Source organism: Trachypithecus francoisi, unplaced genomic scaffold, assembly GCF_009764315.1.
Source record: "Trachypithecus francoisi isolate TF-2019V2 unplaced genomic scaffold, Tfra_2.0 Contig01580, whole genome shotgun sequence".
NCBI lineage: Eukaryota > Metazoa > Chordata > Mammalia > Primates > Cercopithecidae > Trachypithecus > Trachypithecus francoisi.
Window position 1 is genome coordinate 607,841 of NW_022681443.1, and position 101,458 is coordinate 709,298.

The 101,458-nt window shown below is 53.9% G+C and overlaps 3 protein-coding genes across 3 annotated transcripts; 2 read left to right on the forward strand and 1 right to left on the reverse strand.

Moving 5' to 3' along the window:
* The first annotated feature begins 5,976 nt into the window (after window positions 1-5,976).
* On the forward strand, window positions 5,977-11,899 carry NOL12 (nucleolar protein 12). The gene is made up of 6 exons (XM_033188914.1): window positions 5,977-6,130; window positions 7,844-7,949; window positions 8,247-8,295; window positions 8,772-8,914; window positions 10,829-10,926; window positions 11,312-11,899. Exons 1-6 carry the CDS (start codon window positions 6,048-6,050, stop codon window positions 11,472-11,474), a joined length of 642 nt encoding a protein of 213 aa, XP_033044805.1. The 5' UTR covers window positions 5,977-6,047; the 3' UTR covers window positions 11,475-11,899.
* Window positions 11,900-17,641: 5,742 nt separating this feature from the next.
* Window positions 17,642-99,643, forward strand: TRIOBP (TRIO and F-actin binding protein). Its single transcript, XM_033188935.1, is given in 26 exon segments — window positions 17,642-17,743; window positions 18,242-18,349; window positions 20,780-20,953; window positions 33,164-33,303; window positions 36,140-36,347; window positions 38,685-38,853; window positions 45,431-46,454; window positions 46,456-48,564; window positions 56,631-56,745; window positions 57,743-58,741; window positions 62,279-62,356; window positions 64,540-64,677; window positions 75,819-75,875; window positions 78,808-78,915; window positions 79,032-79,121; window positions 79,485-79,594; window positions 81,523-82,048; window positions 83,057-83,141; window positions 83,144-83,166; window positions 90,938-91,085; window positions 93,248-93,350; window positions 94,228-94,387; window positions 94,465-94,578; window positions 96,856-96,942; window positions 97,806-97,969; window positions 98,946-99,643. Coding segments are annotated over 23 exon segments (6,867 nt in total). The 5' UTR covers window positions 17,642-17,743; window positions 18,242-18,349; window positions 20,780-20,839; the 3' UTR covers window positions 97,968-97,969; window positions 98,946-99,643.
* On the reverse strand, window positions 23,457-23,967 carry LOC117070184 (guanine nucleotide-binding protein G(I)/G(S)/G(O) subunit gamma-10-like). Its single transcript, XM_033188920.1, has one exon. The coding sequence runs from the start codon at window positions 23,875-23,877 to the stop codon at window positions 23,671-23,673; it is 207 nt and encodes a 68-aa protein (XP_033044811.1). The 5' UTR covers window positions 23,878-23,967; the 3' UTR covers window positions 23,457-23,670.
* Window positions 99,644-101,458: the final 1,815 nt, after the last annotated feature.

Below are 101,458 nucleotides of genomic sequence, written 5' to 3' on the forward strand. Positions count from 1 at the left end.
AGTCCTGGGGTCAGGCAATCCTCCTGCCTCAGCCTCCTGAATAGCTGGGACCACAGGTGTGCGTCACTGCACCCAGCTCCCTGCACCACTTTTGAAGTGCTATTACTCCAATCTGAAGGGAAGAAATGGGCTCTGATAGATGAAATGACTCCCAGGTCCGTACCAGGCCCAGCTGAGCCTGCAGAGCTCCCCAGGATCCTGTCTGTGGGCTTAGGCCATGCACCCCACTTAGCTAGAGTGTATGGGCAACCAAAGGACTAGTCTGGAAGCCGCCGGCTCTCATCCCTGGGGAGATGCCACCACCCCAACCATGGGAAAGTGGGTTTGGGTGATGACCCTGGCACCCCATTGCCAGCCCCTGTTTCTGTGGTAGGAGGAGCTGGGGTTGGGGGCTACGTCAGCCCCTGCAGAGAACCAAGAGTTAAAAGCCAGCCGACATGAGGCCCAGCCTCCAGACTCCCGCAGCCTCCTCCTCAGGGGACAGAGTAGGGGTGACTCACTCAACCTGAGATGACGTCTCCATGAGCCTGTTCTCTCCTGGTTTCCAAAGATGATGTCTCCTCCAAGACCAGCCCAGGCTGTTACCTTGGAGGGTAATGCTTAACCCAACCCCATCAAACCCACCCATCACAACTGATGGGGCCTGAGTGGACGGCTGGGGTGCCCTGCACACTGAACACTTCCCTGCACCTTTTCCTTCCTGCTTGCTGCTGCAGTCAGATCTTCCCAGGGCTCCCACCTCCCTGGGAAACAGCTGCAGGAACTGAGCCAAAGTACAGAAGGTTAGAATCATCATTGGGCTCCCCCATAGCCCCAAGGCACAGTCTCCTGAGGCATGGTGTGTGGGCTGGGGGTGGGGAGCTTGGCAAATCTCCCTTTCTAGGGCAACTGGCACCAGCTGTGACTAGGTCTCTTATACACCCAGCCTCAGTTTCCTCATCTATAAAATGAGACCCATCTTGGGTGGATGATTCCCATCTCAGTGGGTACCCTGGGACCTAGGTGGGAGCTGGGGGCACGCACCTCTCCAAACAGGATGGAACACACATGCTGAGAACTCCCATGAGCTACACCCATTCTCCAGGCTCTCCTGGGGCTCCCAGGTGGCCACCCAGAAACAGCTTCGGAAGCCTGGCTGCAGATGGAGCGCCCTCTGCTGGACATTGGAGAACACGTCCCCTAGGCTGCCCTGCCTGGTCCTCAGTTCGCCCACACTGATTCTCCCCTACACTAGCCGACACTCAGAAGACACCAGGACTGGGGCCACAACTGAGCAGAGTAAAGTCCTGGGACTGGTAAGAAAGGCCACTGGGTGTGGAGGAAGGAAACCCGGCTCCGCGTCAGACAGACGTGTTTAAACCCCAGCTCTGTGGCTGTGTGCCCTTGGACCAGATATTCAACGTCTCTGAAACTCAGTTTCCTCATCTGGCAAACTTTGTTAAGACTGCACTAGTTGGCCAGGCGCGCTGGCTCACACCAGCGCTTTGGGAGACCGAGATGGGTGAATCACAAGGTCAGGAGTTCGAGACCAGCCTGGCCAATATGGCGAAACCCCATCTCTACTAAAAAATACAAAACAGGCCGGGCGCGGTGGCTTAAGCCTGTAATCCCAGCACTTTAAGAGGCCGGAGACGGGTGGATCACAAGGTCAGGAGATCGAGACCATCCTGGCTAACACGGTGAAACCCTGTCTCTACCAAAAAAAATACAAAAACCTAGCTGGGCGTGGTGGTGGGCACCTGTAGTCCCAGCTACTCGGGAGGCTGAGGCAGGAGAATGGCATGAACCCGGAAGGCGGAGCTTGCAGTGAGCTGAGATCCGGCCACAGCACTCCAGCCTGGGCAGCAGAGCGAGACTCCGTCTCAAAAAAAAAAAAAATACAAAACAGCTGGGCGTGGTGGAGAGCACCTGTAGTCCCAGCTACTCAGGAGGCTGAGGCAGGAAAATCACTTGAACCCGGGAGGCGGAGGTTGCAGTGAGCTGAGATCACACCACTGCTCTCAGGCCACAAGCAAGACTCCGTCTCAAAAAAAGAAAAAAGAAAAAAAAAAAAAAAAGGCGTGAGCCACCACTTTGGGAGGCCGAGGTGGGTGGATCACTTGAGGTCAGGCATTTGAGACCAGCCTGGGCAACATGATGAAACCCCGTCTCTACTAAAAATATAAAGGCCACTACGCCTGGCCTGTTTGTTTGTTTGTTTGTTTTTTCTCCCCAGAGATGGGGGTCTCACAGTGTCATCCAGGCTGGAATGCAGTGGCATGATCACAGCTCAATGCAGCCTCAAACTTCTGGGCTTGAGTGATCCTCCTACCTTAGCCTCCCAAGTCACTGGACTATAGGAGTATGTCACTAGGCCTGGCTAATTTTTAATTTTTTGTAGAGACAGGGTCTTACTATGTTGCCCTACTGTCTGTCACTAGGATGGAGTGCAGTGGCGCGACCTCAGCTCACTGCAACCTCCACCTCCTGGGTTCAAGTGATTCTCCTGTCTCAGCCTCCCAAGTAGCTGGGCCTACAGGCGTGTGCCACCACGCCCAGCTAATTTTTTTTTTTTTTTTTTTTTTTTTTGAGAGGGAGTCTGGCTCTATCGCTCAGGCTGGAGTGCAGTGGCCGGATCTCAGCTCACTGCAAGCTCCGCCTCCCGGGTTTACGCCATTCTCCTGCCTCAGCCTCCCGAGTAGCTGGGACTACAGGCGCCCGCCATCTCGCCCGGCTAATTTTTTGTATATTTTAGTTGAGACGGGGTTTCACCGTGTTAGCCAGGATGGTCTCGATCTCCTGACCTCGTGATCCGCCCGTCTCGGCCTCCCAAAGTGCTGGGATTACAGGCTTGAGCCACCGCGCCCGGCCAGTTTTTTTTTTTTTTGTATTTTTTAGTAGAGACGGGGTTTCACCGTGTTAGCCAGGATGGTCTCGATCTCCTGACCTCGTGATCCGCCCGTCTCGGCCTCCCAAAGTGCTGGGATTACAGGCTTGAGCCACCGCACCCGGCCCCAATTTTTGTATTTTTGGTAGACACGGGGTTTCACCATGTTGGCCAGGATGGTCTCGATCTCTTGACCTCATGATCCACCCACCTCAGCCTCCCAAAGTGCCAGGATTACAGGTATGAGCCACCACGCCCAGCCTGAGCCTTCACTTTTCGTCTCCAACCACGGTGGGTGGGAGTGGAGCCCTGGTAAACCAAGCAGATCGAAGCCTGGGACTGGGAGGAGACAGACCAGCTGCAGAAGGTGACTCTCTGGGCACCTTCAGCCAGGGTTATGTCTCTACCCAGGAGGGTGCCAAGGGTAGCCTTAAGGCACTGCCACTAAAGGGCAGAAGCAGCTGGTCAGAGGTGCAGTCCAGCACCCTAAGGGAGGCCCCTGCGGTGCTCTGGGCCACAGGAACTGAAAGGCCAGGCCTGCAGTTTAAGGGTAACTTCCTCGCAGGATCCCACATAGATTTCCCTCAAGCAGAGGAGCTGTATGGAACGAATTCAGCATTCTGGAGTGCTGTACTTATTGCCTGCCTCCTTCCAAAACTCAGTCAGGATACAAAGATTAGCTGCCCGTGATGGCAGGTGCCAGTAATCCTAGCTACTCAGAAGGCTGAGGCAGGAGAGTCGCTTGAACCTGGGGGGCGGAGATTGCAGTGCGGAGATCACGACACTGCACTCCAGCCTGGGTGACAAGAGTGAAACTCTGTCTCAAAAAAAAAAAAAAAAGTGAAAAAAGTGGATGAAGGATTCTGGCGTACAATCCAAGTGATTAAAAATCCCCTTCAGGTGTTGTTTCACTACAATCTTTCACACCCATGCCCTCCATTCTCAGTTGAGGATGTTATTACACACTCATTCCACCTTTGGGTAAAGTGAGGCATAAAGAGGGAAGAAGGCTTGTGCAGAAAACGCGTGAATGCACGCCTTATGTTATACAAACTTGATATAACTCACTTCCTCATAATCACAGCTGTCAAAGTTTGGTCCACGGACTAGCAGCATTAGCATCACCTGAGAACTTGCTAGAACTGGAAATCCACTCAGAAACCTCTACTGGATCAGAAACTCCGGAGTGGGGCCCAGGGATCCAGGTTTTAGCAAGCCCTCTAGGGGATTCTGGTGTATGCCAAAGCTTGAGAACCACTGTCTACAACAACCCTACGAAGCTACTATCCCTCATTTTACAAATAGGGTGAGGCACTGTGAAGGCCATTGGTCTTGGACCACACAGCGGTAGGTGGGGTGCCAGTACACAAATCCAGGCAGTTTGGCTCCCTCTTGGAGACGACCAACGAGTTGACATCAGAATCTAAAGTAGGGGCCGGCACGGTGGCTCACACGTTACACCCGGTAGGATGAGTACGCACTTTGGGAGACCGAGATGGGAGGATTACTTGCGGTCAGGAGTTCAAGCAGCCTGGTCAACATGGTGAAAACTTGTCTTTACTAAAAATGCAAAAATTAGCGGGGTAGGGTGGCGCACGCCTGTAATCCCAGTTACTCAGGAGGCTGAGGCAGAGAATTGCTTGAACCTGGGAGGCAGGGGTTGCAATGAGCCGACATCGCGCCGCTGCTCTCCAGCCTGGGTGACAGAGCTAGACTTCACCTCAAAAGTAATAATAATAGGCCGGGCGCGGTGGCTCAAGCCTGTAATCCCAGCACTTTGGGAGGCCGAGACGGGCGGATCACGAGGTCAGGAGATCGAGACCATCCTGGCTAACACGGTGAAACCCCGTCTCTACTAAAAAATGTAAAAAATTAGCCGGGCGAGGTGGCGTGCGCCTGTAGTCCCAGCTACTCGGGAGGCTGAGGCAGGAGAATGGCGTGAACCCGGGAGGCGGAGCTTGCAGTGAGCTGAGATCCGGCCACAGCACTCTAGCCTGGGCGACAGAGCGAGACTCCGTCTAAAAAAAAAAAAAAAAAAAAAAAAAAAAAAAAAAGTAATAATAATAAATTAAAGAAAAAAAAATCCAAAGTAGGGTTAGTGTCATGCGCGTCCGTGTGAAGAGACCACCAAACAGGCTTTGTGTGAGCAACATGGCTGCTTATTTCACCTGGGTGCAGGCGGGCTGAGTCCGAAAAGAGAGAGATAACGGTGGGGTCGTTTTATAGGATTTGCGTAGGTAAAGGAAAATTATAGTCAAGGGGGGTTGTTCTCTGGCGGGCAGGAGTGGGGGGTCACAAGGTGCTCAGTGGGGGAGCTTTTTGAGCCAGGAAAAGGAATTTCACAAGATAATATCATCGCTTAAGGCAAGGGCTGGCCATTTTCACTTCTTTTTTTTTTTTTTTTGAGATGGAGTCTCGCTCTGTTGCCCAGGCTGGAGTGCAGTGGCCGGATCTCAGCTCACTGCAAGCTCCGCCTCCCGGGTTTACGCCATTCTCCTGCCTCAGCCTCCCAAGTAGCTGGGACTACAGACGCCCGCCACCTCGCCCGGCTAGTTTTTTTTTGTATTTTTTAGTAGAGACGGGGTTTCACCGTGTTAGCCAGGATGGTCTCGATCTCCTGACCTCGTGATCCGCCCGTCTCGGCCTCCCAAAGTGCTGGGATTACAGGCTTGAGCCACCGCGCCCGGCCCATTTTCACTTCTTTTGTGGTGGAATGTCATCAGATAAGGCGAGGCAGGGCACTGGCACTTCTTTTGTGATTGTTCAGTTACTTCAGGCCATCTGGGCGTACATGTGCAAGTCACAGGGGATGCCATAGCTTGGCTTGGGCTCAGAGGCCTGACAGTACAGAAATTGTTGGCCATTCACAAGTAACTCCATATTGAGCGTGTGCCAGGCACAGTCCTAGGCAATCGGGTCCAGGGACCTCGCTCTCACTGAAGCGACACTGGGGAGGGGCTGAAGCTGGGAGTCATGGAGAGGTCAGGGACTAGCGCTTCGTGCCTGAGAAGAGGGAAGAAAACGAGCTGGGAGGTCCCTTTAAAAGGCGGGGCCTGGCGGACGGAACTGCGGAGCGACGCTGATGTGTGCGCCCGGAAGGAAGAGTATGCTACACCCGAGAGGATGAGTACGCTACACCCGGAAGTGTCTCCAGGGAGAGGAAGTCGGCAGCCTCACCGCTATGGGCCGCAATAAGAAGAAGAGGAGAGATGGTGACGACCGGCGGCCCAGGCTCGTTCTCAGCTTCGACGAGGAGAAGAGGCGGTGAGTGGCAAAGCCGGACCCGACTCCCCTCGACCTGTTTTTCACGGCCAAGGCCAGGTCTGGGGCCGAGCACGCTCCCGCGGAGGGCTCTTCCGGCCCCGCCCCCTGGCGTGGCTAGAGAACTCCTCTCGGCCTCCCAGCTCCGGTTCCCGCTTCTCCCTCTTGGCCTCCCCACCTCGCCTAGTGTCTCTGCGCCGCCAGACAGCCGGAAGCTCGGGTCTCAGAGGAGTGGCTTCGACCACCCTAGCCCAGCCCAGTCCATCGGCCCGGCACACAGTAGGCGCCCAGCCGTGGCTGATGAATGATGAGTCAATGAAATGAGAGTGGCCTAAGTTCATTCATTCGCTCTCCAGGCATTTACTGGGCTCCTTTGGTGTGCCAGGTCCCGTATCAGGAAGGTGAACCCTTGAGCCTCAGCGTCCGGCCAGACAAATAAATGGCACATGGTAGCGGGTCAGCGAAAAGCCCAGTGCTGGACTGTGGGACAAAATGGGAAGAGAGCAGCTGGTACTGCGGAGATGAGAAGGGGCTGAGATCAGACCGAGGGAGAGGGAGTGGGAAATGCTGGGCATCGTCAGGAAACTCCTAGCGTGCATCAACAGGCCCTACAGGCGAGTTCAGGGTCAGGTGTCTTGGAGACATGGGTGTTGGTCCAGTGCAGGATTTCTTTTTTTTTTTTTTTTTTTTTTTTTTGTTTGAGACGGAGTCTTGCTCTGTCGACCAGGCTGGAGTGCAGTGGCCGGATCTCAGCTCACTGCAAGCTCCGCCTCCCGGGTTCACGCCATTCTCCTGCCTCAGCCTCCCGAGTAGCTGGGACTACAGGCGCCTGCCACCTCGCCCGGCTAGTTTTTTTGTATTTTTCAGTAGAGGCGGGGTTTCACCGTGTTAGCCAGGATGGTCTCGATCTCCTGACCTCGTGATCCGCCCGTCTCGGCCTCCCAAAGTGCTGGGATTACAGGCTTGAGCCACCGCGCCCGGCCCCAGTGCAGGATTTCTAAAGGTCTGGATGAGGGTGGCCTGAAAGCCCTGTTGAGAGAGTAATGAGGTTTGCCGGTGTGGAAGGGGTTACCCCATGTACTGTGTGTGCTCCCGCACCTGGCCCTGTTTCCTGAACCTGAGATCCCTGGAGAGTATTAAGTGGAAAGAGGCAATATCTCCCTTATTTTCCTAAATGTATCCGTTCTCTAAACTTGGGCAAGTAACCTAGACTCTGTGCCTCAGCGTCTCCATCTGTAAAATGGAGATTGCTACCCACTGCACAGGTTGTTGTGAGGGTTTTTTGTTTGTTTGTTTTTGAGACGAAGTCTAGCTGTGTCATCTAGGCTGGAGTGTAGTGGTGCGATCTCGACTCACTGCAACCGCTGCCTCTCAAATTCAAGCAATTCTTCCCACTCAGCCTCCCGAGTAGCTGGGACTACAGGCATGTGCCACCACACCCAGCTAATTTTTGTGTTTTTAGTAGACATGGGGTTTCACCATGTTTTCCAGGATGGTCTTGAACTCCTGGCCTCAAGTGATCTGCCCACCTCGACCTTCCAAAGTGCTGGGATTACAGGCGTGAGCCACCATGCCTGGCCATTGTTGTGAAGGTTAAATGAACTAATACTTGTACATTTTTGGAATGGTGCCTAGCACATAGCGAGCACGGCATTAGCTGTCTTTCTCCTAGAGTAAGCCCTTCTCTCCTTGTCTCTGCCGGCTTCCTTCCTGTAGGGAGTACCTGACAGGCTTCCACAAGCGGAAGGTCGAGCGGAAGAAGGCAGCCATTGAGGAGATTAAGCAACGGCTGAAAGAGGAGCAGAGGAAGCTTCGGGAGGAGGTGTGCAGGGGGAAGGTGGGAGGGGGTCTTTGATCCTTAGGGCACTTGTAGCCTTGGATTTCCCTAATAGAGGCAGCTGCAGGCATGGGGCGGCGTGTGTGTGTGAGCAGGACTGGGGAGCAGCTTCTACAGGTGGAGACTCCCTGGGCCTGGGTCTGGGAGCAGTGGAAGATGGAGTCTCCTCCTGATCTTGCAGTATGGATCATGGTCTCTCTCACCTTGGGGGTGATTAATACCCTGGCCTGAGGTTGGACTAAGAGGCCATACTCACTGTGTTCCCTGCCCATGTGGTTTCAGCGCCACAAGGAATACTTGAAGATGCTGGCAGAGAGAGAAGAGGCGCTGGGTAAGTGGCATGCTTGGCTTGACATGGAGAACAGCTGACGGGCCTGGTGGGTGGAAGGGATAGAAGCTAACCTCCTTGGCCCTGGGGATCTCGGGGGGTACCCTGGGGCCAGGGTTTGTCCTAAGCACCTCTAAGTGCAAATGGAACAGAGACCAGGAGAAGGAGGCCCAAACCCCACGGTGAACCAAGCCTGAGCAGAGAACCCAGTTTTTGAGGATGGAAAGGACTAGGGGCGGAGGGGAGGGACAGCTGTAGCTGTCATAGAGGGGTTGTCTGACATGGGAACCAGCTAGAGCATGAAGGAAACAGGATCATTCACAACATGCGTCCGCAGACCAGGCTCTACAGCCAGTGACCTTGTGGATGCGCTCCACATCCACAGAGTAGAGGGGGCATTGCACTCCCGGGAGGGAGGGAGGCTGGAGCCTGGTCTCTCGTTCCCCTGGCTGACCCCAGGTCTGTGTCCACCCCCACAGAGGAGGCAGATGAGCTGGACCGGTTGGTGACAGCAAAGACAGAGTCAGTGCAGTATGACCACCCCAACCACACAGTCACCGTGACCACCATCAGTGACCTGGACCTCTCGGGGGCCCGGCTGCTCGGGCTGACCCCACCTGAGGTAGGTCCCAGTCTCAGCCCTGGGAAGAAGCGGTGTGGGGGGCAGACTGGCTTCTCAGGGTTGCTCAGTGCTGGCCCAGGTTGTGGGTACTCCACTGCAGGGGCTCCTTCCCTTTGGACCCTTCATTCCCTGCTTCCGGGGCGCTGCAGAGGCCAGCCCCACTGCTGAGCAGCTCAGGAGCTTGGGCAGGCTCCTTCACCTTGCCTGCTTCCCTTTCTCCATCAGTGAACTGGGGTTGCTGATGGTGGCAGCTGCCTTGTGGGATCGGTGTGAGGATAAAAGTTGTTAATCCGTGTGAGTCACTTGGCGCAGCGCCCAGCCCTGCTGTAAGGGCTTCACAAAAGGTAGCTGTTTGTTGTGATCGTTCCCTTTGTGCGATTTGCAGCCCTGGCGCGTCTGTGCACTAAGTGGGTTTTCAACCTGTGGGTGGTGAATCATGAGTAGGTTGCAACCAGCATAAAAAAAAAAATGTAATTGAAAATATCTGAAAGTATCATGTTAAATATTGTTTCCTGAGACAGCTGTTTCCATTGGAGTTGTATCTGGGTTTGCCTAAGAATTTATGGGCATAGATGCACACAGTTATGATATAAAACGTATTTCCTTGCATGGGTTATTGTGTCCTTAAGTCCTGGAGCCACTCCCCTATCACATCCATACTGATCTCGGGGCTGGGCATGGTGGCTCACGCCTGTAATCCCAGCATTTTGGGAGGCCAAGCCAGGTGTATCACCTGAGGTCAGGAGTTTGAGACCAGCCTGGCCAACATGGTGAAATCCAGTCTCTACTAAAAGTATAAAAATTAACCACGGGGCCAGGTGCAGTGGCTCATGCCTGTAATCTCAGCACTTTGAGAGGCCAATGCGGGCGGATCACCTGAGGTCAGGAGTTCAAGAGCAGCCTGACCAACATGGAGAAACCCCGTCTCTACTAAAAATACAAAATTAGTTGGATGTGGTGGCACATGCCTGTAATCCCGGCTACTTGGGAGGCTGAGGCAGGAGAATAGCTTGAACCCGGGAGGCGGAGGTTGTGGTGAGCCGAGATTGTGCCATTACACTCCAGCCTGGGCAAAAAGAGCGAAACTCCGTCTCAAAAAAAAAATTGCCAGGCGTGGTGTCGTGCGCCTGTAATCTCAGCTACTTGGGAGGCTGAGGCAGGAGAATCGCTTGAACTTAGGAGGTGGAGGTTACAGTGAGCCAAGATCGCACCACTGCACTCCAGCCTGGGTGACAGAGTGAGATTCCATCTCAAAAAACAAAACAAAACCATACTGATCTCACACCAGTCTTTCATTTTATGCTCATTCTTCTGCAAGGTCTGATACAAAGACAAGTCTTGTCCCCATTTTGCTAGAATTTTCATTCCTGAATGTTTAAGTATATACTGGAAGCTTCTAGGGGCAGGAGAGGGTTTGGAAACAGGCCTTCCCCTGTGTAATCCTTGCTTTAGGGCAGATAGACTGTTCTTCCATCCGAGGCGGCCTTTTTTTTTTTTTTGAGACAGAGTCTCGCTCTGCCGCCCAGGCTGGAGTGCAGTGGCGCGATCTCGGCTCACTGCAAGCTCCGCCTCCCGGGTTCACGCCATTCTCCTGCCTCAGCCTCCCGAGTACCTGGGACTGCAGGCGCCCGCCACCACACCCGGCTAATTTTTTTTTATTTTTAGTAGAGACGGGGTTTCACTGTGTTAGCCAGGGTGGTCTCGATCTCCTGACCTCGTGATCCGCCCGCCTCGGCCTCTCAAAGGGCTGAGATTACAGGCGTGAGCCACCGCACCCGGCCCCGAGGCCTTCTTTAGTCCCCTTCCAGGCCTGTGATGCAGCAGGGCGCGCCACCACTTAACCAGAGCCATGGTGGCTCGGGGTGCCCAGCCCAGGCCCCCCGAGCTACTGCTCCCTCTCTTGTGCTTCTTTAGGGAGGGTCTGGAGATGGGTCTGAGGAGGAGGCATCATCCATGGAGAAGCCAACCAAACCCTTGCCCAGGAAGTCCAGAGACCCCCTGCTCTCTCAGCGGTGAGTCTTGGCCTGCTGCCTTCCCAGTCCCACCCCTCCTGGCTGGCAGTAGTGACCTGGCTCTTAGGGGTGGTGTGGAGCAGGTGTAGGGCCTGGAGCAGCCCTTTGCTTTGCCTGTCCGGTGATCCTCAGCCTCTCCTCATTGCCCCATCCTGTCCCACCCACCCCTGAGAGTGTCTGACCTCCGATGCCTTTCCTGCCTGGGTGAAGGGCCTGTCTCTCTGAGCTGCGTTGCTGGCAAGCACTCTGGAGGTAGAGCAGGCCAACTCTGGCATGAACTTGGTGGTCCTGGCATTTGCAACCTGTCCTGACATCCCCTCCATGAACCAGGTGGTGAGTCACTCCACAACGCAGTCTTAAACTGAGGCTTTCTGCCCTCCCCCAGGATCTCCTCTCTCACAGCCTCACTGCATGCACACAGCCGCAAAAAGGTCAAGAGGAAACATCCCCGATGGACCCAGGACTCCAAGAAGCCCCCAAGGGCCACTCGTACCAGCAAGGCCCAGCGCCGCCGTCTGACAGGCAAAGCGCGGCACAGCGGGGAGTGAGACCAAGAACCAAGTGGTGCCCTGGCCTAGGCTGCGAGGACCTGTCCTTTCTCAGCTTGACTGTCCTGTAGCCCAGCCTGTACCTAGGTAATGACTGCACAGCTCAAGGTTGGGAAGCCAGGACCTGTCTGGCCTGGGGCCAGCTGCCTTTGCCTGGAGTTTGAATTCCAGAAGGAGCAGGCAGCTGGGAGCAGGCCTTCCCCAGGAAGAGCCTTCAGAGCCACGCGGGGGCATCTTCCCAAATGTGCACCCCACCTGGCACTCATCAGATTTCTGGAACTCATCAGAGATCTGTGTGCTTGTGATTTGTTTGTCGGTGATACCACGCACAGGGCAGGGTTCTGGGGTGGTGGAAATGGTCAGGGCCCATGGGTCTGTCTCCAGCAGTTTGCCCTGTGGCTACAATAAAGTACAGTTCTCCTGTGTTTTAATTAATTAATTAATTAATTTATTTATTTATTGAAACGGAGTCTCACTCTGTTGCCCGGACTGGAGTGCAGTGGCGCGATCTCAGCTCACTGCAAGCTCCGCCTCCTGGGTTCCCACCATTCTCCTGCCTCAGCCGCCCAAGTAGCTGGGACTACAGGCGCCCGCCACCTCGCCCGGCTGGTTTTTTGTATAGCTCTCCCTGTGTTAAGATCCTAACCAGGGTTAAGGATCCGTGTGTCCATTGCTAGAATCCAGAGCCCACCTGCTGCTCTGAAAAGCGGGCTCCTGAGGCCAGTGGGGGAGCAGTGCCCCCCATGCCCTTCACCGAGGAGCCTCTGTGCCTGTGCCTTGTCCTGGGCCCCAGGAGTCTCCGCAGCTGACACTGAAGTGGTGGAAGCAGTTGAGTCCCAGGTCATTCCCCATCACCACACTGGGGCAGCGTCCCCAGACTTCCAGTATCTCCCAGGCAGGGCCCGACGTGGAAGGATTAATTAATTCTTTTTAAAGCAATTGCAGGCCGGGCGTGGTGGCTCAAGCCTGTAATCCCAGCACTTTGGGAGGCCGAGACGGGCGGATCACGAGGTCAGGAGTTCGAGATCATCCTGGCTAACACGGTGAAACCCTGTCTCTACTAAAAAAAAAAAAAAAAAAGCAATTGCAGCCCAGCTCAGTGGCTCACGCCTGTATCTCAGCACTTTGCAAGGCCGAGGCGGGCAAATCACTTAAGGTCAGGAGATCGAGACCAGCCTGGCCAACATGGTGAAACCCTGTCTCTACTAAAAATACAAAAATTAGCCGGGTGTGGTGGCATATGTGTGTAATCTCAGCTACTCGGGAGGCTGAGGTTGGAGAATCGCTTGAACCCTGGAGGTGGGGGCTGCAGTGAGCTGAGATCACGCCACTGCACTCCAGCCTGGGCGACTGAGTGTGACCCTGTCTCAAAAAAAATTAAAAAATAAAGCAGTTACATCTTGACTCGCACAAAAGTAGCCCCTCTAGAGAAGACCCTGTGGGTGCCAGCTAGAACTCAGCAAGGGGCCATGTCTTCACACTCCTTCCAGATGGGTGAGTTGATGGAAACCTTGTCCCTTCTTTGTCCCGGCTTGTCAGTCCTGGGCAGGAGTGAAAGAATTTCAGGTTGTGCCTTGGTTAGAGGAGCTATGTTGGGTCCTAAACACTAGGACCACAAAGGGGAGTGAGCTGTGTTCCCAGGCTCACTGACGACCATGGACTATGGAGTCAGGATGACAGGACAGTGTGGTGAGGGGCACCTGCAACAGGACTGCGGGCTTTACCCACTGTGATGCGGGAGCTCCTGGAGCGGGGGGAGTAGTGAGGCAGGGTCTGCAGGGCCGTCCTCTCTCCACAGCCAGCAGCCAGGCCTTGCAGTGGGGCAGGCTAAGTGACTGTGGCTCAGTTATGCTGTACCTGGGAGTGGGCAGGGCCTCTCCCATGTCACCATCAAAACCCACTCATGAAGGCTGGTGGGAGTCTGAGGGCTGCACCGGGTATGGCAAATGCACCTCAGGGATTGTGCTGAGCACCTTGGCCTGGCCTTTTGGCTCCGCCTACCTGCTCTCCCTGCCACCTTTTCATTGTCCTCCCTGGGTGGCATGTGCTACTTGGCTGCCTCATGCCTGGGCAGATTGGTGCCTATTATGGGCCCTCCAGGTGGCTCTGGTGCTCAGCCTGCTGTGAGCAGGAACAGCTGAGTCCTAGGGGTTCTTGCACACAGCAGGGCTCAGGTTTGAATCCAGGCTCTGCTGCTTGGTCGCTGCATGAGCTGCTTGCTGTGCTGACCTCTCTGGTCTGTTTCCTCAGTATGTAAGATGACATAAGGTACTCTTAGGGCTGCCCTGAGACTAAAATAAGACCACGTGTATGAACCACTTCCCAAAGCGCCTGTTGCTCTCCAGCTGTATCTACTGCATGTCGCCGCTGCTGCTTCTCCTGGGACGTCTGACTCCAGTTCCTTCTCCTCTCTCCAGTGACAAGGTCATTTACAACTTACATTTACCATTTATAGTGTTTACCAGTATTAAATTCTTAGCCACTCCTTTCCGTGTGTGTCTTCAGTTCTTCCAGCAGACCAGGGAAGTTGAGTCACAGTGATTTGACCAATTCTAGGATCAGGGTGGTGGATTCAGAGCCCTCTGGAGAACCTGTCTTTTCTCCAGGAGCCTCTCACCATGCTGTGGAGGCACCTGGGCTCCTTCCTCCTGTTGCTCTCCAGAGTTGGGCCTCTGGGAGATTTACAAAGAAGAGTTAGGTTTAGCTGCATATGCTGTAAAACAAAATTGAAAAACAACTGGTTTGTGTAAGAGTTCTCAGGTTAACAAAGATGGGAGGTTCCCAGCCTGGAGCTGGGAAGTCTGGAGGTTGGGATGCTGGGCTTCTAACTATGCTGTGTGCCATTTTCAATATATGCCCTTGCCTCACAGCACAAGGTGGCTGCTTGAGCTGCAGCCAACATGTCTGCATTTCAGCCAGCAGGAAGAAAAGGGGATGAAGAAGAACATGCCCCTCTTTGCGAAAACATTTAGGGCCAGGTGCGGTGGCTCACGCCTGTAATCCCAGCACTTTGGGAGGCTGAGGCAGGTGGATCACCTGAGGTTGGGAGTTCGAGACCAGCCTGACCAACATGGAGAAAGCCCCCGTCTCTACTAAAAAAAATACAACATTAGCTGGGCGTGGTGGCGCATACCTGTAATTCCAGCTACTCGGGAGGCTGAGGCAGGAGAATTGCTTGAACCTGGGAGGTGGAGGTTGCAGTGAGCCGAGATTCGTGCCATTGCACCTTAGCCTTGGCAACAAGAGTGAAACTCCGTCTCAAAAAAAAAAAAAAAATTTGGCACTTAGCATGTCCTGTTGGCCAGGCAGGAGGCAAAGGCATGAGGCAGAGGCAAGGGACCTCCTAGCTGCAAGACAGGCTGGGAACTCTTCTATTTATTTATTTTTTGAAATGGAGTTTTGCTGATCGTCCAGGCTGGAGTGCAATGGTGCGATCTTGGCTCACTGCAACCTCTGCTTCCCAAATTCAAGCAACTCTCCTGCCTCAGCCTCCCAAGTAGCTAGGACTATAGGCACCCGCCCCTACGCCTGACTAATTTTTGTGTTTTTAGTAGAGACAGGTTTTTGCCATGTTGGCCAGGCTGGTCTCGAACTCTTGACCTCAGGTGATCCACCCGCCGTGGCCTCCCAAAGTGCTGGGATTACAGGCATGAGCCACCCCTTCCAGCCAGGAACTCTTCTATTCTGGGAAACCAAGTGCCCAGATGATAATTGGGGATTGTGTTAGAAAGGGGAGAATGGGGCAGGGCGTAGTGGTTCATGCCTGTGATCCCAGCACTTTGGGAGCCTGAGGCGGGCGGATCACAAGGTCAAGAGATCGAGGCCATCCTGGCCAACATGGTGAAACCCTGTCTCTACTAAAAACACAAAAATTAGCTGGGCATGGTGGCACACTCCTGTAATCTCAGCTATTCGGGAGGCTGAGGCAAGGGAATCGCTTGAACCCCGGAGGTGGAGGTTGCAGTGAGCCGAGATCACGCCACTGCACTCCAGCCTGGTGACAGAGCGGGACTCTGTGTTTAAAAAAGAAAAAAAGAAAAAAAAAAGAACATATATATATATAATTACCCGGGTGTGGTGGCAGGTGCCTGTAATCCCAGCTACTTGGGAGGCTGAGACAAGAGAATCGCTTGAACCCGAGGGGCGGAGGTTGCAGCGGGCCAAGATCACGCCACTGCACTCCAGCCTGGGTGACAAGAGCAAGACTCCATCTCAAAAATAAAAGGAGAGAATGGGTGTTGGGGTACAATCAGCAGATTATTTCACAGAAGCCAAATATATAAAGGGCTGTCATGAGGGTCATCTGTGTGGGGCTAAAGTCACAGCAGACATTTATCCATCCTTGGTTTTCACACAGGTCAGGCCGTGTGCTGGTAAACGATGAGCTGTGGCCATAGTTACCCGAAGCTGGGCTCAGATTGCTGAAAGGAAACTTCTTTTGGTAGGATCTGTTTCAGGGTGGCCGGAGCCCTCCCCAGGGGGGTGAGGTGAGGTGAGGAACTGTGGGGGCAGGTGTTCCGGGGTCATATAAGCCTCAGCTTCCATCCTTTCCAAGGTTGCAGTGGCATTGACGACCTTGACACCTCTAGGTTTGAGCCATTGACCTTCCTTTGGCTTGCAGGTGGCTCTGGTGAGGGGCTTTGGTTCCTCCTGAGCTTGGAGAGCTCACTGCCTACTCCCTTGTGAGGAATGCTAGAAATGTCTGCCTTGTTCTGAGCTAGCATCGGCCTCTGCCAGACACCTTCAGAGGTTTGCAGGCTGTTCTCAGCCTTTCTCGCTTCCTCACCTTTGAGCCACCTCCTAGGAGAAGTCTTCTCTGCTTCCTCCTTTCTCCACCTGGCCTCCCATGATAGGTGTTTCCTTCTTTTAAACACTGAACACAGTGGACCCTGGTTTGTCCCTCGAACCAGATCACGAGCTTTCTGAGTGAGAAGTTGTATCTTAGTCATTTCTGTTTCAGCTCTGGGCACAAGCCTGTGTCAATGTAGGTTCTCAGCCAATCCTGTCTGAATCCAATCCCCAGGTGATCCCCAACAACTCTCAAAATAATCTAAGATTTCCGTGACCTTAGTGCCAGGCTCACCTGCCTAAAAGTGTCTGAATCTAGTCTACCTTCCCCATCTCATCACTGCATCCATCTCTCCTGGACTCCTGCTGCAACCTTCCTCCCTGTCCAGTGAATTTCACCCTCTTTCTCCCCTCCCAGTCACCGCAGTTGCCAAGTATCAACCAAAAGGAAAAAAGATGGGAAACAACTTTTTTTTTTTTCTTTTTTTTTTTTGAGACGGAGTCTCGCTCTGTCACCCAGGCTAGAGTGCAGTGGCCGGATCTCAGCTCACTGCAAGCTCCACCTCCCGGGTTCACGCCATTCTCCTGCCTCAGCCTCCCGAGTAGCTGGGACTACAGGCGCCCACCACCTCGCCCGGCTAATTTTTTTAATTTTTTAGTAGAGACGGGGTTTCACCGTGTTAGCCAGGATGGTCTCGATCTCCTGACCTTGTGATCCGCCCGTCTCGGCCTCCCAAAGTGCTGGGATTACAGGCTTGAGCCACCGCGCCCGGCCTTTTTTTTTTTTTTTTTTTTTAAGGCGGAGTCTCACTCTGTTGCCCAGGCTGGAATGCAGTGGTGTGATCTCGGCTCACTGCAACCTCAGCCTCCCGAGTTCAAGCGATGCTCCTGCCTCAGCCTTCTGAGTAGCTGAGACTACAGGCGCACACCAGCACGCCCGGCTTTTTTTTTTTTTTTTTAAACAGAGTTTTGCTCTGCCGCCCAGGCTGGAGTGCAATAGCTATCTCGGCTCACTGCATCCTCCGCCCCCGCGGTAAGAAAACTGTCATGACAGAGAGGTTAAGACTCTAGTCCAAGGTCTGTGCTAAAGCCAGCCCAGCGGACTGTAGCCAGAATGAACCAACGGGAAAGAGGTCAGAAGGAGCCAGATCCGCCAGTGCCAGCCCTCTCTAGGGCTCCCTGGGGACCCCCAGTGGGCGAGGGCTGCAGGCGGCCCAGGCTAAACGTGCAGCAAGTCCCGCTCTCAGAGGTATCCATGCCCCGCCTGCCTCCGCCCCGCCCCTTGTTCTGGCTTGTCCAGTCCCACAGAGTCCCACAGTCTTCATGTAAATGAGGCACCCAGAGAGAGCCTATGCGAGCGTGTCAGGGGCGTGGCCTGCCTTCCACTTCCCGAGCATCGCTCTGATTCATTGTTAAAATAAAGAGGCCATGACCCTGGCACTCCCACTCAGGCAGCCCCTGTGCGTGGAAATCCAGCCAAGGTTAGCACTGGGCCGCAGAAAAGAGGAGCTGGTAGGGGGAGGCCTACGGGAGGGGTAGGGGTGGAGGGATCCGGGGAGGAACTGGTTGAATGCCTGGATGTAGAGGGTCTCGGGTCCATTCTCTGGGTGGGGCATGTGTAACTGCTTAAGGTTTTGATTATTATATCCACATCTCAAGTGCATTTTAGAGAAGGATTCTGCCTATTGGTTGTGGGTAGGGGAGGAAACAGGAGCAGAGAGGGGCACGTGGAGTAGAGCCCGCTACCCACCCCCAGGAAAATGAGCGGCGTTCTCCTGCTAGGCGACGCTCCTTTATGTGGCCAGACCAGGAGAGAAACGCCCAGGACGGGCGGGGCCGATGCGCCCCTCTTCCACCACCAGGAGCCGGGAGGACGACCGCCCGGGGAGGATCAGAGACCCTGGGGCCACGGAAGGGCCAGTGGGTGGCCCTCTCCCCACCGTGCCCTGCTGTCGCCCCCACCCCATTCCCTTCTCCAGGTCTGATGATGGAGGAGCCTTGGCCCTGGCTGTCCCAGGGGAGGAAGTGAAATTCCTCAGCTCTCCACCAAGACTGGCAACAAAAGCCTGATCCCTGGAACACACCAGGTGAGGATGAATGTGGGCAGGTGACCTGGGGGCACCAAAAGCTGCTTGTGTTTTGGGATGTTGGGTTCCTCTCACCCCCACCCTCCCCTTGGGACTCTGTATGGGTGGGGAGGGCATCTTTAAGTGACTCTCCTGACCCAGCTTCACTCTAGGGCATGAATGTTGGTGGCCCCTAGGGGCACCCAGAAAGGAGAACCCTTGTACAAGTTAAGACACCAAGGTTTCAAAAGGTTGTGATGCTTCACACCTGGAATCCCAGCACTTTGAGGGGCTGAAGGAGGAGGATTACTTGAGGTCAGGAGTTCAGGAGTTCAAAACCAGCCTGGGTAACACAGCAAGAGCCTTTTTTTTTTTTTTTTTTTGAGACACATTGTTGCCCAGGCTGGAGTGCAGCAGGGCGATCTTAGCTCCACTGAAACCTCTACCTCCCAGGTTCAAGCAATTCTCTTGCCCCAGCCTCTCGAGTAGCTGGGATTACAGGTGTGCGCCACCACGCCCAGCTAATTTTTGTAGTTTTAGTAGAGACAGGGTTTCACCATGTTGGCCAGGCTGGTCTTGAATTCCTGGCCTCAAGTGATCTGCCTTCCTCAGCCTCCCAAAGTGCTGGAATTATAGGCGTGAGCCACTGCACTGGGCCAAGAGCCCATTTTTACAAAAGAAAAAATTTAAAAATTAGCTGGGCATGGTGGCATGCACCTGTATTCCCAGTTACTGGGGAGACTGAAGCTAGAGAATCATTTGAGCCCGGGAGTTTGAGGTTGCAGTGAGCTGTGATCGAGCCACTGCACTCCAGCCTGGGTGACAGAGCAAGACCCTGCCCCCACCTCCTCAAAAAAGAAACTAGGGGCCAGGTGCAGTGGCTCACACCTGTAATCCCAGCATTTTCGGAGGCTGAAGGAGGTGGATCACCTGAGGTCAGGAGTTCGCCTGGCCAACATGGCAAAACCCCGTCGCTACTAAAAATACAAAAATTAGCCAGGCATGATGGCACATGCCTGTGATCCCAGAAACTACTTGGGAGGCTGAGGAAGAATTGCTTGAACCCAGGAGGTGGAGGTTGCAGTGAGCCGAGTGAGCCAAGTGAGCTAAGATCACACCACGGCACTCCAGCCTGGGCAACAGAGAGAGACTTTGTCTCAAAACAAAACAAAACAAAACAAAAAAACACATTAGGGTTTCTTTTTGGCTAAGCTCTGCCACAAACTTGCTGTGTGACTTCAGGCTGTTCATGTTTGCCAAAGACGTCATCCTCAACTCTGAAAATATCTGGCCAGCCTTTTGCCTCCCTCGCCGCGCTTCCCAAGGGAACTGTGCGAGTCGGCAGCATGATCCAGTGCTCCTCACTTCCACCTCCAAGACAGCAGGGACACACACAGGCCTCCGTTTGAATCAGCCACTGTGACCTTGAGCGAGCAAAGGGACCTCTCTGAGCCTTAGTTGCCTGATCTAAAATTGGCATTAATTGGATCTACAATGCAGAGTAGCTATAATACAAGGACACTCAAACTTTGGGGTGCACTAGAATCATCTGGGAAATCACTTTTTTTTTTTTTTTTTAACGACAGAGTCTCGCTTTTGTCACCCAGGCTGGAGTGCAGTGGTGCGATCTTGGCTCACTGCAACCTTCACCTCCTGGGTTCAAGCGATTCTCCTGCTTCAGCCTTCTGAGTAATTGGGACTACAGGCACGCACCACCATGCCCAGCTAATTTTTGTATTTTTTGTAGAGACGGGGTTTCGCCAGTTGCCCAGGCTGGGCTTGAACTCTTGGGCTCAAATGATCCGTCCGCACTGGGCCCAGCTGGAATCTGCATTTTTTTGTTTTTTGTTTTGAGATGGAGTCTCACTCAGTTGCCCAGGCTGGAGTGCAATGGCGCGATCTTGGCTCACTGCAACCTCCGCCTTCTGGGTTCAAGCCATCTTCCTGCCTCAGGCTCCCAAGTAGCTGGGATTGCAGGCACGCCCCATCACACCCGGCTGAGTTTTGTATTTTTAGTAGAGACGGGGTTTCCCTATATTGGCCAGGCTGGTCTCGAACTCCTGACCTCAAGTGATCGGCCCACCTCGGCCTCCCAAAGTGCTGGGATTACAAGCATCAGCCACTGTGCCCGGCCTGGTATCTGCATTTTTATGAACAGCCCAGGAGGGTGTAATGCAGAGTCCTTGGCATGCACTTTTAGCAACACTGCAGTAAGGACTAGAAATCGCACATCAAATGCTGGCAGAGTGCTTGGGTGCTTAGTAGGTGCTTAGCGAGTGTTTGTTGAGTGAATAAATGAACAGGAATGGATGGAGAATAGGAACATCCAATGGAATGGATGAGTAACCTTATTTCCTTGGTCCTTGTCTGGAAACTGGGGCAACTGGGGCTGAGGTTCAGGTGAGTGGCTAGCCAGTCATCTGGTCTTTGCCTCTCCCTTGTTTTTGCCAGGCCTCACCTAGAGGTTCAGCCATTGGATTATAGGAACTGCCCTGGCCTGACTCACCCAATATGGAGGAGGTGCCTGGGGGTGCCCCCTGTGAACACTTCGAGGCCAACATGCTTACCCAGAACCACCATCAAAACTGCTTCCACCCTGAGGAGGCCCATGGAGCAAGATACCAGGTGAGCCAGTTTTCCACGTGGTTGAGGTGGTTTGGGATGGGGGCATGGGTGAAGGACTGGGCCTGTGGTGTCCGCTTACTCACAGTTGAACCCAGATGCTGACCTTCCTCCTGGCCAGAGTCTCGGTTTTCCCACATTGCAATGAAGTGGTTGAACCATGTGAATGTTTCACAATCTTCAGTCACTTTCCTCCTGCTTATATGATAGGATTGTTACCATAGCCTCATCTAATCTATTACTTACTTTGTTAGTCTTTAAATCATCTTTTTCCTCTCCTATTGTAACAAAACTTCACATCATCAACACAAGTAGAAAACTGTAATTATTTCCTGTGTATATAAAGTTAAGGAGAAAGGTAGAGCCTGGGTGCAGTGGCTCACACCTGTAATCCCAGCAGTTTGGGAGGCCAAGGCAGGTGGATCACCTGAGGTCGGGAGTTCGAAACCAGCCTGGCCAACATGGTGAAACTCCATCTCTACTAAAAATATAAAAATTAGCTGGGCGTGGTGGTGCACGCCTGTAATCCCAGCTACTCGGGAGGCTGAGGCAGGAGAATCACCTGAACCCGGGAGGCGGAGGTTGTGGTGAGCTGAGTACATGCCACTGCACTCCAGCCTGTCTCAAAAAAAACAAAACACAGAAGAAAGGTAGAAAAAGAAAAAAACAAAACAGAAATGTCATTAAACCCTAACTCGAGAGTGTTTTCTTTTTCTTTCTTTCTTTCTTTTTTCTTTCTTTCTTTTTTTTTTTTTTTTTTGTAAGACGGAGTCTCACTCTGTTGCCAGGGCTGGAGTGCAGTGCCGTGATCTCAGCTCACCACAACCTCTGCCTCCTGGGTTCAAGCGATTCTCCTGCCTCAGCCTTCCAAGTAGCTGGGATTACAGGTGCCTGTCACCATGCCCAGCTAATTTTTGTATTTTCAGTAGAGACAGGGTTTCGCCATGTTGGCCAGGCTGGTGTTAAACTCCTGACCTCAGGTGATCCACCTGCCTCAGCCTCCCAGAGTGCTGGGATTACAGGCGTGAGCCACTGCACCTGGCCTCGAGTGTTTTCTTTTCTTTTCTTTTTTTTTTTTTTTTTTTTGTAAGACGGAGTCTCACTCTGTTGCCAGGGCTGGAGTGCAGTGCCGTGATCTCAGCTCACCACAACCTCTGCCTCCTGGTTCAAGCGATTCTCCTGCCTCAGCCTTCCAAGTAGCTGGGATTACAGGTGCCTGTCACCATGCCCAGCTAATTTTTGTATTTTCAGTAGAGACAGGGTTTCGCCATGTTGGCCAGGCTGGTGTTAAACTCCTGACCTCAGGTGATCCACCTGCCTCAGCCTCCCAGAGTGCTGGGATTACAGGCGTGAGCCACTGCACCTGGCCTCGAGTGTTTTCTTTTCTTTTCTTTTCTTTTTTTTACAAAGATCAAATCTGCTTTATTTATATACACAATGGGGCAGCCTAATGCACATCATAACGTTAACTTTTCCAAACAAGTTTGCTAAGAAACTGCTCCTATATTTAGTGTTAAAAATAAAACAATCTTCCCATTTAGAAAAATCGGCCAGACGTGGTGGCTCACGCCTGTAATCCCAGCACTTTGGGAGGCTGAGGCGGGTGGATCACGAGGTCAGGAGATCAAGACCATCCTGGCTAACACAGTGAAACCCCCGTCTCTACTAAAAATACAAAAAATTAGCCGGACATGGTGGCAGGCGCCTGTAGTCCCAGCGACTCGGGAGGCTGAGGTAGGAGAATGGCGTGAACCCGGGAGGTGGAGGTGCAGTGAGCTGAGATCGCACCACTGCACTCCAGTCTGGGATACACAGCGAGACTCCATCTCAAAAAAAAAAAAAAGAAAAAATCAAGACATCAGTCAATTAGTAAAGCCTATTCTTCCTCCCAGCAATTTGTACTTTCTTGTATTCATTTAGGAATTGTGAATTCATGAGAAAAGAACACATTTTTTATGTGTTAAATATCTTCCAGGAACAACAGTTTACAAGTATTCAATTGTTTAAATAAACACAACTATTTTCCTTCTTAAAATGTAAACATCCAGTAAATAAAACATACATGATATTGCAGGTATAGAAATATTAGTAACTCACTTATGAAACAGGTGCATTTTGGTATATTTGGTGGTAAGGTTTTTGTTTGTCTTACGTATAAAAGTCCTTGCACAAAAAAAAACAGGCTATTGCTATTTATTTATTTATTTATTTATTTATTTTTGAGACGGAGTCTCGCTCTGTCGCCCAGGCTGGAGTGCAGTGGCCGGATCTCGGCTCACTGCAAGCTCCGCCTCCCGGGTTTACGCCATTCTCCTGCCTCAGCCTCCCGAGTAGCTGGGACTACAGGCGCCCGCCACCTCCCCCGGCTAGTTTTTTGTATTTTTAGTAGAGACGGGGTTTCACCGTGTTAGCCAGGATGGTCTCGATCTCCTGACCTCGTGATCTGCCCGTCTCGGCCTCCCAAAGTGCTGGGATTACAGGCTTGAGCCACCACACCCGGCCTGGCTATTGCTATTTAAAACTCTATTCCTTCACCCAGTTTCCTCACTCAAGTAGAAGCTCATGAATTTCTGTGATTTTCGCTATAGGACCAGGCCACAGGAAAGGGCTAAAATATCTCTAATTAGAGCTAGGGAAAAGTGTTTTCTTGAGACTTGAAGGCAGTCATTCATCACTTTGTGCTTGAAGGCATTCCTCAGTGAACTTCTCTCCTAGAGTCTTTAGAGTAAAGCACAGGATCTGGGCTCCTGGAGGGGGTTACTTCCGGCTGGAACCCCCACCAGCAGGGCATCCTTGCAGGCATTCTGCATACAGTACTGTTGAAGCTCTGCAGCTGCCTGAGGGATCTCGATCCTCTCCACGCCAGCCTCCAACTTGAGCTGCTCCACCAGGCACTGCAGGGCGCTCGCGCTAGCCCTGGAGGACATGGCGGCGGCACTGGGCTCCGAGGGCCAAGAGTGTTTTCTGTGGGAGGCTCTGAGCTTGAGTCCTGCTGTCTCTTTATCAAAAAGGGAAATTAGCAGGCCGGGCGCGGTGGCTCAAGCCTGTAATCCCAGCACTTTGGGAGGCCGAGGCGAGGGGATCACAAGGTCAGATCGAGACCATCCTGGCTAACACGGTGAAACCCCGTCTCTACTAAAAAGTACAAAAAAACTAGCCGGGCGAGGTGGTGGGCGCCTGTAGTCCCAGCTACTCGGGAGGCTGAGGCAGGAGAATGGCGTGAACCCGGGAGGCGGAGCTTGCAGTGAGCTGAGATCCGGCCACTGCACTCCAGCTTGGGCGACAGAGCGAGACTCCGTCTCAAAAAAAAAAAAAAAAAAAAAAAAAAGGGAGATTAGCAGATGTTAGAGAGATGTTAAGAATACACCAGCATCATCTGGAGATTTTCTTTCTCTCTCTCTCTCTCTTTTTTTTTTCCCTTTTGGAGATAGGGTCTTGCTCTGTAGCCCAGGCTGGAGTGCAGTGGTCCAACCATGGCTTACTGTAGACTCGACCTCCCAGGCTCAAATGATCTTCCCATCTCAGCCTCCTGAGTAGCTGGGACTATAGGCACATGCCACCATGCCCGGCTAATTTTCTTGTAGAGACGGGATCTCACTATGTTGCCAGGGCTAGTCTCAAGTTCCTGGGCTCAAGCGATCCCCCCACCTCAACCTCCGTAACTTCAGGGATAACAGGTGTGAGACATTGCACCTGGTCTGGAGATCTGGAGATTTTCTTCTTCAAGTTATTAAAAGAGTGAAGAAGAGTCCTTTTCTTTTATTTTTTTCTTTTCTTTTTTTTTTTTTATTTGAGACGGAATCCCTGTCGTGAGGCTGGAGTTCAGTGGCTCAATCTCGGCTCATGGCAACCTCCGTCTCCCAGGTTCAAGTGACTCTCCTGCCTCAGCCTCCTGAATACCTGGGATTACAGGAGTGCACCACCACGCCTGGATAATTTTTGTATTTTTAGTAGAGTCTGGGTTTCACCATGTTGGTCAGGCTGGCCTCGATCTCTTGACCTCGTGATCTGCCCGCCTCAGCCTCCCAAAGTGCTGGAATTACAGGCGTGAGCCACTGCGCCCGGCCCAGATTTTCTTCTTCAAGTTATTGAAGGAGTGAAGAAGAGTCCTTTTCTTACTTTGTGATTGATGTAGTCTGCTGCCAAGCCCCCATGCACGCAAACACAGAGGACCTGATACACACACGATGAGAAACCTCGGACCCATGAACCTCCGAGGGCCCTTCCAACCTTGACCCCCATGGCTTCGTCATTCCCACTGGGGTCTGAAGCTCCTCTTTTTTTTTTTTTTTTTTTTGAGACAGAGTCTCGCTCTGTTGCCCAGGCTGGAGTGCAGTGGCGCTATCTCGACTCACTGCAAGCTCCGCCTCCCAGGTTCACGCCATTCTCCTGCCTCAGCCTCCCGAGTAGCTGGGACTACAAGCGCCTGCCACTACACCCGGCTAATTTTTTGTATATTTAGTAGAGATGGGGCTTCACCGTGTTAACCAGGATGGTCTCAATCTTCCTGACCTCGTTATTCGCCCACCTCAGCCTCCCAAAGTGCTGGGATTACAGGCGTGAGCCACCGTGCCCGGCCTGCAGCTCCCCTTGAGCCTGGCAGCCAGTTTCATGCAGGGGTTAGTTTCCTAGAGGTGCCATTGGGAAGGGGTTACTGCTGTTGGGCTTGGGAGCCAGGCAGGCCCGAGCTCCAGTCCTAGGTTTGCCATGACCTGCTGTGTCACCTGGGGTTAACTTCTCTGGCTTCACTGTCCTCATGGCTGAAGTTGGGGCAGTAGGCTTCTCATTCAGGACATCTGGCACTGCTTAGCCCAAGCCACATGTGGCTAATTCAGTTCATGTTAGTTTCATGTCTTCCCCCTTCCTGACCAGAAAAGTAAACCTTGGAGGACTCTTTTCTACTAGTATTTTTTTTTTTTTTTTTGAGACAGAGTCTTGCTGTGTCACTCAGGCCAGACTGCAGTGGTGCAGTCTCGGCCCACTGCAACCTCTGCCTCCCGGGTTCAAGCAATTCTTGCACCTCAGCCTCCCAAGTAGCTGGTAGCTGGGATTACAGGCGCCCGCCACTATGCCTGTCTGATTTTTGTATTTTTAGTAGAGGTGGGGTTTCGCCATGTTGGCCAGGCTGTTCTCGAACTCCTGACCTCAAGTGATCCACCCGCCTCAGCCTCCCAAAGTGCTGAGATTACAGGAGTGAGCCACCGCGCCTGGCTTCTACCAGTCTTGATACCTCTAATAATAGCTTTCCTGTGCTCACCTGCAAGTTCAGGTTCAGGGAACAGATGCCTGGGAGTCCATCTTTCATGCAAATGACCTTCTCCCAGTGGTTGGAAGATGGCAAGCATGAAACAGGAGAGCTCTGAATTCAGGCTGGTCTGAGTTCTAGTCTCAATCCCACCATTTCCCACCTGAGACCTTGGGTCAGCTCACGAATTCATATATACTAAAATAGGTGCTTAAAATGTGCCAGGAATTATACTAGATGTTGGGGAAATCGTGATAAATCACAAAGGCACAGCTGGGCGCAGTGGCTCACTCCTGTAATCCCAGTATTTTGGGAGGCCAAGGCAGACGGATCACTTGGAGTTCGAGACCAGCCTGGCAACATGGCAAAACCCCATCTCTACGAAAAATTTAAAAAATTAGCTGGGCGCCGGGCGCGGTGGCTCAAGCCTGTAATCCCAGCACTTTGGGAGGCCGAGACGGGCGGATCACGAGGTCAGGAGATCGAGACCGTCCTGGCTAACATGGTGAAACCCCGTCTCTACTAAAAAATACAAAAAACTAGCTGGGCGAGGTGGCGGGCGCCTGTAGTCCCAGCCACTCGGGAGGCTGAGGCAGGAGAATGGCGTAAGCCCAGGAGGCGGAGCTTGCAGTGAGCTGAGATCCGGCCACAGCACTCCAGCCTGGGCGACAGAGCCAGACTCCGTCTCAAAAAAAAAAAAAAAAAATTAGCTGGGCATAGTGGCATGCAGCTACAGTCTCAGTTACTTGGGAGGCTGAGGTGGGAGGATCACCTGAGATTGGGAGGTGGAGGCTGCAGTGAGCCATGATTGCATTACTGTATTTCAGCCTAGGTGACAGAGTTAGACTATGTCTCAGAACAGAGCAGAGCAGAACAGAACAGAACAGAAAAGAAAACAGGGAGAGGGAGGGGGAGGGGGAGAGGAGGGGAGAGGGAGAAGGAGGAGGAGATGAGGAGAGGGGGACATATCCCTGGCTTGACTTCATAGGGCTTGTAGTCTAGCAAGAGAAATGGACAGTAAGAAAGTAATCGTGCACATTATTATTTAATCTTGGTTGTGATAAATGTATAAAGGAACAGTAAGTGGCATGAAGGTAAAGGATAGGGCATTGGGGAAAGTGTCTCCAAAAAAATGACATTTCAGCTGCTTGGTAAAGGCTGTGCAGGCATTAGCATTAGTCAGTGAAATTGCAGGAAGAGGAGAGGAAGGGAGTAGAATGTGCAAAGGCCAGCCTGGCACGGCAGCTCATACCTGTAATGCCAGCACTTTGGGAGGCTGAGGCAGGAGGATCACTTGAACTCAGGAGTTTGAGACCAGCCTGGGCAGCATAGTGAGACCCCATTTCTACCAAAAAAAAGAAAAAAATTAGCCAGGCAGGATGGTGCACACCTGTAGTCCCAGCTAGTCAGAAGGCTGATGTGGGAGGATCACTGGAGCCCAGGAGTTTAAGGTTGCAGTGAGCTGTGAGCGTGCCAGTGCACTCCAGCCAGGGCAACACAGTGAGACCCTGTCTCAAAAACAAAACAAACAAATAGGCTGGGTGCAGTGGTTCATGCCTGTAATCTCAGCACTTTGGGAGACCGAGATGGGTGGGCACCTGAGGTCAGGAGTTCAAGACCACCCTAGCCAACATGGTGAAACCCCATCTCTATTAAAAATACACAAATTAGCCAGGTGTGGTGGCAGGTGCCTGTATTCCCAGGTACTCGGGAGGCTGAGGCAGGAGAATCTCTTGAACCCAGGAGGCAGAGGTTGCAGTGAGCCAAGATTATACTACTGTATTCCAGCCTGGGCGACAGAGGGAGAATCCTCTCAAAACAAAACAAAACAAAACAAACAAAGAATATGCAAAAGCCCTGAGGCAGAAAGGAGGCTGCATGTTGGGCTGGAGAGGACAGCAAGAGGGGGCACAGAGGAGCTATAGGACAAGGATGGAGAATGGGGGGGGCCTGGTCTCACTGGCCTTGTGCGGCTTTGCGGACATCTTGAGGACTTAAGATTCTGAGTTTTGTTTTGTTTTGGTTTTTTTTTTTTTTGAGATGGAGTCTCACTCTGTCGCCCAGGCTCGAGTGCAGAGGCATGATCTCGGCTCACTGCAACCTCCGTCTCCCAGGTTCAAGCGATTCTCCTGCCTCTGCCTTCCAAGTAGCTGAGACTACAGGCATGCGCCACCAAGCCCAGTTAGTTTTTGTATTTTTAGTAGAGATGGGGCTTCACCATGCTACTCAGGCTGGTCTTGAAATGCTGGCCTCAAGCAATCCACCCTCCTTGGCCTCCCAAAGTGCTGAGATTACAGGTGTGAGCCACCAATAAAGGAGTGACATGTTCTGATTTGCTTTTTTCTTTTTTTTTTGAGACGGAGTCACGCTCTGTCGCCCAGGCTGGAGCGCAGTGGCGCGATCTCGGCTCACTGCAAGCTCCGCCTCCCGGGTTCACGACATTCTCCTGCCTCAGCCTCCCGAGTAGCTGGGACTACAGGCACCTGCTACCATGCCATGCCCAGCTAATTTTTTGTATTTTTAGTAGAGACAGGGTTTCACCGTGTTAGCCAGGATGGTCTCAATCTCCTGACCTCGTGATCCGCCCATCTCAGGCTCCCAAAGTGCTGGGATTACAGGCTTGAGCCACCGCACCTGGCTGTGATTTGCTTTTTTCACAGTCACTCTGATTGCTGGGCAGAGAGAATGGAGTGTGCAGGCTGGTAAGAGTGAATCAGATGACCTGCCAGGAAAAGGTGCACGTACTCATCGGTGCCAGAGATGATCAGGGCTTTGAGACGGAGGCAAATTGACACATTTCCGAGCTAATTGAACGGGCACATCTACAGGATTTGGGGGTGAGGGAGGGGAGAAACCCATGGCTGACTCCTGTTACTTCTCCAGGCAGGGTACTTGGGTTGGGAGGTCTGTTTGGAGTTGTCTGGGGCATGGTGTGGGGTGCTGGCAGGACACAGTGGAGATGAGGGGGAGGTTAGTGAATTGTGGGAGCTGGAGCTCAGGGCCAGACCACCACAGGAGATGGAGACCTGCGAGTCTTCAGGATCTGTCACTGACCAAAGTCTTGCTCATGGATGAGGCTATCCTCTGCGGAGGAAAGTGTGGAATGAGATGAGAAGAGGCCTGGGTGGAGGCCAGGGAATCAGCAAAGACAGACAGGAAGGCCAGAGGCTTGGAGGCAAACCCCACAATGTGCCCCTTCTCCCCAGTAGCCAAGACCAGAGACGGTTTCAAGGTAAGAGAGGAGGCCGGGCACAATGGCTCCTGCCTGTGATCACAGCACTTTAGGAGGCTGAGGCTGAAGGATGTGCTTGAAACCAGGAGTTCAAGATCAGCCTAAGTAACAAAGTGAGATCCCATCCCTACAAAATAAAAAATTAACGGATGTATTGGTACACGCGTGCAGTCCCAGCTACTTGGAAGGCTGAGGCAGGAGGATCATTTGAGCCCAGGAGATCGAGGCTGCAGTGCACTGTGATCATGCCATTGCCAGGGCGGGACTCTATCTGACAAAAAAAAAAGAGATCAGAGAGGGGCACAACATCAAATCCTCCACCTTCTTGAGCCTCCAGTTGCTCTGATGATGATCTGAGGCTGTGAAACTCTCCTTTGGCAAATGCATGAGGGGTGATTGTTGTGTCTCTGAGCCAGGCCCTGGGACCCAACTCTGGGCAGGAAACAGCTCCCTGTGTACCAGATGTGATAGTAAAAAACTGACACTGGGTTGGGCGCGGTGGCTCACGCCTGTAACCCCAGCACTTTGGGAGGCTGAGGCGGGTGGATCACCCGAGGTCAGGAGTTTGAGACTAGCCTAACTAGCATGGTGAAATCCTGACTCTACTAAAAATACAAAAATTAGCAGGGCATGGTGGCGGGTGCCTGTAATCCCAGCTACTCGGGAGGCTGAGGCAGGAGAATGGCGTGAACCCAGGAGGCAGAGCTTGCAGTGAGCTGAGATCACGCCACTGTACTCCAGCCTGGGTGACACAGCCAGATTCCATCTCACAAAAAAAAAAAAAAAAAAAATTGAGGCCAGACACGGTGGCTGATGCTTGTAATCCCAGCACTTTGAGAGCTGAGACAGGCGGATCAACTTGAGCGCAGGAGTTCGAGACCAGCCTGGGCAACACGGTGAAACCCCATCTCTACTAAAAATATAAAAATTGGCCGAGCACAGTGGCTCACGCCTGCAATTGCAGCACTTTGGGAGGCCGAGGCGGGCAGATCACGAGGTCAGGAAGATCGAGACCATCCTGGCTAACACGGTGAAACCCCGTCTCTACTAAAAATACAAAAAATTAGCTGGGCATGGTGGCAGGCACCTGTAGTCCCAGCTACTCAGGAGGCTGAGGCAGAATGGCGTGAACCCAGGAGGCAGAGCTTGCAGTGAGCCGAGAAGGCGCCCCTGCACTCCAGCCTGGGAGACAGAGCAAGACTCTGTCTCAAAAAAAAAAAAAAAAAAAAATCTATCTATCTATCTATCTATCTATCTATCTATCTAACCCAGGCATGGTGGTGTGCACCTATAGTCCCAGCTACTCAGAAGGCGGAGGCATGAGAATCACTTGAACCCAGGAGGTGGAGGTTACAGTGAGCTGAGATCTTGCCACTGCACTCCAGCCTGGGCAACAGAGTAAGACTCTGTCTCAAAAAAAAAAAAAAAAAAAAAAAAAAAAAATTGGCTGGGCACAGTGGCTCACACCTATAATCCAAGCACTTTGGGCGTCCAAGGTGGGAGGATTAATTGAGCCCAGGAGTTTGTGACCAGCCTGGGCAACATGGCAAAACCCTGTCAATTTAATGAAAATTTTTTAGGGGCTGGGCACGGTGGCTCACGCCTGTAATCCCAGCACTTTGGGAGGCTGAGGCAGACAGATCACCTGCCATCAGGAGTTCGAGACCATCCTGGCCAACATGGCAAACCCCTGTCTCTACTAAAAATAGAAAAATTAGCCAGGCATGGTATCACCTGTAATCACAGCTACTGGGGAGGCTGAGGCAGGAGAACTGCTTGAACCCAGGAGGTGAAGGTTGCAGTGAGCCGAGACTACGCCATTGCACTCTAACCTGGGCTACAAGAGCGAAACTCTGTCTCAAAAAAAAAAAAAAATCCCTTTACAAATATTAACTTATTTAATTCTCAGAACACCCCTAGGAGGTGGGTCCTACTATCCTGCTGGTTTTGTAGATGAGATAACTGAGGCACAGAGAGGATACACATGGCCCAGGTCTTGGTTGCATCTCAGCCTCCATTTCCGAGAGGAGAAAACAAGTCTCCAAAAGGGGAAGTCATCGGCCTGAGGTCACAAGCTGGGAAGTGGAGGAGCCAGGATGGGGCCCGAGGTCTATCTGAAGCCAGAGCCAGTGCTGACCCGCCAGACAGGAAATCAGAGCTGGGGACTGACTGTGGGGCCCACTCGAGTGGGTGGTGGGGTGGTGACAGGAGCTGGGATGAAAGCCAGGATGAGGTGTCACATCAGGCTGAGGCTCCTGCTGGGCCTGGTGGGGCAGAGACCCCTGGATGATGCCTGGCGAGTCTCTCCTAATTTCTGCTGTGCCGTCCCCTGGGTGGCCAAGGCGCCAGGCCCGGCTGTGGATCTGACACCTCCTGCTGCCGAGCTCTGATCAGAATCTGGCTGCAGGGCAGGGGGCGAAACTGAATCCTGCCAAGCTCCCCTGGCCTGGATGTCACGGCAGACACCCCGACCCCACTTCTTGGCACCGCCTGACCCCCAGCGGTGGCCTTCTTGGAACCTGGAGAGCCTGTGCCCACCCCATGGTGCCGACCAGGCTGCTGCCTTGGCCCCGGGCTCTAGGCTCCAGGGTCCCCAGGGATCCCATGCCCAGGCTCCTGCCCCTCCCGGCTCTCAGGTGAGCTGCTGGGATCGGGTTCCTGCGGTTTCAAGTCCTGCATTGTTCTTGGCTGGGCCCCGGCTTATGAAACAGTAATGAGGGGCCCCTGCTCCCAAAGCTGGCCCCTCTAAGGTTTCCACTGCCTCGGCTGCTGTTGCCACCACAGCCCGGAGTCGGGGCCTGGGAGGGCGGCAGCGTGGGGGCCTGAGCCGGAGCCCCCCGGGGATGAGGGTGCTGACAGCCGACAGCCGCCACCACCGCCAGAGCCCGCAGCCCAGGTAATCCGAGAGGAGGCGGGGCGCAGGGTGCCATGGCCGCTGTCTCCCACCACCAGGGGAGGGACCTGCCGCTCTCCAGAGGTGGGGAGGAATTGGGGGGGGCCCTGGAGGTAAGCAACCGTTCTCCCCTGGTGAGCCCAGCACCAGACCAGCCTTCACAGGTGTGGCCTTGCCAAGGGTGGAGGGAGAGAGGAGCGGGCAGCTGGCTCCAGACCCCCGCCCTTTTCCTGGGGCCTTGACCCTGCAGCCCTGGAGCCCCTGCCTCTCCTTTAGTGGGGCAAATCTCTTCTGTCCTCCAAGACCTTGTTTTCCCATCTCCTCTACCATCAAACTGCCTCTTCCTCCCTCAGACCTCTTCCTTCTCTCAGCCAGCCTAATCCTTCCTCCTCACCCTTGTCTTTTGGCCGCAAAAGACCCTGGTGGATCCTTCTTTCCACCTTGTTCTGGGGCGCACAACATACATGCATATAAACATAAACTTGCACTGATGCAAACATATGGATTGGTGTACCCGCGGGACCTGCGCAGGCATGCATGCGCAAGAGCTCACTCCACCTATGTGGACACACGTGCCCCCAATACCAGGCCTTTATCCACACACATACCTGCTCCAAGGCCCGTATGTGTACACACACGTGTGCATGCACACACCGGGTACCTCAGCCAGCCCTCGGCTTGAGTCCCAAGGGGCGCTTCCAGCCTGATGGGCAGCTCCTTGAGAAGTGCGAGATCCCTGGAGGAGATGCCTGGAGACTCCCACGCCGCTGGGAGGGGCTGTGCAGGGGGAGGGGAGACCCCACGTGGGTGCTGAGCTGTCTCCTCTCTCCAACCCTGGCCCAGGAGCTCAGGAGCCCTTCAGGTACTGAGGTGCCCTACTGCGACCTGCCTCGATGCCCACCTGCCCCTGAGGACCCACTCAGCGCCTCAACCTCCGGCTGCCGGTCTGTGGTGGACCCGGGCCTTGGGCCAGGGCCCAGGAGGTGGGTAGAGCCCCAGGGCCCGGGGAACGGCTTCATGGGGTGGAATGCCCTTGCCCTTCCCATTTGCACTCCTTCCCCAAGGCAGCACCTGTCTAATGGCTGCTGGCATGGGTCACGTGGTCAGTTCTCCAAACCTAGGCACAGGTGGGCGGTGGGCATTCTCCTTGGGCAGACAGGAATAACTCAGATCACACCACCCTGCTTGCACTTGGGTGGCTGAGCCTCCCCTCCCCAACCCTGGCTGTCTCTCCCGGGGCTCCTGCCCTGCCCATAACCTCCCAAGACCGAGCTCAGCTTTGCCCCAGGGCGTGTGCTGCTGTGCACCCACCTTGCAGTGGGCATAGCCACAGCCTACTCACATTTCCTGGTTCCCTTTGCACAGCTTTAAAAGAGTAAACAGTCCTTGCACCCAGGGGCACCTGCTGTCACCCACCTACCTGGGTGTGCACTGCTCCAGGCTCTGGGGTTCCTTCCACCCTCAGGCCTGAGTGGCAGTTCCCCCTTTAAGGTCATGATACCTTGGCAGGCCATGGCCTGAGAGTCTAGAAACCTGGGTTCCAGCTTCAGATCCATCCCTGATGGGTCTTGAGCAAGTTACTGTGTCTTCCTGTGTCTCAGTTTCCCTGTCTGTAAAATAAGAGGGACTGAATCAAATCAGCATTTTGCTGGGATCACTCATGTGCTCCTCACAGGTAGACATATTAAAAAAAAAAAAAAAACAGAAGGCCGGGCGTGGTGGCTTAAGCCTGTAATCCCAGCACTTTGGGAGGCCGAGACGGGCAGATCACGAGGTCCTGACTAACACGGTGAAACCCCATCTCTACTAAAAAATACAAAAAACTAGCCGGGCGAGGTGGCGGGCACCTGTAGTCCCAGCTACTAGGGAGGCTGAGGCAGGAGAATGACGTGAACCTGGGAGGCGGAGCTTGCAGTGAACCGAGATCCGGCCACTGCACTCCAGCCTGGGCAATACAGCGAGACTCCGTCTCAAAAAAAAAACAAAAAACAGAAAAACAAAAAATAAACAGGCCACGCACAATGGCTCATGCCTGTAATCCCAACACTTTGGGAGGCCGAGCTGGGCAGATCACTTGAGGTCAGGAGTTCGAGACCAGCCTGACCAACATGGGGAAACCCTGTCTCTACTAAATATACAAAAATTAGCCAGGCATGGTGGCAGGTGTCTGTAATCCCAGCTGCTTGGGAGGCTGAGGCAGGAGAATTGCTTGAACCCAGGAGGCAGAGGTTGCAGTGAGTTGAGATCGTGCCATTACACTCCAGCCTGGGTGACACAGTGAGACTCTGTCTCAAAAAAAAAAAAAAAAAAAAAAAAGCTTTGTTATCAAGTATGTTTCAGAAAGTCTGCGATAAATGAAGTTGAATAGCTTTCCTGCAGGACTTGTCAGAGCCTTTAGCTTGCCTGTGTGCGTTGTGGCTTTTGGGTAAAGGAAGTAGACAAGTATGTCATTTGACTACAGAGCTCTTTTTTATGGCCATCACTTATTATCATCCTGTAGGCCAGTCTGTGGGTCACTCATTGGGGATACTGCCAGTGCTAAGCCTTCTTGAGCCTGTGACTTCTTTTAAAGCAGGGCTTTCTCTGCAGCTCCCTCCCTCAGCATCTGGGCTGGTGAACCTGTGAGCCATCGTGCCTGGCCTAAAATGCAAATTATTATACTTACTTTAAAGAGATGCTAATGGCCGGGCACGGTGGCTCATGCCTGTAATCCCAGCACTTTGGGAGGCCGAGGCGGGTGGATCACGAGGTCAGGAGATCAAGACCATCCTGGCCACCATGGTGAAACCCCATCTGTACTAAAATACAAAAAATTAGCAGGTGTGATGGTGGACGCCTGTAGTCCCAGCTACTCGGGAGGCTGAGGCAGGAGAATGGCATGAACCTGGGAGGCAGAGCTTGCAGTGAGCCGAGATCGCGCCACTGCATTCCAGCCTGGGCAACAAAGCAAGACTCCGTCTCAAAAAAAAAAAAAAAAGAGATGCTATTGCCGGGCGAGGTGGCTGAGGCCTGTAATTCCAGCACTTTGGGAGGCCAAGATGGGCGGATCACGAGGTCAGGAGATCTAGACCGTCCTGGCTAACACGGTGAAACCCTATCTCTACTAAAAAATACAAAAAATGGCCGGGCGCGGTGGCTCAAGCCTGTAATCCCAGCACTTTGGGAGGCCGAGACGGGCGGATCATGAGGTCAGGAGATCGAGACCATCCTGGCTAACACGGTGAAACCCCGTCTCTACTAAAAATACAAAAACTAGCCGGGCGAGGTGGCAGGCGCCTGTAGTCCCAGCTACTCGGGAGGCTGAAGCAGGAGAATGGCGTAAACCCGGGAGGCGGAGCTTGCAGTGAGCTGCGATCTGGCCACTGCACTCCAGTCCGGGCAACAGAGCCAGACTCTCTCTCAAAAAAAAAAAAAAAAAATACAAAAAATTAGCCGGACGTGGTGGCAGGCACCTGTAGTCCTAGCTACTGGGGAGGCTGAGGCAGGAGAATGGCGTGAACCTGGGAGGCGGAGCTTGTGGTGAGTCGAGATCCTGCCACTGCACTCCAGCCTGGGCGACAGAGCAAGACTCTGTCTCAACAGCAACAACAACACAATTAAAAATAAAAAAATAAAGAGATGCTGTTTTAGCTCAACGAGGCAACCCATATAAAAAGCCTGACACAGAGGCAGCCCTCAGCATTGGCTCCCTCTCCTACACCAGTGTGTGGGCCCCAGGCTTCCTGTGTGAGTGAGTGTGAATGCCTGGGTGGGGTGGGGAGTACCCCTAACTCCCCATTACTTTTTGGGAAAAAGTCATGGGTCTGTCTCGTCTCTCAGGGGCCCATCCCCCTCAGCAGGGCTCTCAGAAGAGGGTCCCACAGCCGCCCCCAGGAGCAGGAGCCATGATCTTGAGGCAGTGCCCTATCTGGAGGGCCTGACCACTTCCCTGCGTGGCAGCTGCAACGAGGACCCCAGCTCTGACCCCAGCTCCAGCCCTGACTCTGACTCCGCCACCCCTGATGATACCAGCAACTCGTCCTCTGTGGTGAGCCAGGAGCGGGAGATGGGGGGACAAGAGTGGCTCACACCTACATCTGCAGCCCTGGGTCCCGCCTAAACCTCCAGGCCAGGGCTAAGCCTCACACCAGAGAATTCGGCGAGGTCCTCTGGACCATGAGCTGGCCCCTCGGGCCACCCCAGTGAATCCCCAGAGGGTGGGGTTTCTGCACAGGCTGGCCCAGGGCGGCTGGGGTCTGGCTGTGAAAAGACGGGGAAAGGAGTTTGAGCTGACAGGAGCTCCGGGTGAATCACCAGCGGGCTCGGGCTGCCAGAGGGCTGGGACGTTGGGTGTGGTGTCTAGAGCAAGAGTGGCACAGAACCCCAGGGCCCTGCCCTCACCACACAGTGCTGAGCCCCATGGCCAGCCCTGGCATAGATTTCCAAGGGACAGAGGAAAGAGAGCAGGCTGCGGGGGTCATTTAGCCACGAAAAGAGAAGACCCAGCAGTCTTTCCTTTAGCATTTGCACTTTGAGGGGCTGCCACGGAGCTGGAGAGGCAGGCTTGTCCCAGGAGACCGCTTCACAAGGAAAATAAAGGGGGGTGGTGATAAGACTCAGAATAAAACAACCCAGCCTTGCGCGCTTCATGGCCAGCTCCATGCTAAGGGCTTGGTGGGTGTGGGCTCAAGGGAGACTCACCACACCCTCGGAGGCGGGGACTTCAGTTGTCCCATATGGGGCTGAGGCTCAGAGGGGGAGCAATTTAGTGGAGGCCACACATCTGGGAAGTAGTGGGGCTAGGATTTGAACCCACTTCTCTCTGGCCCCTGGGGGTATCTCATACCAGTCCCAGATGCGGAACTCGGGGAGTCTGGGCAAAGCTCTTGGCTTCAATGGACGTGCATGCCTCCTAGGTTCATTGAAGATAAGCGACTTAGCACTTAGCACCTGCTAGAGCCCAGCACAGTGCCAGGCTAACAGCACGTGCTTTTTATTTAATTGACTGATTGAAGGCCAGGTGCGGTGGCTCACACCTGTAATTCCAGCACTTTGGGAGGCCAAGGTGGGCGATCACCTGAGGTCAGGAGTTCAAGACCAGCCTGGCCAACATGGTGAAACTCCATCTCTACTAAAAATACAAAAATTAACAGTGTGTGGTGGTGGGCACCTGTAATCCCAGCTACTTGGGAGGCTGAGACAGGAGAATCACTTGAATCCAGGGGTCGGAGGTTGCGGTGAGCTTAGATTGTGCCATTGCACTCCAGCCTGGGCAACAAGAGCAAAACTCCATCTCAAAAAGAAAAAAAAAAAAAAGGTTGATTGTTGAGACAGGGTCTTGCTCTGTCACTCAGGCTGGAGTGCAATGACTTGAACATGGCTCACTACAGCCTTGACTTCCTCAGCTCAAGTGATCCCCTGACCTCAGCCTCCTGAGTAGCTAGAACTACAGGCATGCACCATCATGCCTAGCTAATTTTTTTTTTTTTTTTTAATTTTGTAGAGACAGGGTCTCACTGTGTTGCTCAGGCTGGAAGTGCTTTTTACTGAGTCCATGGAGCGGAGTCTACGCCACAGAAAGTGTGGCACCACTCACTGTCACCTCCCCAGGGCAGAACGCAGAACTTGGTGGTTTAGGAAGTGCTTTTTATTTTTTATTTAATTTTATTTATTTATTTTTGAGATGGAGTCTTGCTCTGTCACCTGGGCTGGAATGCAGTGGCATGATCTCAGCTCACTGCAACCTCTGTCTCCCAGGTTCAAGCGATTCGCCTGCCTCAGCCTCTGGAGTATCTGGGATTACAGGCACCCACCACCATGCCTGGCTAGTTTTTGTATTTTTAGTAGCGACGGGGTTCCACATGTTGGCCAGGCTGGTTTTGAACTCCTGACCTCAAGTGATCCACCTGCCTCGGCCTCCCAAAGTGTTGGGATTACAGGTGTGAGCCACTGCACCCAACAGGGAAGTGCTCTTTTTTTTTTTGAGATAGAGTCTCGTTCTGTCGCCCAGGCTGGAGTGCAGTGGCACGATCTCCACTCACTGCAAGCTCCGCCTCCCAGGTTCACACCATTCTCCTGCCTCAGCCTCCCAAGTAGCTGGGACGACAGGCGCCTGCCACCATGCCTGGCTAATTTTTTGTATTTTTTAGTAGAGACGGGGTTTCACCGTGTTAGCCAGGATGGTCTCGATCTCCTGACCTCGTGATCTGCCTGCCTCGGCCTCCCAAAGTGCTGGGATTACAGGCGTGAGCCACCGCACCCGGCCAGGGAAGTGCTTTTTAATGTCAATTCTCTTCCCTTCCTTCTACCCCTCTCATTTGGGGAGTATATGTCCTGCTGCCTTTCTTCTCCCACAAACATACTTTCTCCTCCCCTTCTCTGGCAGGATTGGGACACTGTTGAGAGGCAGGAGGAGGCCCCCAGCTGGGACGAGCTCGCAGTGATGATCCCTAGGAGACCTCAGGAGGGGCCGAGAGCTGACAGCTCCCAAAAGACTCCATCTCTCCTCACCAGGTCCCCTGTGGGAGGAGACACTGCAGGCCAGAAAAAGGAGGGTGAGTCCTTCTGCCAGGTTGGTTCCCATGGTGATGGCCTGGACCCCCCCAGATAGTCATCTCACTGGCCATTTGGGACCTTGGGCATGGCTTACTTTGGTGGCCTGAGTGTTAATAATAGTAACATTTCCCATGTCATGATGGAGCAGCCACAATGAACCATGCTACCCACTGTATTATTATTATTTTTTTTTTGGAGGGGACGGAGTCTCACTCTGTTGCCCAGGCTAGAGTGCAGCGGTGCAATCTCAGCTCACTGCAACCTTTGCCTCCCCAGTTCAAGCAATTCTCCTGCCCCAGCCTCCCAAGTAATTGAGGTTGCAGGCTCCTGCCACCATGCCCAGCTAATTTTTTTTTTTTTTTTTTTGAGGCGGAGTCTCGCTCTGTCGCCCGGACTGGAGTGCAGTGGCCAGATCTCAGCTCACTGCAAGCTCCGCCTCCCGGGTTTACGCCATTCTCCTGCCTCAGCCTCCAGAGTAGCTGGGACTACAGGCGCCCGCCACCTCACCCGGCTAGTTTTTGTATTTTTAGTAGAGACGGGGTTTCACCGTGTTAGCCAGGATGGTCTCGATCTCCTGACCTCGTGATCCGCCCGTCTCGGCCTCCCAAAGTGCTGGGATTACAGGCTTGAGCCACCGCGCCTGGCCTTCCCAGCTAATTTTTGTATTTTTAGTAGAGACGGGATTTCACCATGTTGGCCCAACTGGTCTCAAACTCCTGACCTTCAGTGGTCTGTCCATCTTAGCCTCCTAAAGTGCTGGGATTATAGGCGTGAGCCACTGCGCCTGGCCTATTATTATTTTTATTTTTTATTTTTTATTTTTTTATTTTTTTGAGACGGAGTCTCGCTCTGTCGCCCAGGCTGGAGTGCAGTGGCCGGATCTCAGCTCACTGCAAGCTCCGTCTCCCGGGTTTACACCATTCTCCTGCCTCAGCCTCCCGAGTAGCTGGGACTACAGGCGCCCACCACCTCGCCTGGCTAATTTTTTTAATTTTTTAGTAGAGACGGGGTTTCACCGGGTTAGCCAGGATGGTCTCAATCTCCTGACCTCGTGATCCGCCCGTCTCGGCCTCCCAAAGTGCTGGGATTACAGGCTTGAGCTATTATTTTTATTTTTTTGAGATAGAGTCTCACACCCAGGCTGGAGTGCAGTAGTGCCATCTCGGCTCACTGCAACCTCCGCCTCCTGGGTTCAAGTGATTCTCCTGCCTCAGCCTCCCTAGTAGCTGGGATTACAGGCTTGCAACACCATGCCTGGCTAATTTTTGTATTTTTAGTAGAGACGGGGTTTCACCATGTTGGCCAGGCTTGTCTCAAATTCCTGGCTGGGGATTACAGGAGTGAGCCACTGTGCCTGGCCTTAGTCAAGGAGTTTGGACTTTCTTCTCTAAGTAGTAGGGAGCCACTGAAGGTTTTTTTGAGGAGGAAAGTCATGTAATTGAACCTGTGCCTTAGGAAGTTCCCTAGGTCAAAGGTGCAAAGGATGAGTTGGAGCAGGGAGGGGCTGAAGGATGAGAAACCAGTTAAAAGACTGTTGCAGCCACCGTAGCAATAACTGGTTCAGGCACGAATCACCGGCGGATGCAAAATCCCTAGGGTGGTACGTTGTCAGGAAACAGGGGTTTCACCGTGGTCTCAAAGTATCACTCCTCAGATTCTGCATTGATTACTGAGAGAAGAGGTGCCCTTAGGCTGGGGGGAGCAGGAAGATACCACCTTCAGTTCAGCATCCCCAGAGTGGAACAAACCAATATCAGATGCCCCTGATGTGATGCATGGGGTCGGGGGAGGGGATGCTGGGTTGCGCACAGAATCCTTCCCTTCTAAATTGTCCTTCTGCAAATGCACTGCCTACACCTAACCCCAGTGAAACATCACACAAACCCGAATTGAAAGACATTCTGCAAAATGACTGGACTCCTCATAGGACAAAAAGGGGCTAGGGGACTGTTCTTGATTAAAAGAGACTAACGGGACGAGGACGTGGAATGCCATGTGTGAGCCCATTGGGATCTGGGACAGGAGGAGACAGACCTGTGACAGGCATTACTGGGACAACTGGGGCATTTTTTTGTTTTTTTTGAAATGGAGTCTTGCTCTGTCTCTCAGGCTGGAGTGCAGTGGCGTGATCTCGGCTCATTGGAACCTCCGCCTCCTGGGTTCAAGCGATTCTACTGCCTCAGCCTCCTGAGTAGCTGGGATTACAGGTGCCTGCCACCACGCCCAGCTAACTTTTTGTATTTTTAGTAGACACAGGGTTTCACCATATTGAGCCTGATGAGATCCGGGACACGGCTGTAGTCCCAGTTACTCGGGATGCTGAGGCAGGAGAATCGCTTGAACTTGGGAGGCGGAGGTTGCAGTGAGCCGAGATCACCCCACTGCACTCCGGCCTGGGCAACAGAATAAGACTCCATCTCAAATAAATAAATAAATAAATAAATAAAATAAAGGGCATGGTTGCAGGGTGAGGAGGGGACAGAGAAGGAGAGAGGTTTAGGAAGGAGACTTGATGGTACTCAGGACAGGAGGATACATGGTCACAGCTCCTGGCCTGGGTGTCTGAGTGGATGGTGTGCCCTTTGCTGAGAGCAGATGGCTGGGGAGCCGGTGCGCCCAGCGCTGGCTGCGCTGTGTGGGATTTGCGAGCTCCAAGGAAGAGGTTTTGAGGCTTCAGATGCTCAGGGAAGCAGGGGATGGAGATGTGGCATCTTCAGCTGAGGGGCAATGCTCACTCAGGCGCTCAGTGGACGTTTACTTACAGCGCATAAGTCACTCATGGCTGAATAGATGAGGCAGCAATGAGAACAGCAGCAGCATTACGGCAGTGACCCGCTTTGCTGATGGTCCAGGCCTGGTGCTAAATAAATGTCTTGCACAGAATCACTCTGGGCTCCCCCACCCCTCACTCCTGGCCTGCCTCCTTCCTCACTGACCACTCCACCTCGCTCTCCTTTGCTGAGGCCACCTCCACCTCGCTCTCCTTTGCTGAGGCCACCTCCACCTCGCTCTCCTTTGCTGAGGCCACCTCCTCTGCTTCACTTTTAAATATCGGATGCCCCAGATCCCATTCCTGGGCCCCTTCTGTCCTCTCCCTGCACACTTAGCTGCTTGGCTTTCAGTACTGTCTGGGAAAAACCATGACTCTGGAGTCCACATCTCTGGCCTTGATTTCTCCCCTGAACCTGCCAGTTTATACAGCCCAGCCCTCCACACCTCAGGCCCCACACTGCGCTCATTATTTCGCTCATTTCTTTCTTTCTTTCTTTTTTTTCTTTTTGAGACGGAGTTTCACTCTCGTTGCCCAGGCTGGAGTGCAGTGGCGCAATCTCAGCTCATTGCAACCTCCGCCTCCCGGGTTCAAGCCATTCTCTGCCTCAGGCTCCCAAGTAGCTGGGATTACAGGCATCAGCCACCACGCCCGGCTAATTTTGTATTTTTATTAGAGAAGGGGTTTCTCCATGTTGGTCAGGCTGGTCTCCAACTCCCAACCTCAGGTGATCCGCCTGCCTCGGCTTCCCAAAGTGCTGGGATTACAGGTGTGAATGACTGTACCCGGGCCACTGCTCCAATACTATTAACTAAGCTACAGACTTGATGGGATTCACCAGTTTTTCTACTAATATCCTTTTTCTGTTCCTGGATCCATTCCAGGATCCCACATTGCCTTTAGTCCCCCTCCTCATCTCTGTCTCCTCCAATCTGTGACAGCTTTGCCATCTCTCCCAGTTTTCCCCTGAAGGCTGTGAGCACAGCAATCTGCTCACCTTTGACTTAGGAAAAGTCTCCCTGGATGAACGATGACATTGGCCCCAGAGTGCACAGGCTTGGGGGCTACTGCAACCATCCAGGAGAGAAACAGTGGTGGCTTGGAGTAGGAAGTGGGTGTAGATGAGAGAAACAGGTGAATATGGAATGTATTTATTTCATTTTTATTTTTCGTAGAGATGGGGGCTTACTATGTTGCCCAGGCTGGTCTCCAACTCCTGGGCTCAAGCAATCCTCCTGCCTCAGCCTCCCAAAATGTTGGAATTACAGGTGTGAGCCACTACCAGGCACAAAATGTATTTTAGAATAGCCATGGGACATCAGCCACCAGCAAATTTTTTGTTTTTTGTTTTCTGAGACAGTCTCGCTTTGTCACCCAGGCTGGAGTACAGTGGCCAGATCTCGGCTCACTGCAACCTCCACCTCTAGGTTCAAGCAATTCTCCAGCCTCAGCCTCCTGAGTAGCTGGGAGTACAGGCATGCACCACCGCATCCAGCTAATTTTTTTATTTTATTTTTCTTTTTTTGAGACTGAGTCTTGTTCTGTTGCCCAGGCTGGAGTGCAGTGGTGCGATCTCGGCTCACTGCAAGTTCTGCCCCCTGGGTTCACGCCATTCTCCTGCCTCAGCCTCCCAAGTAGCTGGGACTACAGGCCCCCGCCACCATGTCTGGCTAATTTTTTTTTTTTTTTTTTTTTGTATTTTTAGTATAGATAGGGTTTCACCATGTTAGCCAGACTGGTATTGATCTCCTGACCTCGTGATCCGCCCGCCTCGGCCTCCAAAGGGCTGGGATTACAGGCATGAGCCACCGCGTCTGGCTGCATCCAGCTAATTTTTGTATTTTTAGTAGAGACAGGTTTCACCATATTGGCCAGGTTAGTCTCGAACTCCTGACCTCAGATGATCCACCCACCTCGACCTCCCAAAGTGTTGGCATTAGAGGTGTGAGCCACTGCGCCTGGCAACCATGCAAATTTTGAATTCTCTGCTAGGTGCTGGGAACTCAGACTTCACCAACAACAGCTCAGGGAGGCTGGACGGGGCAGTGGCTGCAAAGGGAGAGGAGAGGGGATCTGCGTGAAGGCAATTGTGGCTACTTTTTTGTTTTGTTTGTTGTTTTAAGACAATGTCTTGCTCTGTTGCCCACGCTGGAGGGCAGCGGCACAATCTTGGCTCACTGCAACCTCCACCTCCTGGGCTCAGGCAATCCTCTGGCCTCAGCCTCCTAGATGGCTGTGACTACAGGCACATACCACTAGGCCCTGCTAAGTTTTAAAAAACTTGTAGTAGAGACAGGGTCTCACCATGTTGCATAGGCTGGTCTGGAACTCCTGAGCTCAAGTGGTCCTCCCACCTTGGCCTCCCAAAGTGCTGGGATTACAGGTGTGAGCCACCACACCCACAGTTGTGGCTCCTTTAAGGTGAGGCCACGATACCCTTTACTCTTCATCTAAAGCAATAGCCAAGGGACATATACATAGCTGGTGCTCGACACCTGCTCAGTGACTGAGGGATTGAGCGGGATGGAGGGTGACACACCAAGGTCATGGCAACTCTGTCATGAGGCTAGGAGTTGCGAAGAGGTCACTATTGAGGACAGTTACGTTAATCCTTCAGGCCAGCGCTTCTGAAACTCTAAGTTGTACAAATCACCAGACAGTTTAGTTAAATGCACATTCAGAAGCAGTGCATCTGGGCTGGGACCTGAGATTCTGCATTTCTGGCAAACTCCCAGCTATCAGTTTATAAAAGTTTGTCCATCCGTGCACCTTTCCCATCCTCATGCAGCCCTGGGAGAAGCCTCAGGGTAGGAACATTTGAATACAAAAAACAGGGGCTTTCTAGAGCTGTCACACATGAAACAGACTCATTAGAACCTATCTCTACTAAAAATACAAAAATGAGCTGGGCATGGTGGTGCATGCCTGTAATCCCAGCTACTTGGGAGGCTGAGGCAGGAGAATCATTTGAACCCAGGAGGCATAGCTTGCAGTGAGCCGAGTCTGTCACTCCAGTCTGGGTGACAGAACGAGACTCTGTCTCAAAAAAAAAAAAACAAAAAAACCCGGGCACGGTGGCTCACGCCTGTAATCCCAGCACTTTGGGAGACCAAGACGAGCAGATCACCTGAGGTCAGGAGTGTGAGACCAGCCTGGCCAACATGGTGAAACCCTGTCTCTACTAAAAATACAAAAATTAGCCGGGCATGCTGGCACATGCCTGTAATCCCAGCTACTCCGGAGGCTGAGGCAGGAGAATGGCTTGAACCCGGGAGGTGGAGGTTGCAATGAGCCGAGATGGTGCCATTGCCCTCCAGCCTGGGCGACAGAGCGAGACTGTCTCAAAAACAAAACAGAAAAACAAGAAATGGGGGGAATTCCTCAGATTCTGATTGAAGGAAGTAAAACTAGGAAGGGCAGACTATCAGGTGGCTGCTGCTGGGCCCACCTCTCCCTCCCTGGGGTTGCACAGGCTATTGCCAACACTTCTTTCCACAAGTCTGCTTCTTCTCTGTCTTGTCCATGGATCCCCAGACCCTGTGGCCTCTTCCAGTTGTCGAGTCCATCTCTTGACTGAGTCAGGGTCTCAATTTCAAATTCTTGACCTTGGCTTGAGAGAGGTATCCAAGCCCTTGTCTCATCAGCCTTGGTCAGAGAGGTGGAGTCACTTGGTACGGACAGTGAGACCTGTAAGAGGAGGGTATGGGGTCTGCCCTAATTACTAGTCCAAAGGGACAAAGAAAGGTAGAATATGAGAGGTGCCTGGACCCCTCCCCTTACCTTGAGCTCCTCTGTTTTCTCTCCAGACACTGGCGGTGGGGGCCGGAGCGCAGGACAGCACTGGGCAAAGCTCCGGGGAGAAAGCGGGTTCTCCCTAGAGCGGCACCGGTCAACACCGACCCAGGCTTCCTCCATGACACCACACAGCGGACCTCGAAGCACCATGCCTCGGGCTTCCCCTGCCCAAAGGGACACTGCTCAGGCTGCCTCTACACATGAAACCCCCCGAGCCTCCTCTCCCCACCGTATCACCCAAAGGGACACCTCCAGGGCCTCATCCACCCACCAGGACACCTCCAGGGCCTCATTTACACAGCAGAACACCCACAGAGCTTCCTCTCCCTCACGAAGCACCCAACAGGATAACCCCAGAACCTCGTCCAACCAACAAAATAATCCTAAATATTCCTCTCCCCAAAGAGCCACCCAACAAGATAACCCTAGAACCTCTTCTACCCAGCAGGACAACCCCCAAAGTTCTTTTCCTACTTGTACTCCCCAGTGGGACAACCCTAGGACACCCTGTGCCCGACAGGATGATCCCAGAGCCTCCTCTCCCAACAGAGCCACCCAACGAGACAACCCCAGAACATCTTGTGCCCAGCGGGACGATCCCAGAGCCTCCTCTCCCAATAGAGCCACAAGAGACAATCCCAGAATATCCTGTGCCCAGCGGGACAATCCCAGAGCCTCCTCTCCCAATAGAGCCACAAGAGATAATCCCAGAATATCCTGTGCCCAGCGGGACAATCCCAGAGCCTCCTCTCCCAACAGAACCACCCAGCGAGACAACCCCAGAACATCCTGTGCCCAGCGGGACAATCCCAGAGCCTCCTCTCCCAACAGAACCACCCAGCGAGACAACCCCAGAACATCCTGTGCCCAGCGGGACAATCCCAGAGCCTCCTCTCCCAACAGAACCACCCAGCGAGACAACCCCAGAACATCCTGTGCCCAGCGGGACAATCCCAGAGCCTCCTCTCCCAACAGAACCACCCAGCGAGACAACCCCAGAACATCCTGTGCCCAGCGGGACAATCCAGAGCCTCCTCTCCAACAGAACCACCCAGCGAGACAACCCCAGAACATCCTGTGCCCAGCGGGACAATCCCAGAGCCTCCTCTCCCAACAGAACCACCCAGCGAGAGAACCCCAGAACATCCTGTGCCCAGCGGGACGATCCCAGAGCCTCCTCTCCCAACAGAACCACCCAGCGAGACAACCCCAGAACATCCTGTGCCCAGCGAGACAATCCCAGAGCCTCCTCTCCCAACAGAACCACCCAACAGGGCAACCCCAGAACATCCTGTGCCCAGCGGGATGATCTCAGAGCCTCCTCTCCCAACAGAACCACCCAACAGGGCAACCCCAGAACATCCTGTGCCCAGCGGGATGATCTCAGAGCCTCCTCTCCCAACAGAACCACCCAGCGAGACAACCCCAGAACATCCTGTGCCCAGCGGGATGATCCCAGAGCTTCCTCTCCCAACAGAACCACCCAACGAGACAACCCCAGAACATCCTGTGCCCAGCGGGACGATCCCAGAGCCTCCTCTCCCAACAGAACCACCCAACGAGACAACCCCAGAACATCCTGTGCCCAGCGGGACAATCCCAGAGCCTCCTCTCCCAGTAGAGCTTCCCAACAGGACAACCCCAGAACTTCTATTCAACAGAACATCCCCAGATCATCTTCTACCCAACAAGACAACCCTAAAACCTCTTGTACCAAACGGGATAACCTCAGACCCACTCGTACACAGCGGGACCGCACACAGTCCTTTTCCTTTCAACGAGACAACCCTGGAACCTCTTCATCTCAATGCTGCACCCAAAAGGAGAATCTGAGACCATCATCTCCCCACCGCTCCACTCAGTGGAACAATCCCAGGAATTTGTCTCCACATCGTACTAACAAAGACATCCCCTGGGCCTCCTTTCCCCTCCGGCCAACTCAGAGTGATGGTCCCCGAACCTCTTCCCCATCTCGCTCCAAGCAAAATGAGGTTCCCTGGGCATCCATCGCCCTCCGGCCAACCCAAGGTGACAGGCCTCAGACATCCTCTCCCAGCAGACCTGCCCAGCATGACCCACCCCAGTCCTCCTTTGGCCCCACCCAGTACAGCTTGCCATCCCGGGCCACCTCTTCCTCCCATAACCCAGGCCACCAGAGCACCTCCCGGACTTCCTCACCTGTGTACCCTGCTGCCTGTGGGGTTCCCTTGACCTATCCTGAGCCCTCCCAGCCTCCATGTGCTGTGTGCATTGGGCACCGGGATGCCCCTCGAGCCTCTTCGCCCCCTCGCTATTTGCAGCACGACCCCTTCCCCTTCTTCCCAGAGCCCCACGCCCCAGAGAGTGAATCACCCCACCACGAGCCTCCCTATATACCACCTGCTGTGTGCATTGGACACCGAGATGCCCCCCAGGCGTCCTCGCCCCCCCGCCACACCCAATTTGACCCCTTCCCCTTTCTCCCAGACACATCAGACGCCGAGCATCGGTGTCAGTCCCCCCAACACGAGCCCCTACAGCTCCCCGCACCTGTATGTATTGGGTACCGAGACGCACCCCGGGCCTCCTCCCCACCACGCCAGGCCCCAGAGCCTTCCCTCTTATTCCAGGACCTCCCCAGGGCCAGCACAGAGAGCCTTGTCCCTTCCATGGACTCTCTGCACGAGCGCCCCCAAATCCCCACCCCTGTGTGCATTGGGCACCGGGATGCACCCTCCTTCTCATCCCCACCACGCCAGGCTCCTGAGCCATCCCTCTTCTTCCAGGACCCCCCTGGAACTAGTATGGAGAGCCTGGCCCCCTCCACTGATTCTCTGCATGGCTCCCCAGTGCTGATCCCCCAAGTATGCATCGGGCACCGGGATGCACCCCGAGCCTCCTCCCCACCCCGCCACCCACCCAGTGACCTAGTGTTCCTGGCACCCTCACCTTCGCCGGGCAGCTCCGGGGGCTCCCGGGGCTCAGTGCCTCCCGGGGAGACCAGGCACAACTTGGAGCGGGAGGAGTACACTGTGCTGGCTGATCTGCCCCCACCCAGGAGGCTGGCCCAGAGACAGCCAGGGACCCAGATGCAGCGCAGCAGCGGGGGCCGCACCCGCAGCCCTGGCCGCGTGGAGGTGGAGCGCCTCTTTGGGCAAGAGCGCAGGTGAGCCCAGGGGTGGGGTCAGCCAAGTGGGCTGGGGAGGAGGCTCAGCAGCAGGACAGGTGGAAGTTTCTCAGGGTTAGGATGCCAGGAGAGTGTTCCAATCCCCCTGGCTTGCCATTTACTGGCTGTGTGACCTTGGGCAAATCACTCCATTTCTCTGTTTCTGCATATTAGGAGTTTTCTGGTTTTGTGTGTGTATGTGGTTAAGTGATGTCATGCACAGCCCAGTGGTTAACAGCAAAGACTGCAGTCAGGAGGGCTGAGTCCAAATCCTGGGTCAAAGCCACATTTCAACTCATGTGACCTGATACAGTGAGTTAACCTACCTGAGCTTCAATTTCCTCATCTGTAATGGAGGGGAACATGAGCCCATTCATTCAAATGAGGGTGAACTCTCTTTTTCTTTTTTCTTTTTTTTTTTTTTTGAGGCAGAGTTTTGCTCTTGTTGCCCAGGCTGGAATGCAATGGTGCGATCTTGGCTCACTGCAACCTCCACCTCCTGGGTTTGAGCGAATCTCCTGCCTCAGCCTCCCAAGTAGCTGGGATTACAGGGACCCGCTACCACACCCGGCTAATATTTTTTAATATTTTTAGTAGAGATGGGGTTTCGCCATATTGGCCAGGCTGGTCTCAAACTCCTGGCCTCAAATGATCCGCCTGCCTCGGCCTCACAAAGTGCTAGGATTACAGGAGTGAGCCACCGCACCCGGCCAAAATCAGGGTGAACTCTCAAACCCTTTGATCCAGACTCATGGGTTTTTTTTTTTCTTCCGTGCATGAGGGAGAAGAAGAAAGTGCCCATTCTGTTTTTCCTGCCTTGGCAAAGAAAATTCATGGGTCCCTATGCATTTCAGAAAACAGTTATATGAGTTTAAAAATGTATGGCCAGGGCCAGGCATGTCGGCTCACCCCTGTAATCCCAGCACTTTGGGAGGCTAAGGCAGGCGGATCATGAGGTCAGGAGATCGAGACCATCCTGGCTAACACAGTGAAACTCATCTCTACTAAAAATACAAAAAATTAGCTGGGCATGGTGGCGGGCACCTGCAGTCCCAGCGACTCGGGAGGCTGAGGCAGGAGAATGGCTTGAACTCGGGAGCGGAGCTTGCAGGGAGCCAAGATCACACCACTGCACTCCAGCCTGGGCGACAGAGCAAGACTCCATCTAAAAAAAAAAAAAAAAAAAAGTATGGCCAGAGTCACCCTATTTTAAGAAAGAAAGCTCACAGAATTACAGATTTTTAGCAGTCAAACATCCTGGGACAACTGAAGTCCAGGTGTCTTTTGAGTCTCCTTGGTCAGCAGCACTGGCCCCCTGGAAGGGGAGCATTTCCTCCTGATTCAGCTGAGATTTCTCTCCCCAGAAGTTCCAGCCCTCGAGTTTTCAAGGATCAGAGCTAGAATTCCATTAGTTAGGGTGAAGAGAACAACGGCAACAAAAAGCAGTCTGGAAGTCTCAAAATTTCCGTGTATCTAATGCAGTGAATTTTTAGTATATTTACCAAGTTGTCCAACCACTGCCATAATCTAACTTTAGAACATTTTCATCACCCTAAAGGGTATGGAATATTTTGTATCTAAAATTCCTCTTTGCTGCTTCTTGGGCAAGTTTTCTCCTGGATTTGAATCTGCATAAGAAACCTTATCAATCTTGGCTGGGTGCGGTGGCTCCCTCCTGTAATCCCAGCACGGGAGCTTGCAGTGAGCCGAGATCATGCCACTGCACTCCAGCCTGGGCAACAGAGTGAGACTCCGTCTCCAAAAAAAAAAAAAAAAAGTTAGCTGAATGTAGTGGCACACGCCTGTAGTCCCAGCTACTCAGGAAGCTGAGGCAGCAGTATCGCCTGAATTTGGGAGGTGGAGTTTGCAGTGAGCTGAGATTGTGCCATTGCACTCCAGCCTGGCAACAAGAGTGAAACTCCATCTCAAAAAAAAAAAAAAAGAAAGAAAAAAGAAACCTTATCTCTTGTTCTTCAAATTTCATTTTCCAGTAAGCTTGATCATTTAATATCCAGATGACAACCATGTGGTCTCCAGTATTAGTATAATTCTTTTTTTTTTTTTTTTTTTTTTGAGACGGAGTCTCGCTCTGTCGCCCAGGCTGGAGTACAGTGGCACGATCTCGGCTCACTGCAAGCTCCGCCTCCCGGGTTTACGCCATTCTCCTGCCTCAGCCTCCCGAGTAACTGGGACTACAGGTGCCCGCCACCTCGCCCGGCTAGTTTTTTTGTATTTTTTAGTAGAGACGGGGTTTCACCGTGTTAGCCAGGATGGTCTTGATCTCCTGACCTCGTGATCCGCCCGTCTCGGCCTCCCAAAGTGCTGGGATTACAGGCTTGAGCCACCGCGCCCGGCCTAGTATAATTCTTTCTTTGGCCTTAAAAACAAAAACAAAAACCCAGAGCAGTTTTAGGTTCACATCAAAACTGAGCAGAAAGGGGAGAGTTCCATGCACAGCCTCTCCCACCACCAATATCCTGTACTAGACAGGTATGCTTGTTTCCACCTCCTGGCCTCAACGGATCCTCCTTTCTTGGCCTCTCAAAGGGCTGGTGAGCCACTGTACTGGGCAGTAGGGGATACATTTGTTACAGTCCATGAACCTACACTGACAAATCACGCAAAGTTTAGGGTTCACTCTAGGTGATATACAGCCTACGGACTTGAATGAATGTATAATGACAAGTATCCACCATTGTAACATCATGGAGTAGTTTCACCCTAAAAGTCTTCACTGTCTTTGACTTTTTTTTTTTCTTTGGAGACGGAGTCTCACTCTGTCACCCAGGCTGGAGTGCAGTGGCACAATCTTGGCTCATTGCAACCTCTGCCTCCCAGGTTCAAGCAATTCTCCTGCCTCAGCCTCCCGAGTAGCTGGGACTATGGGCACCCGCCACCATGCCCAGCTAATTTATTTTATTTTATTTTATTTTATTTTTTTTGAGACGGAGTCTCGCTCTGTTGCCCAGGCTGGAGTGCTGTGGCCCGATCTCGGCTCACACTGCAAGCTCCGCCTCCCGGGTTCCCGCCATTCTCCTGCCTCAGCCTCCCCAGTAGCTGGGGCTACAGGCGCCCGCCACGTCGCCCGGCTAGTTTTTTGTATTTTTTTTTTAGTAGAGACGGGGTTTCACCTTGTTAGCCAGGATGGTCTCGATCTCCTGACCTCGTGATCCGCCCGTCTCGGCCTCCCAAAGTGCTGGGATTACAGGCTTGAGCCACCGCGCCCGGCCTTTATTTGTATTTTTAGTAGCGACAGGGTTTCACCCTGTTGCCCAGGCTGGTCTTGGACTCCTGAGCTCAGGCAATCCACCCACCTCGGCCTCCCAAAGTGCTGGGATTACAGGCGTGAGCCACCGCTCATGGCCTGACCTTTTGTTTTTGAGACAGGGTCTTGCTCTGTCACCCTGCAGGAGTGCAGTGGCATGATCACGGCTCACTGCGGCCTCAAACTGCCAGGCTCAAGGGATTCTCTCACCTCGGCCTCCCCAGTAGCTGGGACTACAGGCGTGCGCCACTGTGCCCAGCTAATTTTTCTATTTTTTGTAGCGATGGAGTCTCACTTTATTGCCCAGGTTGGTCTCAAACTCCTGGCCTTGAGCAATGCTCCCACCTTGGCCTCCCAAAGTGTCTTTGACCTTTTTATGATTACTATTTCTGGTCTAACGTCAATTTTCCTAACTTTGTTGTAACTAATAACTCAGCAGGGACATTAAGGTCTTTATGCCAAAGTTAATTAATTTTCTTTACTTTTTTCCAGGATAATTTGAGAGAGATAAGGTGTTTATATTAATAATAGAAATAAGAAATATGTTTACACTTTTATTAACCATTTGTTTTTACATGATCACTCCTGTACATTTAATTCTACTCTCTTTGAAATAGATTATTTACCTTTTAGGGAAGTTTTTATAATTTTACTGAATAATTAAATTTTTTCCTCTTATCTGGCACCTTTTCCAAGTAGAAAACCATTCATCCTCTGAAGATGGAAAATTTTAAAACTATGTAGTGTGTGTGTAAGGGACAGACTGGAGTTTATGAGTGGGTGGCTGTAGGATTGAGCTTTTATTTTCTCTCATTTCCTCATCAATATGTATTTATTGAGCATCTACTCTGTCCAAGCATTGTCCCAAGTCTGGAAATTTTTTCTTAAAAGATTATCACATCAAAGCATTGGGAGTTTTGGCTTGATCTTAATTTTTTTTTCCTTAGATGCCTTTGGAATCTTTTAAAGTCATGTAAGCATTCTGTGGTCATTTTTCATTTAAAACACAGACTTCATTGGATTTGCCAGACTTGATGGCTTTGCGCCTTTAATTCTCTCTGGAGGTCGAAGAGCCCATCTAAGTTTCCAAAGGAAACATGTTTCCTTTGTCATGCTTGGTGTGGTCACACCAACTCTCGGGAACAGGTGGCCACGGGGAGATGCTGTTGCTTCAGCATCAGACAAACCGGGTCTCTGTTGGGGTCTCAGAATCTTCTTGAGTCCCTCGCTCTTTTCTCTCAATTCCACATGGGGGAAAAAAGGAAGGCGAGTTCTCAGGAGGAATGCTCATCAAGCAAGCTGGAGTTCGTATGGAAAATGCATCCATCTGGAAGAGAACACACAAGTGCCTTGCTTCCCTTCACCGGGTGTTTCCACTATTGTCCTCCCCTCCTCCCCATCAGGGAGGAATGGCCCACTGGGTCATGTTTGGGCTCTTGCTTCATCGAGGCTCCTATACCCCAGTTCAGGGGAAAATTCACTCTAAGGCCTTCAGCTCTCACAGAGTAAGGAAACACACCTCAAATTAGATTACAAATTGGCCGGGTGCAGTGGCTCACGCCTGTAATGCCAACACTTTGGGAGGTCGAGGCAGGCGGATCACCTGAGGTCAGGAGTTCAAAATGAGACCAGCCTGGCCAACATGGTGAAACCCCATCTCTACTAAAAATACAAAAATTAGCCGGGCATGGTGGTAGACACCCGTAATTCCAGCTGCTTGGGAGGCTGAGGCAGGAGAATCGCTTGAAACTGGAAGGCAGAGGTTGCAGTGAGCTCAGATTGCACCACGGCACTCCCGCCTGGGCCACAGAGCGAGACTCCATCTCAAAAAAAAAAAAAAAAAAAAAAAGGATTACAAACGGCCTGCTCAGGGAGCCCTCAAGCTCAGAAACACTTCCTCCAGGGAACTTTGGTTCCTGTCTGAACCAGGTGCCAATAACTGCCAACAACTCAAATTACTGTGCTTTATGGCTCTGATTCTAATGACATTGGCAAAAGACATGAAACAACAAAAAACTTCAGCCCCATACTTTTTTCTTGAGACAGGATCTTGCTCTTTTGCCCAGTCTGGAATGCAGTGGTGTGATCATGGCTCACTGCAGCCTCAACCTCCCAGGCTGAAGCAGTCCTCCCACCTCAGCCTCCCAAGTAGCTGGGACTACAGCCACGTACCACCATGCCTGGCTCATTTAAAAAATTTTTTTTCCTGGAACAAGGTCTCATTCTGTTGCCAGGGCTTTCTTAAACTCCTTGGCTCAAGTGATCCTCCGACCTCAGCCTCCCCAAGTGCTGGAATTACAGGTATAAAGACATTGTACCTGGCCTCCCAACCCCATACTTTTTTTTTTTTTTTTTTTTTTGAGACAGGGTCTCACTATGCGGCCCAGGCTGGAGTACAGTGGTGCGATCTCGGCTCACTGTTCCTGGGGTCAAGCAATCCTCCTGCCTCAGCCTCCTGAGTACCTGGGATTACAGGCATGTGCCACCACGCTCGGCTAAGTTTTGTATTTTTAGTAGAGACTGGGTTTCACTCTATTGACCAGGCTGATCTCGAACTCCTGACCTCAAGTGATCCACCCACCTCAGTCTCCCAAAGTGCTGGGATTAGAGGCATAAGCCACCGCACCTGGGCTAATTTTTGTCTTTTCAGAGACTGGGTTTCACTATGTTGTCCAGCCTGGTCTCGAACTCCTGACTTCAAGCCCTCTGCCTGCCTCAGCCTCCCAAAGTTCTGGGATTACAGGCATGACCCACTGCGCCCTGTCCAATCCCATACTTTTGAAGGTGGTGTTCCAGCATGGTTCCTCAGGCACAGGCCCACGGCAGAGAGCAGGTCCTACGGAGGCCTGAGCAAAGGTTCCTCTTACTTCCCTTTTTGCTGCCTTACTCTGGGCGCCACCACAGGGTGGCCTTTTTCAGGCTTCTCTTCCTGGTTCAGTTCATCCACCAAAGACACGGCTCCATTTGCTAACTGAGACCCAACCAAAATAAACAGTCACTGAGCACTTGGGTCTTTTGTTGTGACCCCTGAGGTAGAGGAAGGGAGAGATAAGCCTAGGTTGCTTGGTGTTTTACCTGTCAATAGAGATACCACGTTAAACATTAACAGCCATGCCTCCCAGTTAGTAAGCAAGACAACTAACTGGAACTAGACTTTTTACTAACAAGTTAGAGATGATCTTCATCGGATGCGGCAACAACGCCTGAAGTCCAGTGTCTTAGAAATGACATTTGCCCAGGGCCAGGCGGGGTGGCTCATGCCTGTAATCCCAGCTACTTGGGAGGTTAAGTCGGAGAATCACCTGAGCCCAAGAGACAGAAGTTGCAGGGAGCTGACATTGCGACACTGCACTCCAGCAGCTTGGGTGACAGAGCGAGACTCCATCTCAAAAAAAAAAAAAAATGACATTTGCTCGGACAGTTTATGTTGGCCTCTCTGGAGCTGTCGGGAAGAATGTTTCTTTCTTCTGATCTTGCTCAGAGCTCTTTTGCCAACAGCTAGGATGGCCTGGTGTTTTCAAGGCTAAGCGCTGGGATTCTGTTGGTTAACAGTGATGGGAGGGAAAAAGGAAAAGAAATTCAACATTTTTTTTTTTTTTTTTTTTGAGACGGAGTCTCGCTCTGTCGCCCAGGCTGGAGTGCAGTGGCCGGATCTCAGCTCACTACAAACTCCGCCTCCCGGGTTTACGCCATTCTCCTGCCTCAGCCTCCCGAGTAGCTGGGACTACAGGTGCCCGCCACCTCGCCCAGCTCGTTTTTTGTATTTTTTTTAGTAGAGACGGGGTTTCAGCGTGTTAGCCAGGATGGTCTTGATCTCCTGACCTTGTGATCCGCCCATCTCGGCCTCCCAAAGTGCTGGGATTACAGGCTTGAGCCAAGGCGCCCGGCCTTTTTTTTTTTTTTGAGACGGAGTCTTGCTCTGTCGCCCAGGCTGGAGTACAATGGTGCGATCTCGGCTCACTGCAAGCTCCGCCTCCCGAGTTCACACCATTCTCCTGCTGAATTCAGCCTCCCGAGTAGCTGGGACTACAAGTGCCCACCACCATGCCTGGCTAATTTTTTTGTATTTTTAGTAGAGACGGGGTTTCACCGTGTTAGCCAGGATGGTCTCGATCTCCTGACCTTGTGATCCGCCTCTCTCGGCCTCCAAAGTGCTGGGATTACAGGCTTGAGCCACCGTGCCCGGCCTCAAGAAATCCAAAATTTACAATATGGACAGGAAAAGGGCAAAAAGAATGGAACACGGAGCACACAGCAGTCTGGCTCTGTTGTCCCACCTCGTGGGCTGTGTGAGATGGAACAAGATCATGATACAAGCGCTTGGCCCCTGGAACATAAGAAGCGCTCAATAAATGCTTTGCCATTATGATTATGTGTGCCGGGTGCCTGGTACACAGTAGGTGCTCAATAAATCTTAATTCCTGCAAAGACCAGTCTAACCTGTGTCTGGGGGTGGCTGGTGGGCTGCTGGTGGGGTGGTGGTTAGTCACAGGTAGTACTGGATGAGACAGGAGACAGCCATGGTCAGGGCCAGATCCCCCTCCCCATCCAAACTCTACTCCCCATTTTTCTTGTCATTTTCTCAAGAGCCTCGTGAGGCAGAATAGAGCAGTGTTAAGCATCCCCATTTTTCAGAAGGGGAAACTGAGGCCCTGAGAGTCACCCTTACTTAGGGCCCTTCAACCAGCTTGCAGTGGGTCCCTGGCTCTCCCACATCTCCTTCTGTTGGAGGTGGGAGCAGAGGGGCTGGGGTGTTGGGAGTGGGACAGTTCCTCAGAGGAGTGGCTGCATTTGCTCATAGGAAGTCCGAGGCAGCGGGGGCCTTCCAGGCCCAGGACGAGGGACGGTCACAGCGGCCCAGCCAAGGCCAGAGCCAACTTCTCCGAAGACAGTCCAGCCCTGCCCCCAGCAGGCAGGTGAGCACTGCCAGCTGTCTGGGGCCCCACACCCCAAGAGGCGGCCACTGCCTCTTCCCTCCTGCTAGAAGCCAGGTAGGGAGCTTGGACAGGAAGGTCCTCTATGAAAGGGTCGGAGTCCAATCATGGGTCTCCAGCTCTCCCCTGTCCCCAAGGGCCAGAAGCTCTTGGCAAATTGCACAAGACCTCACATTAGTCCTCTGAAGACAGCCCCTGTCCCATGCTATCCCCTTCCTTTACTAAGTACTGCTTTTTTTTTTTTTTTTTTTTTGAGATGGAGTCTTGCTCTGTCTCCCAGGCTGGAGTGCAGTGGGGCAATATTGGATCACTGCAACCTCAGCCTCCTGGGTTCAAGAGATTCTCATACCTCAGCCTCCCCAGTAGCTGGGATTACAGGGGCGTGCCACCACACCCAGCTAATTTTTGTACTTTTAGTAGAGACAGGGTTTCACCATGTTGGCCAGGCTGGTCACTCCTGACCTCAGGTGATCCGCCCACCTCGGCCTCTCAAGGTGCTGGGATTACAGGCGTCAGCCACCGCACCTGGCCAATACTGCTACCAATACTGCTGTCTTGAGCAGATTTCAGGGAAAGCCTTGATGCATGAATCTGGCTCTAACGGCCCTCTCTTTCAGGGTGATTTGTAGCTTTAACAAAACTCAGAGGGCCAGGCCCACTGCAGTGGAATGGGGTATTGGTGGTGGAAGTTCTGGCACCTGATAACCCAAGTTGGAATCAGTATCTTTGAGAGGGGTGAGAAGCCAAGAATGGGAGCAGGTCTTTGCAGATCTTTTTCTGGAACCGAGGAAAGTGGGTGAAAGGGAGAAGCTGACCCCCAAGTGGGGAGGAGGGCAGGGACCCTGTGTGCTTTTTGGCCTGCTTTGATCCAGGCTGCTGTGTGAGCACAGCCTTGCCTCTCTGGGGGCCTAAGAAAGGCAGAGCTGGCAGCCAGGTCCCCAGAGAGAGAGCCTCACCCACCTCCTCACCTCATCCCCAGGTGACCAAGCGCCCTGCCAAACAGGCAGAACTGACCTGGCGGAGCCAAGCAGAGCCCCCTCATTCTCGGAGTCCTGAGAAGAGACCTGAGGGAGATCGGCGGCTCCAGGGGTCCCTGCCGCCTCCCAGGACATCAGCCAGGACCCCTGAGAGGGAGCTGCAGACACAGAGACCTCTGGAGAGTGGCCAAGCAGGCCCAAGACAGCCTCTGGGGGTGTGGCAGAGTCAGGAGGAACCGCCAGAGTCCCAGGGCCCTCATAGACACCTGGAGAGGAGCTGGAGCAGCCAGGAGGGAGGCCTGGGGGCAGCCAAAGCCTTGGAGGGAGCATGGGGGGGCCCTCCTGGGGAGTACAGGGAGAGCTGGGGACAGCCAGAGGCCTGGGAGGAGGCGGCCACCCATGAGCCCCCCAGAGAACTAGGGAAGAGAAGCCCACTCACAAGCCCCCCTGAGAACTGGGGAGGCCCCACAGAGTCCTCACAATCCAGGCGCCCTGGGACACCCACTACTGTGGGCTGGGGGGCAGAGGGAGCGTGTCCATACTCGCATGGCCCTGAGAGGCGACCCGAGCTTGACTGGAGGGACCTGCTTGGTCTTCTCCGGGCACCAGGAGAGGGGGCCTGGGCCCGTCTCCCCAGGCTGGACTGGGAGGGCCTCTTGGAGCTCCTGCAGGCCAGGCTGCCCCGCAAGGACCCAGCTGGACACAGGGATGACCTGGCCAGGGCTTCAGGGCCAGAGATGGGTCCCCCAGGCACAAAGGATGTCCCCGAACAGGAGTCACACAGCCAGCCAGAAGGCTGGGCCGAGGCCACCCCAGTCAACGGACACAGCCCCGCACCGCTGCCCCAGAGCCCGGCCCAGTCGCCCAGCCCTGCCTGCACCTCCACCCAGTGGCCAAAGACCAAAGTGACAAGAGGACCAGCGACCGTAACTCTGGCAGGCCTAGAGCAGACGGGCCCCCTGGGGAGCACTGCAGAGGGCCCCAGTTTGCCAGAGCTGCAGGTAAGGAGGTTCCCCCCTCCCAAGGGTAGCCAGAAAGTCAGCCCCCCACAGCCAAGTCTCCTTGGAAAAGCCTCCCCTTTGAGTAGCCTCAGCTCCTGCATCCCCCTCCAAGCTCAGACCTCAGCCTCCCTGCTGACCACAACCCATCCCGACCACCAAACTGGCCCAACACTGATGATGAGCAACACCGTTTTAAGTGTTTATGGGCCAAGCCCTGATCTGAATGTTTGACGTGTACTTTTACCATTTAGTCTCCTTAGCAACCAAGTGAGAAATACACTATTTATTTACAGATAAGGAAACTGACGCGCAGGGTGAAGCCACTTGCTGGCAGGGCATGGGCGAAACCCAGATCCGCTCAGTGCAGACCACACTGAGGCCTCAAGCAAGATGCTCTGGCCAGGGCCTGCTCCCCTCCTGGCTCCACCATACCTGGTTTATGTTGTGTCTGGTGGCACACACCTGACCCCACCTGGGACTATAGCCAGTGTGGTCATGCCCCTTCCCCTGGTGATACCCAGGTTCCTGAGTCCAGGACAGCCTCGCTTACCCTCTCTGGCCCCTACAGCTCCTCTCAAACACAGAGAAGGGGGTGCATCAATGCTCAGTGGGTTCAGCTAGCTGCCAAAACAGGCTGCTTAAATGAGGCTTATGTGCAAAGTGGGCCCAGCGTGGGCACACAGTAGGTGCTCACCCTTCCCCTGCTTCAGTGGTACTTTGGTGCTGCCTTGAAGCCCAGAACATTCTTCATCTGAAGATGGTGGGCAGGGAGGGTCCTGGAGGCCGGAGTCCTGCACCCTGGTGATAGCTCATTCGGAGGACGGCACGTGGTTTTGAACACCAGCCTCTCCCCCTCTGTAAGATGGACCAATCTTCTCTGACGGGCAGCACTGGGGTGCCGTGGGGGTTCCTGCTTGTTTCTCCAAAGCCTCCTCATCTCGCTGCAAAGTCCGCTGCCACCTCCCCCAGGATGAGCAGGGCTTCCAGGCATCAGGGTGCACCCCGTGCTGGGCCCCAGGGCCTTGCCATATGTGCCTCAGGTGGATAGGAGGCAGTTGCCACTTGACAGATGAGGAAACTGAGGCTCAGACTCCTTAGGCATTTGCTGGGGGTCACACATGCATAGGTTGTGAGAAATGAGATCAAAGCATCCACTCCAAAGTTTGTGATTTCTTTTTTTTTTTTTTTTTTGAGACGGAGTTTCACTCTTGTTGCCCGGGCTGGAGTGCAATCGTGCAATCTCGGCTCAGCGCAACCTCCGCCCCCTGGGTTCAAGCTATTCTCCTGCCTCAGCCTCCTGAATAGTTGGGATTACAGGCATGTGCCACCATGCCCGGCTAATTTTGTGTTTTTAGTAGAGATGGGGTTTCTCCATGTTGGTCAGGCTGGTCTTGAACTCCCGACTTCAGATGATCTGCCCACCTTGGCCTCCCAAAGTGCTGGGATTACAGGTGTGAGCCACCACACCCAGCCTAAGTTTGTACTTTTAGCCACCAGGTCACAAAGCTCCTGAGCCCATGGGAGGACTGGAGAATCCTCTCCCCTGTATTTCCGTGGCTTTGATGAGTTGACCCTCTGATAAACTCAATGCACGAACATCAGAGAAGTAGGGATAAGTCAGCTCGTCCTGCCCTCAGGTTGCTGTCAGGCTTGCTGGGAAGGCACACAGACCACAGGCAGCTCAAGGAGGACACGGTGCTGTGTCCCGGGGCATGCTGGGTGCTGTAGGCCGGCCAGGTCAAGAAGGAAGTGGGACCCAGTTAGAAAGATTCTTCAGTTTCATGGTGAAGCTCAGGGTTCTCAGGAGGCTGGGAAGGGATGGGAGCACTATGTGCTGAAAGGCATTTCACAGATGACAAAACGAGGAGCCACCAGGTCCTGCCGGGGCTCCAGCTGCTCCTCTATGAAAATCCTTGGCTTGGCACAGCCGGGTGCGGTGGCTCACGCCTGTAATCCCAGCACTTTGAGAGGCCAAAGTGGGCAGATCATAAGGTCAGGAGATCGACACCAGCCTGGCTAACACAGTGAAACCCCATCTCCACTAAAAATACAAAAATTAGCCAGGTGTGGAAGAAAAGAAAAGAAGAAAGAAAGAAAATCCCTGGCATGGCACTCAAGGCTGGTTTCCCTTCCTTCCACTCCAGATTTGACTCATTGGTGCTGAGCTGGCTGCAGGGCCTATGAAGATATATCCCTCCCTGCCTTTGCACGTGCTCTTCCCTTCCCTCTTCAGCCACCAAACCCCTGTTCATTGTTCAAGTCTTAGGTCAGACGCCCTGTCCTGGGAAGCCTTCCCTGAACAGTCACTCCTAGTGATGGTTCCCTTCTGGGCTTGGCAGTTTTGCTTCCATCTGTCCATGCAACATCCATCTAATGGGGCTATAATTTCCCCAAAAGCTCCACAGAAGCAGGATCTCTGCCTGCTTTATCTCTGTAACTCTGACTCTGGCCCAGGGCCTGACATAAAGGAGGCGGCAGCTCAGTGGATGCATGCAAGATGGAGGACAGAGGGGTTAGTGGGTGGACAATGGATGAATGGAGGGTGACTGTGGGAATGGGTGATGGATCAATGATGCATGTTGAACGAATGATAAATAGACGCCTGTTGGATGTGTGTGTTTCCATCCACATAGTCTTTTCAGAGTATTTCACATTAGGTTAGAGATTTCACATATAAATACATATCTCCAGCCGGGCGCGGTGGCTCAAGCCTGTAATCCCAGCACTTTGGGAGGCTGAGACGGGCGGGTCACAAGGTCAGGAGATCGAGACCACCCTGGCTAACATGGTGAAACCCCGTCTCTACTAAAAAAGAAATACAAAAAACTAGCCAGGCGAGGTGGCGGGCACCTGTAGTCCCAGCTACTCGGGAGGCTGAGACAGGAGAATGGCGTAAACCCAGGAGGCAGAGCTTGCAGTGAGCTGAGATCTGGCCAATGCAGTCCAGCCTGGGCAACAGAGCGAGACTCCGTCTCAAAAACAAAACAAAACAAAACAAATCTCCAGTGTTTCTTGAAATATCAAAAGATGTGGAAACTCTGGGCCCGTCTTCCCATGGCAACAGCTGTCCAGATGGATGATGATGGACAGATAGCTGGGTGATGAATATATGGTGGTGGTGGATATATGATGGATGTTGCTTAGGTAATGGATGGATAAATGCTGGGTGGAATATGGATGGATGGATGTGGCATGGATGGATGAATGTCACATGATAGATGGTGGACAGATGATGGAGATATGGATAGATGGATGATGGATGGAGAGAGGGATATATAGGTATTGGGTAAATGGATACATGATGGATCAGTGGAGAGTGGATACATGAATGGGTGATAGACAATGGATGCTGTATACATGAGAAGGTGAGTCATGCGGGATAGACACTGGATGGTTAGATGGATACATGGATCTACTGATGCTGGACGTTAGATGGGTGTTGCATGGACAGATGACAGAATGGATGGATGAGGTGGACAGATGCATGCACCCTGGAGAATAAGTTAGGCTAAGCTGTGTTCTTTTTTTAATCTCCAGTTCCAACCAGAGGAGCCTGAGGAGTCAGAACCAAGCAGAGGCCAAGACCCCCTGACTGACCAGAAGCAGGCAGACTCGGTAGTTGGGTCATGGGCATGGGTACACATGGTGGGGAAGGGAAGGGGAAGCAGGTTGGAGATGGGCTTCATTCCTCAGAAGAGGCCTGGAATCATCCAGACCAAAGTTGGCTTTCCCATGGGGTCATCTGTGTGCATGGTGGGGCCTTGAGAAGAGGAGCTCTGCAGGAGCCACCTTCTGGCTTGGGGACCTGGGTAGGTGGGTGGTCCTGGGGTCAGAACCCTAGGCCATGCTTCTCATTTTCTGGGCCTGAAAAGGTCAATGTCTTTCCCTGGGCAAATGACGGTTTGGCCCCAGTGGTCTCCGAGGGAAGAGATCCTTCCGGTTTGAGAGGGCCAAGCCAGGCTGAAAGAGCAGGGCTTCCAGGAGCAGGAGTCAGAGAGCTGAGGATGTGCCCACAGTCAGCCAGGCCTGGAGGGTCTCCAGGGTCCTGGAGAGGGGAGAGATATATGCGGGGGTGGGACCCACAGATGCTGCTCTGAGGCCTGGCTGCAGCTGGTGAACACAGCTCTGCCTGCTGTTCCCCGTGACCTGCCAAACAGACTGTTCTCATCACCCTCAGCCTCCAGAGAGGTGAGATCAGAGTTGAGGGCCATGGGGCAGTAGGAGGTGGGGGAGGAGGAGACAGACTGTTTGGGGCTGTGTTTTCTGGTCCTGCTCTTCCCCCTGGTGCCTCCTGAAGAGCCAGGTGTGGCAGGGAGTATCCATCGGGCAGCCTGGAGCCCCCAAATTGGGCCCTGCCGTGAGTCAAAGCTGGGGGAATTTTGCCCAAACCCTCACTGTGCAGATGAGGAAATGGAGGCAGGGGGGGAGTCCCAGGTTACACAGTCAGTGGCTAGCTGTACTGGGACTAGAACCCAGCCCAGGAACCACCCAGCGCTCTCTCTGCACCTCCACCTGCCCCCCACCCAGGCTGCCCCCATCCCTGCTGTGATTTCTTGCGTGGCTTTGAACGGCAGTGCTGTAATTTTGAGGGGTCCAGTACTCCCATCTGTGGAATGGGAGGGGACAGGGGATGCTGGTCGCTAAAGGTGCTGCCAGCCCTCCCAGGGGCTCCGACAACTTTGCTCTTCCTCTTTCTGGGCTATTTCTTCATACTTCCTGGAGCCAGAGTAGTGAACGAGGAGGAAACAGCAATGCAGGGGTGCCCCTCTAGTCTCCATGAAACGGGCCTGGCACATCAACGTGAAAAATATCTCAACCTACCCCCACCCCTAGGCAGCCTTGACTGGTCAGAACTGATAACCACCTCATTCATGCATCATTCACACGCACTCAGTGAGCACCTTCTGTATACCCGGGTGTGGGTCACAGGTGAGTCGGAGCGCCATCAAGGAGTTCAGTCAAGTGAGACAGTTGCATGCCTGTGGTCAGGGCTGTGATGGGAGATGTGGTAGCAGAGTCGGGGGCACCCCCACCCCCAAAGCCCTCTTGGACCTGTGTTTTGATGCTTCCAGTTCCGCTTCCAGAGAGCGTGCAGATTCCAGAGCGAGGGCACCTGGGCTCTCTCCTACCTTCCCAGTAACCTGCTATGTGTGACTTGGGACAAGTGCCTCTGCTTCACTGGGGCCCTGGTTTCCCCAACGAGGATGACTCCAAAGAGGGAGCATTTAGGGGCTCTGCTGGGCGTGTCTGTAGAAGTCCACAGCTCATTCCTTTTGCTTAAGCTGGGGTCACAAACCTAACGCCCTGAAGGCCAGGCAGGTAACAACAGCGAGAAGTGGGGGCACCAAGGACACTCGTGTGACTCCTCGGTTCCAGACAGCTGTTGCCATGGGGCAGACGGGCCTAGAGTTTCCACATCTTTCGATATTTCAAGAAACACTGGAGATACGTATTTATATGTGAAATCTCTAACCGAATGTGAAATACTCGGAAAAGACTAGGTGGGCGGAAACATACCTGTGGTCTGTACCCCTCCAGCTGGCGCCCGTGGTTTGACTTTAGGGTAATGACGTGCGCACCTTCAAGGGTGCTGAGCCCTGGGAGCCTGCTCAGTCAAACACAACATAGTGAGAACCAGTTAACTGGCTCTTGTCTCGGCAGTTCTGGGAGGAGAGAAAGATGGGAACCCTGGGGCTCCACGGAGGGGGGCACCACAAAATGGGCAGGGGAGGCTGTAGCCAGGGGTGCCTCCATCCCACCAAAGGGACCTGGGGCCAACCCTGGACCCTGTTTGACAGGCAGACAAGAGGCCAGCAGAGGGCAAGGCTGGGAGCCCGCTCAAGGGCCGACTGGTGACCTCATGGCGGATGCCCGGGGACCGGCCCACGCTGTTCAATCCGTTCCTGCTGTCTCTGGGGGTCCTCAGGTGGCGAAGGGTAGGCTGGCTCCAGTGGGGGCTGGAGGGGTGAGGGTGGATAGACATGGGGAGGGGAGGGAGGAGGGGGTTGTTAAGCAAAGGAGAGAGAGTGGGGGCTGAGGAGGAGGCACCTGGGGCCCTCACATGACAGGAGAGGTGGGAGCAGAGCTCTTAAACTCACCCTGGTCTCACCAAGCCAGTGGATTTTCCACTTCCGGGGCAGGCTTGGGGGCTGCTTTCAGCTTTTGGAGTGAGGGGTGATGGAATAATCTACACAGCTGAAAGCTTCCAGTCAGCAACCTCCTCTCGCCAGCCCTGGGCCAAGGGGCAGCCAGGTATGGGGGAAGGGAGAGCGGGCTTACAAGTGGCTCTGGGATTGCAAAGTGAGTCTCAGACCTGGGCCTGAGCCAGTTTCACAAACATCTGGCGTTACGTAACCCATCCCCTGCCCAGAGAGGTCTGGAAACACTCAAGCCTCTGGCTAGGTTTTCCATAAGGGCAGGGAGCTGAGACCCGCTCCCTCCCACCCCCTTCACAGCAGGACAGAAGGGGCCTAGCCAACTCCAGCAGCCACAGGCTGGCTCATGGGGTGTCTTCTCTTGGTGAGAGGCTGATGCTCTTACTCACCGCTGTTGGCACTGAGTCCAGCACCAGGCTGGGCACTTCAGAGACAGTGTGCCCATTTTACAGATGAAGGGACTGAGGCCCAGGGAGGTGAGCTGACTTGCCTGAGGTTGCACAGCTTGGGGTATAAAGGAGCTGATTTTCCTCATTCTCAGATGAGAGAAGGGTTGCAGCCAAATTCACTGAGCCTCGGTTGCCACATCTGTCTATTAGGAAAAAGTCTGTGGAGACTTAAGGCTGCAGAGAGGGCTCAGGGAGATCAGGATGCACGGAGGTTGCGGGGCTGCTGTTTTTTTTTTTTTTGAGGCAGAGTCTCACTCTATCGCCAGGGCTGGAGTGCAGTGGCCGGATCTCAGCTCACTGCAAGCTCCGCCTCCCGGGTTTACGCCATTCTCCTGCCTCAGCCTCCCGAGTAGCTGGGACTACAGGCGCCCGCCACTTCGCCCGACTAGTTTTTTTGTATTTTTAGTAGAGACGGGGTTTCACCGTGTTAGTCAGGATGGTCTCGATCTCCTGACCTCGTGATCCGCCCGTCTCGGCCTCCCAAAGTGCTGGGATTACAGGCTTGAGCCACCGCGCCCGGCCAGGGCTGCTGTTAAAACACGAACTTTCCCATCCATTTCAGAATTTCCTTTTTTTTTTTTAATTAAGAGGGAGTCTAGCTTGATCACCCAGGTTGGAGTGCAGTGGCGCCATCTCAGCTCACTGCAACCTCTGCCTCCCGGGTTCAAGTGATTCCCCTGCCTCAGCCTCCAGAGCAGCTGGAATTATAGGTGCGCGCCACTGCACCCGGCTAATTTTTTGTATTTTTAGTACAGACAGGGTTTCACCATGTCGGCCAGGCTCGTCTTGAATTCCTGACCTCAGGTAATCCGCCCACCTCAACCTCCCAAAGTGCTAGGATTATTGATGTGAGCCACCACGCCAGGTCTTTTTTTTAAATTAAGATGGAGTCTGGTTCTATCCCCCAGACTGGAGTGCAGTGGCACTGTCTCGGCTCACTGCAACCTCTGCCTCCCGAGTTCAAGCGATTCTCCCATCTCAGCCTCCTGAGTATGTGGTATTACAGGCGTGTGCCACCACACCTGGCTAATTTTTGTATTTTTAGTAGAGACGGGGTTTCACCACGTTGGCCAGGCTAGTTCCTAACTCCTGACTTCAAGTGATCCGCCCACCCTGGCCTCCCAAAGTGCTGGGATTACAGGCGTGAGTCACCCCGCCGAGCCCAGAATTTCCTTTCGCTGCTCTTTGGGGTTACGGCACCGAGGGTGAGCAGGCAAGCACAGTTATCTGAGTAGTGTGGTGCCTTTAAGCCACGGGCAGGAATTACCTTGTCAAACTAAAGGTCACCAACACACAGCACGTCTGGCAGGAGGGGGCAGGTAAGTCCTGGGTAGAGCGAAGGAGGAGCGAAGTGGGGAAAGCAGTCTGGGGTAACGATGCTGGTGATACTAACCAGCACTTATTGTGCGCCTACTACATGCCCAGCTCTGTGTTCACTGCGTGGCGCACCTAATTGCGTTTGATCCGCACTCCCAGGCGCAGTTAGACTCCTACTGTCCATTTTACAGATGACGAAGTGAAGCTCAGAGAGGGAGGGTCACTTGCTCCAGGTCACACAGGGAGCAAGGGGCAGAACAGAACTGAGATTCAAATCCTGCTCTGGCTGACCTCAGAGCCCAGTGCTTCTAACATGCCCCCTAAACCACTGCCTTCACATCCTGATCTCTCTGAGCTCTCCTGCGGCTCTGGGAGTCCCCACAGATTTTCCCCATTAGAAAGATGCAGCAACTGAGGCTTGGTAAGTTTGGCTACAGTGGTTCTCTCATGTGGGAGTGAGGGAAATGAGGAGCGAGGGATGGAACTGCCAGTGGAGCCTCCCAGTTACACAGAGCAGATTTAAACTTCTCTTGGGCTGAAGCAGTGAAATTAGCCCAAGGCCAAGAGCCAGAAAGCCTGGGGTCAATTCTGGCTTGGCCCCTAACTTGTGTGCCCTGCTCTGAGCCTTACCTCATTATTCTCGGTAGAGTAATAGTTTGAGATTGGATAACCTCAAAGTTCGGTAGCTCTGGTCTTTGCCAGTTTAATAACTCACCCCTGGGTCCCTGAGGCTGTGCCATCTCTAACCTGCCAGGATGAGTTGTGGTTCCTTCATCGGTGTATTCATTCCTTCGACCTGTGCTTATGGAGGATGTACTGTGGGCTTAGGCCCTATGCTGGCTTCCAAGATGTAGACAAAAAACATTCCAGCCCTGGCCACTGGACCAAAATTAGGTGAGGACACTGACATGTAACTGATGAGAACAGTGTGGTCATCACTTTAGTGGGGAAATGTACGGATGTAGGGAGCACTGGGCCAGCAGTTCCTAAGTCTGCTGGGGACACTTTGGCTTCCTTTGGCCTGAGACTTGAAGGAAGAAATTTTCCAGGCCAACAAGCATTGGGAGAGGGAAGAAGGGAGGGGAAAGGGGAGAAATAAAGAGAGAGAGAATCAGTGTGTGTTTGTTGGGGTATAGAAGACAGGAAGAGAAGTGTTCCAGGCACAGCAGAGAACATTTGCAGTCAGGGGGTAGAAGGACCTGTCTTATTCTGGGAATAAGGGAGGGGGAAGGGGAGAAATAAAGAGAGAGAGTGTGTGTCTGTGTGTGTGTGTGTATGTGTGTGTTGGGGTATAGAAGACAGGAAGAGACGTGTTCCAGGCAGAGCAGAGAACATTTACAGTCAGGGGGTAGAAGGACCTGTCTTATTCTGATAATTCCTAAATTCCTAGTAGTCTAGTGTTGTGTATCTTTTTTTTTTTTTGCTGAGATGGAGTCTCGCTCTGTCGCCCAGGCTGGAGTGCAGTGGCGTGATCTCCCCTCACTGCAACCTCCGGCTCCCAGGTTCCAGCGATCCTCTTGCCTCAGCCTCCGGAGTAGCTGGGATCACAGCCACATGCCACCACACCCGGCTAATTTTTTGTATTTTTACTAGAGGCGGGGTTTCACCATGTTGGCCAGACTAGTTGAACTCCTAACCTCAGGTGATCCACCCTCCTCGGCCTCCCAAAGTGCTGAGACTACAGGCATGAGCCACAGTGCCTGGTCTCCAGTGTTGTGTATCTCTTTGGTTATTTATTGTATTTTGCAAAATTGACCAAAGTATGTGTCTCTCCAGCCTGTCAAATGTGAATCTGGAAGGCCAGGATGACAGGCAGGAGCCAGGTTGTGATGGTTCCTGTCTGCCTAGAACAGGAATGTAGCACTGATCTGTCAGCACTGGTGATGTGTGGAAGAACTTTGAGCAGGGAAGTGGTCTGGTCACTGTGTTGAGAGTATTGGGGGGAGTCACAGTGGCCAGAAAAGCCTGAAGGAGGCTGGTGCTGTTAGGTGCCCAGGGCACTGGGCCAGGACCCTGGTGGCAGGTGAGGTCTCCTGCGTGTTCATTCATTCTCCCAAGGACTGACTGCCTGAGTGAGGTGCAAGGGTAGGGTAGGAAAACTCAGCCCGGGGTGCTAGAAGGCCAGTTTCTAGAGTTAGATGGACTTACCCTTGGCCTCATTCCTCATGGTGGAGAGACTCCTGGCAGCAAATGCTGGGAAAGAACTTCAGTTCCCTGGGCCTCCATTTCTTTATCTGCAAAATGGGAATAGTAATTATAAAAGCAATAACTTTTTTTTTTTTTTGAGACGGAGTCTCACTCTGTCTCCCAAGGTGGAGTGCAGTGGCACAATCTCTGCCCACTGCAACCTCCGCCTCCTGGGTTCAAGCGATTCTCCTGCCTCAGCCTCTCACATAGCTGAATTACAGGCACCTGACACCACGTCCGGCTCATTTTTGTATTTTTAGTAGAGACAGGGTTTCACCATGTTGGCCAGGCTGCTCTTGAACTCCTGATCTCAAGTGATCCACCGGCCTCAGCCTCCCAAAGTGTTGGGATTACAGGCATGAACCACCCCGCCCGGCAAGAGCAATAATTTTTGAACCCCAAATCGAGATGGCAGAATAACTGAAATGGCAATTATTCCAAGCTTCCCTGCCTAAGGATAGCTAATGAGGGATAAAGAGGTTGTTCTAGGTGCCTTACTTGAATTAACACTTAATCCTTCCAGCAACCTCATGAGGTAACAGCATTACCCCATTTTACAGAGAGTGAAATTGAGCACCGAGAGGTACCTGCTTAAGATAACACTAGGTTGTAATCCCCGTGCCACACGAGCTTCCTAGTGCATTGAGCAACCAATTCCACCACGGACCCTCCCCACCTGCAGGAAAAGAGCATCTAACAAACGGCCCAGGGTTCTGGGAACCTGAGCAACGGGTGCACGCCCACACCTGAAAAACCCAAAACCAAAAAAGGCCCATTTGTGAGGAGTGGGTATTGGGAAAGACCCTGCCATCCAAGAACTCACTTTGTGTCCAGCTTACTCGCTAGGAATTCCGCCTCTTCCTGTGCGACCTCGGGCAAATCGTCTCACCCCTCTGAGCCTCCGTTTTCTCATTAGCAAAATGAGACCTCCCTCCCAAGTCTGTGGTGAGGACGAAAACCGACACTTGGAGAGTGGGACCCGCTGAGTCGTTAGCACAGGGTGCTTTGCCCCGAGCCCCGCCAAATCTAGGCGCCGAGCTCTAGCGGACCCATCGCTCCGAGGCCAGGGCGGGAAGCGCAGCCTGGGCGAGGCGTGCCACGCCCGGCCGCCCGCATCCTCCGCCCCCGCGCCATGGCCGGACGGAGTCACCTGCACGCTGGGCCCTTCCTTCCTCCCAGCGCGCCTGCGGCCCGGGCCCGCCCGCCCTCCGGCCGCCACCGCCCTCCCCTCCCTGCGGCCCCATCCGCCCGCCCCGCGGTCCCGCCGCCCTCGCGCGCCCGTCCCGTCGCGGCAGGTCCCGCCCCCGGCCCGGCCCGCGCTCCCATTGGCCCGCCGCTGCCCCCGCCGCTGTTTGTCTCGGCCTCCCCACCACCCATTGGACCGTTCGGGTCCTCCCAGGAAGTTTGAAAAAAAAAAAAAAAAAGTTTTATGGGCGGATGGAAGGGGCCGGGGCAGCGCCGGGGAAGGGAAGGGCCGGAGGCGCGGCGGCGGGCGGCCGAGAGGGGCGGCGGCGGCGGGGTCCCCGCGCCGCGGAGCCCGGCCCGAGAGCCGCGTCCACCTTCCTGCCTCCTGCTCCCGCCGCCCTGGGGCGCCGCCATGACGGTGAGTGCCCCCGTCAGCCGCCCGCGCCCCAGGCCGGGAGGAGGGCGACGACCCCAGGCAGAGCCCAGCCTCTCCCCTCCGGGGCAGCCCCCTCCTCATTTCCCGGAGGCGAGAGGAGGGCTGGGCCGGAAGATGGGGCCACCTCCGATGCGCCGGCCAGACCGGCCTCACCCTTCCCGTAGGCTCCTCCTCGCTTTCCCTCGCCCACTCGCCCCCAGAAGCCCAGGCGACCCCGAGGGGACGGAACGACCCGTCCCGGGCGCCCCCTCCTCACAGTTGCGGCACCAGTAAAGAGTGGATTCGGGGCGACCCTTTCCCACCTCCCCTCCAGCCCCCTAGGCAAAGACCCGATACCCCAAGGCGGCCAGGGGCCCCAGGGAGGAGCGGAGGTGGGCCTGAGCTCGGGAGGGGCGCTCCCGGGCGCGGATGGGTCGCGCTGACCCGGGCCTTGGCAGGCCGGCCCCCCGTGTGGCCGCTGGCCCGAGCTCGGGTGGGCGAGAAGGGTCCGGACCGCCCCACCCACAGTCCGGGAGCCAGTCCCGGGACCTCTGAAGCGGCGGGGTACCACGTCCTCCCGGGCTTGCACTTTGCAACGGTCCTGGGCCTTGGGACAAGCCTGCTAGTCTGGATAGGGGGCACGATGGCAGGGGTTTGCTTTTGTCTTGGGGGTGAGCTGTACTCAAGCCTCATCAATTACCTGTGTCATAGTTAGCATATTGAATCTCACAGCTAGGTTCACTGGACTCCCCACTTCAGAGCCGGATAAACTGAGGCTTGGGGAGGGGCGCTGGTGAGTTGCCCGAGGTCACCCCAAGTATAAGGGAAGGAGTAGCTCCTTTCCCGGTCCTTCTGGCCCACTGACTGTGCTGTTCGGGAAGGGAGGGGTGGGGCTGCTTTTGGTTTCTGGCTAATGCTTCAGGGAGCCTCTGACAGCCCAGTGGCCCTCCTGGGGGAGGATGAGCAGAGTGTGTGTGCGCACAGGCGCCAGTAGTCCTCTTTCAGGGGAGTGGAGACCCTTTGGAGGAGTGGGCTGGGCTGCTGGGGGGCGTGGCACGCCTAGTCCCTGCCCTGTGAGTGTGATGGCCAGACCGCCTTGCCTGGACTTCCTCGCCTCCTCCTGGACATCCTGCCACCTCCCTGCTGGCCCTTCCTGTCGTCAGCAGCCTCCCCTTCCCTGTCAGGAGCAGAAAGGATGTGGGGGGAGGAGCTGAGTCTGTCCTGGGGCCAGGAGGAGAGTGGTTGCTGTTCCCAAGTGCCCACCACCTGCCTGCCTGGCCCTTAGCCGTGTGCTTTCACGTTACCAGATTTGAGCCTTGAAGGTCGGTAGTAACATCTTCATCAAACAGATGAGGAAACCAAGGTGTGGTGAGGTGGAGTGTCATGCCCCAGGTAGCTTAGTGAGTCCCAGTCTGAGCCAGAATTTGTGTCCAGGTCCGTTCCAGCTTTCTTTCACAGTTGCCTGTCCTGGGGGCAGCACGTTCTGAGCAAGGGTAAGGCTGTCAGAAGCAGTGTGTGGGGTGCTTGGAGGACGGACAGCACATCCCTGCTGGTGGCAGGAGCCTTCCCAAGGGAGGTGTCCTCCTGTGATTATAAGGTTTCGTCAGGTGGAGATGGACTAGCGAGGAGACAGCAGTGTGGACAGAAGCGGGTGGTTGTGTTTGAGAAGTAGCGAGAGCTTAGGATCGCCCTGGGCAGTCTCTGTCTCAGGTGGAAGACAGGGTGGGAGGAGGGCCTCACTGCTAGGGCTTGGTCAGGGGCAATAGGGAGCCATGAAAGGTTTTAGAGCAGAGAGGAGGCTATGATCACCATTAATAGTGTTCATTGAGTTCATCCTGGCTGCCATGCAGACCTCAGCCTGCTCTCAGCTGGTGCTCCTCCTGTATCCACCTCACACCCTCCTCCCCTGGTCCCCGTGCCCTGAGTCAGGGATTCATACAGGGCAAGTGGCACATGTGTGTGACTGTGTGAGGCTCCAGGGCTTCAGGGAGCTGGGATCCTCTTCCACCCCTTTTGCCTTTGCCTGGATGCAGCTTTACTCCTGGAGCAGCCTTCCCCCTCGCCTGCTGGGCATCAAATTATATTTGATCCCTTGTTTACTGTCTGTTTCCTGCAGTCCACCAGGGCAGGGGCCACAGCTCTTGGTCACAGCTAATTTCCGGGCCTAGAACAGTGCCTGATGCTTTAAAAAAAAAAAAAAATTATGCAAACACACTCTGAGCCCCATCTGTGCTGGGTCCTGACAGGTAAACAGTGTGTGGCCCTGACTGAGTTGCATCTAGTCTAGCCTGTGAAGGATAAGTAAAGGGCCTCAAAATAGTCACGGATGCAACAGAGGCCTCCGAGAGGGGCTGTGGGAGGGCAGGACAGGGGTCACTGGTGGTACGGTGAGTGGCGTGGACTGTGAAGGGACCTCAGAGGTGGCCATTAAACTGAGTCTTAAGGCCTGAGTAGGGGCTTGCCTGGTCATCAGAGGAGGAGGAAGTCTAGTATTTCAGGTCAAGGACACGGCACGTGTGAAGGGTCCGCAGTCCTGGTGTGTTGTGATCCACAAGGACTATGCAGTGGTATAAACACGGGCCCCTCAGCAAGGGGAGGCCAGGCTGGAAGAGTGTGATGAGGCTTCCCTGCCATCCTGAGGCAGCTGGACGTTGTTTTAAAGCCACTTGGAGACCAGGTGTGGTGGCTCATGTGTGCCTGTAATCCCAGCATTTTGGAAGGCCGAGGCGGGGAATAGATCACTTGAGGTCAGGAGTTCGAGGCCAGCCTGGCCAGCATGGTGAAAACCCGTCTCTACTAAAAATACAGAAATTCGCTGGGCATGGTGGCGGGCGCTTGTAATCTTAGGTATTTGGGAGGCTGAGGCAGGAGAAACGCTTGAATCTGGGAGGTGGAGGTTTCAGTAAGCCGAGATGGCGCCGTTGCACTCCAGTCTGGGCAGCAGAGACTCTGTCTCAAAATAAATAAATAAAGCCACCTGGAGCCGTCCCTGGAACTGTTAAGCAAGCCTGGGATACCAAACCTTTTTGAATGAGTCTCACCAGCCCGAGGGTGCGTAGAGGGGCTGTGTCCCTGGCTAGGTAGGAGGTGGGGCCGTGAGAACCTGTCAGTGCTTCTGAAAGGCAAAAGGAGAGACTGAGCTTCCAGCAGGTGAAGAAGAGGTGGCGGGGCCTGAAGAGCCCTGTATGAAGGGGCATCGTGTGAGATTTAGATGATCGGACCTTTTGACACTGGGGATAGGTTTCCCTGCCGGTTTGAAAACACATTGGTTGGCGGGGCACATTGGCTCACACCTGGAATCCCAGAATTTTTGGAGGCCGAGGTGGGCGGATCCCTTGAGCCCAGGAGTTTGAGACCAACCTGGGAAACATAGGGAGACCCCATCTCTACAAAAAAAAAAAACAAATACAATTAGCTGAGCATGGTGGAGTGCCTATGTCGTCCTAGCTACTTGGAAGCTGAGGTGGAAGGATCGTTTGAGTCGGGGAGGTTGAGTCAGCAGTGAGCTGTGATCACACCGCCACACTCCAGTCTGGGCAGCAGAGCAGGGCCCTGTCTCAGCAAAACTCAAATTGGTGACCTTCTATCCCCAAGGTCACTGTGTCATGGCGTGCCTGACATGGTATGTGATGTGTCTGTACTGGGTTCTGGAGGATCACCAGGCTTCTCCTTGTACAGACACGTTCAGTCCTGTCGGAAGCTGCGGGAGGGGAGGACTGCCTCATCATTTGCCACATCAGGCAGCCAGGACTCAGAGAGGGGGATGTGACTTAGGAGGGTCACAGCGACTCCACTTCCCAGGCAGCCCTAGAGGTTTCAGGCTGACAGCCTGTCATTCCTGCCCTGATCTCCCAGCCCTGGCCCAAGGACTTTCGCCTGGGGCTGCCCAGTGGTGCCAGCTCTTTGCCCCAGGAAGCCTGACTCCTCCAGGCTAGGTGGGGGTTGGGGAGATGGCCTAAAAAGCACAGAAATTTAGACCAGGGGGTAGATATTTCCTCAGCAAGTTTTTCCTGAGCCTTGCTGTGGTCAAGCCCCCTGCAAGGCCCTGGGGCCACAGGAGATCCCAGACTGAGGGGAAGTGGAGCCAGGTGTGGTCACCAATCTTCATTCTTAGCTTAGGATGGCCCTGGGCAGCCTGTGTCTCAGGTGGAAGATGGGGAGGGCAGAATACAGAGCAGCGGGACAAACGCAGCCCCAGGGGTTCTCGGCTCTGAGCAGAGCCTGTGTCTCTCCCTTACACAGGTATGCAGGGCGGGGCTGGGATGCCAACCTACTGGGTCCCCCGACTGTGGCTGTTCGGGGTTCTGGATCCTCAGCTGCCCCAAGCCCCCCTTGGTCCACTTCCTGTACCTGAGAAGGGGCTCCATGGGAGGAGGGTGGGTCGGGAGAGGTGGCCAGGCAAGGTGGCTCTGGTTTCCAGCTGCCACTGTCACCACTCATCCCACTGAGCCATGCCACCCGCTCTCTGCACGCAACCAGACACCTTGGCCTGGTGAGGCCTCGATGTAGGGGCTGATAGGTAGGCTTAGAGCCATGGCAACAGGTCACCTCCTCCCTGCCAGCGGCAGGAGCGGAGACTGCAGAGGGACCGGGACTTAGATTGGAGAGGTCTCCCCAGCAGGAAGGGAGGGTCTGGTGGTTGGCATCCACTAGATGAGCATAGTCAGAAAAATGCCGGGATGAGCAACTTCTTTATCTAGGCCTGGGTTGGGGTGCCTGACACAGGTCCCCATGGGACATGCTGCAGCTGGCAGCCCCCAGACCCCGGGGCTGTGCCCCTCTGGGCAACACCCGGAAGGTAGGGCTTGCCAGGACTGACCTTTCCCAAAGAGATCTAGATGGGGACCAGAGGGTTTCTGACCCCAGCCTGCGACTGGCTTCACCTCCCATAGTCTCCTGGAGCCAAGGAAAGGGCAGGACTGGCGGGCCCATGGAAGGGTCTGTGTGGCACCTGGTCCTCGTCAGAGGGAGGAACTGGACAGTTCGCGCAGTGCTACTGGTCTGGACTGCCCTCTGAGCTCTCAGGGGGTCACTATACAGGCAGAGTCCTCCCAGCCCCTCTCTCCCACTCTTGGGTGAGGGGTCGGCTGGAGAGAGGCCCCTGGGACATCTGGGTTTGTGTGCCAGCCACCCAGCCCAACTTCTCGGCTCTCCGAGTGCCACTATCAGGAAAGGGGCCAGGGCTGCCTCAGTGGCTGGGAGGCCTGCTTGGACTTGGGGGTTACCTAGGCCCTTAGCCCTCTTGGCTGGCTTCCCAGGAGCTTGGTCCCACAGGACTTGGGGACAGGGTGGGTGCAACACGTCCCCGTCACCAGCCCCTGTTGGCTTCCTGCTGGGCCCGACTCACCTCCCTCCTCATCTCCCCACAGCCCGATCTGCTCAACTTCAAGAAGGGATGGATGTCGATCTTGGATGAGCCTGGAGAGGTAGGAGGACTGAGGCGGGAGGGGAGGAGGCTGGCTTGTGCCACTGCTGGTCCCCTGAGCAGCCCAGGAGTGGGGGTGGGGCTGGGAGGGGCAGAGGCTGCCCATCAGGCTTCTGCCTCCTGGAGCAGTCTGCAGTGTGTAAAAGGGATCACAGCAAGGAGCCATCTAGCGCCTCACACCCAGTGCCCCATCCCTTGATTTCATCGAGGGTCTCTTGGCCCTCCCACCTCAGTAGGAGCCTGGCTGGGAGTCAAGGGTCTTGGGTGGAAGGTCTCATAGAAGCCGTCTGGCCCGAGACACAGATTCACAAAGCCTGGCCTGAGGAGGTGGGGCTCGGCGCAGGTGCTGGGGTTTCACCCACCTGGAGCCACCCTGGTTGAGTCAAAGCCTCCTCTAGGCCTCAGTGGCCACATCTGTGACATGGGCATAATGAATAATGGCGATTCTTTCCTGAATGGATAACAAGGTCACAGAGATCAAGCACGTACAGGTGCCACACAGCTCCTGGCACTTACTGTGGGCTCAGCTAAAGACCCTTCCCTTCCTCTGGCGTATGTGTCCTTGGAACAAGCAGGGACAGTGGCCGTTTCCCCAGCTCTGTTCTTTTGGCTGCCAGGCTGGCTGCCTGCCCACATTGCCTGGGCGGGAGCGTCTCCCCACCCCTGCCCTGCATGCGCCTGCCGCTCCGGTCTGCGTGCAGCCTGCATACCGGAGAGGGCTCTGAGCCAGAGGGGATTTCATTGTGTTTCCGGCCCACATGTTTTATTCCCTCCAGCCCACAGCCTTCCCTACCCGCTGCCTGCCCGCTGTCCCTGGCGGCTGCTCTCTAGGCTCACACAAAGCCTGGCACCCCGCCAGTGACCCCTTCCTGGCCTCCCCACCCAGGGTCCCCGGAGGGCAGAGGGATTACAGGCCCCACCCAGAGCTGGCCATTACTCATCCTCTATCACAGGGTTCTGGAATGTCCGAACTGGAAGGGCCCTGGGAGTTCAGCGAGCCCAACCCCTTGGTGCACAGACAGGAGACGGGCCCACAGGGGTGTTGGTCTCTTCCAGGCCTAGGAGCACCTGGGACAGATCCAGGCTCAGAACTCAGCGCACCTGAGGTCCATGGAGCTCCACCCAGCTTCCATCTCAGACAGTCATAGGCTAGGCCTGGAAGAGCTAAAGAAACCACTTGGCATAGAACCCCTGTCCTACTTTACAGAGAGGCAATTGAGGTCTGCAGCAGCAACTCCGTTTACTTAGTGAGAGCAGAATGCTTCTAAGAGGCCTGGCCTCCCAGAACAAACCCAACAACCTGATGTCCATCCCTATGCCAACGTCATGACAGCCATACACAAAAGAGAGGGTTAGGCACTGCTCACCTCACCTGAAGGTGTAGGGACTTCTTTCTTTTTTTTTTTTTTTGAGGCAGAGTTTCACTCTTGTTGCCCAGGCTGCAGTGCAATGGCGCAATCTCGTCTCACTGCGACCTCCACCTCCCAGGTTCAAGCGATTATCCTGCCTCAGCCTCCCGAGTAGCTGGGATTAGAGGCATGTGCCACCAGGCCCGTCTAATTTTTTTTGTATTTTTAGTAGAGACAGGGTTTCTCCGTGTTGGTCAGGCTGGTCTCAAACTCCCAACCTCAGATGATCCGCCCTCCTCAGCCTCCCAAAGTGCTGGGATTGTAGGCGTGAGCCACCACGCCTGGCTGTAGGGACTTCTTAGTAGCCCTGCTTTACAGTTCAGAAGACTGAACCTCAGAAAAGTGGAGACGCTTGCCTAAAGGCACACAGCGAAAAAGGGAACTCTTGGGTACAAAACTCTTTTTCTCAGGGAGGCAATGTGGAAAGAAGCAGAAGGTATCATCCTTGCATGCCCCTTGAAAACTTACCATCTTCTTGAGGAGAGAAAACTAAGTACTTGAAACAACCAACAGCACAAACAGGGCTTGGTGATGTGAGGGAACTCCGGGAGGGCGGGGGACCGGGTGACATGCACTGACCTGGCAGTGGGCGGGCCGCAACTGGCATTCCAGGGGAGTGACCAGAAGCCTAGAGGTGGGCTGGGCTTGGCATAATATCAGGCTGTTCTGGTGCCCCCACCCCTTTCCTACGTGCCCTGTCAATCTAACCCCAGCTGGAGCAGAGACAGGCACTGCAGGAAGGAACCCAATCACAAATCCTAAACATACAGGTTAGTGCACTCTCACCCGCTGCGGATGTGGGTAGCCAGCCTACAGATCAAGAAGCAGACCATGCGGCCGGGCACGGTGACTCACGCCTGTAATCCCAACGCTTTGGGAGGCCAAGGCAGGTGCATCACCTGAGGCCAGGAGTTCGAGACCACCCTGGCTGACATGGTGAAACCCCATCTCTACTAAAAATACAAAAAATTAGCCAGACATGATGGCAGGTGCCTGTAATCCTAGCTACTCGGGAGGCTGAGACAGGAGAATCACTTGAACCCAGGAGGTGGAGGTTGCAGTGAGTGGAGATTGCACCATTGCACTCCAGCCTGGGCAGAGCAAAACTCCGTCTCAAAAAAAAAAAAAAAATAAGCAGATCGTGCCTGGCACTCACTCCTACGCCAGGGCTCCGTCCAGTCCTACTTCCCGGGGGACCTTTGTCCCTGACCATGGTGGTGATTTGGGGGAATATGGAAAAAGATAAGACTCCCTGTCTGCACTGGGTCCAGGATGCCTGAGGAGCCTTGGCGATCTTAAAAGGGGCTCCAGGAAGGAACAGGGGTGGGTGTGGTTACAGAGGGGAAGCCAACCCATTTCACAGATGCTACCCCTGAGGCTCAGAGAGGAAATGGAGGGGCCAGGTCTCATATCGCCATTTTCTGCCTCCCCACCCCTCCTGTGTGCGGAATAGTCAGGTTGGCAGCCACGCAGGACACCTGTACAATCGCACACACTGGCTCTTTCATTCCATCCTCCTTACAGCCTCCCTCCCCTTCGCTCACCACCACCTCTACTTCGCAGTGGAAGAAACATTGGTTTGTGCTGACAGATTCAAGTCTCAAATATTACAGAGACTCCACTGCTGAGGAGGTGAGGCCATGGGTATACTGATGAATCCCCAGAAGGGCCTGGGGTGGCCTGGCTGGGGTCACTGGGGTGGGTCATACCAGGGCCCACACGGACCATAGTGGGCCCTCATGCTCCAGGCAGACGAGCTGGATGGTGAGATCGACCTGCGTTCTTGCACGGATGTCACGGAGTACGCGGTGCAGCGTAACTATGGCTTCCAGATCCACGTGAGGCTGCGTGCAGCTTGGGGCTGGTGGTGGGCAGCGTGGCTGGAGGCCCTTGGGGGAGGTTTTGGTATTGAACATGGCTCACCATGGAGACTGGATCCCTGTCACTTATTTACCCCGAGGCTCTGTCCTCAGAGCCAAACAGAGCTGTGATGCCAACACTTAGTGTATCTGGGGAAGACGCTGGAGCCGGCAGGGCTCTTCCCAGGCCAATGGAAGGGAGGTTTTGTACCCCCTGCCCACCCCAGACTCAAGACCTTAGATGCTCCTTTGGAAGGAAGGGCCGCCTTCCCCGGGGTCCATAGTGGGGAGGGAGTCATGCTCCTGGCCATGTGGCAACCTACCCGTGCGGTGGCCTTACAGACCAAGGATGCTGTCTATACCTTGTCGGCCATGACCTCAGGCATCCGGCGGAACTGGATCGAGGCTCTGAGAAAGACCGTGCGTCCAACTTCAGCCCCAGATGTCACCAAGTACGTACTAAGCTGGACTGGGGCCTTGGGAGAGGCACTTTCCCTTGCGTCCCTGAGTGGATTTCTAGGCACTCCCCCGAGGGCTGCACATTCTGGGCCCTCGTTTCTCTGTCAACAACATGGGAAGAGAGCAGTGAGCATTCTCAGTATCATCCAGAAGTACGCTGAGGGTTTGAGGTTTGATCTGCCTCCTCAAATGTGATGGGGCCTCTTCTCTTTGGTGGAGATGCCTGTGAGTCAAAAGCCTCCGCCAGGTGGCTGTGCTGTCTCTGTGCTGTGGGGGCCGTGTCAAAGCCTGTGTCGGCAAGGGGTGGTTAGGTAGTTCGGCCTTGGAGCCCACTCCTCCCGGGATGGGGAGCTCACTCCCTCTGGAGGCTGCCACGGGCACTGGGGCAGGAGGGCTGAGTTACCCGGTGGCAGAGTCCCCCACCGTATACACCCCAGATGCCTATGCGGTGCTGGGACTTGGAGCTGCTGGGCAGCGGGAACAGAGTATGGTATTAAAGGGGACTGGGCTGGGTGTGGTGGCTCACACCTGTAATCCCAGCACCTTGGGAGGCTGAGATGGGAGGATCACTTGAGCTCAGGAGTTCAAGACCAGCTTGGGCAATATAGTGAGACCTCGTCGCTACAAAAAACTTAAAAATTAGCCAGCTGTGGTGGGAGGATCATCTGAGCCTGGAGGCCGAGTCCCCCAGCCTGGCCACACCGTGGCTATTCAGCCTTAGGCCAGAGGCTCTTTCCCGTCTAGATTTCAGAGTCCCTATCTGTCATATTAGTGTGTCATGTCTGTACATGTGCGAGGATGTGCCCAGAGCACTTTGTGTACTCTGAAGTGCAGTGAGTTGGACTGTTACTTAGCGTATAGGCCCAGCTGCTTTAAGAAAGAAGCCCCGGGCACAGTCGCTTAATCGAGACAGATGTTTATGTCTCCCTTCAGAACAGCCCCGAGGTATGCAGACCTGGCCTGGTGGGGCTCGGTCTGCCCTTTCAGGGGAGCCACGTGCCATACCCACTTGTCAGGCTATAGTCACGTGGCTACAGGTAGCTCTGGGAACACTGCGAGTGTAGTTTTTGGCAGGGTGACCACGTACCCAGCTATGACTGTGGATAAAGAGAACTGCCATAGTTGTTCAAAGTCACCACAACTTGTGTTCTCTGCACCCCGAGGTCCCTGCCTTCACCCCATCAGCAGTGACTGTGGGCATCCCCCTTGCCACTGTGAGCCTTGGGAACCTGGGACATTGTGTCCTACACCAACTCCTTGGTCACCATTTGCAAAAAGCCCTCTGCCTGCTTTCCACATTCGCCCACCCCGTCCTCACATCCGTCCTGTGAGAGGCGTTGCTGTCCCACATTACAGATGAGGTCACTGCAGCTCAAAGAGGGCAAAGAGACCAGCGTGGTGGCTCACGTGAGCCTGTAATCCCAGAGCTTTGGGAGGCTGAGGTGGGAGGATCACGTGAGCCCAGGAGTTTGAGATCAACCTGGGCAGTATACTGAGACCCCATCTCTATCAAAAATTTTAAAAATTAGCTGAGCATGGTGGTGCCTTTCTATAGTCCCAGCTACTCCAGAGGCCAGGGCAGGAGGATCACTTGAGCTAAGGAGTTTAAGGCTGCAGTGAACTAGGATCACACCACTCTACTTCAGCCTGGGCAGCAGAGTGAGACCCTTTTCCTTGAGAAACAGAAACAAGAGGGGTTGAGGGAAGCCAGGCATCCTGGTGGGTCCCTAGGCTGTGGAGTGATGCAGCTGGGAGGTTCCCGGGCTCTGTTAACCAGGAATCTTAGGTCAGGCTGCTTCCTTCCCTGGGATCTGTCTCCAGCCCCTGGCACAGGGCCTGACACACAGGTGTCGCTCCAAAAGTGCTCATTGCGGGACTCAGGAGTGAGGACCCACCTGACGAGGCTCTGCTGGTGCCCTAGGCTCTCGGACTCTAATAAGGAGAACGCGCTGCACAACTACGGCACACAGAAGGGCCCCCTGAAGGCAGGAGAGCAGCGGGCGGGCGTTGAGGTCATCAGCCGGGGTGGCCCTCGGAAGGCAGATGGGCAGCGGCAGGCCTTGGACTACGTGGAGCTCTCCCCGCTGACCCAGGCCTCCCCACAGCGGGCCCGCACCCCGGCCCGCACTCCTGACCGCCTGGCCAAGCAGGAGGAGCTGGAGCGGGACCTGGCCCAGCGCTCCGAGGAGCGACGCAAGTGGTTCGAGGCCACAGACAGCAGGACCCCAGAGGTGCCCGCTGGTGAGGGGCTGCGCCGGGTCCTGGGTGCCCCCCTGACTGAGGACCAGCAAAATCGGCTCAGTGAGGAGATCGAGAAGAAGTGGCAGGAGCTGGAGAAGCTGCCCCTGCGGGAGAATAAGCGGGTGCCCCTCACTGCCCTGCTCAACCAAAGCCGCGGAGAGCGCCGAGGGCCCCCAAGTGACAGCCACGAGGCACTGGAGAAGGAGGTAGGCACCACGCTGGTTCTCTAGGAGGCCCCTTGCCCCCACGTCCCTCCAGTCCCCGCATTCACACCCTGGTATTTGTCTTGCACTCCTACAGTAATGGGGAGCTCACCCCTAATCTGTGAGTATGTACCCCACACTCTTGCAAACTAGAATCTTCTTCCTTAGACCTTAGTAGTTTGTTTGTTTGTTTTTTTCCCCCTAGTTCTGCCCTTAGCTACCATAGAGAAGGGAAGTGGGAAGAGAAGGGAGAGACCTGCCAGGCGCTGTGGCTCACACCTGTAATCCTAACACTTTGGGAGGCCAAGGTGGGAGGGTCACTTTGAAGCCAAGAGTTTTAGACCAGTCTGTGCGATATGGCAAATCCTCATGTCTACAAAAAAATACAAAATTTAGCTGGGCGTGCTGGTGCATACCTGTAGTCCCCGCTACTTGGGAGGCTGAGGTGAGAGGATGGCTGGAGCCCGGGAGGCAGAGGGTGCACCGAGCCGAGATCAAGCCACGGCACTCCAGCATGGACAATAGAGCCAGACTTTGTCTCAAAAAAAAAAAAAACAAACAGAAGGGAGAGACCGTTTATTGTGCGTGTGCTGCACGTGACCTCCCTGCCTGCACTGACTCATGGAATCCTCATAGCGGCCTCTGCCGCTAGGGTAGACCTCAGCGGTTTTACTGATGGGAAAACTGGGGCTCAAAGATGTTTCCTCTGCCACCTACATGATGTGTAAACATCTGTGACCATAGTTTCCTCTTCCTAACCCTGTCTAGCCTTCTCTGGGCCAAGGCTCTCCCAGGTCATTGACCTGGCCATCCAGGAAACAGCCCAGCATGTCCCCTGGCCACATCTCACTCCAGGGCTGCTTGCTCTTCTCAAACCCTGAGCCATTCCTAAGCCTTCCAGGGATGCTGGGCGTTTATCCGTGTGGAGCTGGAAGCCTGTAGGCTCCTCACTGCCTTCCACCAGCCCTGCCCCAGCTTCCAGGCCCCACTGACCACCCTTCTCCCTCGTAGGTTCAGGCTCTTCGGGCCCAGCTGGAGGCGTGGCGTCTCCAAGGGGAGGCTCCTCAGAGTGCGCCGAGATCCCAGGAGGACGGCCACATCCCCCGGGCTACATCTCACAGGTAAGGCCAGGGGCTGTTTTGCAGGGGGAGGGGGCAGGTTTCCGGTTGCCGTGTTATCAGGAAACAGCTGAGATTTTGGGAGCCCTTCCTGTGTGTGCTGGAACCCAGGTGTCGGGCATTTGACATGTGTCATCTCATTTACTCTCCCCACAGCTGGTGGGCGTGATCACTGTGCCCATTTTACAGACAAGGCCACTGAACTCTGAGAGGTTATGTGACTTGCCTGAGGTCACCCTGCCTGCAGGTGTCAAAGGTGGGATTTGAGCGAGGGTCCGGCTGACTGCAGAGCCTGTGTGTGAGTCCCCATGTGACACTCTGCACTTGGACCCTTGCCCCGGGGAAGTTGGGGGCCAGTGGCCCCGAGAGTTACTCCCTGAACACAGGGAAATCTTACTGAGGCCCAGCAGGCCAGGCCCCCTCAAGGAGGTCTGCAGGACAGGAGAGCCTCCAGTGGCTTTCAGAGAATGCACTGTCTGCCTAGGACAGTGGTTCTCAATGGGGTCCATTTTGTCCCCCTTGGGGACATTAGGCTGTGTCTGGGAACACTTTTGGTTGTCACAACTAGGGCAAACTAACTCTCTAGAAAAAACGTGTGTGTGTGTACACATATATGAGTTTATTATACATTTTACCAATAAAAACAATGCTTAGTACACAATTTACAAATAAAAAATATATAATTTTATTGTGAATTTCATGTAGCAAATGGATTTTTCTCAAAATGCTCTCAGTGATTTTCCATACTCTTGTATCCACAACTAATTAACAAACGGGGGTTCTTTTAACATGTATACTGGTTGACACTTTTGTTTATGGTAATGAGTAAGATGTGAAGACATTTGTCGAAACGTTACTGTTCCATGTTGTGAGTGACTTCTTTGCTAAATCGGATAGTAGTTTTTTACTGAGAATATTTGAGAATTTTCTATTAAGAATATTTTTGCAATTTTTTGTTCTATTTACAATGTAATGGTTATAGATATGACAGACTTTTAAGTTTAATCTGCATTATTAACATTTTCTTATCACTTGATTAAGTCTAGACAGTCAACAAAACAATAAATCAAGCCCTGATGTGTAATGTTTACAAATTCTGCAGTGTAAATACTCCCACTGTGGCCAATGCTGCATTTCCAGCACAAAGTCCCTGGACACAGAGTTGGGAAGAGATGTCACACTATCCAATAGGATTTCCACCATGCAGATGCAGTAGATGTGATTGACCCCAAGAGCATGCATAATAAAACACAGTGAAATAATTAGAAAGTAATAAATTTGAGCATCTGTTACCTTGTCTTTAATGTAGTTAATTTAAGTATATAAATTTAATTTTTAATGGCTGTGCTTAACAACTACATCACAGAATTCCTAAAAATTTGACAATCAGCTGTCTGTAGTTATCACACCTATCACACCATTATCTAAAGTAGAAAAGAAGAGGCTGGGCGCGGTGGCTCAAGCCTGTAATCCCAGCACTTTGGGAGGCCGAGACGGGTGGATCACGAGGTCAGGAGATCGAGACCATCCTGGCTAACACGGTGAAACCCCGTCTCTACTAAAAAATACAAAAAACTAGCTGGGCGAGGGGGCGGGCGCCTGTAGTCCCAGCTACTCAGGAGGCTGAGGCAGGAGAATGGCGGGAACCTGGGAGGCGGAGCTTGCAGTGAGCTGAGATCCGGCCACTGCACTCCAGCCTGGGCGACAGAGCGAGACTCCGTCTCAAAAAAAAAAAAGAAAAGAAGGGGCCAGGCACAGTGTCTCATGCCTGTAATCCTAGCACTTTGGGGAGGCCAAAGTGGGCGGATCACGAGGTCAAGAGAACAAGACCAACCTGGCAACGTGGTGAAACCCTGTCTCTAATAAAATCCAAAAAGTAGCCGGGCGTGGTGGTGCACACCTCTAGTCCCAGCTACTTGGGAAGCTGAGGCAGGGGAATCGTTGGAACCCAGGAGGCCCAGGTTACAGTGAGCCAAGATCGTGCTATGGCACTCCAGCCTGGTGACAGAAAAGAAGGCTGAGATCCAGGCCCTAGGCAGGAGGAGCCTTCTAGAAGTTTCCAAGCGGAGGTCACGTCGTGAGGGGGCTCTCAGGAAGGCATTGACTGGGGCATGAGAAGGAAGACTGGTTGGTGTCTGTTGTGGAGGCCTTCAGTGCTGAGCTAAGAGGTAGAAGCTCTGGCCTGGCATGGTGGCTAACACCTGTATCTCAGCACTTTGGGAGGTGAGATAGGTGGATCACTCGACGTCAAGTGTTTGAGACCAGCTTGGCCAGCATGGTGAAGCCCTGTCTCTACTAAAAAAAAAAGTACAAAAATTATCAGGGCACAGTGGTGGGCACCTGTAATCCCCGCTACTCCAGTGGCAGATTCTCCTGCTGAGGCAGGAGAATCGCTTGAACCTGGGAGGCAGAGGTTGCAGTGAGCTGAGATCCTGCCACTGCACTCCAGCCTGGGCAACAGTGACACTCTATCTAAAAACAACAACAAAAAGAACAAATCAAATAAAAAGAAGCTCATTCCACAGACTTTCGGAGGTTTGGGGTCAGACAGTGACATCAAGAAAGTGATGTCAGAGTGGAGGGGGCTTGGGAGAGGGCCAGGTGTAAGGTGTTAGGAAATGGCTGAAGGAGGGTGAATGTCAAGGGTGTGGAGGAAGGAGAATTTAGGACTGGATGACCGGTTCTACAGAAGGCAGAGGGGCCTTTGGGGGCCCTGAGGCTGGGGCTGCTGCTATAGGGAAGCCCGGAGACCGTCCTGGGGCCAAGTAGTGGGTGGAGGTTCCACTGATAGAGGAGTAGGCAGGGGAGTTGGGGTGGGACACAGAGGGCGCGCCTGGGGGCTTACCTTGTCCCGGGGAGGGGCAGGGAGGAGCCAGTGTTGTGCCCTGTAGCTCCCCACCCTGAGGCAGACAAGGGAGTTGGGGGCCCAATACCACAGCTGAAGCAGGTGGGAGGACCTCCGAGGCCCCCAGCCAGGGGGCTTCTGTCTGCGCTCTGCTCTAAGAAGCTCCAGGGGCTACTTTCTGGGTGGGAGGGGCTGGGACCTATTCATACCCACCTATAAATCAGAGCGGCTTCATCTTCCTCCATTTTATTTTATTTATTTTCATTGTTTTAGAGATGAGGTCTCTCACTGTCACCCAGGCTACAGTGCAGTGGCACAGAGGCTCACTGCAGCTTTGAACTCTAGGGCTTAAGCAATCTTCCCACCTCAGCCCACAGGCTACACTACCATGCCTGGCTAATTAAAAAAAATTTTTGTAGACACAAGGACTCACTGTGTTGCCCGGGCTGGTCTTGAACTCCTGGGCTCAAGTGCTTCTCCCATTTTGGCCTCCCGAAGTGCTGGGGGTACAGATGTGACCACTGCACTGGCCTGTCTTTGTCCATTTTACTCATAGAGCCAGCTTCAGAATTCCTTTGGATAAAGGCTCTGCCACTACTATGAAGTTTAAAAGGCACTGCTTTGGCTTCTCAGCTTACAGGTGGCAAAACTGAGGCCCACAGAAGGGTGTGACCTTTGAGCTATAGGCAAACCTGTGTCTGGGGTCCAGGCGTTCTGGTCCCCAGGTTCCCCATTGGGCGCATCAAAGTCTGTCAGTGTTTCGTCCCGTTAGGGTGGGGTGGGCAGGGGGAGCAGGTGGGAGGGGAGAAGGGAATAATTGGGAAACAGAACTGAAGACCAGGCAGGTGGAGGAGTGACCCCAGATGTGGAGGGCGGCAGAGAAGAGGTGCCGAGTCATCTGTGTCACCCTCAGGCATGGGAGGAGGTGGCTGGAAACTCGGTGGACCTGGAGGAGTGACAGCTGGGAGGGATTCCCCAGCTGGTATCTCAGGCTGAGTGGGTGCCCTTCCTTCAGGGGTTGGGGGCTTGCTGCTGCAGGACAGCTGTTGAGTGGTCTGGGTCTTCACCCACTGGATGTCTGGTAAAGAGAACCCTTCCCCACTATTGCAGTGGGGGACAGAGGCACTTCTTCCTCTTCTTTGATGTCCATGTCAGAGGTGGCAGCCAGGATCAGGACACCTTGGGCCACTCAGGAAGGTAGGTGAGAGAGCAGCCCCTGGCCACCTAGGAGCCCCTCTTTGTCAGCTGAGTCCCGCCTCCTGGTGTCAGCCCCTGCACCCCTGAGCTGCCAGGTCTGCCTGCCTAGTCTGGCCCTTTGCAGAAGAGCAGTGCCCACCCACACATTGCTGGGCTCCCCAATGGTGGGTGCTGGCATACTGACTCCCTCTGTGCACAGGGTTCCCGTGCCCAGGGAGCCTCGGGGGCTGGTCCTGCGACGCCTCCTTTACAGATGCCAAGACTGAAGCTCAGAGGGGGCAAGGGGTTTATTCAGGTTTACTCCAAGGTGCAGCCAGGATGAAGACCCCTCTGAGGTCCAAGCCATGTTCTGTTGTCCTAAGCCAGGAGACATATAGAGGGCAGGAACAGAAGCCAGGGGACAGCCACTCCTGTCCCCACATAAAGCTCTTGGCCCTTGCTCTTCCATCAAATCATCCCCTGCAGCCGGGCGCGGTGGCTCAAGCCTGTAATCCCAGCACTTTGGGAGGCCGAGACGGGCAGATCATGAGGTCAGGAGATCGAGACCATCCTGGCTAACATGGTGAAACCCTGTCTCTACTAAAAAATACAAAAAACTAGCCAGGCGAGGTGGCGGGCACCTGTAGTCCCAGCTACTCGGGAGGCTGAGGCAGGAGAATGGCGTAAACCCAGGAGGCAGAGCTTGCAGTGAGCTGAGATCCGGCCCCTGCATTCCAGTCTGAGCGACAGAGCGAGACTCCGTCTCAAAAAAAAAAAAAAAAAAATCATCCCCGGCAGCCCAGGTGTGGCTGCCAGAGAGGCAGGGAGGTGGCCTGTGCGTGGGGGAGACACAGTCCCTCATCTGGCCCTCTGTGCCTCAGTTTCTTCCCTGGCTCTTCTTCCCCTTCCCTTTTTAATGACCTTAAACATTTTTTTAATTATCAAAAAAAAAAGGTTTACATTTTCTTTTCTTTTTTTTTTTTTTTTTTTTTTTTGAGGCGGAGTCTCGCTCTATCTCCCGGACTGGAGTGCAGTGGCCGGATCTCAGCTCACTGCAAGCTCCGCCTCCCGGGTTTACGCCATTCTCCTGCCTCAGCCTCCCGAGTAGCTGGGACTACAGGCGCCCGCCACCTCGCCCAGCTAGTTTTTTTGTATTTTTAGTAGAGACGGGGTTTCACCGTGTTAGCCAGGATGGTCTCGATCTCCTGACCTCGTGATCCACCCGTCTCGGCCTCCCAAAGTGCTGGGATTACAGGCTTGAGCCACCGCGCCCGGCCACTTTTTTTTTTTTTTTTTTTTTTTTTTTTTTTGAGACGGAGTTTCGCTGTGTCGCCCAGGCTGGAGTGCAGTGGCGCGATCTCGGCTCACTGCAAGCTCCACCTCCCGGGTTCCCGCCATTCTCCCGCCTCAGCCTCCAAGTAGCTGGGACTACAGGCGCCCGCCACCTCGCCCGGCTAGTTTTTTTTTGTATTTTTAGTAGAGACGGGGTTTCACCGTCTTAGCCAGGAGGGTCTCGATCTCCTGACCTCGTGATCCACCCGCCTTGGCCTCCCAAAGTGCTGGGATTACAGGCTTGAGCCACTGTGCCCGGCAAGGTTTACATTTTCAAAAATAATTTAAACAAACCGAAAGGGTGGAAATCAACACCCCCACACTCCTTCCGCTGCCACCTGCCACCCCGGGGTCCCGTTAGTGGCTGCTGCCGCCTGCGTATCAGTTTCTGATGGCAGCTGTAACCTGTCACCACAGCTGCCTAAATAATGCACACGTATTACCTCACGCTTCTGTAGGCGAGAAATCTAATGCAGGTCTTGCTGTGCTGTAGCTAAGGCATGGGCAGCCGAGGCAGCCACCCGTTGTATCCCTTGCCTTCTGTGGCTTCTGGTGGCCACCCGCATCCCTTGGCTCTCAGCCCCTTCCTTCATCTTCAAAGCCTGCAGAGGGGACGTCGAGTCCTCCCGCCACATCACTGTGACCATCCCTTCCTGGTCACACCTCCCTTGAACTCTTCGCTTCTGCCCCCTTCGTCCACTTTTAAGGACCCTTGTGATTACACTGGGCTTGAGGGATAATCTGGGATAATCTCCCGATTTAAAGGTCAGCTGATTAGCAACCTTAATTCCCTCTGCAGCCTGAATTCCTCTTTGCCACGTGACATTATGTAGTCACAGATCCTGGGAGTAGGATGTGGAAGACTTTGGGGGGCTATCATTCTACCCCCCACAATATCCTCCCTACCTTTTCTGTGTTTTCGCGTTCATTCACTGGGACGGACAGGTCTGCACCTTTGTTCCCGTGAGTGGGATCATACCATGTGTAGTGTCAGAAGCCAACTTTCACCACTTCATTTTGGGATCTTTTTCCACAGCATCCACACAAAAACTCTGTTTAGCAGCTGCCTGTGGCCCATTGTCAAGCTCGATCCCATCTTTTATTCAAGAGTTCCCCTGATAGGGACTTAGATTGTTTCCAGTTTTCATCTGTTACCAACCTTGCCATAGGGAATACCCTTGTACCAAAAGTCTCTGTACACATACAACTTTCTGTGGGATCATTCCTAGGAGTGGACCTGCTAGGTCAACCAGTGGGGTCGCAGAATGTGATGATGCCACGGGACCACCCCCACACCCCTGCAACACCGTTATAGCAGACACTCCCAGCAGTGGGTATTATTAGTCTTTGAGATACTTGCCCGTCTTGTCTACTAAGCCTTATTTTGTATTACATCATCAGTTTCAGCTCATTTACTGAGCACCTGCCACATGTCAGGCCCTGGCCTAGACCCTGGGGACTGTACCAGGCAGGTGTTCCCAGTCTTCAGGGAACTTATGGTTTAGCAGAAGTAGAACCTTCTGAGGCAGAGGAGAGGCTTCCCAGAGACAGAGCTAGGAGAGACATTTAAACTGAGCTGCAGGTCAGTAAATTACCCAGGGAGGTAAAGTTGCCAAAAAAAATTCCAGGCTGGGCACAGTGGCTCACACCTGTAATCCCAGCACTTTGGGAGGCCAAGGTCAGCAGATCACAAGGTCAGGAGTCCAAGACCATCCTGGCTAACACAGTGAAACCCCATCTCTACTAAAAATATAAAAATTAGCCAGGCATGGTAGTGGGTACCTGTAGTCCCAGCTACTTGGGAGGCTGAGGCAGGAGAATTGCTTGAACCCAGGAGGTGAAGGTTGCAGTGAGCTGAGATCACTCCACTGCACTCCCACCTGGGTGACAGAGTAAGACTCTGTCTCAAAAAAAAAAAAAAAAAAAAAGGCCGGGCGCGGTGGCTCAAGCCTGTAATCCCAGCACTTTGGGAGGCCGAGACGGGCAGATCACGAGGTCAGGAGATCGAGACCATCCTGGCAAACACGGTGAAACCTCGTCTCTACTAAAAAAAAAAAAAAAAAAAAAAAAAAAATTCCAAGCAGTGGGAATAGCATGAGCTAAAGCTGAGAGGTGTGAACGTGCTGCAACCATAACTATAAGATTGCCTGGCAGAGAAGGACCAGGGATGAGACCGTAAAGGTCAGCCATGGAAACAGGGACTTGACTCTAGGACGGGGAGTCCCTGGAGGGCTTGAGGTGAGGTTTGTGAATGAGGAGCCGTGGGGTGGGGATGGGAGCAGGAGCAGGTGCAGACTGGAGGTGCCGGGACCCAGGAAGAGGTGGTGTACCTGCCCCTGAACCTTCTCCTCTGGAGGCTGGGGAAGGGCTGCTGTCCAGAGGAATGGGGCAGCCGGTGATACCCTGGCCTCCGGCCCACAGGAGGCATGTGAGCGCAGCCTGGCAGAGATGGAGTCCTCACACCAGCAGGTGATGGAGGAGCTGCAGCGGCACCATGAGCGGGAGCTGCAGCGGCTGCAGCAGGAGAAGGAGTGGCTCCTGGCGGAGGAGACGGCAGCCACGGCCTCAGGTATGGACCCTGGGTGGGACACAGTGGGCTGGGCCCTGAGCCTCTGTGCTGAGGCTCCTCCTAGCCAAACTGGGGAGGACTTTATCAAATAAGATGTAGGGATCTCAGTGCCACATTTGGGGTAAAGGGTCAGCAGGGGTTGTAAGCCCCAAGAACTGGCCTGTAGCACTACTCAGAAAGGGAAACTGAGGCAGTAAAAGACACCCTCCCCACCCCCAACACCACCATTATCATGGGTGGTGACTCCTCCCGCTCAGGGGCCTTCAGCCACCATAGAGTGCCTAAAGCCACATACTACCTACATGCAGTGGGGAGAGGCTGATCAGCTGCATCTCCGGTCCTCACAGGAGTGCCTGCTCCCTGGGCACATGGGCCAGACCCTGGGGAGAGCAGGGGAAAGTGTGAGCATTGTCCATGCTAGCTGTGTACCAGGCACTGGGCCCCACATGTTCCCAAGGGAGCACCCTTCATCCTGGACAATTCCCTCCCCTCCTGCCACCACACACCTGCTGTGTGCCTGGCACATTCGTAGGCATCACTAGGGGTTTGTAGAACAATAGAAATGCTGGCGATGTCACATGATCTGAAGCTAACAACCATGGGCTCATGCACTTGAACCCAGCCCTGGGGCCAGTGTGCTCTGCATTTTAGGAAGACCATCTTTGCAGCCACATGTGTTAGAGACCCCTTTCTCCTCAGCAGAGTCTGGACTTCGCCTTGTAATCTGGTACTAAGGTTTCTGCTGTGAAATGGATAAAAATCACACTTAAGTGTAGTAATAAAGACCATAAATAGCCTCATGTCTATTCAGGGTGGGGATTGTCACCAAAAGAGTTACCAGAGGCCGGGTGCGGTGGTTCATGCCTGTAATCCCAGCACTTTGGGAGGCCAAGGCAGGCGGATCACCTGAGGTAGGAGTTCAAGACTGGCCTGACCAACATGGTGAAACCCCATCTCTAATAAAAATACAAAAATTAGCCGGACGTGATGGTGGGCTGCTGCAATCCCAGCTACTCAGGAGGCTAAGGCAGGAGAATTTCTTGAACCCAGGAGACAGAGGCTGCAGTGAGCTGAGATTGCACCACTGCACTCCAGCCTGGGTGACAGAGTGAGACTCCATTAAAAGAAAGAAAAAAAAAAAAGTCTGGGTACTGTGGTTCATGCCTGTAATCCCAGCACTTTGAGAGGCTGAGGTGGGTGGATCACAAGGTCAGGAGTTCAAGACCAGCCTGGCCAAGATGGTGAAACCCTGTCTCTAGTAAGAATACAAAAATTAGCCATGCACAGTGGCAGGCACCTGTAATCCCAGCTACTCAGGAGGCTGAGGCAGGAGAGTCGCTTGAAAGCGGGCAGCGGAGGTTGCAGTGAACCAACATTACACCACTGCACTCCAGCCTGGGTGACAGAGTGAGACTCTGTCTCAAAAAGAAAAAAAAAAGAAACTTTCAATGTTCAGAGGTTTGGGATTTTAGAATTGTGGGTAAAACTATGGGTGGCACTTATTTAATCCTCACAACAGCCCTGAGTGAGAAAAAAAAAAGCCTCGGTCTCAGTCCTTAGGAGCTCACAATCTGAGAATAAAGCCAGCAGGAGCTAATGTTGGGGCATTTACTCTGAGCCATGCTTTGTTCTAAATACTTCACACACTTTCCAGTAACCCCATGGAGGAAAGGTACTGTTGTTATCTATCCCTATTTTCCAGATAAGGGACCTGAGGCACGAGGGGTTAAGTCACCTGTGCAAAGTCACATAGATTTATGCTGACTGTGGAGCCTGAGCTCTTGACCACTAGGCTGGGCAAAGCAGATAGGCCTTGTTTGAGAGCCCTCAGAGTCTGCAGGGAGGGTGTACTAGGTGGGGTCCTATCCAGAAATCACTGGAACAGGAGGTACCAATTGTCAGACACTGAGCTGTCTCCCCAGCAGGGCCCATCCAACAGGATTATCTTTCCTTAATAGATGGGCTCAGAGAGGTTGAGCAGCTTACCCCAAGCCACTCATTTTATGACATAGCCTAGGCTGCTCTGGACTCCTGGTTCGGTTCTCTTTGCATAGCACTCGTTGGTCCTATCTCCACCAGTACATGTGGTGTCTCGGAGGTGGTGGCACTTGGTGCTGCTGACCCCCTCTAGTCTCTCTTGTGCCTCTCTGCCCTGCTTCCAGCCATTGAAGCCATGAAGAAGGCCTACCAGGAAGAGCTGAGCCGAGAGCTGAGCAAAACACGGAGTCTCCAGCAGGGCCCGGATGGGCTCCGGAAGCAGCACCAGTAAGATGATGCCAGGGCCCAACTGCCCACCCTGATGGTTATGGGTTGAGGAACTTTGCTGAGGCCCCTTGGCAGAGGACACATCAGTTTGCCCCTAGCTGAGATTCCTGCTCCAGTCTCATGGATGCAAGAAACAGAAGTAGAAGGTCCTCAGGCAGAGCCCATGCCAGTCCTCACAGACAGTTCTTCAGGTGCCTTCTTGTCTTTGCTGGTCCTGGCCTCCACCCACCTCTTCACCCCTTTAGTCTCCCCTGGAGCTGGGCTGCAGTGTCACTGTTGACCAGTAGGCCTCTCCCTGCCCCAGAACACAGTTTTGGAATGTTGAGGCTTCAGGGACTAAGGATGGGCTCCTCCGGCCAGGCACGGTGGCTCATGCCTCAATCCCAGCACTTTGGGAGACTGAGGTAGGCAGATCACCTGACATCAGGAGTTTGAGACTAGCCTGGCCAGCATGGTGAAACCCCATCTCTACGATAAATACAAAAGTTAGCTGAGTGTGGTGGCAGGTGCCTGTAATTCCAGCTACTTGGGAGACTGAGGCAGGAGAATCACTTGAACCCAGGAGGTGGAGGTTGCAGTGAGCCAAGATTGTGCCATTGCATTCCAGCCTGGGCAACAAGAGTGAGAGCAAGACTCCATTTAAAAAAAAGAAGAAGAAAGAAAGAAAAAAGATGGGCTCCTCCAAACCACCCTCACTTAGGGGAAATACCTGTAGCCCAGACAGGCTATCACTGGTTCACAGCCCCACAGCAGGCTAAAGGCAAACCTAAAGAGGGAACCCCAGAGTCCTGGCATGCTTTGAGTCTGCCCTGACTGGACTCCAGGCTTGGCAGGGGCAAGATAACCTATGCTCTCCTTTGCTCCTCCTCTGGGGCAGGTCAGATGTGGAGGCACTGAAGCGGGAGCTGCAGGTGCTATCGGAGCAGTACTCGCAGAAGTGCCTGGAGATAGGGGCGCTCACGCGGCAGGCCGAGGAGCGTGAGCACACGCTGCGCCGCTGCCAGCAGGAGGGCCAGGAGCTGCTGCGCCACAACCAGGTGGGCCTGGCCCCAGTTTGGGAGGATACGGGCGGGTCCCAGCACCCCTCTCCTGACCACCACCGTGCCTCTCCCAGGAGCTGCATGGCCGCCTGTCAGAGGAAATAGACCAGCTGCGCGGCTTCATTGCCTCGCAGGGCATGGGCAACGGCTGCGGGCGCAGCAATGAGCGGAGTTCCTGTGAGCTGGAGGTGAGTGCCCTCACTAGCACCAGGCAGCCCAGTGGTTCTCGGGGCCCAGGGCCATGGTGCACCCCCGCCACAGGCTGCGTGTCACCTGTGGCAGGAAAGTCAAGTCTCTGAGTGGCTTGGCCAGCCTGACTAGGCCAGAACACCTACTACACATCCAGTAGCCAGAATTCTTCCCTCCCACCTGCGTTGTGTCACCTACCTGCCGTGTACCATAGGAAATCACTTTTCTGAGTCCCAGTAGCTCATCTGTAAAATGGCACCAGCACCTTCCTTACTGGGAAATACTGGGGTAAGAAAATATTTGTGTGTGTGTGTGTATGTGTGTGTGTGTGTTTGATGCCAGGATCACTGTAGTCTTGTCTTTTCTTTTTTCTTTTCTTTCTTTTTTTTTTTTTGAGACGGAGTCTCGCTCTGTCACCCAGGCTGGAGTGCAATGGCCGGATCTCAGCTCACTGCAAGCTCTGCCTCCGGGGTTTACGCCATTCTCCTGCCTCAGCCTCCCAAGCAGCCGGGACTACAGGCGCCTGCCACCACGCCCGGCTAGTTTTTTGTATTTTTTAGTAGAGACAGGGTTTCACCGTGTTAACCAGGATGGTCTCGATCTCCTGACCCCGTGATCCGCCCATCTCGGCCTCCCAAAGTGCTGGGATTACAGGCTTGAGCTACTGCGCCCGGCCCTTTTTTTTTTTTTTTTCTGAGACAGAGTCCTGCTCTGTCACCCAGGCTGGAGTGCAGTGACACGATCTTGGCTCACTGCAACCTCTGGCCCCCCAGTTCAAGTGATTCTCCTGCCCCAGCCTCCCAAATAGCTAGGATTACAGGCCTGCACCACCACACCTGGCTAATTTTTTATATTTGTGGTAGATACAGGGTTTCACTATGTTGGCCAGGCTGGTCTCGAACTCCAGACCTCAAGTGATGCACTGACCTTGGCCTCCCAAAGTGCTGGGATTACAGTGTGAGCCACCACACCCGGCCTCGGTATTTCTTTCTTTCTTTCTTTCTTTTTTTTGAGACAGTTTTGCTGTTGTTGCCCAGGCTGGAGTGCAGTGGCGTGATCTCAGCTCACTGCAGCCTCTGCCTCCTGGGTTCAAGTGATTCTCTTGCCTCAGCTTCCCAAGTAGCTGGGATTATAGGCATGCACCACCATGCCTGGCTAATTTTGTATTTTTAGTAGAGACAGGGTTTCTCCATGTTGGTCAGGCTGGTCTCGAACTCCCAACCTCAGGTGATCCGCCCACCTTGGCCTCCCAAAGTGTTGAGATTACAGGCATGAGCCACTGTGCCCAGCCGATATTTTATTTCTTATTTTTATGTTTATTTTTTTTTTGAGACGGAGTCTCGCTCTGTCGCCCAGGCTGGAGTGCAGTGGCCGGACCTCAGCTCACTGCACGCTCCGCCTCCCGGGTTTACGCCATTCTCCTGCCTCAACCTCCCGAGTGGCTGGGACTACAGGTGCCCACCACCTCGCCCGGCTAGTTTTTTGTATTTTTTTAGTAGAGACGGGGTTTCACCGTGTTAGCCAGGATGGTCTCGAACTCCTGACCTCGTGATCCGCCCGTCTCGGCCTCCCAAAGTGCTGGGATTACAGGCTTGAGCCACCGTGCCCGGCCTATTTTATTTCTTTAACAAACACTTAGGTGAGGCTCACTGTGTACCTAGAACTTCTGGAAGCCCTTTTTGTCTGTTAACTCATCTAATCTTCCTGACAGCTCCATACATTAGCTACTGTTACTGTCCCCATTTACAGATGAGGAATCTGAGACACAGGAAGGTCAAGTACCTTACCAAAGCTTGCATAGCTGGACTGGGATTTGAACCAGGCAGTCTGGCTCCATTCTGAGCTTTTAAGCCCCCCCAGACCTGGCTGAACTTGTTTCCTCCTTGGTCAGGTCAGCAGCACCTGGCCCTCAGGGTTGGGGAGGGGTTAATGAGGTGCCTTGTGGAGTGGCTCAGCCTGCTCAGGTTTATGTAGGGCTTCCTTTCATCCATCTTACCTCTGAGGTGAGAGCCTGGTGCTGCATGAGGGCTGCAGCAGAGTTGACCATGAGATATCCATCCACATGGGCTGGACAGGGGTGAGAGTAAGAGAAGGCAAAGCAGGGGAATCAGAGAGGGCTTCCTGGAGGAGTCTGCCTCCAGGGTTTAGAGGGTTTTGGTGCAGATAGGGGCTGCATTCTAGGGGCCTGAGGCAGAGAAAACCCGGGCTGCAGGGCACTGTGGGCCAGGGTAGCTCTGGCTTCTGGCCCTGGGTCAGCCCAGCACCTGTATCCCCAGGTGCTGCTTCGTGTAAAAGAGAATGAACTCCAGTACCTGAAGAAGGAGGTGCAGTGCCTCCGGGATGAACTCCAGATGATGCAGAAGGTAGGTCCCACCGCTGGGCGTGGGGGCCGTGGGGGCCTCTGGAGCCACCTGGATGCCATCCTGTGAGCACCTGCTCTGTGCCAAGCCCTCCACTCGCTTCATCCTTCCTCAGGCTCTCCTGTGCTTCTCCCATGTAGGTGTCGTCATCCCCATTCACTGACAGGGAAACTGAGGCTAAGAAAGGGGAAGTGACTTCCCCAAGGCCATACTTGCTTCTGTTATTTAGCATTATTTAATTTATTGATTATTATTGAGCACCTCCTATGTCCCGGGCACTGTGCTAGGTGCTGGGAAGACAGATGTGAACAAAATAGCCCCAAATCTCTGCCGTGGAGAGATTGCACTCCAGTGAGAATAACCGCATTGCTAGGAGTTGGGTGGGTCGGGGTTCAGCCCAGGTCTGAGTCTGCAGCCCGCCTGGCCCACCCTTGGCTGCTGTGTCACTGCCTGGTGCATTCTGTCAGTTCAGGGTAGGAAGTGGACATGTTGGTGGTTCTGTAAGCGCATGTGAGCCAGACCATGTTTACTGCACTTGAAGAACAGGTGGCGTGAACTCACAGGAAGGGCCCGAGCACCCAGCCAGGCTGACCTGGTTCTCATCCCAGCCACTCACTGCCCTGCGGTCTTGGGCAAAATCTCCTCCCCCCTAAACAGGATGAGGATGACAATGACACCTGTGTCCCTAGGTGGTACCAGGGAGGTGGGAGAGGGAAGCCTAGGACCCAGGGCCATCTCGGGGAGCCACCTGGAGGGATGAAGCGAGGGGCCGTGGGGAGGTCTGGCTGCTGGTGGTGCCCATGTGCCAGGTGGGCAGGGCTGGAGGGAGAGGCTTCATGCCCTCATACCTGCCTCCTGCCCGCCAGGACAAGCGCTTCACCTCGGGAAAGTACCAGGATGTCTACGTGGAGCTGAGCCACATCAAGACGCGGTCCGAGCGGGAGATCGAGCAGCTGAAGGAGCACCTGCGCCTTGCCATGGCCGCCCTCCAGGAGAAGGAGTCGATGCGCAACAGCCTGGCTGAGTAGAGGTGGGTGCCAAGGTGTGCGCCCTGCAGGATGGGCAGGGGCTGAGGCTCTCCCACAACCAGAACTCCTGGACCACCCCAGCCAGGCCACTTTCTTCTTCTGGCCTCCAATTCCCGTTCTGTAAAAGGGACGATGAATCCAGCAACATGGGACTGTTGCAGAGATCCCATCAGACCCGGGCCACAGGCTGCTTCATCAGCTTAAGTCTGTTCCTTCAGAGCTGGGCGGCACAGTACAGAGCCACGGCCTGCTCACTGCACCCTGGTTCTTGGGGCTGGAGGCAAATGCAGTGTTCACATCCCTGACCCCCACAGTGAGTCTCCGCTGAGCTTCACACACAGACATCGCACACCAAGGCCAGGCCTCCGTCCCATTTAGTGTTACACTCGTTCTTGACTTAGCAGGGCTCAAAGTGGTGGGTTGATGGGTTGTTTTGAGACAAGGTCTTACTCTTACCTGGGCTGGAGTGCAGTGATGCAATCACGGCTCACTGCAGCCTCAACCTCCTAGGCTCAAGGGATCCTCCCACTTCAGCCTTCTGAGTAGCTGGAACCACAGGCCCACACCACCATGCCCAGATAATTTTTGTACTTTTTGTATAGGCGAGGTTTTGCCATTATTTCCCAGGCTGGTCTCGAACTCCTGGGCTCAAGCAGTCTACCTGCCTCAGCCTCCCAAAATTCTGAGATTACAGGCATGAGCCGCTGCACCTGGCCCAAGTGTTCTTATTTTTGCTTTTTCAATGCCACATCTTACCTGGAGCATCCTCTTTCTGCTAAATCCTCATGGACTTCCTGAGGCACGCAGGAGAGGCCACCCTATGGCTGAGCTACTCGCGAAGGAGCCAGGAAGAGCGGATCTGACTACCTTCAGGGCTGAGAGGTGGTGAAAGGACCCACTCAACACCCTTGCTTGGCCTCGCGGTAGTCTCGCAGCCCCTCAGCCCAGGCCTCAGCCCTGTTGCACTTTGTCTTTCAGGTCCCGCTCAGCTGCAGACCCTCCAGGCTGGAGGACCAGCCGCCCTCTTTCCCTCCTGGATGGAAGTCAAAAGCCAAGCTTTCTCCCCACCCTCTGTGGGCCACACGTGCACTTGCACCCACCACACACACCCACACACAGACACAGACACACACACACGTGCACACATGTACACACAGACACACACACACACTCTGCGTATCTGAGCGCGCCCCTCGCACTGGGTCTTACCTTGCACCTTCTTCAGGATTTTATATGTGAAGAGATTTTTATATAGATTTTTTTCCTTTTTTTCCAAAACACTTTATACTTTTAAAAACAAAACAACAACAATTCCTGGTGGCCGTGTGCCTCCAGCCCTGGTCCCCGCTCTGTCTCCAGCCACCCTCTGCTTGAGCTTCTGGGCTGGTGGCCCTGGTCCGGGGGTCTGGTGGAGGCCCAGGCAGCGGCCATGGCGGGGTGTCTCTGCAGCGGAGAGGTGGGAGCCTGCCACCTTCCTCCTACCCTACCTCCTACTAACACTTCCTGCCCCATTTGGACCCTTACCATGGGGCTCAGGACAGAGGGAGCCAGCAGCTGGCTTCCATGGCCCCACAGCCTCCTCTGAGGCTGTGCTGGGTGCGGAACTGCCAGAGCCACCCAAAAGGTGATTCTCTCCTGCCCCCTGAACCTCTTAACTTAATAAAACGTTCCAGCAAGTTCTGGTGTCCTAGGTGGCTGACAGAACAGAAATGGAGATTGGGGTTTCTTGAAGCGGCTTCCCGACTCACACCCTACCCACACCCCACCCTTCCTAAAGCAGTGGCCTCTGGGCTTCTGAGGGTGGGGCTGAAAATCCAAGGTCTCCCTTAGTAAGGACTGCGACGCCCCCAGTGTGGCTTACAGGCCAGTGGCAGCGGAAGCAAGTGAGAAGTAGCAAGTCTAGCACCACCCCGACCTACCAAACCAGTGTCTGCATTTTAACAGGTGCCCCAGTGATTCACGTGACTTTCAAAGTCTGGGGAGCCCTGGAGTAGGGCCCAGGCCTGAGAGAGACGTGGAGCTAAGACTGGCCCTGACCATGACCTTGGGCAAGTCACACCCCTCACCAAGCCTCAGTTTGCTTCTCCGTCAAATGGGTGTCTTTCTTTCAGTCCCAGTCCTCTCCTGAGGCTTTTCCCAGAGGTCATGCCCAACCCTGGGCCAGGGTGAGGGCAGGGTTGTGGCTGCCCCAGGCGCAGGTCCAGCGGGCTGGGAGTCCTCACCACGGCCAGCTGTGCTGATTGTGGTCGCATGGGGCTGGGAAGAGGTCCCATTTCTGAGCCACAGAAACAGGCCACATCCGGGAAGGGTCCTGGAAGGCTGTGAGAACGCAGAAGAGACCCCGGGCCAGCCTGCAGGTGGAAGAGTGCTTTGGAGGCAGCTTCGAAAGATGACGCTTCACAGCCCGGCGCGGTGGCTCAAGCCTGTAATCCCAGCACTTTGGGAGGCCGAGACGGGCGGATCACGAGGTCAGGAGATCGAGACCATCCTGGCTAACACGGTGAAACCCCGTCTCTACTAAAAATACAAAAAAACTAGCCAGGCGAGGTGGCGGGTGCCTGTAGTCCCAGCTACTCGGGAGGCTGAGGCAGGAGAATGGTGTAAACCCGGGAGGCGGAGCTTGCAGTGAGCTGAGATCCGGCCACTGCACTCCAGCCTGGGCCACAGAGCGAGACTCTGTCTCAAAAAAAAAAAAAAGATGGCAGAATCAGGAAGGGCCTTCCACGCGGAGGCACCAGCAGGAGCAAACGTCCCTGGTGTGTTCAGGGAAGGACCCACAGGAGAGTGGCCTCGGGGAGTGAGGGAGATTGTTTCCCATTCCCTTGCCAGGGATTGCTTGAGGAATGGACATGGGATGCGGTTCCAGCCAGTGAAATGCGAGGGGAAGTCTTGGGAGCAGGGTAGAGGAGGTCATCTGGGAAGGGTGTCCTTGGTCTTAGAGGCACAAGATGGCCGGGCACAGTGGCTCACGCCTGTAATCCCAGCACTTTGGGAGGCCGAGGTGGGCGGATCACGAGGTCAGGAGATCGAGACCATCCTGGCTAACATGGTGAAACCCCGTCTCCACTAAAAACACAAAAAAATTAGTCGGGCGTGGTGGCAGGCCCCTGTAATCCCAGCTACTTGGGAGGCTGAGGCAGGAGAATGGCGTGACCCCGGTAGGCAGAGGTTGCAGTGAGCCGAGATAGTGCCACTGCACTGCGGCCTGGGCGACACAGCTAGACTCCGTCTCAAAAAAAAAAAAAAAAAGGTACAAGAGGCCAGGCGCGGTGGCTCATACCTGTTATCCCAGCACTTTGGGAGGCCAAGGCAGGGGAATCAGCTGAGGTCAGGAGTTCAAGACCAGCCCAGCCAACATGGTGAAACCCCGTCTTTACTAAAAATACAAAAAATTAGTCAGACGTGGTGCCAAGCGCCTGTAATCCCAGCTACTCAGGAGGCTGAGGCAGGAGAATCACTTGAACCCAGGAGGCAGAGATTGCAGTGAGCCA

Coding starts and splice junctions, on each gene's coding strand:
- NOL12 (XM_033188914.1), top strand. CDS start 6,048: ATGGGCCGCAATAAGAAGAAGAGGAGAGATGGTGACGACCGGCGGCCC. Junction 6,131..7,843: donor TTCGACGAGGAGAAGAGGCG/GTGAGTGGCAAA, acceptor TCCTTCCTGTAG/GGAGTACCTGACAGGCTTCC. Junction 8,915..10,828: donor TCGGGCTGACCCCACCTGAG/GTAGGTCCCAGT, acceptor GTGCTTCTTTAG/GGAGGGTCTGGAGATGGGTC.
- LOC117070184 (XM_033188920.1), bottom strand. CDS start 23,877: ATGTCCTCCAGGGCTAGCGCGAGCGCCCTGCAGTGCCTGGTGGAGCAG.